This window comes from Pristiophorus japonicus, chromosome 25, assembly GCF_044704955.1.
Source record: "Pristiophorus japonicus isolate sPriJap1 chromosome 25, sPriJap1.hap1, whole genome shotgun sequence".
Lineage (NCBI taxonomy): Eukaryota > Metazoa > Chordata > Chondrichthyes > Pristiophoridae > Pristiophorus > Pristiophorus japonicus.
The window spans coordinates 17,859,385-18,003,563 of record NC_092001.1 but is presented as its reverse complement, the minus strand read 5'-3'; positions in this window follow the sequence as shown (position 1 = coordinate 18,003,563).

Genomic DNA, 144,179 nt, shown 5'->3' with positions numbered 1-144,179 from the left:
ACTGACGCTGTTTGTTCAGTGACTGCAATTAATGGCATTCTCGATGGATCCTAATGTATGTGTGCATGGTTTCCCTCATCTATTAATAACGAATTCCTTTCAAAGCATTATCGCACAGTAACAGTTGGAGTTTTACCTATGGCACGAAGAGGAATCAGAACACTGCTCCACAGAGAGGCAGTCAGAATCTGCATTCTGCTAAATTGGAATATTACAACAATGGATTGGAATCTGAAAACATTAAATTGGAATGTTACAGCAATGGACAGGAGATTCATCTGGGAGTTTGACATTCTTTATGTATATTAACATATAATTCCATCACACAGACAGATCGAATTGGCACTTCGCGCTTTTAACTGCATTTACTATCCACTGCTTGTTTTTTGGTGTTCCGGGTAAGTCTCTCTAACCAGCTATTAACTCGGCAAACCATGGCTAACTGTAAATCTGCTCTTGTAATTTACTCTGTCATCTCGGTTGAAATTGGTGTCCGTAGTAAGTTTCTAAATCCAGCAATTAGATGTGTAAATCACGTTTGACTGTATTACTGTGTTTGCCAGTTAAGTCTTTGGTCCTTATCACAAACTCAGGTTTCTATCTGTCGATCTATTCCTGCTCAGTCACCAATATCTGAGGCTTAATTTTACAGCTCGCAACCTCTGCCTTTTCTTTGGCCCGGAGCTGAGTTCCGACCTCACATCCTCTGAATTACTAATCCTGTCAACTATGTGCTCCATAACTTCGTCTGCTCTCTGCACCATATCAGGCCTTGTGCTGCATAAACACTCATCCATTTCTTTGTTACATCTGGACTCATCTATTCGAGAAGTCATACAAAACTCTGCTGTCCACATCATAACTCGCACCAAGTACCTTTCCACAATCAATGCCATGATCAATGATCAACATTTGTTACTGATCCAACTATCTCTCGGTTTTAATATTTCCATATTTAAGATTTAACTTCAGTCTTAGGAGTATTTGAGGGGATTTGAGGAGAAATGTTTATTCGCACAGAGTGTGATAGGGGTCTGGAACGCACTGCCTGAAAGGGGGGTAGATGCAGAAACTCTCACCACATTTAAAATGTACTTGGATGTGCAATTTAAGTGACGTAACCTTGTGGCAATGGACCAAGAACTGGAAAGTGTGATTCGATTGGGTACCTCTTTTTCAGCGGAAACTGTGGGCCAAATGGCATCCATCTGCACTGTAAATGTCAATGATTCTCTCATCAAATCCCACCATGGCCTAACCCCTCCAGTCAGTCCCATTTCACACAGCTGTGGAAGTCCCTGGTAGTCCATCGATTAATTCTGTATATATTGCTTAAATGTGTTTCTCTCCTCGCCCTTCGCTATCCTATCCACACTGCCGTTGGCTATTAATTCTGAATGTGAAACATTTTACCAAGCTTCTAATTTTCTAAATTCAACTCACGCAAAGAAATTGGTCGAGAAATGTTATTAAATCGATTTCAGTCATCTCTCTCTCTCTAGAACGTTTGTAACTGGTGAAATGAATGTTGTCTTGGTTTACTAGACCTTTCACCCGATGGGTAAAGATCAACGAACTGAAACGTATCTGTGTTACTCTCTCCATGGGTGCTGCCTGACCTGCTGGGCATTTCCATCATTTTCCTTATCCATTTCACATTTCCAAGATCCACAATATTTTGCTGCTGTTTTCACCTAATGCTCAGTATGGTTACTAACACACACAGTCACCTAATTGAAGGTAAGGTTACTGACACACATTTTCACTAATGTCCGGTATTGTTCCTGACCTAACACTGTCACCTATTTTCGGTATGGTTAATGACACACACTGTCACCAAATGTCCAGTATATTTATTGACACACAATGTCACCTATGTTCGGTATGGTTAATGACACACCATAACCTAATGCTCGGTATGGTTACTAACATCCACTGTCACCTCATGCTCAGTATGGTTAATTACACACAGTCACCTAATGTCCAGAATGGTTACTAAGACACACAGTTAATTAATGTTCGGTATGTTTAACGACACACAGTTACCTAAAGTTCGGTATGGTTTATGACACATTCTCACCTAATGCTCGTTATAGTTGCTGACACACAGTCGCCTAATGCACGGTATGGTTACTGGCCCAGACACAGTCACCTAATGCTCGGTATGGTTACTGGCACATTAACAATCACCTCATGGTCGGTATGGTTAATACCACATCGCACCTAATACTTGGTGTGGTTACGGACACACAATGGCACCTAATTCTCGATATAGTTACTGACACACACAATGCCACATAATGCTCGGTATGGTTACTGAAATAAAGTCACTGGAACAAATCCTGGCAGATCAAAATTATGGTCTGAAACGTCCAGTAATCTTTCAGTTCCAGTCAGTGTCTCCTTTGCAAACCTGTGCAGTTCTGCATTCGTGGCACTGCTTCTTATGGTCAGAATAGAGGATTACAAGGATAAATTACGTTCTCACAAAATGTTATTCAGACAGAACTCTCTTGCCTTATTCCATATCTTTGTCATGAATTTACACGTGGATGCCATGTCTGTCTGGCACAGTTCTCTATCGCCTCCTGCTATATTTCAGGATAAATAATCCCAGCTAATTTCACCGAAGTTTTGAGAATATGAATGTCTATTCATATTTTCTCGTCTAATTTTCTGTACACAAGCGAAATTCATTTTTGTTAATATACTTTACTAAATCATTCGCTGAAACTTTGCCTGAGGGATAACTCGCCTGGTCTCGATACTAATACAAGCATTTTGTCGGGCATAACCTGGTAAAAGATAACTACTTATTTTATTTTGGTGCTTATGTTTTGCAATTTTATTTGGAATATCTTCCATTCAATAAGCGACAATTGGAGTATTGCAACAAAAATGCATAAAACTAAATATTTTATACACTTCTCTCAGACCTTTTATATTTGTAACAACAGTGCATACGTATTCACTATCTTAGCATTGTCATGTTATATCCGTACATTTTAAATACAATTGCCAGTAATCATTGCATACCGAGGAAAAAGGTTAAGCATTTTGGTGTTTCATTCATTTCTCTTCGAAATATAATGGATATTCTAATCAAGTGGGAATCCAGCGCGATAGCCAAGCACCTAATCCAGGGGCACAGAAGTGAATTACACTGCTACAAATTCTGACTGACGCCGGGACACGAAGGTTTCCTGAGAGCTTCTGATCCTTTTTGTCCTCTTACCTCGTGCGGCACTTTTGTCTGCAGGGATAAAGGTAGTTCTATCATTTGACCTCCCATTGATCAAACATCAGTTAATTTCCAGTTGTATTTTTTTCCATTTCATTTATTGATTCCACGATGAATTATTGATAATTCTTAAAGTAAACCCTATATTAAGCGTCCCGGGTAAAATGATTAGATTATTTCATCGAATGTTATAGATACAAAGAAACATAGAGAACCTCGGCGCAGAATTAGGCCATTTCGTCCCATCTTGTCCACGCCAGCCGAAAAAAGCCACACGGCTCACGGTCAGCATGCCTGAAGGTTACATCTAAACGTTTGAACAATTAACCATGGCCGAAAGGTAAATAGCAGCCAGTCCATCCTGTGTGCCGGATACAACTGCGACATCCATTCCATCGAAATATTCTACACTTCAACCCAACCCGAACCATCTGATCTCTTGGGAGGCGCAGGAAACAAATAAAAACCCAGGCGAACTGAGGAAAAACAATCTAGGAAAATTCATCTCCGACCCATCCAGGCGATCGAAACTAGTACAGGAGATCAGCATGGCCGTATTCGATTCGCTGCCGTACTTACCATCGTATCTGCGTCAGCCAACAACAGGTTATATATTCTATTCCCACTTGAGAGCACTAGTTACGTAATCCTGCAGGTTACGCCATTTTAAGTTCCAACCATGTCCATTTTAAATGTGGTGATGGTTTTTGCATCCATCTCCTTTTCCAGGCATTTCGGTCCAGTAATGCAGAACCCTCTGCGTGAAGAAGCACCGCTTCAATTCACCTCTGAACCTTCCAGCAACCACCTTAAACTGCTCGTAATTGACACCTCCACAAATGGAAATTGGCCGTTGCTATCGACTTTATCCAGCCCCTCAAAATGTCGTAGACCGCAGTGATGTCTCCTAGCACCCTCCTCTGTTCCAATTAGAACACACCCAGGCTAACCAATCTGGACTCATAGTTACGATTCTCAATTTAAGGCAGCATTAGCGCCCTCTCTATTGCAATCACGTACTTGCTATAACATGGCACCCAGAACTGCAAGCAGTATTCTATCTATGCCCTAACGAGAGTATTATACAATGTAAGCATAACCTCCCTGCTACTGTATTTGATGCCTCGCCTAATGACGTGCGGAATGATGTGTAGACTGATGTGTAGAATGACGATGTGCAGCATGATGTGTAGAATGATGTGTAGAGTGAAGTGTAGAATGATGATGTCTAGAATGAAGTGTAGAATAATGTGTAGAATGAAGTGGTGAATGATGATGTGCAGCATGATGTGTAGAATGATGTGTAGAATGATGTGTAGAATGATGTGTAGAATGATGATGCAGAATGATGTTTAGAATGATGATGTTGAAAACGATGTGTAGAATGCAGAATGATGTGAAGAATGATGTGGAGAAGGATGTGTAGAATGATGTGTAGAATGATGTGCAGACAGATGTGTAGAATGATGAATTGAAGAATGATGTGCAGAATCATATGTGGAACGTTGTGTCGAATGATGTGTAGAATGATGTGTAGAATGTAGTGTAAAATGATCTGTAGAATAATGTGTATAATGATGATGAATAGAATGATGTGTAGAATGATGTTGTGCAGAATGATGTGTAGAATGATGCTGTGCAGAATGATGTCTGGAACGATGTGTAGAATGTTGTGTAGAAAGATGTCCAGAATGATGTGTGGAATGATCTGTAGAATTAGGTTTAGAATGATGATGTGTGGAGCGATGTGCAGAACGATGCGTAGAATGATGTGTAGAATGATGATATGTGGAATGATGTGTGGAATGCAGAATGATGTGTAGAATCATGTGTAGAATGAAGTGCAGAACAATGTGAAGAATGATGTGTAGTATTATGTGTAGAATGATGTGTAATATTATGTGTATAATGATGTGTAGAATGATGATGTGTAGAATGATGTGTAGAATAATGTGTAGAATGATGTGTAGAAAGATGATGTGTAGAATGATGTGTGGAATGATATGTGGAATGATAGTAGAATTATGTCCAGAATGATGTGCAGAATTATCTGTAGAATTATGTTTAGAATAATGATGTGTGGAATGATGTGTAGAATGTAGAATGGTGCGTATAATGATGTTAGAATGATGTGTAGAATGATGTCTGGAATGTTGCGTAGAATGATGTGTAGAATTATATTATGTGTAGAATTATGAGCAGAATGATGTGTTGAATGAAGTGTAGAATTATGTGAAGAAAGATGTGTAAAATGATGTGGAGAATGATGATGTGTGGAATTATGTGTAGATCGATATGCAGAATGCTGTGTAGAAAAATGAGAAGAATGATGTTTAGAATGATGTGCAGAATAATGTGTAGAATGATGTATAGAATGATGTGTGGAATAATTTGTGGAATGATTGTATAATGATGTGTCGAATGGTGTGTAGAATGATGTGTAGAATGATGATGTGTAGAATGATGTGTAGAATGCAGAATGATGTGTAGAACGATGTGTAGAACGAAGTGCAGAACAATGTGTAGAATAATGTGTAATATGATGTGTAGAATGATGTGCCGAATGATGATGTCTGGAATGATGTGTAGCATGAAGGGTAGAATGAAGTGGTGAATGTCGTTGTTTTGCATGACGTGTAGAATGATGTGTTGAAAGATAAGTAGAATGATGCGTAGAATGATGTGGAGAATGACGTGTAGAATGATGCGTAGAATGATGATGTGTAGAATGATGTGTGGAATCATATGTAGAATGATTGTAGAATGATGTGTAGAATGATGTGCAGAATGATGTGTAGAATGGTGTTGCATAATGATGTGTAGAATGATGTGGAGAATGATGTGTAGAATGATGTCTAGAATGATATGTATAATGATATGTAGAATGATGATTGTTGAAAACGTTGTGTAGAATGCAGAATGATGTGTAGAATGATGTGTAGGATGATCTGTAGAATGATGTCCAAAATGATGTGTAGAATGATGTGTAGAATGATGATGCAGAATGATGTTTAGAATGATGATGTTGAAAACGATGTGTAGAATGCAGAATGATGTGAAGAATGATGTGGAGAAGGATGTGTAGAATGATGTGTAGAATGATGTGCAGACAGATGTGTAGAATGATGAATTGAAGAATGATGTGCAGAATCATATGTGGAACGTTGTGTCGAATGATGTGTAGAATGATGTGTAGAATGTAGTGTAAAATGATCTGTAGAATAATGTGTACAATGATGATGAATAGAATGATGTGTAGAATGATGTTGTGCAGAATGATGTGTAGAATGATGATGTGCAGAATGATGTCTGGAACGATGTGTAGAATGTTGTGTAGAAAGATGTCCAGAATGATGTGTGGAATGATCTGTAGAATTAGGTTTAGAATGATGATGTGTGGAGCGATGTGCAGAACGATGCGTAGAATGATGTGTAGAATGATGATATGTGGAATGATGTGTGGAATGCAGAATGATGTGTCGAATCATGTGTAGAATGAAGTGCAGAACAATGTGAAGAATGATGTGTAGTATTATGTGTAGAATGATGTGTAATATGATGTGTATAATGATGTGTAGAATGATGATGTGTAGAATGATGTGTAGAATAATGTGTAGAATGATGTGTAGAAAGATGATGTGTAGAATGATGTGTGGAATGATATGTGGAATGATAGTAGAATTATGTCCAGAATGATGTGCAGAATTATCTGTAGAATTATGTTTAGAATAATGATGTGTGGAATGATGTGTAGAATGCAGAATGGTGCGTATAATGATGTTAGAATGATGTGTAGAATGATGTCTGGAATGTTGCGTAGAATGATGTGTAGAATTATATTATGTGTAGAATTATGAGCAGAATGATGTGTTGAATGAAGTGTAGAATTATGTGAAGAAAGATGTGTAAAATGATGTGGAGAATGATGATGTGTGGAATTATGTGTAGATCGATATGCAGAATGATGTGTAGAAAAATGAGAAGAATGATGTTTAGAATGATGTGCAGAATAATGTGTAGAATGATGTATAGAATGATGTGTGGAATAATTTGTGGAATGATTGTATAATGATGTGTCGAATGGTGTGTAGAATGATGTGTAGAATGATGATGTGTAGAATGATGTGTAGAATGCAGAATGATGTGTAGAACGATGTGTAGAACGAAGTGCAGAACAATGTGTAGAATAATGTGTAATATGATGTGTAGAATGATGTGCCGAATGATGATGTCTGGAATGATGTGTCGAATGAAGGGTAGAATGAAGTGGTGAATGTCGTTGTTTTGCATGACGTGTAGAATGATGTGTTGAAAGATAAGTAGAATGATGCGTAGAATGATGTGGAGAATGACGTGTAGAATGATGCGTAGAATGATGATGTGTAGAATGATGTGTGGAATCATATGTAGAATGATTGTAGAATGATGTGTAGAATGATGTGCAGAATGATGTGTAGAATGGTGTTGCATAATGATGTGTAGAATGATGTGGAGAATGATGTGTAGAATGATGTCAAGAATGATATGTATAATGATATGTAGAATGATGATTGTTGAAAACGTTGTGTAGAATGCAGAATGATGTGTAGAATGATGTGTAGGATGATCTGTAGAATGATGTCCAAAATGATGTGTAGAATGATCTGTAGAATTATGTTTAGAATGATGATGTGTGGAATGATGTGTAGAATGCAGAATGATGCGTAGAATGATGTGTAGAATGATGTGTAGAATGATGATGGGTAGAATGATGTGTAGAATGATGTGTAGAATGACGTGTAGAATTATGTGTAGAATCATGTGTAGAATCATGTGTAGAATGATGTGTTGAATGAAGTGTAGAATTATCTGTAGCAAGCTGTGTAGAATGATGTGTAGAATGATGATGTCTAGAATGATGTGTAGAATGATGTATAGAATGATGTGTAGAATGATGTGTGGAATGATATGTAGAATGATTGTAGAATGATGACAAAAATTAAGTGTAGAACGAAGTGCACAACAATGAGAAGAATGATTTGGAGAATGATGTGTAGAATGATGTCTAGAATGATATGTATAATGATATGTAGAATGATGATTGTTGAAAACGTTGTGTAGAATGCAGAATGATGTGTAGAATGATGTGTAGGATGATCTGTAGAATGATGTCCAAAATGATGTGTAGAATGATCTGTAGAATTATGTTTAGAATGATGATGTGTGGAATGATGTGTAGAATGCAGAATGATGCGGAGAATGATGTGTAGAATGATGTGTAGAATGATGATGGGTAGAATGATGTGTAGAATGATGTGTAGAATGATGTGTAGAATTATGTGTAGAATCATGTGTAGAATCATGTGTAGAATGATGTGTTGAATGAAGTGTAGAATTATCTGTAGCAAGCTGTGTAGAATGATGTGTAGAATGATGATGTCAAGAATGATGTGTAGAATGATGTATAGAATGATGTGTAGAATGATGTGTGGAATGATATGTAGAATGATTGTAGAATGATGACAAAAATTAAGTGTAGAACGAAGTGCAGAACAATGAGAAGAATGATGTCTCGTACTATGTGTAGAATGATGTGTAATATGATGTGCAGAATGATGATGTCTAGAATGATGTGTAGAATGATGTGTAGAATGATGTGTAGAATGATGATGTGTCGAATGATGTGCAGAATGATGAAGTCTAGAATGATATGTAGAATGATTGTAGAATGATGTGTAGAATGATGTGCACAATGATGTGTCGAATGATGTGTATAATAATGATGTGTAGAATGATTTGTAGAGTGAAGTGCAGAATGATGATGTATAGAATGATGTGTAGAATGATGATGTGTAGAATGATGACTGGAATGATTTGTCGAATGATGTGTAGAATTATGTGGAGAATGATGTGGAGAATGATGTGTAGAATGATGTGTAGAATGATGATTATTGAAAACGATGTCTAAAATGCAGAATCATGCGTAGCATGATGTGTAGAACGATGTGTAGAATGATGTGTAGAATGATGATGTTTAGAATGGTGATGTTTAGAATGATGTCTGGAATGATGTGTAGAATGTTGTGTAGAATGATGTCCAGAATGATGTGTAGAATGATCTGAAGAATTATGTTTAGAATGATGATGTGTGGAATGCTGTGTAGAATGCAGAATGATGTGTAGAATGATGTGTAGAATGATGTGCAGAATGATTTGCAGAATGATGTGAAGAATAATGATGTGTAGAATGATGTGTACAATGAAGTGCAGAATGATGATGTAGAATGATGCTTAGAATGATGTGTAGAATGATGTGGAGAATGATGATGTGGAGAATGATGTCTGGAATGATGCGTAGAATTTTGTGTAGAATGATGTGTAGAATGATGTGCAGAATGATATGTAGAATGTATAGTAATATGATTATTGAAAACGATGTGTAGATGCAGAATGATGTGTAGAATGATGTGCAGAACGATGTGTAGATGACGTGCAGAATGACGTGTAGAATGATTTGTGGAATGAGGTGTTGAATGAAGTATAGAATGAGTTGTAGAATGATGTGTAGAATGATGTGTAGAATGATGTGTAGAATGATGTATAGAATGATTTGCAGAATGATGATGTGCAGAATGATGTGGAGACTGATGTGTAGAATGATGTGTAGAATGAAGTGTAGAATCATTTGTACAATGATGTGTAGAATGAAGTGTAGAATCATGTGTAGAATCATGTGCAGAATAATGTGGAGAATGAAGTGTAGAATTATGTTGGGTAGAATGAGATGTATAATGATGTGCAGAATGATGTGTAGTATGAGTGTAGAATGATGTATAGAATGATGTGCAGAATGCTGTTTAGAATGATGTGTAAAATGATGTGTGGAATGATGTCAAGAAAGATGTGTGGAAGGATGTGTAGAATGATGTGTAGAATGACGTGTCGAATGGTGTGTAGAATGATGTGTAGAATGATGTGTAGTATTAGGTGTTGAATGATATTTCGAGTGATGAGTGGACAGATATGTAAAATGATTTGTAGAATGACGTGTAGAATGAAGTGTAGAATGAGGTGTAGAATGAAGTGTAGAATGATGTGTAGAATGATGTGTAGAGTAATGTGTAGAATGAAGTGTAGAATTATGTTGTGTAGAATGAGATGTATAATGATGTTGTGTAGAATGAGATGTACCATGATGTGCAGAATGACGTGTAGTATGATGTGTAGAATGATGTATAGGATGATGTGCAGAATGCTGTTTAGAATGATGTGTAAAATGATGTGTGGAATGATGTCAAGAAAGATGAGCGGAAGGATGTGTAGAATGATGTGTAGAATGATGTGTCGAATGATGTGTAGAATGATGTGTAGTATTAGGTGTTGAATGATGTTTAGAATGATGAGTCGACAGATATGTAAATTAATTTTTAGAATGACGTGTAGAATGAAGTGTAGAATGAAGTGTAGAATGAAGTATAGAATGATGTGTAGAATGATGTGTGGAATGATGTGTAGAATGATGTGTAGAATGATGTGTAGAACGTTGTGTAGAACGTTGTGTAGCATGATGTTTAGAATGATGTGTGGAATGAATTGTAGAATGAAATGTAGAATGATGTGTAGAATGACGTGCAGAATGACGTGTAGAATGATTTGGGAATGAGGTGTTGAATGAAGTATCGAATGATTTGTAGAATGATGTGTAGAATGATGTGTAGAATGATGTGCAGAATGATGTGTAGAATGATGTATAGAATGATCTGTAGCATGATTTTGTGCAGAATGATGTGGAGACTGACGTGCAGAATGATGTGTAGAATGAAGTGTAGAATCATGTGTAGAATGATGTTTAGCATGAAGTGTAGAATCATGTGTAGAATGAAGAGAATGAAGTGTAGAATCATGTTGCGTAGAATGAGATGTATAATGATGTGCAGAATGATGTGTAGTATGATGAGTAGAATGATGTATAGAATGACGTGCAGAATGCTGTTTAGAATGATGTGTAAAATAATGTGTCGAATGATGTCAAGAAAGATGTGCGGAAGGATGTGTAGAATGATGTGTAGAATCATGTGTCGAATGATGTGTAGAATGATGTGTCGTTTTAGGTGTTGAATGATGTTTAGAATGATGAGTAGACAGATATGTAAAATGATTTGTAGAATGACGTGAAGAATGAATTGTAGAATTAAGTATAGAATGATGTGCAGAATGACGTGTAGAATGATGTGTAGAATGATGTGTAGAATGATGTGTAGAATGACGTGCAGAATGTTGTGTAGAACGATGTGTAGAACGATGTGTAGAATGATGTGTAGCATGATGTGTAGAATGATGTGTAGAATGATGTGTAGAATGATGTTGTGCAGAACGATGTGTGAAATGATGTGTAGAATGAATTGTAGAATGATGTGTAGAATGATGTGTAGAATGATGTGTAGAATGAAGTGAAGAATGATGTGTAGAATGTTGTGTCGAATGAAGTGTCGTATGATGTGCAGAATGATGTCTTGAATGCGGTGCAGAATGATGTGTATGAAGGATGTGTAGAATGATGTGCAGAATGATGTGTGGAATGATGTGTAGAATGATGTGTAGAATGATGTTATGTAGAATGTTGTGTAGAATGATGTGCAGAATGATGTGCAGAATGATGTGTAGAATGCTGTGCAGAATGATCTTTAGAATGATGTGTAGAATGATGTGGGGAGTGATGTGTAGAATCATGTGTAGAATAACGTGCAGAATGAGGTATAGAATGATTTGTGGAATGAGGTGTTGAATGATGTGTAAAATTATGTATCGACAGATATGACGAATGATTTTTAGAATGACATGCAGAATGAAGAGTGGAATGATGTACAGAATGATGTGAACAATGATGTGTATAATAAAGTATAGAATGATGTTTAGAATGATATATCGAATGATATGTGGAATGATGTGTGGAATGATGTGTGGAAAGATGTGTAGAATGATGTATAGAATGATCTGTAGAATGATGTTGTGCAGAATGATGTGCAGACTGATGTGTAGAATGATGTGTGGAATGTTGTGTAGAATGATGTGTGGAATGGTATGTAGAATGATGTGCAGAATGATGTGTAGAATGAAGTGTAGAATTATTTTTATAATAATGTGTAGAATGATGTGTAGCATGAAGTGTAGAATGAAGTGCAGACTGATGTTGTGTAGAACGATGTGCACAATGATGTGTAGAATGATGTGTCGAATGATGTGTCGAAAGACGTGTAGAATGATGTGTAGAATGATGTGTCGAACGAAGTGTCATATGATGTGTAGACTGAAGTGCAGAATGATGTTGTGCAGAACGATGTGTAGAATGATGTGCAGAATGATGTGTAGCATGATGTGTAGAATGTTGTTTAGAATGATGCGTAGAATGATGTGTAGAATGAAGTGTGGAATCATTTGTGGAATGATATGTAGAATGATGTGTCGGATGATGTGTAAAATAATGTTGTGTAGAATGAGATGCATAATGATGTGTAGAATGATATGTAGAATGATGTATAGAATGATGTGCAGAATGTAGTTTAGAATGATGTGCCAAATGATGCGTAGAATGATGTTGTGTAGAATGACGTGTAGAATGATGTGTAGAATGATGTGTAGAATGATGTGTAGACAGACACGAAGAATGATTTCTAGAATGATGTGTAAAATGATGATTAGAATCATGTTGAGTAGAATGATGTGCAGAATGATGTGCAGAATGATGTGCAGAATGATGTGTAGAATGGTGTGTAGAATGATGTCATGTAGAGTGATGTGTAGACAAATGTGCAGAATGATGTGTAGAATGATGTGTAGAATGATGTGCAGAATGATTTATAGAATAATGTGTAGAATGATGTGTGGAATGATGTGCAGAATGATGTGTAGAACGATGTGTAGAATGGTGTGTAGAATGATGAGTCGAATGATGTGCAGAATGATGTGTAGAAAGATGTATAGAATGCTTTGCAGAATGATGTGTAGAATGAAGTGTAGAATAATGTGTAGAATGATGTGCCATATGATGTGTAGAATGAAGTGCAGAATGATGTTGTGTAGAATGATGTGTAGACTGATGTGAAGAATCATGTGTAGAATGATGTGTAGAATGACGTGTAGAATGACGTGTATAATAATGTTTAGAATGATGTGTAGAATGACGTGTAATATGACGTGTAGAATAATGTGTCGAATGATGTGCAGAATGTTGTTTAGAATGATGTGTAAAATGATGGGTGGAATGTTGTGTCTAATGATGCGTTGTATAATGTTGTGTAGAATGATGTGTCGAATGATGTGTGGAATGATGTGTAATTTGATGTGTAGAATGATGTTGTGTAGAATGATGTGCAGAATGATGTGTATAATGATGTGTAGAATGATGTGTAGAATGATGTGTAGAAATATGGTTACAATGATGTTGTGTAGAATGATGCGCAGAATGATGTGTAGCATGATGTGTAGAATGATGTGTAGAATGATGTGTAGAATGATGTGTAGAATGATGTGTAGAATGATGTGTAGAATTATGTTATGTAGAATGATGTGTAGAATGATGTGCAGAATGAAGTGTAGAATAATGTGTAGAATGATGTGTATAAAGATGTGCAGAATGAAGTGTAGAATGATGTGCAAAATGATGTCGAGAATGATGTTGTTTGGAATGAAGTGTAGAATGAGGTGCAGAATTATGTGTAGACTGATGTTATGTAGAATGATGTGCAGAATCATGTGTGGAATAAAGTGTAGAATGATGTGTGGAATGACGTGTAGAATGATATGTAGAATGACGTGAAGAATGATGTGTAGAATGATGTGTAGAATGATTTGTAGAATGCTGTGCAGAATGATGTGTAGACTGATGTTTTGTAGAATGATGTGCAGAATGATGTGCAGAATAAAGTGTAGAATGATGTGTAGAATGATGTGCAGAATGATGTATAGAATGATGTGCAGAATGATGTGTAGAATGATGTGTAGAATGATGTGTCGAATGATGTATGGAATGTTATGTAGAATGATGTGCAGAATGATGTGTCGAATGATGTTGTGTAGAATGCCGTGTACAATGATGTGTAGAATAATGTTGTGTAGAATGACGTGTATTATGACGTGTAGAATGATGTGCAGAATGATGTGTAGAATGATGTGTAGAATGCTGTGCAGAATGATGTTGTGTAGAATGATGTTGTATAGAATGATGTTGTGTAGAATGCTGTGTACAATGATGTGTAGAATAATGTTCTGTAGCATGACGTGTATTATGACGTGTAGAATGATGTGCAGAATGATGTGTAGAATGATGTGTAGAATGCTGTGCAGAATGATGTGTAGAATGAAGTGTTGAATGATGTGTAGAATGACGTGTCACATAATGTGCCGAATGAAGTGCAGAATGATGTTGTGTAGAACGATGTGTTGGATGATGTACAGAATCCTGTGTGGAATGATGTGTAGAATGACTGGTAGAATGATGTGCAGAATGATGTGTAGAATGATGTATGGAATGTTATATAGAATGATGTGCAGAATGATGTGTAGAATGATGTTGTGAAGAATGCTCTGTACAATGATGTGTAGAATAATGTTATGTAGAATGATGTGTAGAATGATGTGTAGAATGATGTTGTGTAGAATTATATTGTGTAGAATGATGTATAGAATTATGTGTAGAATGATGTGTCGAATAACGTATGGAATGTGATATAGAATGATGTGCAGAATGATGTGTAGAATTATGTTGTGTAGATTGCTGTGTACAATGACGTGTAGAATAATGTTGTGTAGAATGACGTGTAGAATGATGTGTCGAATGATGTTGTGTAGAATGATGTTGTGTGGAATGATGATTAGAATGATCTGCAGAATGACGTGTAGAATGATGTGCAGAATGATGTGTAGAATGATTTGCAAATTGTTGTGTCGAATGATGTGTGGAGTGATGTTTAGAATGATGTGTCGAATGATGTTCTATAGAAAGATGTGTAGAATGATATGTCGAATGATGTGCAGAATGTTGTGCAGAATGATGTTGTTTAGAAAGATGTGCAGAATCATGTGTAGAATGATGTGTAGAATGATGCGTCGTATGATGTGTAGAATGATGATGCGTAGAATGATGTGTAGAAAGATGTGCAGATTGATGTGTAGAGTGATGTGTAGATTGATGTGTAGAATGATGTATGGAATGATGTGTAGAATGATGTGCAGAATGATGTGTAGAATGATGATGCGTAGAATGATGTGTAGAAAGATGTGCAGATTGATGTGTAGAGTGATGTGTAGATTGATGTGTAGAATGATGTATGGAATGATGTGTAGAATGATGCGCAGAATGATGTGTAGAATGATGTGTAAAAAGATGTGTAGAATGATGTGTAGAATGATGTGTAGAATGATGTTGAGTAGAATGCGGTGCAGAATGATGAGTTGAATAATGTTGTGTAGAATGATATGTGGAATGATGTGTAGAATAATGTGCAGAATGATGTGCAGAATGATGTAAAGAATGATGAAAAGAATGATGTAAAGAATGATGTGTAGAATGATGTGCAGAATGATGTATACAATGATGTTCAGTAGAATGATTTGTAGAATGATCAGTACAATAATGTGTAGAATGATGTGCAGACTGATGTGTCGAATAATGTTGTGTGGAATGATGTGTCGAGTTAAGTTGTGTAGAATGATGTGTAGAATAATATATAACGATGTGTAGAATGATGTGCAGATAGATGAGCAGAGTGATGTGTACAATGATGTGTAGAATGATGCATAGAATAAGGTGTAGAATGATGTGTAAAATGAAGTGTCGAATGCTGTGTAAAATGACATGTAGAAGGGTGTGCAGAATGATGTGTAGAATGATGTGTCAAATGTTGTGTAGAATGATGTGTAGAATGATATGTAGAATGATGTGTTGAATGATGTGTAGGATGATGTGTAGAATGATGTGCAAAATAACGTGTAGAATGATGTGCAGAATGACGTGCAGAATAATGTAAAGAACGATGTGTAGAATGATATGCAGAATGATGTGTAGAATGATGTGTAGAATGATGTGTAGAATGATTTGCAGAATGATGTGTAGAATGATGTGTAGAATGATGTGTAGAATGATTTGTAGAATGATGTGTAGAATGATGTGTAGAATGATGTTCGGTAGAATCATTTTTAGAATAATCAGTACAATGATGTGTAGAATGATGTGCAGAATGATGTAAAGAATGATGAAAAGAATGATGTAAAGAATGATGTGTAGAATGATGTGCAGAATGATGTGTACAATGATGTTCAGTAGAATGATTTGTAGAATGATCAGTACAATAATGTGTAGAATGATGTGCAGACTGATGTGTCGAATAATGTTGTGTGGAATGATGTGTCGAGTTAAGTTGTGTAGAATGATGTGTAGAATAATATATAACGATGTGTAGAATGATGTGCAGATAGATGAGTAGAGTGATGTGTACAATGATGTGTAGAATGATGCATAGAATAAGGTGTAGAATGATGTGTAAAATGAAGTGTCGAATGCTGTGTAAAATGACATGTAGAAGGGTGTGCAGAATGATGTGTAGAATGATGTGTCAAATGTTGTGTAGAATGATGTGTAGAATGATATGTAGAATGATGTGTTGAATGATGTGTAGGATGATGTGTAGAATGATGTGCAAAATAACGTGTAGAATGATGTGCAGAATGACGTGCAGAATAATGTAAAGAACGATGTGTAGAATGATATGCAGAATGATGTGTAGAATGATGTGTAGAATGATGTGTAGAATGATTTGCAGAATGATGTGTAGAATGATGTGTAGAATGATGTGTAGAATGATTTGTAGAATGATGTGTAGAATGATGTGTAGAATGATGTTCGGTAGAATCATTTGTAGAATAATCAGTACAATGATGTGTAGAATGATGTGCAGACTGATGTGTAGAATAATGTGTAGAATGATGTGTAGAATGATGTGTAGAATGATGTGTAGAATGAAGCTGTGTAGTATGCTGTGTAGAATGTTGTGTAGAATAATGTTATGTAGAATGATGTGTAGAATGATGTGTAGAATGATGTGTAGAATGATTTGTAGAATGATGTGTAGAATGATGTGTAGAATGATGTTCGGTAGAATCATTTGTAGAATAATCAGTACAATGATGTGTAGAATGATGTGCAGACTGATGTGTAGAATAATGTGTAGAATGATGTGTAGAATGATGTGTAGAATGATGTGTACAATGAAGCTGTGTAGTATGCTGTGTAGAATGTTGTGTAGAATAATGTTGTGTAGAATGATGTGTACAATGATGTGTAGAATGATGTGTAGAATGCTGTGCAGAATGATGTGTTGAATGATGTGTAGAATGATGTTGTGTAGAATGATGTGCAGAATGATGTGCAGAATGATGTGCAGAATGATGTGTAGAATGATGTGCAGAATGATGTGTAGAATGATGTGTAGAATGACATGTAGAATGATGTGTAGAATGATGTTGTGTAGAATGACGTGTATTATGACGTGTAAAATGATGTGGAGACTGATCTTGTGTAGAATGATGTGCAGAATGATTTGTCGATTGATGTGCAGAATAACGTGTAGAATGATGTTGCGTGGAATGATGTGCAGAATGATGTGCAGAATGATGTGTGGAATGGTGTGTAGAATGATGTGTACAATGATGTTCAGAATGATGTCTAGAATTTTGTGTAGAATGATGTGTAGAGTGATGTGTAGAATGATGTGTAAAAAGATGTGTAGAATGATGTGTAAAATGATGTGTAGAATGATGTGTAAAAAGATGTGTCGAATGATGTGTAGAATGAAGTGTAGAATGATGTTGAGTAGAATGCTGTGCAGAATGATGTGTACAATAATGCTGTGTAGAATGATGTGTTGAATAATGTGGAGAATGATGTATTGAATGATATGTAGAATAATGTGCAGAATGATGTGAAGAATGATGTAAAGAATGATTTGCAGAATGATGTGAAGAATGATGTAAAGAATGATTTGCAGAATGATGTGTAGAATGATGTGTAGAATGATGTGCAGAATGATGTGTAGAATGATGTGTAGAATGATGTTGTATAGAATGATGTGCAGAATGATGTGTGGAATGATGTGTACAATGATGTGCAGAATGATGTGTAGAATGATGTGTAGAATGATGTGTAGAGTGATGTGTAGAATGATGTGTAGAATGATGTAGAGAATGACGTGTAGAATGATGTGCAGAATGATATGTAGAATGATGTGTAACAAGATGTGTAGAATGATGTGTAGAATGATGTGTAGAACGATTTGTAAAAAGATGTGACGAATGATGTGCAGAATGATGTGTAGTATGTTGCGTAGAATGATGTGGAAAATGATGTGTAGAATGATCAATAGAATGATGTGTAGAATGATGTGCAGAATGATGTGTAGAATAATCTTGTGTAGAATGATGTGTCGAATTAAGTTGTGTAGAATGATGTGTAGAATGATGGAAAGAACGATGTGTAGAATGATGTACAGATTGATGTGTAGAGTGATGTGTAGAGTGATGTGTAGAATGATGCATAGAATGATGTGTAGAATGATGTGCAGAATGAAGTGTAGAATGATGTGTATAAAGAAGATGTGTAGAATGATGAGTAGAATGATGTGTAGAATGATGTTGAGTAGAATGCTGTGCAGAATGATGAGTAGAACAATGTTGTGTAGAATGATATGTACAATGATGTATAGAATAATGTGCAGAATGATGTGCTGAATGATGTGTAGAATGATGTGTAGAATGATGTGTAGAATGCTGTGTAGAGTGATGTGCATAATGATGTGTAGAATGATGTATAGAATGATGTGTGGAATGATGTGCAGAATGATGTGTAGAATGATGTGTAAACAGATGTGTAGAATGATGTGTAGAATGATGTGTAGAATGATGTTGAGTAGAATGCTGTGCAGACTGATGTGTTGAATAATGTTGTGTAGAATGATATGTGGAATGATGTGTAGAATAATGTGTAGAATGATGTGCAGAATGATGTAAAGAATGATGTAAACAATGATGTAAAGAATGATGTGTAGAATGATGTGCAGAATGATATGTCCAATGATGTGTAGAATGATGTGCAGAATGATGTGTAGAATGATGTGTAGAATGATGTGTTGAATGATGTATTGGATGATGTGTAGAATGATGTTGTGTAGAATGATGTGCAGAATGATGTGTAAAGTGATGTGCTGAATGATGTGCAGAATGATGTGTAGAATGATGTGTAGAATGATGTGCAGAAGGATGTGCAGAATGATGTAAAGAACGATGTGTAGAATGATATGCAGAATGATGTGTAGAATGATGTGTCGAATGATGTGTAGAATGATGTGCAGAATGATGTGTAGAATGATGTGTAGAATGATGTGTAGAATGATTTGTAGAATGATGTGTAGAATGATGTGTAGAATGATGTTCTGTAGAATGATGTGTAGAATGATCAGTACAATGATGTGTAGAATGATGTGCAGACTGATGTGTAGAATAATGTTGTGTAGAATGACGTGTATTATGACGTGTAGAATAATGTGTAGACTGATCTTGTGTAGAATAATGTTGTGCGGAATGATGTGTAGAATGATGTGTAGAATGATGTTGTGTAGAATGATGTTGTAAAGAATGATGTTTTTAGAATGCTGTGTACAATGATTTGTAGAATAATTTTGTGTAGAATGCCGTGTATTATGACGTGTAGAATGATGTGTAGACAGATCTTGTGTAGAATAATGTTGTGTGGAATGATGTGTAGAATGATGTGCAGAATGATGTGTAGAATGATGTGTAGAATGCTGCGCAGAATAATGTGTAGAATGAAGTGTTGAATGATGTGTAGAATGATGTGTCACATAATGTGCAGAATGAAGTGCAGAATGATGTTCTGTAGAACGATGTGTAGGATGATGTGAAGAATCCTGTGTGGAATGATGTATAGAATGACGTGTAGAATGATGTGCAGAATGACGTGTAGAATGATGTGTAGAATGATGTGTCGAATGATGTATGGAATGTTATGTAGAATGATGTGCAGAATGATGTGTAGAATGATGTTGTGTAAAATGCTGTGTACAATGATGTGCAGAATAAGGTTGTATATAATGACGTGTATTATGACGTGTTGAATGGTGTGCAGACTGATCTTGTGTGGAATAATGTTGTGTGGAAAGTTGTGTAGAATGTTGTGCAGAATGATGTTGTGTAGAATGATGTTGTGTAGAATTATGTTGTGTCGAATGAAGTTGTGTAGAATGATGTGTCGAATGATGTGTAGAATGATGTGTAGAATGATGTGTAGAATAATGTTGTGTAGAATGATGTGTCGAATGAATTTGTGTGGAATGATGTGTAGAATGATGTGCAGAATGATGTGTAGAATGATGTGTAGAATAATGTTGTGTAGAATGATGTGTCGAATGAATTTGTGTATAATGATGTGTAGAATTATGTGTAGAATATGTAGAATGCTGTGTAGAATGACGTGTAGAATGATGTGTAGAATAATGTGGTGTAGAATGATGTGTCGAATGAATTTGTGTAGAATGATGTGTAGAATGATGTGCAGAATGATGTGTAGAATGATGTGTAGAATGATGTGTAGAATAATGTTGTGTAGAATGATGTGTCGAATGAATTTGTGTATAATGATGTGAAGAATTATGTGTAGAATATGTAGAATGCTGTGTAGAATGACGTGTAGAATGATGTGAAGAATGATGTGTAGAATGATGTGTAGAATGATGTGTCGAATGATGTATGGAATGTTCTATAGAATGATGTGCAAAATGATGTGTAGAATGATGTTCTGAAGAATGCTGTGTACAATGATGTGTAGAATAATGTTATGTAGAATGAAGTGTAGAATGATGTGCAGAATGATGTTGTGTAGAATTATGTTGTGTAGAATGATGTATAAAATTATGTGTAGAATGATGTGTCGAATAACGTATGGAATGTTATGTAGAATGATGTGCAGAATGATGTGTAGAATTATGTTGTGTAGAATGCTGTGTACAAAAATGTGTAGAATAATGTTGTGCAGAATTACGTGCAGAATGATGTGTAGAATGATGTTGTGTAGAATGATGTTGTGTGGAATGAAGTGCAGCATGATCTGTAGAATGATGTATAGAAGGATGTGCAGAATGATGTGTAGAATGATGTGTAAATTGTTGTGTCGAATGATGTGTGGAGTGATGTTTAGAATGATGTGTCGAATGATGTTCTATAGAAAGATGTGTAGAATGATATGTCGAATGATGTGCAGAATGTTGTGCAGAATGATGTTGTTTAGAAAGATGTGCAGAATCATGTGTCGAATGATGTGTAGAATGATGCGTCGTATGATGAGTAGAATGATGATGTGTTGAATGATGTGTAGAAAGATGTGCAGATTGATGTGTAGAGTGATGTGTAGATTGATGTGTAGAATGATGTGTAAAATGATGTGTAAAAAGACGTGTCGAATGATGTGTAGAATGATGTATCGAATGATGTGCAGAATGATGTGTAGCGTGATGTGTAGAATGATGTGTAGAATGATGTATAGAATGATGTGTAGAATGATGTGGTGAATGATGTGTAGAATGATGTGTAAAAAGATGTGTAGAATGATGTGTAGAATGATGTGTAGAGTGATGTTGAGTAGAATGCTGTGCAGAATGATGTGTTGAATAATGTTGTGTAGAATGATATGTGGAATGATGTGTAGAATAATGTGTAGAATGATGTGCAGAATGATGTCAAGAATGATGTAAAGAATGATGTGTAGAATGATGTGCAGAATGATGTATACAATGATGTGTAGAATGATTTGCAGAATGATGTGTAGAATGATGTGTAGAATGATGTGATGAATGATGTGTAAATGATGTGTAGAATGATGTTGTGCAGAATGATGTGCAGAATGATGTGTAAAATGATGTGCTGAATGATGTGCAGAATGATGTGTAGAATGATGTGTAGAATGATGTGCAGAATGATGTGCAGAATGATGTAAAGAACGATGTGTTGTAGGAGGTAGGCACCTTTAGAATATACCAGAATACTAGGCATTAGGCACCTGCTAGATATATCTAAACGCATATAAGTTTAAAGTGGACACACACATAAAATGGCTGCCCAGGCATGATGGGAAATCAGGTAGTCAAGCTGTGAACTGTTGAACGTTCAATGACCAAGCAATAACCCTGTCAGGCCCACTGTAGGAATGCCTGGGATGCGGGAAGACAGAGATAAGAAGGAAACCATCTCCTGTGAACAAGGTCATAAACCAATTAATTCCCCAGGAAGAAAGATAAGAGGGAAACCATCTCTTGTAAACTAGGTTATAAACCAATCATTTCTCCCAGATGAAAGAACTAGGGAGAGAACCTATAAAGTCATCGATCAGCCCAAGCAGACAATAACCGAACATATGGTTCCCTGGATACTAGGGGAATTCTATCGGGTTAAAAGAACCTATATATAATCTATAATCGTTGTGATTGGCTTGTGTCCAGCCGTGATGGGCTGTGTAGCTGTAGTAAACTGTTTTGTAACTGTTGTGAAACATATAAAGGTGCATGTAACCCTTTGTTCGGTGGAGAGAAACCTGGATGCGGTCCTGAGTTTTTCCTCCCCGCTGTGCGTAATAAAAGCCGCATCAGCATTGGAACCGACTCTGAGTGTTGAGTGATTCTTCTGAGAAAACACTAACGCTAACAATGGTGTAGTCGACGGGATTTCCCGGAGTCGCTGGACGCCCTTGGAAAAAACCCGGGTGAGTATAAAAAACAATTTTTAAGTATAAAGGGTGCGGAAGGTGGAAGCTGGTTGATCGACATGAGGAGACGGTCGAATATCTCAAACGCCGAGCCTGAGCCTGAATTAAGAGGACTTTTGTCCCACATGACGGCCAGGAACCAAGTAGGCGTAGGGAACACATTTAGACCGTGGGATCGTGATACCGAGAGACATCTTCCGGACCCAGTAGTGCAATTTGAAATACACCGGGGTAGAACCAAGCGGTGTACAGCGGCGAACGGAATCCAAACCTGTGAACAGGGTCGGACCAACGGGCTGAGCGGTGGTAGGTAGTCGTTAAAGATACGTAGAGCACTGCGGGAATTGCTTAAACGCGTTTTTAACAATTGTATAAGTTTGTTTAACAGCAGAACTTGTGACCTGACAGTAGCCAAGAGACAGTTTACTACAAGTCGCGCTAGAAAGAAAGCGGACCTCTGAGAGTAGATTCCTAACGGTACTAGTCCTACCCAGGAATGGCCATGAAAACAAGTAAACTCGAGTAGGGACCAGAAGGGTCGCTTACCCGCCACCTGGCGGAAAAACAAAAGAAGCTAATTGAAAAAATGATTAAAGCAGGGTGGAATCCTCAGGAACTCGTTATGTGAGGAATTATTTAGATAAAACTACGAATTGCCTGAAAGGTCATGGATCCAAAAATAGAGCCGGCCAAAACAAGAAGAGAGATTGTTGTAAATGTCTGATCTTTGAGTGAGAAGTGTCTGTGTGATTTTTGACTGCAGAATGAATTTTTTTATGTTTTCATGTTCCGAAAGCCTGGTTGGAAGAGGAATGCAAGTGTCTGTTTATTTTAGAAACAGAGTGAAAGTCTTTTTTTAACCCTTTGTAATGTTGTCCTGTATGTGGGAAGTTTTAAGGCATTTAAGTTAGAAATGCAGGTGTGGATTTATTCGGATGATAAGTTACGGAACTAGGAAAATAAACAAATAAAGGATAGGTTTGTTGAGCAAAATATTTATTTGACACGCTCACTTACTTGCCGAAAGGAAACATGCAATGATTGATTGCGTTGAAAGACATAAATTTAGTCTCGGAATGAGATAAAGAATGCTTTAAAAAAAAAGTTTTAAATAAAGATTGAAATTACAAAGTTTGAATTTGGATTTTGAGATATTCAGAGAAGGCACAGGAAATACTGAGGTGGATTTAAAAAAAAGAAAAAGATTAAATTAAATCTGATCAGGTCAAACTCCTGGGCAAGTGGCGAGCTATCTGCGAAGGTGTAAAAGGAAATTTTTGACAATGTTAAAAAACAGCAAGCTTTAGTAACGACTTTGAAACTGGAGCATTTTGAGATAACGAAAGGCAGACCTCAAACTCTCAAAGCTTGACTCCATTCCAGTTATGAAAAAAAAGAAAAAGATAAAGACGCCACTTTGAAAGTAAACAAATGATTTTAAATTAACAACTTTATGGAGTTACGAACCCTCCGTGTAAAATAAAAAACCTAATTTGAAGAAAGAAAAAAAAGATATAACGGACCAAATGGAAAAAGACATAACTTACTAAATACTAGTTGATGTTTGCTGTGAAAAAGATATTGGTTTAATTAGAAGGAAAAAAAAAATTGAATAATTAAAAAACACTCTACATGGATTCGAATTTTCAATTATGAAAAAGTTTCAATGCGGTTTGAAAAGATTTCCAAAATGGACAGTGTTTATCAAAAATGTCCCGAACAGTCGAAACAAGCAGGAGGGTTTTGAAGATAACGAGGAGAAAGAGAGAAATTTAAAAAAAAACAGAATTGAATTTCATTAAACAAAATTGCTATTGTATGTTTGGTCTTGTTTTAAAACAATTAAAAAAAAATTATTTGGCAAGTACTTGAATTAGAAATTAAGAAAACATTGGAGTTTACTCTAATGATTTATGCTGTTTTTAACGGATTCCTAATTTCGAAGCCAGTTTTGAAGGCACAAAGACTTTTTTTTCAGATGATTACGTGAAGTCACGTAATGACATCAGGTCTTCTTACAAACCTGGAAAGGAGTTAAACCCTTCCATTGAAAGTCGTTTTATACTGAACATTATTAATTTGGATTTCTTAATAGGAAAAAAAAAGACTCACCTAACAGAGGAAACAAAAATAAAAACAGAACTAGCTTATGTAATAATACTTGCCTGATACAATAAAGAAATAGATATTCAATAAAACAAATTGAAGAGTTAAAAGCTAAGATAAACAGGCTGGAAGAGATAATAGGACTAGACGGATAGAACAGTGCGCAGCCATAGCACCATCACCTCTGGCAATAGAGCCAATGTACCCCACGGTGTGTAGGTGTAGTCCACAAACCCAACCTAACGGTAAAGCAGACAGCGATGTTTGGAGGAACAGCTTTGGCCTTGGTCATAGGAGTTTGGGTAATATTTAAGTGAGTAAAGACACGGGCGCACGCCCTACAGATTCAGCTCGAAATGGTTCGATTATAACCTTGAGCTTCTGATTTTGCAGGATGACAGGGACACTCGTAGAGCAAAAAACTTAACCCCCTGTTGACGACCAGGCCGTCTGTTTAAAATTACAGATAATACTTACCGGAATGGGAATACGAAAGGCGCTACTCGTAATATGGATAGCCCTGCGACATGCACGTACCCTGGGCAACACCGACGGTCAGCAGAGCACGCTGGGAATAAACAACTACCTGAACTATGGAGTCTTGTTTAATTTAACGGACGGAATGTGCATCCCAGCAGCCAAGGACTGGAGCAAGGACAGGACTTATTTTAATGCATGGTTACAAGTGAATCCTAATAAGAATCCTAATAAGAATAAGAGTATGTGTACAGTGCTCCACGGGTATAAGGAGCAGATGCATTGAACGGAGGGATGTCAAAGGACCTGATGAATGTACTTTCGGCATAATTTGCGCGCCTCCGGGAAAATCCCAGCAATCAGTCATCCGCAAGAAGGGAATCGGGCTGTGTGGGTATTACGAGGAGGCGGAGGTGGCTGCAATATCATTGTATGTATGTTTCTCACCCCCTCCGACACCGCGCCCCATAAGAATCACTACATTGCTCGAGGAACTGCCTTGCCCCAAAACTACGAAGGGACCAGAGAATGGGATTGTAATGTACAACGAGGGGGAACTGTTGTATGATAATGTTAAACATGAAATTGTGCCTGTTCTGATCAATATTTCAGGCATCCAGATGCCGGAATACTGTACAGAACAGTCAAGGAAGATGTACAATGTATTAAGTAAAGTTGTAATGCAGCAGGCTGCCGATGCAATGGGTTCCACTAGGTTCCGGGGACAGGGGTTAGCCCCCAGGATGAAGAGGGAAATAGTTAATGATGTTGCTACCGTTTTCAATACAGGGACTTTCGTAGTGAACTCGATAGACATACAAGGATTACATGAGAGGGTGGAACAGCTTAGAGGGGTGATGAAGGGGTTATTGGAGAGGGTGGAGCAAAACCATGAAGACCAAGCCAACCTAGGAAAGGAGGGTGCCAAAATCCAGCTGGATGGCATCTCAGTCCTGGAAGCTCACGCCAGAACCATCAATCACCTCATTGATAGAGAACAGGAAGATACAGGGAAAGCAAAGACAGGGGCAACTCTGTCACGCTTATGGTCTGTGGATGGTGGGACAGATCCGCCACAATCTCGACCAGATCCAACGCGGGGAAGTACTCGATTGGATAGACAGTTCACATTTAGCTCAGTTGGCTAACCAAAGGGGGACACTGGATAATTGTACTCTGAAGGGACTGACCAGAGTATCCCCAGCAATTCCAGATTGCCAGATGTGTAGGACTACCGGGATAAGGATAGTCCTGATGATCCCTATAGCCACGCCGGACTCAGGGCCGTTCCCCCTATACCAACGAGAGAATATCGGAATAATACGGGAAAATGGCTCCATACGCTACTACCTGACCACCACCTCTGCCGTTCGTCGAAACAACATACTTACCGGGATTTCCCTAGCAGATTGCAAGCAAAAGGGGGAAATCACAGTATGCCCTCACCCGGTGGGCAGAGGGGAGCGAGACGAGTGCGGGATTAACCGAACCGACGGGTGTGTACTAGAAATAGTGCCCGCACACATGCCCTTCGCGAGGGCTGACTACGGAGGGAAGGGAAGATACTGCGTCTCTACTACTGAGCGTTCATTCCAGTATAATGACCTGCAGTGCCCTATACCACAGCCAAACTTTTGCTTTACACCACTACGACCTGTCGCGATTGGGCAAGCGCAGATCACCCAGGTTAGGCGCCGGAAGTCCGAAGTTATTGAGGTAACCGATCAGCTCCATGATCATTTACAGGCTTATGATGAACCAGATCAGGTCCTTATCCCACATCTAACCGAAGTATTACGAGAGTTGAGGCTCAGAGTGGGTCAATCCGTAAAGCTCTACCACCAACTACATACTAAAATCAAAGTACTGGAAGAAGATACCGAGGTAGACTTACAAAGTCAGAGTTGGTGGAGAAAGATCTGGGACTGGGGAATAAATGTGAACATCCACCCATGGATTCGAATAATTTCACATATACTGGTCGGGATACAATTGATCTTAGCAATAACATGGGGCATAATGGCCTGCCAGGCATGCAGACACCACGCACAACGAAGACGGACAAATCACCGTTCCCCGGATACTAAACAAGCCTGTTTTATAAGGGGGCAGGAGGATTTGGCCTTTGTCAATTCGATTTAAGCAACCGGGACTCCTGAAACCGCGTGACTGGCCAGCACGTTGAGGCAGGGAGTACCGGGCCGTGCACAAAATCTAATAAAGGTCGAATGGTCGGTTAAAAGGGGACTAGGACTAGTCCCTTTACCGAAAGGGGAAGTTGTTGTAGGAGGTAGGCACCTTTAGAATATACCAGAATACTAGGCATTAGGCACCTGCTAGATATATCTAAACGCATATAAGTTTAAAGTGGACACACACATAAAATGGCTGCCCAGGCATGATGGGAAATCAGGTAGTCAAGCTGTGAACTGTTGAACGTTCAATGACCAAGCAATAACCCTGTGAGGCCCACTGTAGGAATGCCTGGGATGCGGGAAGACAGATATACGAAGGAAACCATCTCTTGTGAACAAGGTCATAAACCAATTAAACCCCCAGGAAGAAAGATAAGAGGGAACCCATCTCCTGTAAACAAGGTTATAAACCAATTATTTCTCCCAGATGAAAGAACTAGGGAGAGAACCTATAAAGTCATCGATCAGCCCAAGCTGACAATAACCGAACATATGGTTCCCTGGATACTAGGATAATTCTATTGGGTTAAAAGAACTAATATGTAATCTATAATCGTTGTGATTGGCTTGTGTCCAGCCGTGATCGGCTGTATAGCTGTAGTAAACTGTTTTGTAACTGTTGTTAAACATATAAAGGTGCATGTAACCCTTTGTTCGGTGGAGAGAAACCTGGATACGGTCCTGAGTTTTTCCTCCCCGCTGAGCGTAATAAAAGCCGCATCAGCATTGGAACCGACTCTGAGTGTTGAGTGATTCTTCTAAGAAAACACTAACGCTAACAGATGTGTAGAATGATATGCAGAATGATGTGTAGAATGATGTGTAGAATGATGTGTAGAATGATGTGCAGAATGATGTGTAGAATGATGTGTAGAATGTTGTGTAGAATGATTTGTAGAATGATGTGTAGAATGATGTGTAGAATGATGTTCTGTCGAATGATTTGTAGAATAATCAGTACAATGATGTGTAGAATGATGTGCAGACTGATGTGTAGAATAATGTTGTGTGGAATGATGTGTCGAGTTAAGTTGTGTAGAATGATGTGTAGAATGATGTGCAGAATGATGTGTAGAATGATGTGTAAAAAGATGTGTAGAATGATGTGTAGAATGATGTGAGAATTATGTTGAGTAGAATGCTGTGCAGAATGATGTGTTGAATAATGTTGTGTAGAATGATATGTGTAATGATGTGTAGAATAATGTGTAGAATGATGTGCAGAATGATGTGCAGAATGATGTAAAGAATGATGTAAAGAATGATGTTTCGAATGATGTGCAGAATGATGTGTAAATTGATGTGTAGAATGATGTGCAGAATGATGTGTAGAATGATGTGTAGAATGATGTGTTGAATGATGTGTAGGATGATGTGTAGAATGATGTTGTGTAGAATGATATGCAGAATGATGTGTAAAATTAAGTGCTGAATGATGTGCAGAATGATGTGTAGAATGATGTGTAGAATGATGTGCAGAATGATGTGCAGAATGACGTAAAGAACGATGTGTAGAATGATATGCACAGAATGATGTGTAGAATGATGTGTAGAATGATGTGTAGAATGATGTGCAGAATGATGTGTAGAATGATGTGTAGAATGTTGTGTAGAATTATTTGTAGAATGATGTGTAGAATGATGTGTAGAATGATGTTCTGTGGAATGATGTGTAGAATGATCAGTACAATGATGTGTAGAATAATGTGCAGACTGATGTGCAGAATAATGTAGTGTGGAATGATGTGTCGAGTTAAGTTGTGTAGAATGATGTGTAGAATGATATATAACGATGTGTAGAATGATGTGCAGATAGATGAGTAGAGTGATGTGTACAATGATGTGTAGAATGATGCATAGAATAATGTGTAGAATGACGTGTAAAATGTTGTGTAGAATGATGTGTAGAATGATGTGTAGAATGAAGCTGTGTAGTATGCTGTGTAGAATGATGTGTCGAATAATGTTGTGTCGAATGATGTGTAGAATGACGTGTAGAATGATGTGTAGAATAATGTGCAGAATGATGTGTAGAATGATGTGTAGAATGATGTTGTGTCGAATGATGTGCAGAATGATGTGCAGAATGATGTGCAGAATGATGTGCAGAATGATGTGCAGAATGATGTGTAGAATGATGTGTAGAATGATGTGCAGAATGATGTGCAGAATGATGTAAAGCATGATGTGTAGAATGATGTGCAGAATGATGTGTAGAATGATGTGTAGAATAATGATGTGTAGAAAGACGTGTAGAATGATGTGTAGAATGATGTTGTGTAAAATGATGTGCAGAATGATGTGCAGAATGACGTGCAGAATGATGTGCAGAATGTTGTGCAGAATGATGTGTAGAATGATGTGTAGAATGATGTGCAGAATGATGTAAAGAATGATGTGTAGAATGATATGCAGAATGATGTGCAGAATGACGTGTAGAATGACATGTAGAAAGATGTGTAGAATGATGTGTCGAATGAATTTGTGTATAATGATGTGTAGAATGACTTGTAGAATGATGGGCAGAATGATGTGTAGAATGATGTGTAGAATGATGTGTCGAATGATGTATGGAATGTTATGTCGAATGATGTGCAGAATGATGTGTAGAATGATATTGTGTAGAATACTGTGTACAATGATGTGTAGAATAATGTTGTGTAGATAAAAGTTGTGTGGAATGATGAGTAGAATGACGTTGTGCAGAATGATGTTGTGTAGAATGATGTACAATGATGTGCAGAATGATGTGTAGAATGATGTGTAGAATGCTGTGTAGAATGATGTTGTGTAGAATGATGTGTAGAATGATGTGTAGAATAATGTGGTGTAGAAGGATGTGTCGAATGAATTTGTGTATAATGATGTGCAGAAAGATGTGTCGAATCTGTAGAATGCTTTGTAAAATAACGTGTAGAATGATGTGCAGAATGATGTGTAGAATGATGTGTAGAATGATGTGTAGAATGATGTGTCGAATGATGTATGGAATGTTATGTAGAATGATGTGCAGAATGATGTATAGAATGATGTGCAGAATGATGTGTCGAATAATGTATGGAATGTTATGTAGAATGATGTGCTGAATGATGTGTAGAATGATGTTGTGTAGAATGCTGTGTACAATGATGTGTAGAATAATGTTGTGTAGAATGACGTGTAGAATGATGTGCTGAATGATGTGTAGAATGATGTTGTGTAGAATGCTGTGTACAATGATGTGTAGAATAATGTTGTGTAGAATGACGTGTAGAATGATGTGTAGAATGATGTTGTGTAGAATGATGTTGTGTGGAATGATGTGTAGAATGATCTGTAAAATGATGTGCAGCATGATGTGCAGAATGATGTGTAGAATGATGTGTAGTATGATGTGTAGAATGATGACGTGTAGAATGATGTGTAGAAAGATGTGCAGAATGATGTGTAGTATGATGTGTAGAATGATGACGTGTAGAATGATGTGTCGAATGAGGTGTCGAATGATGTGTAGAATGATGTTGATTAGAATGCTGTGCAGAATGACGTGTAGATTATTGTTGTGCAGAATGACATGTAGAATGATGTGTAGAATGATGTGTAGAGTGATGTGTACAATGATGTGCAGAATGATGTATAGAATGATGTGTAGAATGATGTGCAGAATGATGTGCAGAATGATGTGTAAAAAGATGTGTAGAATGATGTGCAGAATGATGTGTAGAATAATGATGTGTAGAAAGACGTGTAGAATGATGTGTAGAATGATGTTGTGTAAAATGATGTGCAGAATGATGTGCAGAATGACGTGCAGAATGATGTGCAGAATGTTGTGCGGAATGATGTGTAGAATGATGTGTAGAATGATGTGCAGAATGATGTAAAGAATGATGTGTCGAATGATATGCAGAATGATGTGCAGAATGACGTGTAGAATGACATGTAGAAAGATGTGTAGAATGATGTGTCGAATGAATTTGTGTATAATGATGTGTAGAATGACTTGTAGAATGATGGGCAGAATGATGTGTAGAATGATGTGTAGAATGATGACGTGTAGAATGATGTGTCGAATGAGGTGTCGAATGATGTGTAGAATGATGTTGATTAGAATGCTGTGCAGAATGACGTGTAGATTATTGTTGTGCAGAATGACATGTAGAATGATGTGTAGAATGATGTGTAGAGTGATGTGTACAATGATGTGCAGAATGATGTATAGAATGATGTGTAGAATGATGTGCAGAATGATGTGCAGAATGATGTGTAAAAAGATGTGTAGAATGATGTGCAGAATGATGTGTAGAATAATGATGTGTAGAAAGACGTGTAGAATGATGTGTAGAATGATGTTGTGTAAAATGATGTGCAGAATGATGTGCAGAATGACGTGCAGAATGATGTGCAGAATGTTGTGCAAAATGATGTGTAGAATGATGTGTAGAATGATGTGCAGAATGATGTAAAGAATGATGTGTAGAATGATATGCAGAATGATGTGCAGAATGACGTGTAGAATGACATGTAGAAAGATGTGTAGAATGATGTGTCGAATGAATTTGTGTATAATGATGTGTAGAATGACTTGTAGAATGATGGGCAGAATGATGTGTAGAATGATGTGTAGAATGATGTGTCGAATGATGTATGGAATGTTATGTCGAATGATGTGCAGAATGATGTGTAGAATGATGTTGTGTAGAATACTGTGTACAATGATGTGTAGAATAATGTTGTGTAGATAAAAGTTGTGTGGAATGATGAGTAGAATGACGTTGTGCAGAATGATGTTGTGTAGAATGATGTAGAATGATGTGCAGAATGATGTGTAGAATGATGTGTAGAATGCTGTGTAGAATGATGTTGTGTAGAATGATGTGTAGAATGATGTGTAGAATAATGTGGTGTAGAAGGATGTGTCGAATGAATTTGTGTATAATGATGTGCAGAAAGATGTGTCGAATCTGTAGAATGCTGTGTAAAATAACGTGTAGAATGATGTGCAGAATGATGTGTAGAATGATGTGTAGAATGATGTGTAGAATGATGTGTCGAATGATGTATGGAATGTTATGTAGAATGATGTGCAGAATGATGTATAGAATGATGTGCAGAATGATGTGTCGAATAATGTATGGAATGTTATGTAGAATGATGTGCTGAATGATGTGTAGAATGATGTTGTGTAGAATGCTGTGTACAATGATGTGTAGAATAATGTTGTGTAGAATGACGTGTAGAATGATGTTTAGAATGATGTTGTGTATAATGATGTTGTGTGGAATGATGTGTAGAATGATCTGTAAAATGATGTGCAGCATGATGTGCAGAATGATGTGTATAATGATGTGAAGAATGATGTGTAGAATGATGTGTAGTATGATGTGTAGAATGATGACGTGTAGAATGATGTGTAGAAAGATGTGCAGAATGATGTGTAGTATGATGTGTAGAATGATGACGTGTAGAATGATGTTTCGAATGAGGTGTCGAATGATGTGTAGAATGATGTTGATTAGAATGCTGTGCAGAATGACGTGTAGATTATTGTTGTGCAGAATGACATGTAGAATGATGTGTAGAATGATGTGTAGAGTGATGTGTACAATGATGTGCAGAATGATGTATAGAATGATGTGTAGAATGATGTGCAGAATGATGTGCAGAATGATGTGTAAAAAGATGTGTAGAATGATGTGCAGAATCATGTGTAGAATGATGTGCAGAATGATATGTAGAATGATGTGTAGAATGATGTTGTGTGGAATGATGTGTAGAATGATGTGTAGAATGATGAGTAGAATGATGTGCGAAATGATGAGCAGAATGTTGTGCAGAATGATGTTTAGAATGATGTGTAAAATAAAGTGTCGAATGATGTGTAAAATGACATTGTAGAAGGGTGTGCAGAATGATGTGTAGAATGGTGTGTAGAATGATGTGTAGAATTATGCTGTGTAGAATGCTGTGTAGAATGATGTGTAGAATAATGTTGTGTAGAATGATGTGTAGAATGATGTGTAGAATAATGTTGTGTAGAATAATGTGTAGAATGATGTATAGAATGGTGTAGATTGATGTGCAGAATGTTGTAAAGATTGATGTTTAGAATGATGTGCAGAATGATGTGCAGAATGATGTGTAGAATGATGTGTAGAATGAGGAGTAGAATGATTCAACGAATGATGTAAAGAATGATGTGTAGAATGATATGCACAATGATGTGCAGAATGATGTGTAGAATGATGTGTAGAATAATATTGTGCAGAATGACGTGTAGAATGACGTGTAGAATGATGTTGTGTAGAATGATGTTGTGTGGAATGATGTGTAGAATTATCTGTAGAATTATGTGTAGAATGATGTGCAGAATGAAGTGTAGAATGACGTGCAGAATGATGTGTAGAATGATGTGTAGAATGTTGTGTAGAATTATGTGTAGAGTCATCAGGAGACTGATGTATAGAATGATGTGTACAATGATGTGCAGATTAATATTGTGCAGAATGATGTGTCGAATGAAGTTGTGTCGAATGATGTTAGAATGATATGCAGAAAGATGTGTAGAATGATGTGTAGAATGATGTGCCGAATGAATGTGTATAATGACGTGTGGAATGACTTGCAGAATGATGTGTAGAATGATGTGTAGAATGATGTGTAGAATGATGTGTCGAATGATGTATTGAATGTTATGTAGAATGATGTGCAGAATGATGTGTAGGCTGATGTTGTGTAGAATAATGTTCTGCTGAATGATGTGTAGAATGATGTGTAGAATGATGTTGTGCAGAATGATGTTGTGTCGAATGATGTGCAGAATGATGCGCAGAATGATGTGTAGAATTATGTGTAGAATGAGGTGTAGAATGATGTGTAGAATGATGTTGTTTGGAAAGATGTTGTATGGAATGATGTGTAGAATGATCTGTAGAATGATCTATAGAATGATGTGCAGAATGATGTGTAGAATGATGTGTAGAATGAAGTTGTGTCGAATGATGTGCAGAATGATGTGCAGAATGATGTGCAGAATGATGTGCAGAATGATGTGCCAAATGATGTGTAGAATGATATGTAGAATGATGTGCCGAATGATGTGCAGAATGATGTAAAGAATGATGTGTAGAATGATATGCAGAATGATGTGCAGAATGATGTGTAGAATGATGTGTAGAATAATGTGCAGAATGATGTGCAGAATGATGTGGAGAATGACGTGTAGAATGACGTGCAGAATGATGTAAAGAATGATGTGTAGAATGATATGCAGAATGATGTGCAGAATGATGTGTAGAATGACATGTAGAAAGATGTGTAGAATGATGTGTCGAATGAATTTGTGTATAATGATGTGTAGAATGACTTGTAGAATGATGGGCAGAATGATGTGTAGAATGATGTGTAGAGTGATGTGTCGAATGATGTATGGAATGTTATGTCGAATGATGTGAAGAATGATGTGTAGAATGAAGTTGTGTAGAATACTGTGTTCAATGATGTGTGGAATAATGTTGTGTAGAATATAGTTGTGTGGAATGATGAGTAGAATGACGATGTGCAGAATGATGTTGTGTAGAATGATGTAGAGTGATGTGCAGAATGATGTGTAGAATGATGTGTAGAATGCTGTGTAGAATGATGTTGTGTAGAATGATGTGTAGAATGATGTGCAGAATAATGTTGTGTAGAAGGATGTGTCGAATGAATATGTGTATAATGATGTGCAGAATGATGTGTCGAATATGTAGAATGCTGTGTAAAATGACGTGTAGAATGATGTGCAGAATGATGTGTAGAATGATGTGCAGAATAATGTGTAGAATGATGTGTCGAATGATGTATGGAATGTTATGTAGAATGATGTGCAGAATGATGTGTAGAATGATGTTGTGAAGAATGCTGTGTACAATGATGTGTAAAATAATGTTGTGCAGAATGATCTGTAGAATGATGTTGTGTAGAACGATGTTTTGCAGAATGATGTATAGAATGATGTGCAGAATGATGTGTCGAATAATGTATGGAATGTTATGTAGAATGATGTGCAGAATGATTTGTAGAATGATGTTGTGTAGAATGCTGTGTACAATGATGTGTAGAATAATGTTGTGTCGAATGACGTGTAGAATGATGTGTAGAATGATGTTGTGTAGAATGATGTTGTGTGGAATGATGTGTAGAATGATCTGTAGAATGATGTGTAGCATGATGTGCAGAATGATGTGTAGTATGATGTGTAGAATGATGACGTGTAGAATGATGTGTCGAATGACGTGTCGAATGATGTGTAGAATGATGTTGACTAGAATGCTGTGCAGAATGACATGTAGATTAATGTTGTGCAGAATGACATGTAGAATGATGTGTAGAATGATGTGTAGAGTGATGTGTACAATGATGTGCAGAATGATGTATAGAATGATGTGTAGAATGATGTGTAGAATGATGTGTCGAATGATGTGCAGAATGATGTGCAGAATGATGTGTAACAAGATGTGTAGAATGATGTGTACAATGATGTTGACTAGAATGCTGTGCAGAATGACGTGTAGATTAATGTTGTGCAGAATGACATGTAGAATGATGTGTAGAATGATGTGTCGAGTGATGTGTACAATGATGTGCAGAATGATGCAGAGAATGATGTGTAGAATGATGTGCAGAATGATGTGCAGAATGATGTGTAAAAGGATGTGCAGAATGATATGCAGAATGATGTGCAGAATGATGTGTAGAATGATGTGCAGAATGATGTGTAGAATGATGTGTAGAATGATGTTGTGTAGAATGATGTGTAGAATGATGTGTAGAATGATCAGTAGAATGATGTGCAAAATGATGTGCAGAATGTTGTGCAGAATGATGTTGTGTAGAAAGATGTGTAGAATGATGTGTAGAATGACGTGTAGAATGATATGTAGAATGATGTGTAGTTTGATATGTAGAATGATGATGTGTAGAATGATGTGTAGAATGATTTGTAGAATTATGATGTATAGAATGATGTGCAGAATGATCTGTGGAATGATGTGTCGAAAGGTGTGCAGAATGATGTGCAGAATCTTGTGTTCAATGATGTGTAGAATGATGTGTAGAATGATGCTTAGAATGATGTGTAGAATGATGTGTAGAATGATGTGTAGAACGAAGTGTAGAATGATGTGTAGAAATATGTTTAATGGAATGATGTGTACAATGCTGTGCAGAATTATGTGCAGAATGATGTGCAGAATGCTGTGTAGAATGATGTGTAAAATGAAGTGTCGAATGATGTGTAAAATGACATTGTAGAAGGGTGTGCAAAATGATGTGTAGAATGGTGTGTAGAATGATGTGTAGAATTATGCTGTGTAGAATGCTGTGTAGAATGATGTGTAGAATAATGTTGTGTAGAATGATGTGTAGAATGATGTGTAGAATAATGTTGTGTAGAATAATGTGTAGAATGATGTATAGAATGGTGTAGATTGATGTGCAGAATGATGTAAAGAATGATGTGTAGAATGATGTGCAGAATGATGTGTAGAATGATGTGTCGAATGATGTGCAGAATGATGTGTAGAATGATGATGTGTCGAATGATGTGCAGAATGATATGGAGAATGATGTGCAGAATGATGTGTAGAATGATGTGTAGAATGATGTGCAGAATGATGTGCAGAATGATGTAAAGAATGATGTGTAGAATGATATGCAGAATGATGTGCAGAATGAAGTGTAGAATGATGTGTAGAATAATGTTGTGTAGAATGACTTGTAGAATGCTGTGTAGAATGAAGTAGTGTAGAATGATGTTGTGTGGAATGATGTGTAGAATGATGTTGTGTGGAATGATGTGTAGAATGATGTGTAGAATAATGTTGTGTAGAATGATGTGTCGAATGAATTTGTGTATAATGATGTGTAGATTGATGTGTAGAATATGTAGAATGCTGTGTAGAATGACGTGTAGAATGAAGTGCAGAATGATGTGTAGAATGATGTGTCGAATGATATGTGGAATGTTATGTAGAATGATGTGCAGAATTATGTGTAGAATGATGTTGTGAAGAATGCTGTGAACAATGATGTGTAGAATAATGTTGTGTAGAATGAACTGTAGAATGATGATTAGAATGTTGTTGTGTAGAATGATGTTGTGTAGAATGATATATAGAATGATGTGTAGAATGATGTGTAGAATAATGTGTCGAATGTTATGCAGAATGATGTGCAGAATGAAGTGTACAATGATGTTGTTTAGAATGCTGTGTACAATGATGTGTAGAATAATGATGTGTAGAATGAGCTGTAGAATGATGTGTAGAATGATGTTGTGTAGAAATATGTTGTATGGGATGATGTGTAGAATGATCTGTAGAATGATGTGTAAAATGATGTGCAGAATGATGTGTAGAATGATGTGTAAATTGTTGTGTCGAATGATGTGTGGAATGATGTTTCGAATGCTGTGTCGAATGATGTTGTGTAGAATGATGTGTAGAATGAAATGTCGAATGCCGTGTAGAATGATGTGTAGAATGACGTGCAGAATGATGTGCAGAATGATGTTGTGTAGAATGATGTTTAGAATGATATGCCGAATAATGTTGTGTAGAATGATGTGCAGAATGATGTGCAGAATGAAGTTTAGAATGTTGTGTGGAATGATGGGTGGAATGATGTGTAGAATGATGTGTAGAATGACGTGCGGAATGAAGTTATGTAGAATGATGTGCAGAATGATGTGTAGAATGATGTGTACAATGATGTGCAGAATGATGTGTAGAATGATGTGTAGAATGATGTGTAGAGTGATGTGTAAGATGATGTGTAGAATGATGTATACAATGATGTGTGGAATGATGTGAAGAATGATGTGGAGAATGATGTGTACAATGATGTGTAAAATGACGTGTAGAATGATGTTGTGCAGAATTATGTGCAGAATGATGTGCAGAATGACGTGTAGAATGATGTAAAGAATGATGTGTAGAATGATATGCAGAATGATGTGCAGAATGATGTGAAGAATGACGTGTAAAATGATGTGTAGAATGATGTGTCGTATGATGTGTAGAATGATGTGCAGTATGATGTTGTGTAGAATGATGTGTAGAATGATATGTAGAATTATCAGTAGAATGATGTGAAGAATGATGTGCAGAATGATGTGCAGAATAATGTTGTGTAGAATGACGTGTCGAATTAAGCTGTGCAGAATGATGTGTACACTTATGTGCAGAATGATGTGTTAAATGATGTGTTGAATGATGTGTCGAATGATGAGTAGAATGATATGTAGATTGATATATAGAACAACGCGTAGAATGATGTGCAGATTAATGTGTAGAGTGATGTGTAGAGTGATGTGTAGAATGATGCATAGAATGATGTGCAGAATGATGTGTAGAATGATGTGTATCAAGAAGATGTGTTGAATGATGTGTAGAATGATGTGTAGAATGATGTTGAGTATAATGCTGTGCAGAATGATGTGTAGAATAATGTTGTGCAGAATGATATGTGGAATGATGTGTAGAATAATGTGTAGAATGATGTTTAGAATTATGTGTAGATTGATGTGCAGAATGATGTAAAGAATGATGTGTAGAATGATGTGCAGAATGACGCGCAGAATGATGTGTAGAATGATCTGAAGAATGATGTGCAGAATGATGTGCAGAATAATGTTGTGTAGAACGATGTGTCGAATTAAGCTGTGCAGAATGATGTGTACAATGATGTGCAGAGTGATGTGCAGAATGATGTGTTGAATGATGTGTCGAATGATGTGTAGAATGATGTGTAGAATGATGTGCAGAATGATGTGTAGAATGATGTGCAGAATTATGTGTAGAATGATGTGTACAATGATGTGTAGAATGATGCATAGAATGATGTGCAGAATGATGTGTAGAATGATGTGTATCAAGAAGATGTGTTGAATGATGTGTAGAATGATGAGTAGAATGATGTTGAGTATAATGCTGTGCAGAATGATGTGTAGAATAATGTTGTGCAGAATGATATGTAGAATGATGTGTAGAATAATGTGTAGAATGATGTTTAGAATTACGTGTAGATTGATGTGCAGAATGATGTAAAGAATGATGTGTAGAATGATGTGCAGAATGACGCGCAGAATGATGTGTAGAATGATGTGAAGAATGATGTGCAGAATGATGTGCAGAATAATGTTGTGTAGAATGATGTGTCGAATTAAGCTGTGCAGAATGATGTGTACAATGATGTGCAGAGTGATGTGCAGAATGATGTGTTGAATGATGTGTCGAATGATGTGTAGAATGATGTGTAGAATGATGTGCAGAATGATGTGAAGAATGATGTGCAGAATTATGTGTAGAATGATGTGTACAATGATGTGTAGAATGATGCATAGAATGATGTGTAGAATCATGTGCAGAATGATGTGTAGAATGATGTGTAGAAAGAAGATGTGTAGAATGATGTGTAGAATGATGTGTAGAATGATGTTGAGTAGAATGCTGTGCAGAATGATGTGTAGAATAATGTGTAGAATGATGTATAGAATGATGTGTAGATTGATGTGCAGAATGATGCAAAGAATGATGTGCAGAATGATGTGCAGAATTGTTGCGTAGAATGATGTGTAGAATGATGTGCAGAATGATGTGTAGAATGATGTGTAGAATGATGTGTAGAATGATGTGTAGAATGATGTGTAGAATGATGTTGTGTAGAATGATGTGCAGAATGATGTGTAGAATGATGTGCAGAATGAAGTGTAGAATGATGTGCAGAATGATGAGCAGAATGATGTGTAGAATGATGTGTAGAATGATGTTGTGTAGAATGATGTGTAGAATGATGTGTAGAATGATCAGTAGAATGATGTGAAGAATGATGTGCAGAATGATGTGCAGAATTGTTGCGTAGAATGATGTGTAGAATGATGTGCAGAATGATGTGTAGAATGATGTGTAGAATGATGTGTAGAATGATGTGTAGAATGATGTGTAGAATGATGTTGTGTAGAATGATGTGCAGAATGATGTGTAGAATGATGTGCAGAATGAAGTGTAGAATGATGTGCAGAATGATGAGCAGAATGATGTGTAGAATGATGTGTAGAATGATGTTGTGTAGAATGATGTGTAGAATGATGTGTAGAATGATCAGTAGAATGATGTGAAGAATGATGTGCAGAATGATGTGTAGAATAATGTTGTGTAGAATGATGTGTCGAATTAAGCTGTACAGAATGATGTGTAGAATGATGTGCAGAATGATGTGTAGAATGATGTGTCGAATGATGTGCAGAATGATGTGTAGAATGATGATGTGTCGAATGATGTGCAGAATGATATGGAGAATGATGTGCAGAATGATGTGTAGAATGATGTGTAGAATGATGTGCAGAATGATGTGCAGAATGATGTAAAGAATGATATGTAGAATGATATGCAGAATGATGTGCAGAATGAAGTGTAGAATGATGTGTAGAATAATGTTGTGTAGAATGACTTGTAGAATGCTGTGTAGAATGAAGTAGTGTAGAATGATGTTGTGTGGAATGATGTGTAGAATGATCTGTAGAATGATGTGTCGAATGATGTGCAGAATGATGTTGTGTAGAATGATGAGTAGAATGATGTGTATAATAATGTGTAAAATGATGTGTAGAATGATGTTGTGCAGAATGATGTACAGAATGATGTGCAGAATGATGTGTAGAATAATGTCTAGAATGATGTGCAGAATGATGTGAAGAATGATGTAAAGAATGATGTGTAGAATGATATGCAGAATGATGTGCAGAATGAAGTGTAGAATGATGTGTAGAATAATGTTGTGTAGAATGACGTGTAGAATGATGTGTAGAATGATGTAGTGTAGCATGATGTTGTGTGGAATGATGTGTAGAATTATCTGTAGAATGATGTGTCGAATGATGTGCAGAATGATGTTGTGTAGAATGATGAGTAGAAAGATGTGTATAATAATGTCGACAATGATGTGCAGAATGATGTGCAGAATGATGTGTAGAATGACGTGCAGAATGATGTGTAGAATGCTGTGTAGAATGATGTGTAGATTGATGTGTAGAATGATGTGTAGAATTATGTTGTGTAGAATGATGTGTAGAATGATGTGTAGAATGAGATGTAGAAGGATGTGTAGAATGATGTGTCGAATGAATTTGTGTATCATGTTGTGTAGAATGATGTCTAGAATGATATGTAGAATGCTGTGTAGAATGATGTGTAGAATGATGTGTAGAATGATGTGTAGAATGATGTTGTGTAGAATGATGTGCAGAATGATGTGTCGAATGATGTATGGAATGTTATGTAGAATGATGTGCTGAATGATGTGTAAAATGATGTTGTGTAGAATGCTGTGTACAATGATGTGTCGAATAATGTTGTGCAGAATAACGTGCAGAATGCTGTGTTGAATGATGTTGTGTGGAATGATGTGTAGAATGATGTATAGAATGATATTGTGTAGAATGATGTGCAGAATGATGTGTAGAATGATGTGTGGAAAGATGTGTAGAATGATGTTGTGTATCATGATGTGTAGAATGATGTGTAGAATAATGTTGTGTAAAATGATGTGTCGAATGAATTTGTGTAAAATGATGTGTAGAATGATGTGCAGAATGATGTGCAGAATGATGTGCAGTATGATGTGCAGAATGATGTGTCGAATGATGTATGGAATGTTATGTAGAATGATGTGCTGAATGATGTGTAAAATGATGTTGTGTAGAATGCTGTGTACAATGAAGTGTAGAATAATGTTGTGCAGAATGACGTGTCGAATGATGTGTAGAATGATGTTGTGTCGAATGATGTTGTGTAGAATGAAGTATAGAATGATGTGTAGAATGATGTCTCGAATAATATATGGAATGTTATCTAGAATGATGTGCAGAATGATGTGTAGAATGATGTTGTGCAGAATGCTGTGTAGAAAGACGTGCAGAATGATGTGTTGAATGATGTTGTGTCGAATGATGTTGTGTGGAATGATGTGTAGAATGATGTATAGAATGATGTTGTGTAGAATGATGTTGTGTAGAATGATGTGCAGAATGATGTGTAGAATGATGTGTAGAATGTTGTGTAGAATGATGTTGTGTATAATGATGTGTAGAATGATGTGTAGAATAATGTTGTGTCGAATGATGTGTCGAATGAATTTGTGTAAAATGATGTGTAGAATGATGTGTAGAATGACGGGTAGAATGATATGCAGAATGATGTGTAGAATGAAGTGTACAATGATGTGTACAATGATGTGTAGAATAATGTTGTGTAGAATGACGTGTAGACTGATGTGTACAATGATGTTGCGAAGAATGATGTTGTGTGGAATGATGTGAAGAATGATGTGTAAATTGTTGTGTCGAATAATGTGCAGAATGATGTGTAGAATGATGTGTAGAATGATATGTAGAATGATATGTAGAATGATGTGTAGAATGACGTGCAGAATGATGTGTAGAATGATGTTGCGTAGAATGATGTTGTGTAGAATGATGTTTAGAATGATGTGTAGAATAAGGTTTGGTAAAATGATGTGCAGAATGATGTGCAGAATGATTTGTCGAATGATGTGTAGAATTATGTTTAGTATGATGTGTCGAATAATGTTGTGTAGAACGATGTGCAGAATGATGTGAAGAATAATATGTAGAATGATGTATAGAATGATGTGTAGAATGACGTGCAGAATGATGTGTAGAATGATGTTGCGTAGAATGATGTTGTGTAGAATGATGTTTAGAATGATGTGTAGAATAATGTTGGGTAGAATGATGTTCAGAATGATGTGCAGAATGATTTGTCGAATGATGTGTAGAATAATGTATCGTATGATGTGTGGAATAATGTTGTGTAGAACGATGTGCAGAATGATGTGCAGAATGATGTGTAGAATGTTGTGTCGAATGATGTGTGGAATGATGTGTAGAATGATGTGTCGAATGATGTGTAGAATAATGTTTCGTATGATGTGTCGAATAATGTTGTGTAGAATGATGTGCAGAATGACGTGCAGAATGATGTATAGAATGTTGTGTCGAATGATGTGTAGAATTATGTGCAGAATGATTTTATGTGGAATGATATATAGAATGATGTGCAGAATGATGTGTAGAATAATGTTGTGTCGAATGACGTGTAGAATGATGTGTAGAATGATGTTGTGTGAAATGATGTTCTGCGGAATGATGTGTAGAATGATCTGTAGAATGATGTGTTGAATGATGTGCAGAATGATGTGCAGAATGATGTGTAGCATGTTGTGTGGAATGATGTGTGGAATGATGTGTAGAATGATGTTGTGTAAAATTATGTGCAGAAAGATGTGTAGAATGATATGTATAATGATGTGCATAATGATCTGAACAATGATATGCAGAATGATGTGTAGAATGATGTGTAGAATGACGAGCAGATTGATCAGCAGAATGATGTGTAGAATGATGTTGTGTTGACTGATGTTTCGAATGATGTGTAGAACGATCAGTAGAATGATGTGTGGAACGATGTGTAGAATGATGTGTTGAATAATGTCGTGTAGAATGATGTGTCGAATGAATTGTGTCGAATGATATGTGGAATGATGTGTGGAATGATGTGTAGAATGATATTGTGTCGAATGATGCATAGAATGATGTGTAGAATGACGTGTCGAATGATGTATTGAATGATATGTCAAATGATGTGCAGAATGATGTGTAGAATGATACCGTGTAGAATGCTGTGCAGAATGATGTATGGAATGATGTGTAGTAAGTTGTGTCGAATGATATATGGAATGATGTGTGGAATGATGTGCAGAATGATGTTGTGCAGAATGATGTGTGAAATGATGTGTAGAATGATGTGTACAATGATGTGCAGAATGATGTGTAGAATGATGTGTAGAATGACGTGCAGATTGATGTGTATAATGATGTGTAGAATGATTTGTAGAATGATGTGTAGAATGATGTGTAGAAAGATGTGTCGAAAGATTTGTGTGGAATGATGTTTAGAATGATGTGTAGAATGATAAGTAGAATCATGTATAGAATGATGTGCAGAATGATGTGTAGAATAATGTTTTGTAGAATGATGTGTCGAATGATATTGTGTCGAATGATGTGCGGAATGATGTGTCGAATCATGTGTAGAATGATGTGTAGAATGAGGTTGTTTCGAATGATGTATAGAATGATGTGCAGAATGATGTGTAGAATAATGTGGTGTAGAATGACGTGTCGAATGATGTGTAGAATGATGTTGTGTAGAATAATGCTGCGTGGAGTCGTGTGTAGAATGATCTGTAGAATGATGTGTAGACTGATGTGCAGAATTATGTGCAGAATGACGTGTAGAATTTTCGTCGAATGATGTATGGAATGATGTGTAGAATGATTTGTAGAATGATGTTGTGTCGCATGATGTGTAGAATGATATGTAGAATGATGTGTGCAATGATGTGCAGAATGATGTGGAGAAAGATGTGTAGAATGATGTGCAAAGTGGTGTGTCGAATGATGTGTGGAATGCTGTGTAGAATGATGTGTAGAATGCTGTATAGAATGACGTGTAGAATGCTGTGCAGAATGATGTTGTGTAGAATGATGTATAGAATGATGTGTAGAATGATGTGTCGAATGATCTATGGAATGATATGTAGAATGAGGTGCAGAATAATGTGTAGAATGATGTTGTGCCGAATGATGTGTAGAAAAATGTTGTGTAGAATGACGTGTAGAATGACGTGTAGAATGATGTGTAGAATGATGTGCAGAATGTTGTGTAGAATGATGTGTAGAATGATGTGTAGAATGAAGTGTGGAATGATGTGCAGAATGATGTGTAGAATGATATGTGGAATGATGTATTGAATGATGTGTGGAATGATGTGTGGAATGAGGTGAGGAATGATGTGTGGAATGAGATGTGGAATGATGCGTGGAATGATATGTGGAATGAGGTGTGGAATGATACTTGGAACGCTGTGTGGAATGATGTGTGCAATGATGTGTGGAATGATGTGTGGAATGATGTGTGGAATGATGTGTGGAATGATATGTGGAATGATGTATTGAATGATGTGTGGAATGATGTGTGGAATGAGGCGAGGAATGATGTGTGGAATGAGGTGTGGAATGATGTTTAGAATGATGTGTGGGATGATGTGTGGAATCATATGAGAAATTATGTGTGGATTGATGAGTGGAATGATGTGTGAATGAGTTGTGGAATGAGGGATGGAATGATGTGTGGGATGATGTGTGGAATCATATGAGAAATGTTGTGTGGAATGATGTGTGAATGAGTTGAGGTAACAGTCTAAGGATAAGGGGTAAGCCATTTAGGACCGAGATGCGGAGTAACTTCTTCACCCAGAATGTGGTGAACCTGTGGAATTCTCTACCACAGAAAGTTGTTGAGGCCAATTCACTAAATATATTCAACAAGGAGTTAGATGAGGTCCTTACTACTAGGGGGATCAACGGGTATGGCGAGAAAGCAGGAATGGGGTACTGAAGTTGAATGTTCAGCCATGAACTCATTGAATGGCGGTGCAGGCTAGAAGGGCCGAATAGCCTACTCCTGCACCTATTGTGGAATGATGTGTGGAAGGTTATGTGGAACGATGTGTGGAAATATATGTGTAATGTGTTGTGGAATCATGTGTGGAATGATGTGTAGAATGACGTGTGGAATGATGTTTGGAATGAGGTCTGGAATGATGTGTCAATAATGTGTGGAATGAGTTGCCGAATGATGTGTGGAATGATGTGTGGAATTAGATGTGGAATGAGGTGTGGAATGTTGTGTGGAATGAGCTGTTGAATGATGTGTGGAATGATGTGTAAAATGATGTGTGGTATTTTGTTTGGAAAGATGTGTGGAATGTTGTGTGGAATGGGATGTGGAATGATGTGTGGAATCGGTCTGGAATGATGTGTGGAATGATATGCAGAATGATGTGCAGAATAATGTGTAGAATGATGTTGTGCCGAATGATGTGTAGAATAATGTTGTGTAGAATGACGTGTAGAATGACGTGTAGAATGATGTGTAGAATGATGTTGTGTAGAATGATGTTTAGAATGATGTGTAGAATAATGTTGTGTAGAATGATGTGTGGAATTATGTGTAGAATAATATGTAGAATGATGTATAGAATGACGTGTAAAATGATGTGCAGAATGATGTGCAGAATGATTTAAAGAATGATGTGTAGAATGATGTGCAGAATGATGTGAAGAATGTTGTGTAGAATGATGTGTAGAATGATGTGTAGAATGAAGTGTGGAATGATGTGCAGAATGATGTGTAGAATGATGTGTAGATTGATGTAAAGAATGATATGTAGAATGATATGCAGAATGATATGCAGAATGACGTGTAGAATGCTATGCAGAATGATGTGCAGTGCGATGTGTAGAATGATGTGTAGAATGAAGTGTGGAATGATGTGCAGAATGATGTGTAGAATGATGTGTAGATTGATGTAAAGAATGATATGTAGAATGATATGCAGAATGATATGCAGAATGACGTGTAGAATGCTATGCAGAATGATGTGCAGTGCGATGTGTAGCATGATGTGTAGAATGATGTGTAGCATGATGTGTAGAATGATGTGTAGAATGATGTGTAGAATGATGTTTTGTAAAATGAAGTGTAGAATGATGTGTAGAATGATCAGTAGAATGATGTGTAGAACGATGTGTAGAATGACGTTTGAATGATGTGTAGCATGATGTGTAGAATGATGTGTAGAATGATGTGTAGAATGAAGTTTTGTAGAATGAAGTGTAGAATGATGTGTAGAATGACGTGCAGATTGATGTGTAGAATGTTGTGCAGAATGATGTATCGAACGATGTGTAGAATGACGTGTAGAATGATATGTAGAATGATGTGTAGTATGATGTGTAGAATGATGATGTGTCGAATGATGTGTAGAAAGATGTGCAGATTGATGTGTAGAATGATTTGTAGAATAATGATGTGTAGAAAGATGTGCAGAATGATGTGTAGAATGATGTGTAGGATGACGTGTAGAATGATGTGTAGAATGCTGTGTAGTATGATGTGTAGTATGATGATGTGTAGAATGATGTGTAGAAAGATGTGCAGATTGATGTGTAGAATGATTTGTAGAATGATGATGTGTGGAAAGCTGTATGGAATGATTTGTGGAATGATGTAGTGAATGATGTGTGGAATGATGTGTGGAATGATGTGTCGAATGATATCTGGAATGATGTGTGGAATGATGTGTGGAATGAGGTGTGGAATGATGTTTGGAATAATGTGTGGAATGATGTGCGGCATGATGTGTGGATTGATGTGTGTAATGATGTGAGGAATGTTATGGAACGGTGTGTGGAAAGAGGTATGGAATGATGTGTCAATAATGTGTGGAAAGATGTGTGGAATGATGTGTGGCATGATGTTTGGATTGATGTGTGTAATGATGTGTGGAATGTTATGGAATGGTGTGTGGAATGATGTGAGGAATGATGTGTGGAATAATGTGTGGAATGTTGCGTGCAATGATGTGTGCAATGATGTTTGGCATTATGTGTGGAAAGATATGTGGAATGATGTATTGAATGATGTGTGGAATGATGTGTTGAATGATGTTTGGAATGCTGTGTGGAATGATGTGTAGAATGATGTAGTGAATGATGTTTCGAATGAAGTGTAGAATGATGTGTGGAATGATTTGTGGAATGATGTGTTGAATGATGTGTGGAATGATGTGTGGAATGATGTGTGGAATGATGTGTGGAATGAGTTGTGGAATGAGTTGTGGAATGAAGTGTGGAATGATGTGTGGAATGGGGTGTGTAATGATGTGTGGAATGGTGTGTGGAACGATGTGTGGAATGTTGTGTGGAATGTTGTGTGGAAAGTTGTCTGGAATGTTGTGTGGAATGAGATGTGGAATGATGTGTGGAATGCGGTGTGGAATGATGTGTGGAATGTTGTGTGCAATGATGTGTGGAATGCTGTGTGGAATGAAGTGTGGAATGCTGTGTGGAATTATGTGTGGAATGATGTGTGGAATGAGATGTGGAATGATGCGTGCAATGCCATGTGGAATGATGTGTGGAATGATGTGTGGAATGACGTATTGAATGATGTATTGAATGATGTGTGGAATGAGGTGAGGAATGATGTGTGGAATGAAGTGAGGAATATGTGTGGAATGATATGTGGAATGTTATGTGGAATGAGGACTGGATGATATTTGGAATGTTGTTTGGAATGATGTGTGGATTGATATGTGTAATGTTGCGTGGAATGTTATGGAATGATGTGTGGGAAGAGGTGTGGAATTACGTCTGGCATGATGTGTGGAATGATATGTGGAATGACATGTGGAATGAAGTGTGGAATGATTTATTGAATTATGTGTGGAATGAAGTGTAGAATGATGTGTGGAATGATGTGTGGAATGTGTTGTGGAATGAGGACTGGATGATATTTGGAATGTTGTTTGAAATGATGTGTGGATTGATATGTGTAATGTTGCGTGGAATGTTATGGAATGATGTGTGGAATGATGTGTGGAATGATGTGTGGAATGAAGTGTAGAATGATGTGTGGAATGATGTGTGGAATGAGTTGTGGAATGAGTTGTGGAATGAGGTGTGGATTGAGGTGTGGAATGATGTGTGGAATGAGGAGTGGAATGATGTGTGGAATGATGTGTGGAATGATGTGTGGAATGATGTTTGGAATGATGTGTGCAATGATGTGTGGAATGATGTGTGGAATGAGGTGTGGAATGATGTGTGGAATGATGTGTGCAATGATGTCTGGAATGCCGTGTGGAATGATATGTGGAATGATGTGTGGAATGATGTGTGGAATGATATGTGGAATGATGAATTGAATGATGTGTGGAATGATGTGTGGAATGATGTGTGGAATCATATGAGAAATGACGTGTGGACTGATGTGTGGAATGATGTGTGAATGAGTTGTGGAATGCGGGATGGAATGATGTGTGGGATGATGTGTGGAATCATATGAGAAATGTTGTGTGGAATGATGTGTGAATGAGTTGAGGTCACAGTCTAAGGATAAGGGGTAAGCCATTTAGGACCGAGATGCGGAGGAACTTCTTCACCCAGAGAGTTGTGAACCTGTGGAATTCTCTACCACAGAAAGTTGTTGAGGCCAATTCACTAAATATATTCACTAAATATATTCAAAAATGATTTAGATGAGGTCCTTACTACTAGGGGGATCAAGGGGTATGGCGAGAAAGCAGGAATGGGGTACTGAAGTTGAATGTTCAGCCATGAACTCATTGAATGGCGGTGCAGGCTAGAAGGGCCGAATAGCCTACTCCTGCACCTATTGTGGAATGATGTGTGGAAGGTTGTGTGGAACGATGTGTGGAAATATATGTGTAATGTGTTGTGGAATCATGTGTGGAATGATGTGTAGAATGACGTGTGGAATGATGTTTGGAATGAGGTCTGGAATGATGTGTCAATAATGTGTGGAATGAGTTGCCGAATGATGTGTGGAATGATGTGTGGAATGAGATGTGGAATGAGGTGTGGAATGTTGTGTGGAATGAGCTGTTGAATGATGTGTGGAATGATGTGTAGAATGATGTGTGGAATTTTGTTTGGAAAGATGTGTGGAATGTTGTGTGGAATGGAATGTGGAATGATGTGTGGAATCGGTGTGGAATGATGTGTGGAATGCTGTGTGCAATGATGTGTGGAATGCTGTGTGGAATGATATGTGGAATGATGTGTGGAATGAGGTGTGGAATGATGTGTGGAATGAGATGTGGATTAATGCGTGTAATGATATGTGGAATGAGGTGTGGAATGATATTTGGAACGCTGTTTGGAATGATGTGTGCAATGATGTGTGGAATGATGTGTGGAATGAGGTGTGGAATGATGTGTGGAATAATGTGTGGAATGTTGTGTGCAATGATGTGTGCAATGATGTTTGGCATTATGTGTGGAACGATATGTGGAATGATGTATTGAATGATGTGTGGAATGATGTGTTGAATGATGTTTGGAATGCTGTGTGGAATGATGTGTAGAATGATGTAGTGAATGATGTTTCGAATGAAGTGTAGAATGATGTGAGGAATGATTTGTGGAATGATGTGTTGAATGATGTGTGGAATGATGTGTCGAATGATGTGTGGAATGATGTGTCGAATGAGTTGTGGAATGAGTTGTGGAATGAAGTGTGGAATGATGTGTGGAATGGGGTGTGTAATGATGTGTGGAATGGTGTGGAACGATGTGTGGAATGTTGTGTGGAATGTTGTGTGGAAAGTTGTCTGGAATGTTTTGTGGAATGAGATGTGGAATGATGTGTGGAATGCGGTGTGGAATGATGCGTGGAATGTTGTGTGCAATGATGTGTGGAATGCTGTGTGGAATGAAGTGTGGAATGCTGTGTGGAATTATGTGTGGAATGATGTGTAGAATGAGATGTGGAATGATGCGTGCAATGCCGTGTGGAATGATGTGTGGAATGATGTGTGGAATGACGTATTGAATGATGTATTGAATGATGTGTGGAATGAGGTGAGGAATGATGTGTGGAATGAAGTGAGGAATATGTGTGGAATGATGTGTGGAATGTTACGTGGAATGAGGACTGGATGATATTTGGAATGTTGTTTGGAATGATGTGTGGATTGATATGTGTAATGTTGCGTGGAATGTTATGGAATGATGTGTGGGAAGAGGTGTGGAATTATGTTTGGCATGATGTGTGGAATGATATGTGGAATGACATGTGGAATGAAGTGTGGAATGATGTATTGAATTATGTGTGGAATGAAGTGTAGAATGATGTGTGGAATGATGTGTGGAATGAGTTGTGGAATGAGGACTGGATGATATTTGGAATGTTGTTTGAAATGATGTGTGGATTGATATGTGTAATGTTGCGTGGAATGTTATGGAATGATGTGTGGAATGATGTGTGGAATGATGTGTGGAATGATGTTTGGAATGATGTATGGAATGAAGTGTGGAATGAAGTGTGGAATGATATATTCAAATATGTGTGGAATGAAGTGTAGAATGATGTGTGGAATGATGTGTGGAATGAGTTGTGGAATGAGTTGTGGAATGAGGTGTGGAATGAGGTGTGGAATGATGTGTGGAATGATGTGTGGAATGATGTGTGGAATGATGTATGTAATGATGTTTGGAATTGTGTGTGGAATGAGGTGTGGAATATGGTGTGGAATGATGTGTGGAATGATGTGTGGAAGGTTGTGTGGAACGATGTGTGGAATGATATGTGTAATGAGTTGTGGAATCATGTGTGGAATGATGTGTAGAATGACGTGTGGAATGATGTGTGGAATGAGGTGTGGAATGATCTGTCAATAATGTGTGGAATGAGTTGCGGAAAGATGAGTGGAATGATGTGTGGAATGAGATGTGGAATGAGGTGTGGAATTATGTGTGGAATGATGTGTGGAATGAGCTGTTGAATGATGTGTGGAATGATGTGTAGAATGATGTATGAATTTTTGTTTGGAAAAATGTGTGGAATGTTGTGTGGAATGAGATGTGGAATGATGTATGGAATCGGTGTTGAATGATGTGTGGAATGCTGTGTGCAATGATGTGTGGAATGCTGTGTGGAATGATATGTGGAATGATGTGTGGAATGAGGTGTGGAATGATGTGTGGAATGAGATGTGGATTGATGCGTGTAATGATATGTGGAATGAGGTGTGGAATGATATTTGGAACGCTGTGTGGAATGATGTGTGCAATGATGTGTGGAATGATGTGTGGAATGAGGTGTGGAATGATGTGTGGAATGATGTGTGCAATGATGTCTGGAATGCCGTGTGGAATGATGTGTCGAATGATGTGTGGAATGATGTTTAGAATCATGTGTGGGATGATGTGTGGAATCATATGAGAAATGATGTGTGGACTGATGTGTGGAATGATGTGAGAATGCGGGATGGATGATGTGTGGGATGATGTGTGGAATCATATGAGAAATATTGTGTGGAATGATTTGTGAATGAGTTGAGGTCACAGTCTAAGGATAAGGGGTAAGCCATTTAGGACCGAGATGCGGAGGAACTTCTTCACCCAGAGAGTTGTGAACCTGTGGAATTCTCTACCACCGAAAGTTGTTGAGGCCAATTCACTAAATATATTCACTAAATATATTCAAAAAGGATTTAGATGAGGTCCTTACTACTAGGGGGATCTGGGGTATGGCGAGAAAGCAGGAATGGGGTACTGAAGTTGAATGTTCAGCCATGAACTCATTGAATGGCGGTGCAGGCTAGAAGGGCCGAATAGCCTACTCCTGCACCTATTGTGGAATGATGTGTGGAAGGTTGTGTGGAACGATATGTGGAAATATATGTGTAATGTGTTGTGGAATCATGTGTGGAATGATGTGTAGAATGACGTGTGGAATGATGTTTGGAATGAGGTCTGGAATGATGTGTGGAATGATGTGTAGAATGATGTGTGGAATTTTGTTTGGAAAGATGTGTGGAATGTTGTGTGGAATGGGATGTGGAATGATGTGTGGAATCGGTGTGGAATGATGTGTGGAATGTTGTGTGCAATGATGTGTGGAATGCTGTTTGGAATGATATGTGGAATGATGTGTGGAATGAGGTGTGGAATGATGTGTGGAATGAGATGTGGATTAATGCGTGTAATGATATGTGGAATGAGGTGTGGAATGATATTTGGAACGCTGTGTGGAATGATGTGTGCAATGATGTGTGGAATGATGTGTGGAATGAGGTGTGGAATGATGTGTGGAATGATGTGTGCAATGATGTCTGGAATGCCGTGTGGAATGATGTGTGGAATGATGTGTGGAATGATGTGTGGAATGATATGTGGAATGATGTATTGAATGATGTGTTGAATGATGTGTGGAATGAGGTGAGGAATGATGTTTGGAATGAGGTGTGGAATGATGTTTGGAATGCGGTGTGGGATGATGTGTGGAATCATATGAGAAATGATGTCTGGATTGATGTGTGGAATGATGTGTGAATGAGTTGAGGTCACAGTCTAAGGATAAGGGGTAAGCCATTTAGGACCGAGATGCGGAGAAACTTCTTCACCCAGAGAGTGGTGAACCTGTGGAATTCTCTACCACAGAAAGTTGTTGAGGCCAATTCACGAAATATATTCACTAAATATATTCAAAAAGGAATTAGATGAGGTCCTTACTACTAGGGGGATCAAGGGGTATGGCGAGAAAGCAGGAATGGGGTACTGAAGTTGAATGTTCAGCCATGAACTCATTGAATGGCTGTGCAGGCTAGATGGGCCGAATGGCCTACTCCTGCACCTATTTTCCATGTTTCTATGTTTCTATGAAGGATGGAATGATGCGTGGAATGAGGTTTGGAATGAAGTGTGGAATGAAGTGTGGAATGACGTGTGGAATGATGTGTGGAATGGTTTGTGGAATGATGTGTGGAATGATGTGTGGAATGATGTGTGGAATGATGTATATAATGATGTTTGGAATTGTGTGTGGAATGAGGTGTGGAATATGGTGTGGAATGAGGTGTGGAATGATCTTTGGAATGAGGTTTGGAATGATGTGTGGAATGATTTGGGGAATGCTGCGTGCAATGCTATGTGGAATGATGTTTGGAATGAGTTGTGGAATGACTTCTGGAATGTTATGTGGAATGAGATGTGGAATGTTATGGAATGATGTGTGGAATGATATGTGGAATGATATGTGGAATGATGTGTGGAATGATGTGTGGAATGATGTGTGGAATGATGTTTGGAATGATGTGTGGAATGAAGTGTTGAATGAAGTGTGGAATGATGTATTGAATGATGTGCGGAATGAAGTGTGGAATGATGTGTGGAATGATGTGTGGAATGAGGTGTGGAATGAGGTGTGCAATGAGGTGTGGAATGAGGTGTGGAATGAGGTGTGGAATGATGTGTGGAATGATTTGGGGAATGATGCGTAGAATGATATGTGGAATGATGTGTGGAATGAGTTGTGGAATGAGGTGTGGAATGTTATGTGGAAAGAGGTGTGGAATGTTATTTGATGATGTGTGGAATGAGGTGTGGAATTATGTGTGGCATGATGTGTGGAATGAGGTGTGGAATGATGTGTGGAATGATTTGGGGAATGATGCGTAGAATGATATGTGGAATGATGTGTGGAATGAGTTGTGGAATGAGGTGTGGAATGTTATGTGGAAAGAGGTGTGGAATGTTATTTGATGATGTGTGGAATGAGGTGTGGAATTATGTGTGGCATGATGTGTGGAATGATACGTGGAATGATATGTGGAATGATGTGTGGAATGATGTGTGGAATGATGTGTGTAATGATGTTTGGAATGATGTGTGGAATGAAGTGTTGAAAGAAGTGTGGAATGATGTATTGAATGATGTGTGGAATGAAGTGTGGGATGATGTGTGGAATTATGTGTGGAATGAGGTGTGGAATGAGGTGTGGAATGAGGTGTGAAATGAGGTGTGGAATGAGGTGTGGAATGATGTGTGGAATGACGTGTGGAATGATGTGTGGAATGATCGATGTAATGATGTTGGGAATTGTGTGTGGAATGATGTGTGGAATGATGTGTGGAAGGTTGTGTGGAATGATGTTTGGAATGATGTGTGGAATGATGTGTGGAATGAGTTGTTGAATCATGTGTGGAATGATGTGTAGAATGACGTGTGGAATGATGTGTCAATAATGTGTGGAATGTGTTGGGGAATGATGTGTGGAATGATGTGTTGAATGAGTTGTGGAATGAGGTGTGGAATGATGTGTGGAATGATGTGTGGAATGAGTTGTGGAATGATGTGTGGAATCGGTGTGGAATGATGTGCGGAATGTTGTGTGCAATGATATGTGGAATGCTGTGTGGAATAATATGTGGAATGATGTGTGGAATGAGGTGTGGAATGAGGTGTGGAATGATGTGTGGAATGAGATGTGGAATGATGCGTGGAATGATATGTGGAATGATGTGTGGAATGATACTTGGAACGCTGTGTGGAATGATGTGTGCAATGATGTGTGGAATGATGTGTGGAATGAGGTGTGGAATGATGTGTGGAATGATGTGTGCAATGATGTCTGGAATGCCGTGTGGAATGATGTGTGGAATGATGTGTGGAATGATGTGAGGTATGATATGTGGAATGATGTATTGAATGATGTGTGGAATGATGTGTGGAATGAGGTGAGGAATAATGTGTGGAATGAGGTGTGGAATGATGTTTGGAATGATGTGTGGGATGATGTTTGGAATCATATGAGAAATGATATATGGATTGATGTGTGGAATGATGTGTGAATGAGATGTGGAATGAGGGATGGAATGATGTGTGGAATGAGGTCTGGAATAAAGTCTCGAATGATGTGTAGAATGATGTATGTAATGATGTTTGAAATTATGTGTGGAATGATGTGTGGAATATTGTGTGGAATGTTGTGTGGAATGATGTGTGCAATGAGTTGTGGAATCATGTGTGGAATGAGGTGTAGAATGAAGTGTGGAATGATGTGTGATATGAGGTGTGGAATGATGTGTCAATGATGTTTGGAATGATGTGTGGAATGATGTGTGGTATGATATGTGGAATGAGTTGTGGAATGAGGTGTGGAATGATTTGTGGAATGATGTGTGGAATGAGCTGTGCAATGATGTGTGGAATGATGTGTGGAATGATGTTTGGAATGCTGTGTGGAATGATGTGTTGAATGTTGTGTTGAATGTTGTGTGGAAAGTTGTGTGGAATGTTGTGTGGAATGATGCGTGGAATGATATGTGGAATGAGGGGTGGAATGATATTTGGAACGCTGTGTTGACTGATGTGCTCAATGATGTGTGGAATATGATGAGGAATGAGGTGTGGAATCCTCTGTGGATTGATGCGTGCAATGAAGTGTGGAATGCTGTGTGGAATGATGTGTGGACTCATGTGTGGAATGATGTGTGGAATGATATGTGGAATGATGTATTGAATGATGTGTGGAATGATGTGTGGATTGAGGTGAGGAATGATGTGTGGAATGATGTGTGGAATTATGTGTGGAATGATGTGTTGATTGAGGTGTGGAATGAGGTATGGACTGATGTGTGGAATGATGTGTGGAATGATGTGTGGAATGTTGTGGAATGATGTGTGGAATGATGTGTGGAATGAAGTGTGGAATGATATCTGGAATGATGTGTGGAATGATGTGCAGATTGATGTGTCGAATGATATCTGGAATGATGTGTGGAATGTTATGTGTAATGAGTCGTGGAATGATGTTTGAAATGATGTGTGTAATGAAGTGTGGAATGAGGTGTGGATTGAGTTATGGACTGATGTGTTGAATGATGTGTGGAATTATGTGTGGAATGTTGTGGAATGTTGTGTGGAATGATTTGTGGAATTCTGTGTGGAATGAAGTTTAGAATGATGTTTGGAATGATGGTGTTGAATGATGTGTGGAATGATGTGTGGAATGATGTGTGGAATGAATTGTGGAATGAGGTGTGGAATGATGTGTGGAATGAGGTGTGGAATGATGTGTGGAATGAATTGTGGAATGAGGTGTGGAATGATGTTTGGAATGATGTATGTAATGTTGCTTGGAATTATGTGTGGAATGAAGTGTGGAATATGGTGTGGAATGATGTGTGGAATAATGTGTGGAATGATGTGTGAAATGATGTGTGGAATGATGTGAGGAATGAGTTGTGGAATGAGTTGTGGAATGCGTTTTGGAATGAGGTTTGGAATGATGTGTGGAATGATGAGTGGAATGATGTGTGGAATGATGTGTGGAATGATGTGTGGAATGAGGAGGGAGTGATGTGTCGAATGATGTGTGGGATGATGTCTGGGATGATGTGTGGAATCATATGAGAAATGATGTATGAATGATGTTAGGAATGATGTTAGGAATGATGTGGGAATGAGTTGTGGAATGAGGTGTGGAATTAATTGTGGAATGATGCGTTGAATTATGTTTGGAATGATATGTGGAATGATGTGTGGAATGAAGTGTGGAATGATGTGTGGAATGAGGTCTGGAATGATGTGTGGAATGTTGTGTGGAATGAGGTGTGGAATGATGTGTGGAACGAGGTCTGGAATGATGTGTGGAATGACGTGTGGAATGATGTGTGGAATGAGGTGTGGAATGATGTGTCAATGATGTATGGAATGATGTGTGGAATGATGTGTGGAATGAAGTGTGGAATGAGTTATGGAATGATGTGTGGAATGTTGTGGAATGATGTGTGGAATGATGTGTGGAATGATGTGTGGAATGATGTGTCGAATGATATGTGGAATATTGTGTGGAATGATGGGCGGAATGATGTGTCGATTGCTTTCTGGAATTATGTGTTAATGGTGTGTCGAATGATATCTGGAATGATGTGTGGAATTATCTGTGGAATGTTACGTGGAATGATGTTTGGAATGATGGGTGGAATGATGTGTGGTAATGATGTGTGGAATGCTTTGTGGAATGATATATGAAATGTTGTTTGGAATTATGTGTGGAATGATGTGTGGAATGAGGCGTGGAATGATGTGTGGAATGATGTTTGGAATGATGTGTGGGATGATGTGTGGAATCATATGAGGAATGATGTGTGGATTGATGTGCGGAATGTTGTGTGAATGAGTTGTGGAATGAGGTGTGGAATGATTTGTGGAATGATGTGTGGAATGAGGTGTGGAATGATGTTTGGCATGATATGTAGAATGAAGTGTGGAATGATGTGTTGAATGATGTGTGGAATGAGTAGTGCAATAAGGTGTGGAATGTGATTTGGAATGGTGTGTGGAATGATGTGTGGAATGATGTGTGGAATGATTTGTGGAATGATGTGTGGAATAATGTGTGGCATGATGTGTGGATTAATGTGAGGAATGATGTGTAGAATGACGTATGGAATGATGTGTGGAATGAGGTGTGGCATGATGTGTCAATGATGTGTGGAATGATGTGTGGAATGAGGTATGGACTGATGTGAGGAATGATGTGTGGAATGTTGTGTGGAATGTTGTGGAATGATGTGTGGAATGATGTGTATATTGATGTGTGGAATGATTTGTCGAATGATATCTGGAATGATATGTGGAATGATGTGCGGAATGATGTGTCGAACGCGTTCTGGAATTATGTATGGAATGATGCGTCGAATGATGGTTGGAAAAATGTGTGGAATGAAGTGTAGAATGATGTGTGGAATGATGGGTGGAAAGCTGTGTGGAATGATGTGTGGAATGATGTGTGGAATGAGTTGTGGAATGAGGTGTGGAATGATGTGTGGAATGATATGTGGAATGAGGTATGGACTGATGTGAGGAATGATGTGTGGAATGATGTGTGGAATGTTGTTGAATGATGTGTGGAATGATGTGTGGAATGATGTGTCGAATGCATTCTGGAATTATGTGTGGAATGATGTGTCGAATGATATCTGGAATGATGTGTGGAATGTTAGGTAGAATGATGTTTGGAATGATGTGTGGAATGATGTGTGGAATGATGTGTGGAATGAGGTGTGGTATGCGGTATGGACTGATATGTGGAATTATGTGTGGAATGATGTGTGGAATGATGTGTGGAATGATGTGTGGAATGAAGTGTGGAATGATGTGTGGAATGATGTGTGGAAAGATGTGTGGAATGATGTGTGGAATGATGTGTGGAATGAGTTGTGGAATGATGTGTGGAATGATGTGTGGAATGATGTGTGGAATGATATGTGGAATGATGTGTGGAATGATGTATGTAATGATGTTTGGAATTATGTGTGCAATGAGATGTGGTATATGGTGTGGAATGATGTGTGGAATGATGTGTGGAATGAGGTGCGGAATGAGGTGTGGAATGAGTTGTGGAATCATGTGTGGAATGATGTGTAGAATGTCGAGTGGAATGACGTGTGGAATGATGTTTGGAATGATGCGTGGATAGATATGTGGAACGAGGTGTGGAATGAGGTGTTGAATGAGGTGTGGGATGAGGTGTGGAATGAGGTGTGGAATGATGTGTGAAATGCCGTGTGGAATGATGTGTGGAATGATTTGTGGAATGATGTGTTGAATGATGTGTGGAATGATGTGTGGTATGAGTTGTGGAATGAGGTTTGGAATGATGTGTGGAATGAGTTGTGGAATGAGGTTTGGAATGATGTGTGGAATGTGTTGTGGAATGATGTGTGGAATGACGTGTGGAATGATGTTTGGAATGATGCGTGGATAGATATGTGGAACGAGGTGTGGAATGAGGTGTTGAATGATGTGTGAAATGCCGTGTGGAATGATGTGTGGAATGATTTGTGGAATGATGTGTTGAATGATGTGTGGAATGATGTGTGGTATGAGTTGTGGAATGAGGTTTGGAATGATGTGTGGAATGAGTTGTGGAATGAGGTTTGGAATGATGTGTGGAATGTGGTGTTGAATGAGGTGTGGAATGACGTGTGGAATGATGTGTGGAATTACGTTTGGAATGAGGTCTGGAATGAGGTGTGGAATGATGTGTGAAATGCCGTGTGGAATGATGTGTGGAATGAGATGTGGAATGAGGTGTGGAATGATATTTGGAACGCTGTGTGGAATGATGTGTGGAATGATGTGTGGAATGAGTCGTGGATTGATGTGTGGAATGATGTGTGCAATGATGTGTGGCATGCTGTTTGGAATGGTGTGTGGAATGATGTGTGCAAAATGATGTGTGGAATGATGTGTGGAATGATATGTGGAATGATTTATTGAATGACGTGTGGATTGATGTGTGGAATGAGGTGAGGAATGATGTGTGGAATGATGTGTGCAATGATGTGTCGAATGATATCTGGAATGATGTGTGAAATAATGTGTGGAATGATGATTGGAATGATGTGTGGAATGATGTGTGGAATGATGCGTGGAATGTTATGTGGAATGAGATGTGGAATGATGTTTGGAATGATGTGTGGAATGATGTCTGAAATGATGTGTGGAATGATGTGCAAAATGATGTGTGGAATGATGTGTGGAATGAGGTGTGGAATGAGATGTGGAATGATGTGTTGAATGATGTGTGGAATGATTTGTGGAATGAGTTGTGTAATGCAGTGTGGAATGATGTGTGGAATGATGTGTGGAATGATGTATGGAATGATGTGTGGAATGATGTGTGGAATGATGTATGGAATGACGAGTGGATTGAAATGTGGAATGGTGTATGGAATGCTTTGTGGAATGATGTGTGGAATGAAGTTTGCAAATATGTGTAGAATGATGTGTGGAATGAAGTGTGGAATGTTGTGTGGAAAGATGTGTGGAATTTTGTGTGGAACGAGGTGTGGAATGAGGTGTGGAATGACGTGGGAAATGATGTGTGGAATGAAATGTGGATTGTTGCGTGGAATTATCTGTGGAATGATGTGTGGAATGATGTATTGAATGATGTGTGGAATGATGTATGGAACGAGGTGTGGAATGAGGTGTGGAATGATGTTTGGAATGATGTGTGGATTGATGTGTGGCATGATGTGTGGATTGATGTGTGGAATGATGTGTGGAATGATATGTGGAATGATGTAATGAATGAATTGTGGAATGATGTATGGAATGATGTTTGGAATGCTGTGTGGAATGATGTGTGGAATGATGTGTGGATTGATGTGTGTAATGATGTGTGGAATGTTATGGAATGATGTGTGGAATGAGGTATGGAATGATGTGTCAAAGATGTGTGGAATGATGTGTGGAATGATTTGTGGAATGATGTGTGGAATGATGTTTGGAATGATGTGTGGATTGATGTGTGTAATGATGTGTGGAATGTTATGGAATGATGTGTGTAATGAAGTGTGGAATGATGTGTCAATGATGTGTGGAATGATGTGTGGAATGATGTGTGTAATGATGTGTGGAATGTTACGGAATGATGTGTGTAATGAGGTGTGGATTGATGTGTTGAATGATGTGTAGAAAGAAGTGTGGAATGATGTGTGGAAAGAGATGTGCAATGATGTGTGGAATGAGGTGTGGAATGTTTTGTGGAATAATGTATTGAATGATGTATTGAATGATGTGTGGAATGGTGTGTGGAATGAGGTGAGGAATGATGTGTGAAATGAAGTGTGGAATGATGTGTCGAGTGTTACGTGGAATGAGGTGTGGAATGATGTTTGGAATGATGTTTGGAATGACGTGTGGAATGATGTTTGGAATGATGTGTGGAATGAGGTGTGGAATGAGGTTTGGAATGAGATGTGGAAAGAGGTATGGACTGATGTGTGGAATGATGTGTGGAATGATGGGTGGAATGAGGTGTGGATTGAGGTGAGAATTGAGGTGTGGAATGATGTTTGGAATGATGTGTGGAATAATGTGTGGCATGATGTGTGGATTGATGTGAGTAATGATGTGTGGAATGTTATGGAATGATGCGTGGATTGAGGTGTGGAATGATGCGTGGAATAATGTATTGAATGATATGTCGAATGATGTATGAAATGATGTTTGGAATGATGTGTGGAATGATGTGTGGAATGATGTGTGGAATGATGTGTGGAATGATGTGTGGAATGAGTTGTGGAATCATGTGTGGAATGATGTGTAGAATGACGTGTGGAATGATGTGTGGAATGAGGTGTGGAATGAGATGTGGAATGATGTGTTGAATGATGTGTGGAATGATTTGTGGAATGAGTTGTGTAATGCAGTGTGGAATGATGTGTGGAATGATGTGTGGAATGATGTATGGAATGATGTGTGGAATGATGTGTGGAATGATGTATGGAATGACGAGTGGATTGAAATGTGGAATGGTGTATGGAATGCTTTGTGGAATGATGTGTGGAATGAAGTTTGCAAATATGTGTAGAATGATGTGTGGAATGAAGTGTGGAATGTTGTGTGGAAAGATGTGTGGAATTTTGTGTGGAACGAGGTGTGGAATGAGGTGTGGAATGACGTGTGGAATGATGTGTGGAATGAAATGTGGATTGTTGCGTGGAATTATCTGTGGAATGATGTGTGGAATGATGTATTGAATGATGTGTGGAATGATGTATGGAACGAGGTGTGGAATGAGGTGTGGAATGATGTTTGGAATGATGTGTGGATTGATGTGTGGCATGATGTGTGGATTGATGTGTGGAATGATGTGTGGAATGATATGTGGAATGATGCAATGAATGAATTGTGGAATGATGTATGGAATGATGTTTGGAATGCTGTGTGGAATGATGTGTGGAATGATGTGTGGATTGATGTGTGTAATGATGTGTGGAATGTTATGGAATGATGTGTGGAATGAGGTATGGAATGATGTGTCAAAAATGTGTGGAATGATGTGTGGAATGATTTGTGGAATGATGTGTGAAATGATGTTTGGAATGATGTGTGGATTGATGTGTGTAATGATGTGTGGAATGTTATGGAATGATGTGTGTAATGAAGTGTGGAATGATGTGTCAATGATGTGTGGAATGATGTGTGGAATGATGTGTTTAATGATGTGTGGAATGTTATGGAATGATGTGTGTAATGAGGTGTGGATTGATGTGTTGAATGATGTGTAGAAAGAAGTGTGGAATGATGTGTGGAAAGAGATGTGCAATGATGTGTGGAATGAGGTGTGGAATGATTTGTGGAATAATGTATTGAATGATGTATTGAATGATGTGTGGAATGGTGTGTGGAATGAGGTGAGGAATGATGTGTGAAATGAAGTGTGGAATGATGTGTCGAGTGTTATGTGGAATGAGGTGTGGAATGATGTATGGAATGATGTTTGGAATGACGTGTGGAATGATGTGTGGAATGATGTGTGGAATGAGGTGTGGAATGAGGTTTGGAATGAGGTGTGGAATGAGGTACGGACTGATGTGTGGAATGATGTGTGGAATGATGGGTGGAATGAGGTGTGGATTGAGGTGTGGATTGAGGTGTGGAATGATGTTTGGAATGATGTGTGGAATAATGTGTGGCATGATGTGTGGATTGATGTGAGTAATGATGTGTGGAATGTTATGGAATGATGCGTGGATTGAGGTGTGGAATGATGCGTGGCATGTTGTGTGGAATGATATGTGGAATAATGTATTGAATGATATGTCGAATGATGTATGAAATGATGTTTGGAATGATGTGTGGAATGATGTGTGGAATGATGTGTGGAATGATGTGTGGAATGATGTGTGGAATGAGTTGTGAAATCATGTGTGGAATGATGTGTAGAATGACGTGTGGAATGATGTGTGGAATGAGGTGTGGAATGATGTTCAATGATGTGTGGAATGATGTGTGGAATGATGTGTGGAATGATGTGTGGAATGAGGTATGGACTGATGTGAGGAATGATGTGTGGAATGATGTGTGGAATGTTGTGGAATGATGTGCAATGATGTGTGGAATGATGTGTGGAATGAGTTGTGGAATGATGTGTGGAATGATGTGTGGAATGAAGTGTGGAGTGTGTTGTGGAATGAGGTGTGGAATGATTTGTGAAATGTTATGTGGAATGAGGTATGGACTGATGTGAGGAATAATGTGTGGAATGATGTGTGGAATGTTGTGGAATGATGTGTGGAATGATGTGTTTAATGATGTGTAGAATGATGTGTCGAATGATATCTGGAATGATGTGTGGAATGATGTGCGGAATGATGTGTCGAATGATATCTGGAATGATGTGTGGAATGTTAGGTGGAATGATGTTTTGAATGATGTGTTGAATGATGTGTGGAATGATGTGTGGAATGAGGTGTGGAATGCGGTATGGAATGATGTCTGGAATGATGTGTGGAATGATGTGTGGAATGATGTGTGGAATGATATGTGGAATTATTTGAGGAAAGATGTGTGGAATAATGTGTGGAATGATGTGTGGAATGAGGTGTGGAATGATGTGTCAATGATGTGTGGAATAATGTGTAGAATGATGTGTGGAATGATGTGTGTCATGATGTGCGGAATGTTACGGAATGATGTATGTAATGAGGTATGGAATAATGTGTCAATGATGTGTGGAATGATGTGTGGAATGATGTGTGGAATGATGTGTGGAAAGAGATGTGGAATGATGTGTGAAATGAGTGTGGAATGATGTGTGGAATCTTGTGTGCAATGATGTGTGGAATGCTGTGTGGAATGAGGTGTGGAATGCTGTGTGGAATGGTTGGTGGAATGAGGTATGGAATGACGTGCGGAATGATGTGTGGAATGAGGTGTGGACTTATGTGTGGAATGATGTGTGGAATGAGATGTGGAATGATGCGTGGAATGATATGTGGAATGAGGTGTGGAATGATATTTGGAATGCTGTGTGGAATGATGTGTGCAATGATGTGTGGAATGGTGTTTGGAATGCCGTGTGGATTGATGTGTGGAATGATGTGTGAAATGAAGTTTGGAATGATGTGTGGAGTGTTATGTGGAATGAGGTGTGGAATGAGGTATGGACTGATGTGTGGAATGATGTGTGGAATGATGGGTGGAATGAAGTGTGGAATGAGGTGTGGATTGAGGTGTGGAATGATGTTTGGAATGATGTGTGGAATAATGTGTGGCATGATGTGTGGATTGATGTGAGGAATGATCAGTGGAATGTTATGAAATGATGCGTGGAATGAGGTGTGGAATGATGCGTGGCATGTTGTGTGGAATGATATGTGGAATGATGTATTGAATGATGTGTCGAATGATGTATGGAATGATGTTTGGAATGATGTGTGGATTGATGTGTGGAATGATGTGTGGAATGATGTGTGGAATGATGTGTTGAATGAGTTGTGGAATCATGTGTGGAATGATGTGTAGAATGACGTGTGGAATGATGTGTGGAATGAGGTGTGAAATGGTGTGGAATGATGTGTGGAATGATGTGTGGAATGAGGTATGGACTGATGTGAGGAATGATGTGTGGAATGATGTATGGAATGAGGTATGGACTGATGTGAGGAATGATGTGTGGATTGATGTGTGGAATGTTGTGGAATGATGTGCAATGATGTGTGGAATGATGTGTGGAATGAGTTGTGGAATGATGTGTGGAATGATGTGTGGAATGAAGTGTGGAGTGTGTTGTGGAATGAGGTGTGGAATGATGTGTGAAATGTTATGTGGAATGAGGTATGGACTGATGTGAGGAATAATGTGTGGAATGATGTGTGGAATGTTGTGGAATGATGTGTGGAATGATGTGTGTAACGATGTGTAGAATGATGTGTCGAATGATATCTGGAATGATGTGTGGAATGATGTGCGGAATGATGTGTCGAATGATATCTGGAATGATGTGTGGAATGTTAGGTGGAATGATGTTTTGAATGATGTGTGGAATGATGTGTGGAATGATGTGTGGAATGAGGTGTGGAATGCGGTATGGAATGATGTGTGGAATGATATGTGGAATGATGTGTGGAATGATGTGTGGAATGATATGTGGAATGATTTGAGGAAAGATGTGTGGAATAATGTGTGGAATGATGTGTGGAATGATGTTTGGAATGATGTGTGGATTGATGTGTGCAATGATGTGTGGAATGTTATGGAATGATGTGTGTAATGAGGTGTGGAATGATGTGTCAATGATGTGTGGAATAATGTGTAGAATGATGTGTGGAAGGATGTGTGTCATGATGTGCGGAATGTTATGGAATGATGTGTGTAATGAGGTATGGAATGATGTGTCAATTATGTGTGGAATGATGTGTGGAATGATGTGTTGAATGATGTGTAGAAAGATGTGTGGAATGATGTGTGGAAAGAGATGTGGAATGATGTGTGAAATGAGGTGTGGAATGATGTGTGGAATGTTGTGTGCAATGATGTGTGGAATGCTGTGTGGAATGATGTGTGGAATGCTGTGTGGAATGGTGTGTGGAATGAGATGTGGAATGATGCGTGGAATGATATGTGGAATGAGGTGTGGAATGATATTTGGAATGCTGTGTGGAATGATGTGTGCAATGAGTTGTGGAATGATGTGTGGAATGATGTGAGGAATGAAGTGTGGAGTGTGTTGTGGAATGAGGTGTGGAATGATGTGTGGAATGTTATGTGGAATTAGGTATGGACTGATGTGAGGAATAATGTGCGGAATGATGTGTGGAATGTTGGGGAATGCTGTGTGGAATGCTGTGTGGAATGATGTGTAGCATGATGTGTCGAATGATATCTGGAATGATGTGTGGAATGATATGCGGAATGATGTGTCGAATGCTTTCTGGAATTATGTGTGGAATGATTTGTCGAATGATATCTGGAATGATGTATGGAATGTTAGGTGGAATGATGTTTGGAATGATGTGTGGAATGATGTGTGGAATGATGTGTGGAATAATGTGTGGAATGCGGTATGGAATGATGTGTGGAATGATGTGTGGAATGATGTGTGCAATGATGTGTGGAATGATGTGTGGAATGATGTGTGGAATGAAGTGTGGAATGATGTGTGGAATGTTGTGTGGAAAGAGTTGTGGAATCATGTGTGGAATGATGTGTAGAATGTAGTGTGGAATGACGTGTGGAATGATGTTTGGAATGATGTTTGGAATGATTTTTGGAATGTGTGGAATGATGTTTGGAATGAGGTGTGGAATGACATGTGGAATGAAGTGTAGAATGATTTGTGGAATGATATGGTGAATGTTGTGTGGAATGATGTGTGGACTGAGTTGTGGAATGAGGTTTGGAATGATGTGTGGAATGAGTTGTGGAATGATGTGAGGAATGATTTGTGGAATGATATGTGGAATGAGGTGTGAAATGAGGTGTGGAATGAGGTGTGGAATGATGTGTGAAATGATGTGTGCAATGAGGTGCGGAATGATGTGTGGAATTACGTGTGGAATGTTGTCTGGAATGATGTGTGGAATGAGGTGTGGAATGAGGTGTAGAATGATGTGTGGAATGAGATGTGGAATGAGATGTTGAATGATATTTGGAATGCTGTGTGGAACGATGTGTGGAATGATGTGTGGAATGAGGCGTGGATTGATGTGTGGAATGATGTGTGCAATGATGTGTGGCATGCTGTGTGGAATGATGTGTGGAATGATATGTGGAATGAGGTGTGAAATGAGGTGTGGAATGATGTGTGCAATGATGTGTGGCATGCTGTGTGGAATGATGTGTGGAATGATGTGTGGAATGATGTGTGGAATGATGCGTGGAATGATGTGTGGAATGATATGTGGAATGATTTATTGAATGATGTGTGGATTGATGTGTGGAATGAGCTGAGGAATGATGTGTGCAATGAAGTGTTGAATGATGTGTGCAATGATGTGTCGAATGATATCTGGAATGATGTGACGAATAATGTGTGGAATGATGTTTGGAATGATGTGTGGAATGATGTGTAGAATGATGCGTGGAATGTTATGTGGAATGAGGTGTGGAATGATGTTTGGAATGAGGTGTGGATTGATGTGTGGCATGATGTGTGGATTGATGTGTGGAATGATGTGTGGAATGATATGTGGAATGATGTATTGAATGATTTGTCGAATGATGTGTGGAATGATGTTTGTAATGATGTGTGGAATGATGTGTAGAATGATGTTTGGAATGATGTTTGGAATGAGGTTTGGAATGATGTGTGGAATGATGTTTGGAATGAGGTGTTGAATGACATGTGGAATGAAGTGTAGAATGATTTGTGGAATGATATGTTGAATGTTGTGTGGAATGATGTGTGGAATGAGTTGTGGAATGAGGTTTGGAATGATGTGTGGAATGAGTTGTGGAATGATGTGTGGAATGATTTGTGGAATGATGTGTGGAATGTTGTGCGGAATGACGTGTGGAATGATGTTTGGAATGATGCGTGGAATGATATGTGGAATGAGGTGTGGAATGAGGTGTGGAATGAGGTGTGGAATCAGGTCTGGAATGAGGTGTCGAATGATAGTAGAATGAGGTTTTGATGATATTTGGAATGTTGTGTGGAATGATGTTCAAATGATGTGTGAAATGAAGTGTGGAATGACGTGTGGAATGATGTGTGAAATGATGTGTGCAATGAGGTGCGGAATGATGTGTGGAATTACGTGTGGAATGTTGTCTGGAATGATGTGTGGAATGAGGTGTGGAATGAGGTGTGGAATGATGTGTGGAAGGAGATGTGGAATGAGATGTTTAATGATATTTGGAATGCTGTGTGGAATGATGTGTGGAATGATGTGTGGAATGAGGCGTGGATTGATGTGTGGAATGATGTGTGCAATGTGTGTGGCATGATGTGTGGAATGATTTGTGGAATGATGTGTGGAATGATGCGTGGAATGAAGTGTGGAATGATATGTGGAATGATTTATTGAATGATGTGTGGATTGATGTGTGGAATGAGCTGAGGAATGATGTGTGCAATGAAGTTTTGAATGATGTGTGCAATGATGTGTCGAATGATATCTGGAATGATGTGTGGAATAATGTGTGGAATGATGTTTGGAATGATGTGTGGAATGATGTGTGGAATGATGCGCGGAATGTTATGTGGAATGATGTGTGGAAGATTTTTGGAATGAGGTGTGGATTGATGTGTGGCATGATGTGTGGATTGATGTGTGGAATGATGTGTGGAATGATATGTGGAATGATGTATTGAATGATTTGTGGAATGATGTGTGGAATGATGTTTGGAATGATGTGTGGAATGATGTGTGGAATGATGTTTGGAATGATGTTTGGAATGAGGTTTGGACTGATGTGTGGAATGATGTTTGGAATGAGGTGTGGAATGACATGTGGAATGAAGTGTAGAATGATTTGTGGAATGATATGTTGAATGTTGTGTGGAATGATGTGTGGAATGAGTTGTGGAATGAGGTTTGGAATGATGTGTGGAATGAGTTGTGGAATGATTTTTGGATTGATTTGTGGAATGATGTGTGGAATGTTGTGTGGAATGACGTGTGGAATGAAGTTTGGAATGATGCGTTTAATGATATGTGGAATGAGGTGTGGAATGAGGTGTGGAATGAGGTGTGGAATGAGGTCTGGAATGAGGTGTGGAATGGTGTGTGAAATGCCGTGTGGAATGATGTGTGGAATGAGGTGTGGAATGATGTGTCGAATGATAGTAGAATGAGGTTTGGATGATATTTGGAATGTTGTGTGGAATGATGTTCAAATGATGTGTGAAATGAAGTGTGGAATGACGTGTGGAATGATCTGTGAAATGATGTGTGCAATGTGGTGCGGAATGATGTGTGGAATTACGTGTGGAATGTTGTCTGGAATGATGTTTGGAATGAGGTGTGGAATGACGTGTGGAATGATGTGTGGAATGAGATGTGGAATGAGGTGTTGAATGATATTTGGAATGCTGTTTGGAATGATGTGTGGAATGATGTGTGGAATGAGGCGTGGATTGATGTGTGGAATGATGTGTGCAATGATGTGTGGCATGCTGTGTGGAATGATGTGTGGAATGATGTGTGGAATGATGCGTCGAATGTTGTGTGGAATGATATGTGGAATGTTATGTGGAATGAAGTGTGGAAGATTTTTGGAATGAGGTGTGGATTTATGTGTGGCATGATGTGTGGATTGATGTGTGGAATGATGTGTGGAATGATATGTGGAATGATGTATTGAATGATTTGTGGAATGATGTGTGGAATGATGTTTGGAATGAAGTGTGGAATGATGTGTGGAATGATGTTTGGAATGATGTTTGGAATGAGGTTTGGAATGATGTGTGGAATGATGTTTGGAATGAGGTGTGGAATGACATGTGGAATGAAGTGTAGAATGATTTGTGGAATGATATTGTGAATGTTGTGTGGAATGATGTGTGGAATGAGTTGTGGAATGAGGTTTGGAATGATGTGTGGAATGAGTTGTGGAATGATTTTTGGAATGATTTGTGGAATGATGTGTGGAATGTTGTGTGGAATGACGTGTGGAATGAAGTTTGGAATGATGCGTTTAATGATATGTGGAATGAGGTGTGGAATGAGGTGTGGAATGAGGTGTGGAATGAGGTCTGGAATGAGGTGTGGAATGGTGTGTGAAATGCCGTGTGGAATGATGTGTGGAATGAGGTGTGGAATGATGTGTCGAATGATAGTAGAATGAGGTTTGGATGATATATGGAATGTTGTGTGGAATGATGTTCAAATGATGTGTGAAATGAAGTGTGGAATGACGTGTGGAATGATGTGTGAAATGATGTGTGCAATGTGGTGCGGAATGATGTGTGGAATTACGTGTGGAATGTTGTCTGGAATGATGTTTGGAATGAGGTGTGGAATGACGTGTGGAATGATGTGTGGAATGAGATGTGGAATGAGGTGTTGAATGATATTTGGAATGCTGTTTGGAATGATGTGTGGAATGATGTGTGGAATGAGGCGTGGATTGATGTGTGGAATGATGTGTGCAATGATGTGTGGCATGCTGTGTGGAATGATGTGTGAATGATGTGTGGAATGATGCGTCGAATGTTGTGTGGAATGATATGTGGAATGATTTATTGAATGATGTGTGGACTGATGTGTGGAATGAGCTGAGGAATGATGTGTGCAATGAAGTGTTGAATGATGTGTGCAATGATGTGTCGAATGATATCTGGAATGATGTGTGGAATAATGTGTGGAATGATGTTTGGAATGATGTGTGCAATGTGGTGCGGAATGATGTGTGGAATTACGTGTGGAATGTTGTCTGGAATGATGTGTGGATAGAGGTGTGGAATGAGGTGTGGAATGATGTGTGGAATGAGATGTGGAATGAGGTGTTGAATGATATTTGGAATGCTGTGTGGAATGATGTGTGGAATGATGTGTGAAATGAGGCGTGGATTGATTTGTGGAATGATGTGTGCAATGATGTGTGGCATGCTGTGTGGAATGATGTGTGGAATGATGTGTGGAATGATGCGTGGAATGATGTGTGGAATGATATGTGGAATGATTTATTGAATGATGTGTGGATCGATGTGTGGAATGAGCTGAGGAATGATGTGTGCAATGCAGTGTTGAATGATGTGTGCAAAGATGTGTCGAATGATATCTGGAATGATGTGTGGAATAATGTGTGGAATGATGTTTGGAATGATGTGTGGAATGATGTGTAGAATGATGCGTGGAATGTTATGTGGAATGAGGTGTGGAATGATGTTTGGAATGATGTATGGAATGATGTGTGAAATGATGTGTGGAATGATGTGTAAAATTGATGTGTGGAATGATGTGTGGAATGAGGTGTGGAATGAGGTATGGACATATGTGTGGAATGATGTGTGGAATGATGTGTGGAATGTTGTGGTTTGATTTTTGGAATGAGGTGTGGAATGATGTGTGGAATGATGTGTGGAATGATGTGTGGAATGAGATGTGAAATGAGGAGTGGAATTGATGTGTGGGATGATGTATGGAATGATGTGGAATGATGTGTGGAATGATGTATGGAATGACGAGTGGATTGAAATGTGGAATGGTGTATGGAATGCTGTGTGGAATGATGTGTGTAATGAAGTTTGCAAAGATGTGTGGTATGATGTGTGGAATGATGTGTGAAATGATGTGTGGAATGATATGTGGAATGATGTATTGAATGATTTGTGGAATGATGTGTGGAATGATTTTTGGAATGATGTGTGGAATGATGTGTGGAATGATGTGTGGATTGATGTGTGTCATGATGTGTGGAATGTTATGGAATGATGTGTGGAATGATATATGGAATGATGTGTCAAAGATGTGTGGAACGATGTGTGGAATCAATTGTGGAATGATGTGTGCAATAATGTGTGGAATGATGTGTGGAATGATGTTTGGAATGATGTGTGGAATGATGTGTGGAATGATGTGTGGATTGATGTGTTTAATGATGTGTGGATTTTTATGGAATGATGTGTGTAATGAGGTGTGGAATGATGTGTCAATGATGTGTGGAATGATGTGTGGAATGATGTGGGGAATGATTTGTGCAATGAGGTGTGGAATGATGTGTGGATTGAGGTGTGGAATGAGGTGTGGAATGATGTGTGGAATGATGTGTAGTATGATGTGTGGAATGATGTGTTGAATGATGTGTGGAAAGATGTGTGGAATGATGTGTGGAAAGAGATATGGAATGATGTGTGTAATGAGGTGTGGAATGATGTGTGGAATGTTGTGTGCAATGATGTGTGGAATGCTGTGTGGAATGATGTGTGGAATGCTGTGAGGAATGATGTGTGGAATGATGTATGGAATGACGTGCGGAATGATCTGTGGAATGAGGTGTGGAATGATGTGTGGAATGATGTGTGGAATGAGATGTGGAATGATGCGTGGAATGATATGTGGAATGAGGTGTGGAATGATATTTGGAATGCTGTTTGGAATGATGTGTGCAATGATGTGTGGAATGGTGTGTGGAATGCGGTGTAGAATGATGTGTGGAATGAGGTGTGGAATGCTGTGTGAAATGATGTGTGGAATGATGTGTGGAATGATGTGTGGAATGATATGTGGAATGATGTATTGAATGATGTATTGAATGATGTGTGGAATGATGTGTGGAATGAGGTGAGGAATGATGTGTGAAATGAAGTGTGGAATGATGTGTGGAATGATTTGTGGAATTTGGTGTGGAACGATGTTTGGAATGATGTTTGAAATGATGTGGGGAATGATGTGTGGAATGAGGTGTGAAATGAGATTTGGAATGAGATGTGGAATGAGGTATGGACTGATGTGTGGAATGATGTGTGGAATGATTTGTGGAATGTTGTGGAATATTGTGGAATGATGCGTCGAATGATGTGTGGAATGATGGGTGGAATGAGGTGTGGAATGAGGTTTGGAATGACGTGTGGAATCATGTTTGGAATTATGGGTGGAATTATGTGTGGAATGATGCGTGAAATGATATCTGGAATGAGGTGTGGAATGAGGTGTGGAATGATGTTTGAAATGATGTGTGGAATGATGTATTGAATGATGTGTGGAATGATGTGTGGAACGTGGTGTGGAATGAGGTGTGGAATGATGTTTGGAATGATGTGTGGATTGATGTGTGGCATGATGTGTGGATTGATGTGTGTAATGATATGTGAAATGGTGAATTGAATGATTTGTGGAATGATGTGTGAAATGATGATTGGAATGATGTATTGAATGATCTGTGGAATGATGTGCGGATTTATGTGTGTAATGATGTGTGGAATGTTATGGAATGATGTCTGGAATGAGGTATGGAATGATGTGTCAATGATTTGTGGAATGATGTGTGTAATGATGTGTGGAATGTTATGGAATGCTGTGAGGAATGATTTGTGGAATGATGTGTGGAATGATTTGTGGAATGATTTGTGGAATGAGGTGTGGAATGATGTGTGGAATGATGTTTGGAATGTGGTGTGGAATGAAGTGTGGAAAGAGATGTAGAATGACGTGTGGAATGTGGTCTGGAATGTCGTGTGCAATGATTTGTGGAATGCTGTGTGGAATGATATGTGGAATGCTGTGTGGAATGATGTGTGGAATGATGTGTGGAATGACGTGCGGAATGATGTGTGGAATGATGTGTGGAATGAGATGTGGAATGATGCGTGGAATGATATGTGGAATGAGGTGTGGAATGATATTTGGTATGCTGTGTGGAATGATGTGAGCAATGCTGTGTGGAATGCTTGTGGATTGATTTGTGTAATGATGTGTGGAATGATATGTGGAATGGTGAATTGAATGATTTGTGGAATGATGTGTTAAATTATGTTTGGAATGATGTGTGGAATGATGTCTGGAATGAAGTATTGAATGTTGTGTGCAATGATGTGTGGCATGATGTTTGGAATGAATTGTGGAATGCTGTGAGGAATGATGTGTGGAATGATGTATGGAATGACGTGCGGAATGATGTGTGGAATGAGGTGTGGAATGATGTGTGGAATGATGTGTGGAATGAGATGTGGAATGATGCGTGGAATGATATGTGGAATGAGGTGTGGAATGATATTTGGAATGCTGTTTGGAATGATGTGTGCAATGATGTGTGGAATGGTGTGTGGAATGCGGTGTAGAATGATGTGTGGAATGAGGTGTGGAATGCTGTGTGGAATGATGTGTGGAATGATGTGTGGAATGATGTGTGGAATGATATGTGGAATGATGTATTGAATGATGTATTGAATGATGTGTGGAATGATGTGTGGAATGAGGTGAGGAATGATGTGTGAAATGAAGTGTGGAATGATGTGTGGAATGATTTGTGGAATTTGGTGTGGAATGATGTTTGGAATGATGTTTGAAATTATGTGGGGAATGATGTGTGGAATGAGGTGTAGAATGAGATTTGGAATGAGGTGTGGAATGAGGTATGGACTGATGTGTGGAATGATGTGTGGAATGATGTGTGGAATGTTGTGGAATATTGTGGAATGATGCGTCGAATGATGTGTGGAATGATGGGTGGAATGAGGTGTGGAATGAGGTTTGGAATGAGGTGTGGAATCATGTTTGGAATTATGGGTGGAATGATGTGTGGAATGATGCGTGGAATGATATCTGGAATGAGGTGTGGAATGAGGTATGGAATGATGTTTGAAATGATGTGTGGAATGATGTATTGAATGATGTGTGGAATGATGTGTGGAACGTGGTGTGGAATGAGGTGTGGAATGATGTTTGGAATGATGTGTGGATTGATGTGTGGCATGATGTGTGGATTGATGTGTGTAATGATATGCGGAATGGTGAATTGAATGATTTGTGGAATGATGTGTGAAATGATGATTGGAATGATGTATTGAATGATCTGTGGAATGATGTGCGGATTTATGTGTGTAATGATGTGTGGAATGTTATGGAATGATGTCTGGAATGAGGTATGGAATGATGTGTCAATGATGTGTGGAATGATGTGTGTAATGATGTGTGGAATGTTATGGAATGATGTGAGGAATGATTTGTGGAATGATGTGTGGAATGATTTGTGGAATGATTTGTGGAATGAGGTGTGGAATGATCTGTGGAATGATGTTTGGAATGAGGTGTGGAATGAAGTGTGGAAAGAGATGTAGAATGATGTGTGGAATGTGGTCTGGAATGTTGTGTGCAATGATGTGTGCAATGCTGTGTGGAATGATGTGTGGAATGCTGTGTGGAATGATGTGTGGAATGATGTGTGGAATGACGTGCGGAATGATGTGTGGAATGATGTGTGGAATGAGATGTGGAATGATGCGTGGAATGATATGTGGAATGAGGTGTGGAATGATATTTGCAATGCTGTGTGGAATGATGTGTGGAATGCTGTGTGGAATGCTTGTGGATTGATTTGTGTAATGATGTGTGGAATGATATGTGGAATGGTGAATTGAATGATTTGTGGAATGATGTGTTAAATTATGTTTGGAATGATGTGTGGAATGATGTCTGGAATGAACTATTGAATGTTGTGTGCAATGATGTGTGGCATGATGTTTGGAATGATGTGTGGAATGCTGTGTGGAATGATGTGTGGATTGACGTGTGTAATGATGTGTGATTTGTTATGGAATGATGTCTGGAATGAGGTATGGAATGATGTATCAATGATGTGTGGAATGATGTGTGTAATGATGTGTGGAATGTTATGGAATGATGTGTGGAATGAGGTGTGGAATGATGTGTCAATGATGAGTGGAATGATATGTGGAATGATGTGTGGAATGATTTGTGGAATGATTTGTCGAATGAGGTGTGGAATGATGTGTGGAATGATGTGTGAAATGAGGTGTGGAATTATGTGTGGAAAGAGATGTGGAATGATGTGTGGAATGAGGTGTGGAATGATGTGTGGAATGTTGTGTGCAATGATGTGTGGAATGCTGTGTGGAATGATGTGTGGAATGCTGTGTGGAATGATGTGTGGAATGATGTATGGAATGACGTGCGGAATGATGTGTGGAATTCTGTGTGGAATGAGATGTGGAATGATGCGTGGAATGATATGTGGAATGAGGTGTGGAAAGATATTTGGAATGCTGTGTGGAATGATGTGTGCAATGATGTGTGGAATGATGTGTGAAATGCGGTGTGGAATGATGTGTGGAATGATGTGTGCAATGCTGTGTGGAATGCTTGTGGAATGATGTGTGGAATGATGTGTGGAATGATATGTGGAATGATGTATTGAATGATGTGTGCAATGATGTTTGGAATGAGGTGAGAAATGATGTGTGAAATGAAGTGTGAAATGATGTGTGGAATGATGTGTGGAATGTTATGTGGAATGAGGTGTGGAATGATATTTGGAATGAAGTTTGGAATGATGTGTGGAATGATGTGTGGAATGATGTGTGGAATGAGGTGTGGAATGATGTGTGCAATGATATGTGGAATGTTCTGTGGAATGATGTTTGGAATGATATGTGGAATGGTATGTGGAATGATGTATTGAATGATGTGTGGAATGAGGTGAGGAATGATGTGTGGAATGAAGTGTGGAAAAATGTGTGGAATGATGTGTCGAATGACATTTGGAATGATATATGTAATGATGTGTGGAATGATGTGTGGAATTATATGTGGAATGATGCGTGGAATGTTATGTGAAATGTGATGTAGAATGAAAATTGGAATGATGTGTGGAATGATGTGTGGAATGATGCGTGGAATGATATGTGGAATGAGGTGTGCAATGATGTTTGGAATAATGTGTGGAATTATGTGTGGAATGATGTGTGGAATGATGTGTGGAATGATGTTTTGAATGAGTTGTAGAATGAGTTGTGGAATGATGCGTGGAATGATGAGTGGAATGAGGTGTTTAAATGACGTGTGGAATGATTTGTGGAATGATGTATGGAATGATGTTTGGAATGAAGTGTGGAATGAGGTGTGGAATAAGGTGTGAATTGATGTGAAGAATGATGTGTGTAATGCTGTGTGGAATGACGCGTGGAATTACGTGTGGAATGATGTGTGGAATGAGGTGTGGAATGAGGTGCGGAATGATATTTGGAATGCTGTGTGGAATGATGTGTGGAATGAGATGTGGAATGATGCGTGGAATGATATGAGGAATGAGGACTAGATGATATTTGGAATGTTGTGTGGAATGATGTGTGGAATGCTGTGTGGAATGATGTGTGGAATGATGTGTGGATTGGTGTGTGGAATGATGTGTGAAATGTTGTGGAATGATGTGTGGTATGAGGTGTGAAATGATTTGTGGAATGATGTGTGGAATGATGTGTGGAATGATGTCTCAATGATGTGTGGAATAATGTGAGGAATGTGGAATGAGGTCTTGAATAATGTGTGCAATGATGTGTGGAATGCTGTGTGGAATTATGTGTGGAATGATGTGTGGAATGATGTGTGGATTGCTGTGTGGAATGATGTGTGAAATGTTATGGAATGATGTGTGGTATGAGGTGTGAAATGATTTGTGGAATGATGTGTGGAATGATGTGTGGAATGATGTCTCAATGATGTGTGGAATAATGTGAGGAATGTAGAGTGGAATGTTATGGAACGATGTGTGGAATGAGGTATGCAATGATGTGTCAATGATGTGTGGAATGATGTGTTGAATGATGTATGGAATGATGTGTGGAATAATGTGTGGAATGATGTGTGGAATGATGTGTGTAATGATGTTTGGAATGAGGTATGGATGATGTGTCAATGATGTGTGGAATGGTGTGTGTAATGATGTGTGGAATGTTATAGAATGATGTGTGGAATGAGGTGTGGAATGATGTGTGTAATGAAGTGTGGATAGATGTGTGGAATGATGTGTCGAATGACATTTGGAATGATATATGGAATGATGTGTGGAATGATGTTTGGAATGATGTGTTGAATGATGCGTGGAATGTTATGTGGAATGTGATGTAGAATGAAAATTGGAATGATGTGTGGAATGATGTGTGGAATGAGGTGTGGGATGAGGTGTGGAATGATGTTTGGAATGAGGTATGGAATGATGTGTGGAATGATGTGTGGAATGATGTGTGGAATGATGTGTGGAATGATGTGTGGAATGATGTGTGGAAAGAGTTGTTCAATGACGTTTGGAATAAGGGATGATCTGATGTGTGGAATGATGTGTGGCATGATGTGTGGCATGATGTGTGGAATGAGTTGTTCAATGACGTGTGGAATGAGGGATGGAATGATGTGTGGATTGATGTGTGGAATGATGTGTTGAATGTTGTGGAATGATTTGTGGAATGAGGTGTGGAATGGGGTGTGGAATGATGTAGGGAATGATGTGTGTAATGAGCTTTTCAAGGAGGTGTGGAATGAGGGATGGAATGAAGTTCGGATTGATGTGTGGAATTATTTGTTGAATGTTGTGGAATGATACGTGGAATGAGGTGTGGAATGGCGTGTGGAATGATGTGTGTAATGATATGTGCAATGATGTATGCAATGATGTGTGGAATGAGGTGTGGAATGAGGTCAGGAATGAGGTGTGGAATGAGGGATGGACTGATGTGTGGAATGATATGTGGAATGATATGTGGAATGATGTGTGGAATGAGGTGTGGAATGATGTTTGGAATAACGTGTGGAATGATGTGTGGAATGATGTGTGGAATGATGTGTTGAATGAGTTGTGGAATGAGGTGTGGAATGATGCGTGGAATGATGAGTGGAATGAGGTTTTTAAATGACGTGTGGAATGATTTGTGGAATGATTATGAAATTATGTTTGGAATGATGTGTGCAATGATGTGTGGAATGATGTGTGGAATGAGTTGTGGAATGAGGTGTGGAATGAGGTGTGAATTGATGTGAAGAATGATGTGTGTAATGCTGTGTGGAATGACGCGTGGAATTACGTGTGGAATGATGTGTGGAATGAGGTGTGGAATGAGGTGTGGAATGATATTTGGAATGCTGTGTGGAATTATGTGTGGAATGAAGTGTGGAATGACGTGTGGAATGAGGTGTGGAATGATGTGTGGAATGATGTGTGGAATGAGATGTGGAATGATGCGTGGAATGATATGAGGAATGATGATTGGATGATATTTGGAATGTTGTGTGGAATGATGTGTGGAATGCTGTGTGGAATGATGTGTGGAATGAGATGTGGAATGAGGTGTGGAATGATGTGTGCAATGATGTGTGGAATGATGTGTGGCATTATGTGTGGAAAGATGTGTGGAATGATGCGTGGAATGATATGTGGAATGATGTATTGAATGATGTGTTGAATGATGTATGGAATGAGGTGTGGAATGATGTGTGGAATGATGTGTGGAATGATGTGTGGATTGGTGTGTGGAATGAAGTGTGAAATGTTGTGGAATGATGTGTGGTATGAGGTGTGAAATGATGTGTGGAATAATGTGTGGAATGATGTGTGGAATGATGTCCCAATGATGTGTGGAATAATGTGTGGAATGTTAAGTGGAATGTTATGGAATGAAGTGTGGAATGAGGTTTGCAATGATGTGTCAATGATGTGTGGAATGATGTGTTGAATGATGTATGGAATGATGTGTGGAATAATGTGTGGAATGATGTGTGGTATGAGGTGTGAAATGATGTGTGGAATAATGTGTGGAATGATGTGTGGAATGATGTCTCAATGAAGTGTGGAATAATGTGTGGAATGTTAAGTGGAATGTTATGGAATGATGTGTGGAATGAGGTTTGCAATGATGTGTCAATGATGTGTGGAATGATGTGTTGAATGATGTATGGAATGATGTGTGGAATAATGTGTGGAATGATGTGTGGAATGATGTTTGGAATGAGGTATGGAATGATGTGTCAATGATGTGTGGAATGATATGTGGAATGATGTGTGGAATGATGTGTGGAAAGAGTTGTTCAATGACGTGTGGAATAAGGGATGATCTGATGTGTGGAATGATGTGTGGCATGATGTGTGGCATGATGTGTGGAATGAGTTGTTCAATGACGTGTGGAATGAGGGATGGAATGATGTGTGGATTGATGTGTGGAATGATGTGTTGAATGTTGTGGAATGATTTGTGGAATGAGGTGTGGAATGGGGTGTGGAATGATGTAGGGAATGATGTGTGTAATGAGCTTTTCAAGGAGGTGTGGAATGAGGGATGGAATGAAGTTCGGATTGATGTGTGGAATTATTTGTTGAATGTTGTGGAATGATAGTTGGAATGAGGTGTGGAATGGCGTGTGGAATGATGTGTGGAATAATGTGTGGAATGATGTGTGGAATGATGTTTGGAATGAGGTATGGAATGATGTGTCAATGATGTGTGGAATGATGTGTGTAATGATGTGTGCAATGTTATGGAATGTTGTGTGGAATGAGGTGTGGAATGATGTGTGGAATGAAGTGTGGAAAGATGTGTGGAATGATGTGTCGAATGACATTTGGAATGGTATATGGAATGATGTGTGGAATGATGTTTGGAATGATGTGTGGAATGATGCGTGGAATGTTATGTGGAATGTGATGTAGAATGAAAATTGGAATGATGTGTGGAATGATGTGTGGAATGATGTGTGGAATGATGTGTGGAATGAGGTGTGGAATGAGGTGTGGAATGATGTTTGGAATGAGGTATGGACTGATGTGTGGAATGATGTGTGGAATGATGTGTGGAATGATGTGTGGAATGATGTGTGGAATGATGTGTGGAAAGAGTTGTTCAATGACGTGTGGAATAAGGGATGGACTGATGTGTGGAATGATTTGTGGAATGAGGTGTGGAATGGGGTGTGGAATGATGTGTGGAATGAAGTGTGTAATGAGCTTTTCAAGGAGGAATAGAATGAGGGATGGAATGAAGTTTGGATTGATGTGTGGAATTATGTGTTGAATGTTGTGGAATGATACGTGGAATGAGGTGTGGAATGGCGTGTGGATTGATGTGTGGAATGATATGTGCAATGATGTATGCAATGATGTGTGGAATGAGGTGTGGAATGAAGTCAGGAATGAGGTGTGGAATGAGGGATGGACTGAATTGTTGAAATGATATGTGGAATGATATGTGGAATGATGTGTGGAATGATGTGTGGAATGATGTGTGGAATGATGCGTGGGATGATATGTGGAATGAGGTGTGGAATGATGTTTGGAATAATGTGTGGAATGATGTGTGGAATGATGTGTGGAATGATGTGTGGAATGATGTGTTGAATGAGTTGTAGAATGAGGTGTGGAATGATGCGTGGAATGACGAGTGGAATGAGGTGTTTAAATGACGTGTGGAATGATTTGTGGAATGAAGTATGGAATGATGTTTGGAATCATGTGTGCAATGATGTGTGGAATGATGTGTGGAATGAGGTGTGGAATGAGGTGTGGAATGAGGTGTGAATTGATGTGAAGAATGATGTGTGTAATGCTGTGTGGAATGACGCGTGGAATTACGTGTGGAATGATGTGTGGAATGAGGTGTGGAATGAGGTGTGGAATGATATTTGGAATGCTGTGTTGAATGATGTGTGGAATGATGTGTGGAATGACGTGAGGAATGAGGTGTGGAATGATGTGTGGAATGATGTGTGGAATGAGATGTGGAATGATGCGTGGAATGATATGTGGAATGATGTGTGGAATGATGTGTGGAAAGAGTTGTTCAATGACGTGTGGAATAAGGGATGGACTGATGTGTGGAATGATTTGTGGAATGAGGTGTGGAATGGGGTGTGGAATGATGTGTGGAATGAAGTGTGTAATGAGCTTTTCAAGGAGGAATAGAATGAGGGATGGAATGAAGTTTGGATTGATGTGTGGAATTATGTGTTGAATGTTGTGGAATGATAGTTGGAATGAGGTGTGGAATGGCGTGTGGAATGATGTGTGGAATAATGTGTGGAATGATGTGTGGAATGATGTTTGGAATGAGGTATGGAATGATGTGTCAATGATGTGTGGAATGATGTGTGTAATGATGTGTGCAATGTTATGGAATGTTGTGTGGAATGAGGTGTGGAATGATGTGTGGAATGAAGTGTGGAAAGATGTGTGGAATGATGTGTCGAATGACATTTGGAATGGTATATGGAATGATGTGTGGAATGATGTTTGGAATGATGTGTGGAATGATGCGTGGAATGTTATGTGGAATGTGATGTAGAATGAAAATTGGAATGATGTGTGGAATGATGTGTGGAATGATGTGTGGAATGATGTGTGGAATGAGGTGTGGAATGAGGTGTGGAATGATGTTTGGAATGAGGTATGGACTGATGTGTGGAATGATGTGTGGAATGATGTGTGGAATGATGTGTGGAATGATGTGTGGAATGATGTGTGGAAAGAGTTGTTCAATGACGTGTGGAATAAGGGATGGACTGATGTGTGGAATGATTTGTGGAATGAGGTGTGGAATGGGGTGTGGAATGATGTGTGGAATGAAGTGTGTAATGAGCTTTTCAAGGAGGAATAGAATGAGGGATGGAATGAAGTTTGGATTGATGTGTGGAATTATGTGTTGAATGTTGTGGAATGATACGTGGAATGAGGTGTGGAATGGCGTGTGGATTGATGTGTGGAATGATATGTGCAATGATGTATGCAATGATGTGTGGAATGAGGTGTGGAATGAAGTCAGGAATGAGGTGTGGAATGAGGGATGGACTGAATTGTTGAAATGATATGTGGAATGATATGTGGAATGATGTGTGGAATGATGTGTGGAATGATGTGTGGAATGATGCGTGGGATGATATGTGGAATGAGGTGTGGAATGATGTTTGGAATAATGTGTGGAATGATGTGTGGAATGATGTGTGGAATGATGTGTGGAATGATGTGTTGAATGAGTTGTAGAATGAGGTGTGGAATGATGCGTGGAATGACGAGTGGAATGAGGTGTTTAAATGACGTGTGGAATGATTTGTGGAATGAAGTATGGAATGATGTTTGGAATCATGTGTGCAATGATGTGTGGAATGATGTGTGGAATGAGGTGTGGAATGAGGTGTGGAATGAGGTGTGAATTGATGTGAAGAATGATGTGTGTAATGCTGTGTGGAATGACGCGTGGAATTACGTGTGGAATGATGTGTGGAATGAGGTGTGGAATGAGGTGTGGAATGATATTTGGAATGCTGTGTTGAATGATGTGTGGAATGATGTGTGGAATGACGTGAGGAATGAGGTGTGGAATGATGTGTGGAATGATGTGTGGAATGAGATGTGGAATGATGCGTGGAATGATATGTGGAATGAGGTGTGGAATGATATTTGGAATGCTGTGTGGAATGATGTGATCAAAGCTGTGTGGAATGCTTGTGGATTGATGTGTGTAATGATGTGTGGAATGATATGTGGAATGGTGAATTGAATGATTTGTGGAATGATGTGTTAAATTATGTTTGGAATGATGTGTGGAATGATGTCTGGAATGAAGTATTGAATGATGTGTGGAATGATGTGTGGCATGATGTTTGGAATGATGTGTGGAATGCTGTGTGGAATGATGTGTGGATTGATGTGTGTAATGATGTGTGGAATGTTATGGAATGATGTGTGAAATGAGGTGTTGAATGATGTGTCAATGATGTGTGGAATGATTTGTGGAATGATGTGTGGAATGATTTGTGGAATGATTTGTCGAATGAGGTGTGGAATGATGTGTGGAATGAAGTGTGAGATGAGGTGTGGAATTATGTGTGGAAAGAGATGTGGAATGATGTGTGGAATGAGGTGTGGAATGATGTGTGGAATGTTGTGTGCAATGATGTGTGGAATGCTGTGTGGAATGATGTGTGGAATGCTGTGTAAATGATGTGTGGAATGAGGTATGGAATGACGTGCGGAATGATGTGTGGAATGATGTGTGGAATGAGATGTGCAATGATGCGTGGAATGATATGTGGAATGAGGTGTGGAAAGATATTTGGAATGCTGTGTGGAATGATGTGTGGAATGAGGTGAGGAATGATGTGTGGAATGTTGTGTGCAATGATGTGTGGAATGCTGTGTGGAATGATGTGTGGAATGCTGTGTAAATGATGTGTGGAATGATGTATGGAATGACGTGCGGAATGATGTGTGGAATGATGTGTGGAATGAGATGTGGAATGATGCGTGGAATGATATGTGGAATGAGGTGTGGAAAGATATTTGGAATGCTGTGTGGAATGATGTGTGCAATGATGTGTGGAATGATGTGTGAAATGCGGTGTGGAATGATGTGTGGAATGATGTGTGCAATGCTGTGTGGAATGCTTGTGGAATGATGTGTGGAATGATGTGTGGAATGATATGTGGAATGATGTATTGAATGATGTGTGGAATGATGTGTGGAATGAGGTGAGAAATGAAGTGTGAAATGAAGTGTGGAATGATGTGTGGAATGATGTGTGGAATGTTATGTGGAATGAGGTGTGGAATGATATTTGGAATGAAGTTTGGAATGATGTGTGGAATGATGTGTGGAAATAGGTGTGGAATGATGTGTGCAATGATGTGTGGAATGTTCTGTGGAATGATGTGTGGAATGATGTGTGGAATGATATGTGGAATGATTTATTGAATGACGTGTGGAATGAGGTGAGGAATGATGTGTGGAATGAAGTGTGGAAAAATGTGTGGAATGATGTGTCGAATGACATTTGGAATGATATATGTAATGATGTGTGGAATGATGTTTGGAATGATGTGTGGAATGATGCGTGGAATGTTATGTGGAATGTGATGTCGAATGAAAATTGGAATGATGTGTGGAATGATGTGTGGAATGATGTGTGGAATGATGTGTGGAATGAGGTGTGGAATGATGTGTGGAATGATGTTTGGAATGAGGTATGGAATGATGTGTGGAATGATGTGTGGAATGATGTGTGGAATGCTGTGTAAATGATGTGTGGAATGATGTATGGAATGACGTGCGGAATGATGTGTGGAATGACGTGTGGAATGAGATGTGGAATGATGCGTGGAATGATATGTGGAATGAGGTGTGGAAAATTATTTGGAATGCTGTGTGGAATGATGTGTGGAAAGAGTTGTTCAATGACGTGTGGAATAAGGGATGGACTGATGTGTGGAATGATGTGTGGCATGATGTGTGGCACGATGTGTGGAATGAGTTGTTCAATGACGTGTGGAATGAGGGATGGAATGATGTGTGGATTGATGTGTGGAATGATGTGTTGAATGTTGTGGAATGATTTTTGGAATGAGGTGTGGAATGGGGTGTGGAATGATGTGTGGAATGATGTTTGTAATGAGGTTTTCAAGGAGGTGTGGAATGAGGGATGGAATGAAGTTTGGATTGATGTGTGGCATTATGTGTTGAATGTTGCAGAATGATACGTGGAATGAGGTGTGGAATGGCGTGTGGAATGATGTGTGGAATGATATGTGCAATGATGTATGCAATGATGTGTGGAATGAGGTGTGGAATGAGGTCAGGGATGAGGTGTGGAATGAGGGATGGACTGATGTGTGGAATGATATGTGGAATGATATGTGGAATGATGAGTGGAATGATGTGTGGAATGATGAGTGGAATGATGCGTGGAATGATATGTGGAATGAGGTGTGGAATGATGTTTGGAATAATGTGTGGAATGATGTGTGGAATGATATGTGGAATGATGTGTGGAATGATGTGTTGAATGAGTTGTGGAATGAGGTGTGGAATGATGCGTGGAATGATGAGTGGAATGAGGTGTTTAAATGACGTGTGGAATGATTTGTGGAATGATGTATGGAATGATGTTTGGAATGAAGTGTGGAATGAGGTGTGGAATAAGGTGTGAATTGATGTGAATAATGATGTGTGTAATGCTGTCTGGAATGACGCGTGGAATTACGTGTGGAATGATGTGTGGAATGATCTCTCAATGATGTGTGGAATAATGTGTGGAATGTAGAGTAGAATGTTATGGAATGATGTGTGGAATGAGGTAGGCAATGATGTGTCAATGATGTGTGGAATGATATGTTGAGTGATGTATGGAATGATGTGTGGAATAATGTGTGGAATGATGTGTGGAATGATGTGTGGAATGATGTTTGGAATGAGGTATGGAATGATGTGTCAATGATGTGTGGAATGATGTGTGTAATGATGTGTGGAATGTTATGGAATGATGTGTGGAATGAAGTGTGGAATGATGTGTGGAATGAAGTGTGGAAAGATGTGTGGAATGATGTGTCGAATGACATTTGGAATGATATATGGAATGATGTGTGGAATGATGTTTGGAATGATGTGTTGAATGATGCGTGGAATGTTACGTGGAATGTGATGTAGAATGAAAATTGGAATGATGTGTGGAATGATGTGTGGAATGATGTGTGGAATGATGTGTGGAATGAGGTGTGGAATGAGGTGTGGAATGATGGTTGGAATGAGGTATGGACTGATGTGTGGAATGATGTGTGGAATGATGTGTGGAATGATGTGTGGAATGATGTGTGGAATGATGTGTGGAACGAGTTGTTCAATGACGTGTGGAATAAGGGATGGACTGATGTATGGAATGATGTGTGGCATGATGTGTGGCGTGATGTGTGGAATGAGTTGTTCAATGACGTGTGGAATGAGGGATGGAATGATGTGTGGAATGATGTGTGGAATGATGTGTTGAATGTTGTGGAATGATTTGTGGAATGAGGTGTGGAATGGGGTGTGGAATGATGTGCGGAATGATGTGTGTAATGAGCTTTTCAAGGAGGTGTGGAATGAGTGATGGAATGAAGTTCGGATTGATGTGTGGAATTATTTGTTGAATGTTGTGGAATGATACGTGGAATGAGGTGTGGAATGGCGTGTGGAATGATGTGTGGAATGATTTGTGCAATGATGTATGCATTGATGTGTGGAATGAGGTGTGGAATGAGGTCAGGAATGAGGTGTGGAATGAGGGATGGACTGATGTGTGGAATGATATGTGGAATGATATGTGGAATGATGTGTGGAATTATGTGTGGAATGATGTGTGGAATGATGTGTGGAATGATATGTGGAATGATGTGTGGAATGATGTGTGGAATGATGTGTGGAATGATGCGTGGAATGATATGTGGAATGAGGTGTGGAATGATGTTTGGAATAATGTGTGGAATGATGTGTGGAATGATGTTTGGAATGATGTGTGGAATGATGTGTTGAATGAGTTGTGGAATGAGATGTGGAATGATGCGTGGAATGATGAGTGGAATGAGGTGTTTAAATGACGTGTGGAATGATTTGTGGAATGATGTATGGAATGATGTTTGGAATGATGTGTGCAATGATGTGTGGAATGATGTGTGGAATGAGGTGTGGAATGAGGTGTGGAATGAGGTGTGAATTGATGTGAAGAATGATGTGTGTAATGCTGTGTGGAATGACGCGTGGAATTACGTGTGGAATGATGTGTGGAATGAGGTGTTGAATGAGGTGTGGAATGATATTTGTAATGCTGTGTGGAATTATGTGTGGAATGATGTGTGGAATGACGTGTGGAATGAGGTGTGGAATGATGTGTGGAATGATGTGTGGAATTAGATGTGGAATGATGCGTGGAATGATGTGAGGAATGAGGATTGGATGATATTTGGAATGTTGTGTGGAATGATGTGTGGAATGCTGTGTGGAATGATGTGTGGAATGAGATGTGGAATGAGGTGTGGAATGATGTGTGCAATGATGTGTGGAATGCTGTGTGGAATGATGTGTGGAATGATATGTGGAATGATGTATTGAATGATGTGTTGAATGATGTGTGGAATGAGTTGTGGAATGATGTGTGGAATGATGTGTGGAATGACGTGTTGATTGGAGTGTGGAATGATGTGTGAAATGTTGTGGAATGATGTGTGGTATGAGGTGTGAAATGATGTGTGGAATAATGTGTGGAATGATGTTGTGGAATGATGTCTCAATGATGTGTGGAATAATGTGTGGAATGTTGAGTGGAATGTTATGGAATGATGTGTGGAATGAGGTTTGCAATGATGTGTCAATGATGTGTGGAATGATCTGTTGAATGATGTATGGAATGATGTGTGGAATAATGTGTGGAATGATTTGTGGAATGATGTGTGGAATGATGTTTGGAATGAGGTATGGAATGATGTGTCAATGATGTGTGGAATGATGTTGGTAATGATGTCTGTAATGTTATGGAATGATGTGTGGAATGAGGTGTGGAATGATGTGTGGAATGAAGTGTCGAAAGATGTGTGGAATGATGTGTCGAATGACATTTGGAATGATATATGGAATGATGTGTGGAATGATGTTTGGAATGATGTGTGGAATGATGCGTGGAATGTTATGTGGAATGTGATGTAGAATGAAAATTGGAATGATGTGTGGAATGACGTGTGGAATGATGTGTGGAATGATGTGTGGAATGAGGTGTGGAATGAGGTGTGGAATGATGTGTGGCATGATGTGTGGCATGATTTGTGGAATGAGTTGTTCAATGACGTGTGGAATGAGGAATGGAATGATGTGTGGATTGATGTGTGGAATGATGTGTTGAATGTTGTGGAATGATTTGTGGAATGAGGTGTGGAATGGGGTGTGGAATGATGTGTGGAATGATGTGTGGGTTGAGGTTTTCATTGAGGTGTGGAATGAGGGATGGAATGAAGTGTGGATTGATGTGTGTAATTAGGTGTTGAATGTTGTGGAATGATACGTGGAATGAGGTGTGGAATGGCGTGTGGAATGTTGTGCGGAATGAGGGATGGACTATTGTATGCAATGATGTGTGGAATGAGTTGTGGAATGAGGTCAGGAATGAGGTACGGAATGAGGGATGGAATGATGTGTGGAATGATATGTGGAATGATATGTAGAATGAGGTGTGGAATGATGCGTGGAATGAAGAGTGGAATGAGGTGTTTAAATGACGCGTGGAATGATTTGTGGAATGATGTATGGAATGATGTTTGGAATGATGTGTGCACAGATGTGTGGATTGATGTGTGGAATGAGGTGTGGAATGAGGTGTGGAATGAGGTGTGAATTGATGTGAAGAATGATGTGTGTAATGCTGTGTGGAATGACGCATGGAATTACGTGTGGAATGACGTGTGGAATGAAGTGTGGAATGAGGTGTGCAATGATATTTGGAATGCTGTGTGGAATGATGTGTGGAATGATGTGTGGAATGACGTGTGGAATGAGGTGTGGAATGATAAGTGGAATGATGTGTGGAATGAGATGTGGAATTATGCGTGGAATGATATGAGGAATGAGGATTGGATGATACTTGGAATGTTGTGTGGAATGATGTGTGGAATGCTGCGTGGAATGATGTGTGGAATGAGGTGTGGAATGAGGTGTGGAATGAAGTGTGCAATGATGTGTGGAATGCTGTGTGGAATTATGTGTGGAACGATGTGTGGAATGATGTGTGGAATGATATGTGGAATGATGTATTGAATGATGTGTGGAATGATGTGTGGAATGAGGTGTGGAATGATGTGTGGAATGAAGTGTGGAATGATGTGTGGAATGATGTCTCAATGATGTGTGGAATGACGTGTGGAATGATGAGTGGCATGTTATGGAATGATGTGAGGAATGAGGTATGGAATGATGTGTCAATGATTTGTGGAATGATGTGTGGAATGATGTGTGGAATGATGTGTGGAATGAGGAGTGGAATGATGTGTCATTGATGTGTGGAATGATTTGTGGAATGATGTGTGGAATTATATGTGGAGTGAGGTGTGGATTGATGTGTGGAATGATGTGTGGAATGACGTGTGGAATGATGTGTGGAATGATGTGTTGAAAGATGTGTGGAATGATGTGTGGAAAGAGATGTGGAATGATTTGTGGAATGAGGTGTGGAATGATGTGTGGAATGTTGTGTGCAATGATGTGTGGAATGCTGTGGGGAATGCTGTGTGGAATGATGTGTGGAATGCTGTGTGGAATGATGTGTGGAATGATGTATGGAATATGGTGTGGAATGATGCGTGGAATATGGTGTAGAATGATGCGTGGAATGATGTGGAATTTGATGTGGAATGATGTTTGGAATGATGTGTGGAATGCTGTGTGGAATGATGTGTGGAATGAGGTGAGGAATGATGTGTGGAATGAAGTGTGGAAAGATGTGTGTACTGATGTGTCGAATGACATCTGGAATGATGTATGGAATGATGTGTGGAATCATGTTTGGAATGATGTGTGGAATGAAGCGTGGAATGTTATGTGGAATGTGATGTGGAATGATGTTTGGAATAATGTGTGGATTGATGTGTGGAATGATGTGTGGAATGATGTGTGGAATGAAGTGTGGAATGAGGTGTGGAATGAGGTATGGACTGATGTGTGCAATGATGTCTGGAATGATGTGTGGAATGAGATGTGGAAAGGTATGTTGAATGAGGTGTTGAATGATGTGTGGAATGATGTGTGGAATGATGTGTGTAATGATGTGTGGAATGTTGTGTGGAATGATGTGTGGAATGATGTGTGGAATGATGGGTGGAATGATGTGTGGAATGATGTGTGGAATGAGATGTGGAATGATGCTTGGAATGATATGTGGAATGAGGAGTGGATGATATTTGGAAAGTTGTGTGGAATGATGTGAGTGAATAATGTGTGAAATGAGGTGTGGAATGAGGTGTGGAATGATGTGTGCAATGTTGTGTGGAATGTTGTGTGGAATGATGTGTGAATGATGTGTGGAATGGTATCTCTAATGATGTATTGAATGATGTGAGAAATGATGTGAGGAATGATGTGTGGACTGAAGTGTGGAAAGATGTGTGGAATGATGCGTGGAATGATGCGTGGAATGTGATGTGGAATGATGTTTTGAATGATGTGTAGAATGATGAGTGGAATGATGTGTGGAATGAAGTGTGGAATGATGTGTGGAATGATGTGTGGAATGAGGTGTGGAATGAGGTATGGACTGATGTGTGGAATGATGTGTGGAATGAGGTGTGGAATAATGTGTGGAATGATGTATGGCATGATGTGTGGAATGAGTTGTTGAATGACGTGTGGAATGAGGGATGGAATGATGTGTGGAATGATGTGCGGAAAGATGTGTGGAATGATTCGTGGAAAGAGATGTGGAATGATGTGTGGAATGAGGTGTGGAATGATGTGTGGAATGAGATGTGGAATGATGCGTGGAATGATATGTGGAATGAGGTGTGGAATGATATTTGGAATGCTGTGTGGAATGATGTGTGCAATGATGTGTGTAATGATGTGTGGAATGACGTGTGGAATGTTGTGTGGAATGAGGTGTGGAATGAGGTATGGACTGATGTGTGGAATGATGTGTGGAATGAGGTGTGGAATGATGTGTGGAATGTTGTATGGCATGATGTGTGGAATGAATTGTTGAATGACGTGTGGAATGAGGGATGGAATGATGTGTGGAATGATGTGCGGAAAGATGTGTGGAATGATACGTGGAAAGAGATGTGGAATGATGTGTGGAATGAGGTGTGGAATGATGTGTGGAACGAGATGTGGAATGATGCGTGGAATGATATCTGGAATGAGGTGTGGAATGATATTTGGAATGCTGTGTGGAATGATGTGTGCAATGATGTGTGTAATGATGTGTGGAATGCGGTGTGGAATGATGTGTGGAATGATGTGTGCAATGCTTGTGGCATGATGTGTGGACTGATGTGTGGAATGATGTGTGGAATGATATGTGGAATGATGTTTTGATTGATGTGTGGAATGATGTGTGCAATGATGTGGAATGAGGTGAGGAATGATGTGTGAAATGAAGTGTTGAATGATATGTGGAATGATGTGTGGAATGATATGTGGAATGTTATGTGGAATGAGGTGTGGAATGATGTTTGGAATGATGTGTGGCATGATGTCTGGAATGATGTGTGGAATGTGGTGTGGAATGAGGTATGGACTAATGTGTGGAATGATGTGTGGAATGATGTGTGGAATGTTGAGGAATGTTGTGGAATGATGTGTGGAATGATGTGTGGATTGATTGGTGGAATGAGGTGTGGAATGAAGTGTCGAATGAGGTGTGGAATGGTGTGTGCAATGATGTGTTGCATGATGTGTGGAATGAGTTGTTCAATGACGTGTGGAATGAGGGATGGAATGTTGTGTGGATTGATGTGTGGAATGATGTGTTGAATGTTGTGGAATGATATGTGGAATGAGGTGTGGAATGGGGTGTGGAATGATGTGTGGAATGATGTGTGGAATGAGGATTTCAATGAGGTGTGGAATGACGGATAGAATGATGTGTGGATTAATGTGTGGAATGATGTGTTGAATGTTGTGGAATGATACGTGATTGTGGAATGGTGAGTGGAATGATGTGTGGAATGATATATGCAATGATGTATGCAATGTTGTGTGGAATGAGGTGTGGAATGAGGTGTGGAATGAGGGATGAAATGATGTGTCGAATCATGTGTGGAATGATATGTGGAATGATGTGTGGAATGATGTTTGGAATGATGTGTGGAATGATGCGTGGAATGAAATGAGGAATGAGGATTGGATGATATTTGGAATGTGTGGAATGATGTGTTGAATGCTGTGTGGAATGATGTGTGGAATGAGGTGTGGAATGATGTGTGCAATGATGTGTGGAATGATGTGTGGGATGAGGTGTGGAATGAGGTGTGGAATGATATTTGGAATTCTGTGTGGAATGATGTTTGGAATCACGTGTGGAATGAGGTGTGGAATGATGTGTGGAATGATGTGTGGAATGAGATGTGGAATGATGCGTGGAATGATATGAGGAATGAGGATTGGATGATAAGAGGAATGTTGTGTGGAAAGATGTGTGTAATGAGGTGTGGAATGAAGCGTGGAATGATGTGTGGAATGGTGTGTAGTATGATGTGTGGAATGATGTGCGGAAAGATGTGTGGAATGATGCGTGGCAAGAGATGTGGAATGAAGTGTGGAATGAGGTGTGGAACGATGTGTGGAATGAGATGTGGAATGATGCGTGGAATGATATGTGGAATGAGGTGTGGAATGATGTGTGGAATGATGTGGAATGTGATGTGGAATGATGTTTGGAATGATGTGTGGAATGATGTGTGGAATGATGTGTGGAATGAGGTGTGGAATGAAGTATGGACTGATGTGTGGAATGAGGTGTGGTATGAGGTGAGGAATGAGCTGTGGAATGATGTGTGGAATGATGTGTGAAATGCTGTGTAGAATGATGTGTGGAATGATGGATGTAATGATGTGTGGAATGATGTGTGGAATGATGCATGGAATATGGTGTGGAATGATGTGTAAAATGATGTTTGGAATGATGTGTGGAATGATGTGTGGAATGATGTGTGGAATGAGGTGTGGAATGAGGTGTGGAATGAGGTATGGACTGATGTGTGGAATGATGTGTGGAATGATGTGTGGAATGTTGTGGAATGTAGTAGAATGATGTGTGGAATGATGTGTGGAATGATGGGTGGAATGAGGTGTGGAATGAGGTGTGGAATGAGGTGTGGAATGATGTTTGGAATGATGTGTGGAATGATGTGTGGAAAGATGCGTGGAATGATATTTGGAATGAGGAGTTGAATAAGGTGTGGAATGAGTTGTGGAATGATGTGTGAAATGCTGTGTGGAATGATGTGTGCAATGATGTATGTAATGATGTTTGGAATGATGTGTGGAAAGATGAGTGGAATATGATGTGGAATGATGTGTGGAATGATGTGGAATGTGATGTGGAATGATGTTCGGAATGATGTTTGGAATGATGTGTGGAATGATGTGTGGAATGAGGTGAGGAATGATGTGTGGAATGAAGTGTGGAATGATGTTTCGATTGACATCTGGAATGATGTATGGAATGATGTTTGGAATGATGTTTGGAATGATGTGTGGAATGAAGTGTGGAATGAGGTTTGGAATGAGGTATGGACTGATGTTTGGAATAATGTGTGGAATGATGTGTGGAATGAGATGTGGAATGGTATGTGGAATGATGCGTGGAATGATATGTGGATTGATGTGTGGAATGAGGAGTTGATGATATTTTGAATGTTGTTTGGAATGATGTGTTGAATGATGTGTGGAATGAGGTGTGGAATGTGATGTGGAATGATGTGTGGCATGATGTGTGGCATGATGTGTGGAATGAGTTGTTCAATGACGTGTGGATTGATGTGTGGAATGATGTGTTGAATGTTGTGGAATGATATGTGGAATGAGGTGTGGAATGGGGTGTGGAATGATGTGTGGAATGATCTGTTTAATGATGTGTGTAATGAGTTGTTCAATGACGTGTGGAATGAGGGATGGAATGATGTGTGGATTGTTGTGTGGAATGATGTGTTGAATGTTGTGGAATGATACGTGGAATGAGGTGTGGAATCTGGGATGGAATGATGTGTCCAATGATGTGTGGAATGATATGTGGATTGATGTGTGGAATGATGTGTGGAATGATGTGTGGAATGATGCGTAGAATTATATGTGGAATGAGGTGTGGAATAATGTTTGGCATGATGTTTGGAATGATGTTTGGAATGATGTGTGGAATGAGGTGTGGAATGAGATGTGGAATGATGCGTGGAATGATGCGTGGAATGATGCATGGAATGATGCGTGGAATGATGAGTGGAATGAGGTGTTTAAATGACGCGTGGAATGACTTGTGGAATGATGTGTGGAATGATGTTTGGAATTAAGTGTGCAATGACGTGCGGAATCAGATGTGGAATGATGCGAGGAATGATATTTGGAATGCTGTGTGGAATGATGTGTGCAATGATGTGTGGAATGATGTGTGGAATGCGGTGTGGAATGAGGTATGGGCTGATGTGTGGAATGATGTGTGGAATGATGTGTGGAATGTTGAGGAATGTTGTGGAATGATGTGTGGAATGATGTGTGGAATGATGGATGTAATGATGTTTGGAATGATGTGTGAAATGATGCGTGAAATTATGTGTGGAATGATGTGTGGAATGATGTGTGGAATGATGTGGAATGTGATGTGGAATGATGTTTGGAATGATGTGTGGAATGATGTGTGGAATGAGGTATGGACTGATGTGTGGAATGATGTGTGGAATGATGTGTGGAATGTTGTGGAATGTTGTGGAATGATGTTTGGAATGATGCTTGGAAAGATGATTGGAATGATGTGTGGAATGATGTGTCGAATGTTGCGTGGAATGATATGTGGATTGAGGTGTGGAATGAGGTGTGGAATGAGGTGTGAAATGATGTGGAATGTGAAGTGTAAAGATGTGTGGAATGATGTGTGGAATGATGTGTGGAATGAGGTGCGGAACGAGGTATGGACTGATGTGTGGAATGATGTGTGGAATAATGTGTGGAATGTGGTGGAATGTTGTGGAATGATGTGTGGAATGATGTGTGGAATGATGGGTGGAATGAGGTGTGGACTGATGTGTGAAATGCTGTGGGGAATGATGTGTGGAATGATGTTTGTAATGGTGTTTGGAATGATGTGTGGAATGATGCGTGGAATATGGTGTGGAATGATGTTTGGAATGATGTGGAATGTCATGTGGAATGATGTTTGGAATGATGTGTGGAATGATGTGAGGAATGAGGTGAGGAATGATGTGTGGAATGAAGTGTGGAAAGATGTGTGGAATGATGTGTCGAATGTCCTCTGGAATGATGTATGGAATGATGTGTGGAATGATGTTTGGAATGATGTGTGGAATGATGCGTGAAATGTTATGTTGAATGTGTTGTGGAATGATGTTTGAATGATGTGTGGAATGAAGTGTGGAATGAGGTGTGGAATGAGGTATGGACTGATGTGTGGAATGATGTGTTGAATGATGTGTGGAATGAGGTGTGGAATGGTATGTGGAATGAGGTGTTGAATGATGTGTGGAATGATGTGTGGAATGATGTGTGAAATGAGATGTGCAATGATGCGTGGAATGATATGTGGAATGAGGAGTGTATGATATTTGGAATGTTGTGTGGAATGATGTATTGAATGATGTGTGGAATGAGGTGTGGAATGATGTGTGGAATGATGTGTACAATGATGTGTGGAATGTTGTGTGGAATGATGTGTGGAATGATGTGTGGAATGATGTGTGGAATATTATGTGGAATGATGTATTGAATGATGTGTGGAATGAGGTGAGGAATGATATGTGGAATGAAGTGTGGAAAGATGTGTGGAATGATCTGTTTAATGATGTGTGTAATGAGTTGTTCAATGACGTGTGGAATGAGGGATGGAATGATGTGTGGATTGTTGTGTGCAATGATGTGTTGAATGTTGTGGAATGATACGTGGAATGAGGTGTGGAATCTGGGATGGAATGATGTGTCCAATGATGTGTGGAATGATATGTGGATTGATGTGTGGAATGATGTGTGGAATGATGTGTGGAATGATGCGTAGAATTATATGTGGAATGAGGTGTGGAATAATGTTTGGCATGATGTTTGGAATGATGTTTGGAATGATGTGTGGAATGAGGTGTGGAATGAGATGTGGAATGATGCGTGGAATGCTGCGTGGAATGATGCATGGAATGATGCGTAGAATGATGAGTGGAATGAGGTGTTTAAATGACGCGTGGAATGACTTGTGGAATGATGTGTGGAATGATGTTTGGAATTAAGTGTGCAATGACGTGCGGAATCAGATGTGGAATGATGCGAGGAATGATATTTGGAATGCTGTGTGGAATGATGTGTGCAATGATGTGTGGAATGATGTGTGGAATGCGGTGTGGAATGAGGTATGGGCTGATGTGTGGAATGATGTGTGGAATGATGTGTGGAATGTTGAGGAATGTTGTGGAATGATGTGTGGAATGATGTGTGGAATGATGGATGTAATGATGTTTGGAATGATGTGTGAAATGATGCGTGAAATTATGTGTGGAATGATGTGTGGAATGATGTGTGGAATGATGTGGAATGTGATGTGGAATGATGTTTGGAATGATGTGTGGAATGATGTGTGGAATGAGGTATGGACTGATGTGTGGAATGATGTGTGGAATGATGTGTGGAATGTTGTGGAATGTTGTGGAATGATGTTTGGAATGATGCTTGGAAAGATGATTGGAATGATGTGTGGAATGATGTGTCGAATGTTGCGTGGAATGATATGTGGATTGAGGTGTGGAATGAGGTGTGGAATGAGGTGTGAAATGATGTGGAATGTGAAGTGGAATGATGTTTGGAATGATTTGTGTAAAGATGTGTGGAATGATGTGTGGAATGATGTGTGGAATGAGGTGCGGAACGAGGTATGGACTGATGTGTGGAATGATGTGTGGAATAATGTGTGGAATGTGTGGAATGTTGTGGAATGATGTGTGGAATGATGTGTGGAATGATGGGTGGAATGAGGTGTGGACTGATGTGTGAAATGCTGTGGGGAATGATGTGTGGAATGATGTTTGTAATGGTGTTTGGAATGATGTGTGGAATGATGCGTGGAATATGGTGTGGAATGATGTTTGGAATGATGTGGAATGTCATGTGGAATGATGTTTGGAATGATGTGTGGAATGATGTGAGGAATGAGGTGAGGAATGATGTGTGGAATCAAGTGTGTAAAAATGTGTGGAATGATGTGTCGAATGTCCTCTGGAATGATGTATGGAATGATGTGTGGAATGATGTTTGGAATGATGTGTGGAATGATGCGTGAAATGTTATGTTGAATGTGTTGTGGAATGAAGTGTGGAATGAGGTGTGGAATGAGGTATGGACTGATGTGTGGAATGATGTGTTGAATGATGTGTGGAATGAGGTGTGGAATGGTATGTGGAATGAGGTGTTGAATGATGTGTGGAATGATGTGTGGAATGATGTGTGAAATGAGATGTGCAATGATGCGTGGAATGATATGTGGAATGAGGAGTGTATGATATTTGGAATGTTGTGTGGAATGATGTATTGAATGATGTGTGGAATGAGGTGTGGAATGATGTGTGGAATGATGTGTACAATGATGTGTGGAATGTTGTGTGGAATGATGTGTGGAATGATGTGTGGAATGATGTGTGGAATATTATGTGGAATGATGTATTGAATGATGTGTGGAATGAGGTGAGGAATGATATGTGGAATGAAGTGTGGAAAGATGTGTGGAATGATGTGTCGAATGACATCTGGAATGATGTATGGAATGTTGTATGGACAGAACTGTGGAATGATGTGTGGAATGAGGTGTGGAATGAGATGTGGAATGATGTGTGGCATGATGTGTGGCATGATGTGTGGAATGAGTTGTTCAATGACGTGTGGATTGATGTGTGGAATGATGTGTTGAATGTTGTGGAATGATATGTGGAATGAGGTGTGGAATGGGATGTGGAATGATGTGTGGAATGATCTGTTTAATGATGTGTGTAATGAGTTGTTCAATGACGTGTGGAATGAGGGATGGAATGATGTGTGGATTGTTGTGTGGAATGATGTGTTGAATGTTGTGGAATGATACGTGGAATGAGGTGTGGAATCTGGGATGGAATGATGTGTCCAATGATGTGTGGAATGATATGTGGATTGATGTGTGGAATGATGTGTGGAATGATGTGTGGAATGATGCATAGAATTATATGTGGAATGAGGTGTGGAATAATGTTTGGCATGATGTTTGGAATGATGTTTGGAATGATGTGTGGAATGAGGTGTGGAATGAGATGTGGAATGATGCGTGGAATGATGCGTGGAATGATGCATGGAATGATGCGTGGAATGATGAGTGGAATGAGGTGTTTAAATGACGCGTGGAATGACTTGTGGAATGATGTGTGGAATGATGTTTGGAATTAAGTGTGCAATGACGTGCGGAATCAGATGTGGAATGATGCGAGGAATGATATTTGGAATGCTGTGTGGAATGATGTGTGCAATGATGTGTGGAATGATGTGTGGAATGCGGTGTGGAATGAGGTATGGGCTGATGTGTGGAATGATGTGTGGAATGATGTGTGGAATGTTGAGGAATGTTGTGGAATGATGTGTGGAATGATGTGTGGAATGATGGATGTAATGATGTTTGGAATGATGTGTGAAATGATGCGTGAAATTATGTGTGGAATGATGTGTGGAATGATGTGTGGAATGATGTGGAATGTGATGTGGAATGATGTTTGGAATGATGTGTGGAATGATGTGTGGAATGAGGTATGGACTGATGTGTGGAATGATGTGTGGAATGATGTGTGGAATGATGCTTGGAAAGATGATTGGAATGATGTGTGGAATGATGTGTCGAATGTTGCGTGGAATGATATGTGGATTGAGGTGTGGAATGAGGTGTGGAATGAGGTGTGAAATGATGTGGAATGTGAAGTGGAATGATGTTTGGAATGATTTGTGTAAAGATGTGTGGAATGATGTGTGGAATGATGTGTGGAATGAGGTGCGGAACGAGGTATGGACTGATGTGTGGAATGATGTGTGGAATGATGTGTGGAATAATGTGTGGAATGTGGTGGAATGTTGTGGAATGATGTGTGGAATGATGTGTGGAATGATGGGTGGAATGAGGTGTGGACTGATGTGTGAAATGCTGTGGGGAATGATGTGTGGAATGATGTTTGTAATGGTGTTTGGAATGATGTGTGGAATGATGCGTGGAATATGGTGTGGAATGATGTTTGGAATGATGTGGAATGTCATGTGGAATGATGTTTGGAATGATGTGTGGAATGATGTGAGGAATGAGGTGAGGAATGATGTGTGGAATGAAGTGTGGAAAGATGTGTGGAATGATGTGTCGAATGTCCTCTGGAATGATGTATGGAATGATGTGTGGAATGATGTTTGGAATGATGTGTGGAATGATGCGTGAAATGTTATGTTGAATGTGTTGTGGAATGATGTTTGAATGATGTGTGGAATGAAGTGTGGAATGAGGTGTGGAATGAGGTATGGACTGATGTGTGGAATGATGTGTTGAATGATGTGTGGAATGAGGTGTGGAATGGTATGTGGAATGAGGTGTTGAATGATGTGTGGAATGATGTGTGGAATGATGTGTGAAATGAGATGTGCAATGATGCGTGGAATGATATGTGGAATGAGGAGTGTATGATATTTGGAATGTTGTGTGGAATGATGTATTGAATGATGTGTGGAATGAGGTGTGGAATGATGTGTGGAATGATGTGTACAATGATGTGTGGAATGTTGTGTGGAATGATGTGTGGAATGATGTGTGGAATGATGTGTGGAATATTATGTGGAATGATGTATTGAATGATGTGTGGAATGAGGTGAGGAATGATATGTGGAATGAAGTGTGGAAAGATGTGTGGAATGATGTGTCGAATGACATCTGGAATGATGTTTGGAATGATGTGTGGAATGATGCGTGGAATGCTATGTGGAATGTGATGTGGAATGATGTTTGGAATGATGTGTGGAATGATGTGCGGAATGATGTGTGGAATGAGGTGTGGAATGAGGTACGGACTGATGTGTGGAATGATGTGTGTAATCATGTGTGGAATGAGGAGTGGAATGGTGTGTGGAATGATGTGTGGCATGATGTGTGGAATGAGTTGTTCAATGACGTGTGGATTTAGGGATTGAAATAATGTGTGGATTGATGTGTGGAATGATGTGTTGAATGTTGTGGAATGATATTTGGAATGAGGTCTGGAATGCGGTGTGGAATGAGGGATGGAATGATGTGTCGAATGATGTGTGGAATGAGATGTGGAATGATGTGTGGAATGATGTATGGAATGATGCGTGGAATGATATGTGGAATGAGGTGTGGAATAATGTTTGGAATAATGTGTGGAATGATGTGTGGAATGATGTGTGGAATGATGTGTGGAATGATGTGTTGAATGAGGTGTGGAATGAGGTGTGGAATGAGGACTTTAAATGACGTGTGGAGTGATTTGTGGAATGATGTGTGGAATGATGTTTAAAATGAAGTGTGCAATGATGTGCGGAATGAAGTGTGGAATGAGGTGTGGAATGAGGTGCGTCATGAGGTGTGAATTGATGTGAAGAATGATGTGTGTAATGATGTGTGTAATGCTGTGTGGAATGACGCGTGGAATTACTTGTGGAATGAGGTGTGGAATGAAGTGTGTAATGAGGTGTGGAATGATGTGTGGAAAGATGTGTGGAATGAGATGTGGAATGATGCGTGGAATGATATGAGGAATGAGGATTGGATGATATTTGGAATGTTGTGTGGAATAATGTGTGGAATGCCGTGTGGCATGATGTGTGGAATGAGGTGTGGAATGAGCTGTGGAATGTTGTGTGCAATGATGTGTGGAATGCAGTGTGGAATTATGTGTGGAATGATGTGTGGAATAATGTGTGAATGATGAGTGGAATGATGTGAGGAACGATGTGTGGAATGAAGTTTGGAATGATGCGTGCAATGATGTGTCGAATAATATCTGGAATGATGTGTGGAATGATGCGGGGAATGACGTGTGGAATGAGGTGTGGAATGATGTGTGGAATGATGTGTGGAATGATGTATGGAATGATGTGTGGAATGATGTGTTGAATGAGGTGTGGAATGTGGTGTGGAAAGATGCGTGGAATGATGAGTGGAATGAGGTGTTTAAATGACGTGTGGAGTGATTTGTGGAATGATGTTGGAATGATGTTTGGAATGAAGTGTGCAATGATGTGTGGAATGATGTGTGGAATGAGGTGTGGAATGAGGTTCGTCATGAGGTGTGAATTGATGTGAAGAATGATGTATGTAATGCTGTGTGGAATGACGCGTGGAATTACGTGTGGAATGAGGTGTGGAATGAGGTGTGGAATTAAGTGTGGAATGAGGTGTGGAATGATGTGTGGAATGATGTGTGGAATGAGATGTGGAATGAGGCGTGGAATGATATGAGGAATGAGTATTGGATGATATTTGGAATGTTGTCTGGAATGATGTGTGGAATGCTGTGTGGAATGATGTGTGGAATGAGGTGTGGAATAAGTTGTGGAATGATGTGTGCAATGATGTGTGGAATGTTGTGTGGAATTTATGTCTGGAATGATGTGTGGAATGATGTGTGGAATGATGTGTGGAATGATGTGTGTAATGATATGTGGAATGATGTATTGAATGATGTGTCGAATGATGAGTGGAATGATGTGAGGAATGATGTGTGGAATGAAGTTTGGAATGATGCGTGCAATGATGTGTCGAATAATATCTGGAATGATGTGTGGAATGAGGTGTGAAATGAGGTGTGGAATGAATTGTTCAATGCGGTGTGGAATGATGAATGGAATGTTGTGTGGATTGATGTGTCGAATGATGTGTTGAATGTTGTGGAATGATATGTGGAATGAGGTGTGGAATGGGTTGTGGAATGATGTGTGGAATGATGTGTGGCATGATATTTGCAATGTTGTATGCAATGATGTGTGGAATGAGATGTGGAATGAGGTGTTCAATGAGGGATGGTATGATGTGTCGAATGATGTGTGGAATGATATGTGGAATGTTGTGTTGAATGATGTGTGGAATGGTGCGTGGAATGATATGTGGAATGAGGTGTGGAATGATGTTTGGCATGAGGTGTGGCATGATGCGTGGAATGATGAGTGTAATGAGGTGTTTAAATGACGTGTGGAATGATTTGTGGAATGATGTGTGGAGTGATGTTTGGAATGAAGTGTGCAATGATGTGTGGAATGATGTGTGGAATGAGGTGTGGAATGAGGTGTGGAATGTGGTGTTGAATGAGGGATGGTATGATGTGTCGAATGATGTGTGGAATGTTGTGGAATGATACGTGGAAATGAGGTGTGGAATGGTGTGAGGAATGATGTGTGGAATGATATTTGCAATGTTGTATGCAATGATGTGTGGAATTAGATGTTGAATGAGGTGTTGAATGAGGGATGGCATGATGTGTCGAATGCTGTGTGGAATGATATATGGAATGATGTGTTGAATGATGTGTGGAATGGTGCGTGGAATGATATGTGGAATGAGGTGTGGAATGATGTTTGGAATGATGTGTGGAATGATATTTGCAATGTTATATGCAATGATGTGTGGAATGAGATGTGAAATGAGATGTTGAATGAGGGATGTTATGATGTGTCGAATGATGTGTCGAATGATATGTGGAATTATGTGTTGAATGATGTGTGGAATGGTGCGTGGAATGATATGTGGAATGAGGTGTGGAATGATGTTTGGAATGATGTGTGGAATGATATTTGCAATGTTGTATGCAATGATGTGTGGAATGAGATGTGGAATGAGTTGTTGAATGAGGGATGGTATGATGTGTCGAATGATGTGTGGAATGATATGTGGAATGATGTGTTGAATGATGTGTGGAATGGTGCGTGGAATGATATGTGGAATGAGGTGTGGAATGATGTTTGGCATGAGGTGTGGCATGATACGTGGAATGATGAATGGAATGAGGTGTTTAAATGACGTGTGGAATGATTTGTGGAATGATGTGTGGAGTGATGTTTGGAATGAAGTGTGCAATGATGTGTGGAATGATGTGTTGAATGAGGTGTGGAATGAGGTGTGTAATGTGGTGTGAATTGATGTGAAGAATGATGTGTGTAATGCTGTGTGGAATGACGCGTGGAATTACGCGTGGAATGATGTGTGGAATGAGGTGTGGAATGAGGTGTGGAATGAGGTTTAGAATGCTGTGTGGAATCACGTGTGGAGTTACGTGTGAAATGAGGTGTGGAATGATGTGTGGAATGATGTGTGGAATGATGTGTGGAATGAGATGTGGAATGATGCGTGGAATGATATGAGGAATGAGGATTGGATGATATTTGGAATGTTGTGTGGAATGATATGTGGAATGCTGTGTGGAATGATGTGTGGAATGAGGTTTGGAATGAGGTGTGGAATGATGTGTGGAATGATGTGTGGAATGATGTGTGGAATGATATGTTGAATGATATATTGAATGATGTGTGGAATGATGAGTGGAATGAGGTGAGGAATGATGTGTGGAATGAAGTTTGGAATGATGTGTGCAATGATGTGTCGAATAATTTCTGGAATGATGTGTGGAATGATGTGTGGCCTGATGTTTGGAATGATGTGTGGAATGATGTGTGGAATGATGTGTGGTATGATGTGTGGAATGATGTGTGGCCTAATGTGTGGAATGATGTGTGGATTGATGTGTGGAGTGATGTGTGGAATGATGTGTGGAATGTTATGGAATGATGTGTGGAATGAGGTGTGGAATGATGTGTGGAATGATGTGTGGAATGATGTGTCAATGATGTGTGGAATGATGTGTGGAATAATGTGTGGAATGATGTGTGGAATAATGTTTGAAATGATGTGTAGAATGATATGTGGAATGATGTGTGGAATGAAGTGTGGAATGTTGTGTGCAATGATGTGTGGAATGCTGTGTGGAATGATGTGTGGAATGCTGTGCGGAATGATGTGTGGACTGATGTGTGGAATGATGGGTGGAATGTTGTATGGAATGACGTGCGGAATCAGATGTGGAATGATGCGTGGAATGATATGTCGAATGAGCTGTGGAATGATATTTGGAATGCTGTGTGGAATGATGTGTGCAATGATGTGTGGAATGATGTGTGGAATGCGGTTTTGAATGATGTGTGGAATGAGGTGTGGAATGAGGTATGGAATGATGTGTGGAATGATGTGTGGAATGATGTGTGGAATGTTGAGGAATGTTGTGGAATGATGTGTGGAATTATATGTGGAATGATGGATGTAATGATGTTTGGAATGATGTGTGGAATGATGCGTGGAATATGGTGTGGCATGATGTGTGGAATGATGTGGAATGTGATGTGGAATGATGTTTGGAATGATGTATGGAATGATGTGTGGAATGATGTGTGAAATGTTGTGGAATTATGTGTGGAATGATGGGTGGAATCGTGTGGAATGATGGGTGGAATGAGGTGTGGAATGAGGTGTGGAATGAGGTGTGGAATGAGGTGTGGAATGATGTTTGGAATGATGTCTGGAATGATGTGTGGAATGATGTGTGGAATGATGCGTGGAATGATATTTGGAATGAGGTGTGGAATGAGGTGTGGAATGAGGTGTGGAATGAGGCGTGGAATGATGTGTGGAATGATGTGTGAAATGCTGTGTGGAATGATATGTGGAATGATGTATGTAATGATGTTTGGAATGATGTGTGGAATGATGCGTGGAATATGGTGTGGAATGATGTGTGGAATGATGTTTGGAATGATGTGTGGAATGACTTGTGGAATGATGTGTGGAATGATGTGTGGAATGATGTGAGGAATGATGTATGGAATGAAGTGTGGAAAGATGTGTGGAATGATGTGTCGAATGACATCTTGAATGATGTAGGCAATGATGTGTGGAATGATGTTTGGAATGATCTGTGGAATGATGCGTGGAATGTTATGTGGAATGATGTTTGGAATGATGTGTGGACTGATGTGTGGAATGATGTGTGGAATGATGTCTGGAATGAAGTGTGGAATGAGGTGTGGAATGAGGTATGGAATGGTATTTGGAATGAGGTGTTGAATGATGTGTGGAATGATGTGTCGAATGATGTGTTGAATGAGATGTGGAATGATATGTGGAATGAGGAGTGGATGATATTTGGAATGTTGTGTGGAATGATGTGTTGAATGATGTGTGGAATGATGTGTGGAATGAGGTGTGGAATGAGCTGTGGAATGATGTGTGCAATGATGTGTGGAATGATGTGTGGAAGGATGTGTGGAATGTTATGTGAAATGATGCATTGAATGATGTGTGGAATGAGGTGAGGAATGATGTGTGTAATGAAGTGTGGAAATATGTGTGGAATGGTGTGTCGAATGACATCTGGAATGATGTATGGAATGATGTTTGGAATGATTTTTGGAATGATATGTGGAATGATGCGTGAAATGTTCTGTGGAATGTGATGTGGAATGATGATTGGAATGATGTGTGGAATGATGTGTGGAATGATGTGTGGAATGAGGTGTGGAATGAGGTATGGACTGAAGTGTGAAATGATGTGTGGAATGATGTGTGGAATGAGGTGTGGAATGGTGTGTGGAATGATGTGTGGAATGATGTGTGGAATGATGTGTGGAATGATGTGTTGAATGTTGTTGAATGATATGTGGAATGAGGTGTGGAATGGGGTGTGGAATGATGTGTGGAATGATGAGTGGAATGAGGTGTTCAATGACGTGTGGAATGAGGGATGGAATGATGTGTGGATTGTTGTGTGGAATGATGTGTTGAATGTTGTGGAATGATATGTGGAATGAGGTGTGGACTGGGGTGTGGAATGATGTGTGGAATGATGTGTGGAATGAGATGTTCAATGAGGTGTGGAATGAGGGATGGAATTATGTGTGGATTGATGTGTGATATAACGTGTTGAATGTTGTGGAATTATATGTGGAATGAGGTGTGGAATGGTGTGTGGAATGATGTGTGGAATGATATGTGCAATGATGTATGCAATGATGTTTGGAATGAGGTGTGGAATGAGGTGTGGAATGAGGGATGGAATGATGTATGGAATGATGTGTGGAATGATTTTTGGAATGATATGTGGAATGATGCGTGAAATGTTCTGTGGAATGTGATGTGGAATGATGATTTGAATGTAGTGTGGAATGATGTGTGAAATGCTGTGTGGAATCATGCGTGGAATGATATGAGGAATGAGGATTGGATGATATTTGGAATGTTCTGTGGAATGATGTGTTGAATGCTGTGTGGACTAATGTGTGGAATGATGTGTGGATTGTGTGTGGAATGATGTGTAAATGATGTGTGGGATGATGTGTGGAATGATGTGTGGAATGTTATGGAATGATGTGTGAAATTTTATGTGAAAAGTGATGTTGAATGATGTTTGGAATGATGTGTGGAATGATGTGTGGAATGAGTTGTGGAATGATGTGTTGAATGTTGTGGAATGATATGTGGAATGAGGTGTGGAATGGGGTGTGGAATGATGTGTGGAATGATGTGTGGAATGAGGTGAGGAATGATGTGTGGAATGATGTGTGGAATGATGTGTGAATTGATGTGTGGAATGATGTGTGGAATGATGTGTGGAATGATGTGTGGAATGATGTTTGGAATGAGTTGTGGAATGAGGTGTGGACTGATGTGTGGAATGATGTGTGGATTGATGTGTGCAATAATGTATGAAATGTTGTGGAATGATGTGTGCAATGATGTGTGAAATGATGTGTGGAATTTGGTGTGGAATGATGTGTGTAATGCTGTGGGGAATGAGATGTGGAATGATGCGTGGAATGATATGTGGAATGAGGTGTGCAATGATGTGTGCAATGATGTGTGCAATGATGTGTCGAATAATATCTGGAATGATGTGTGGAATGATGTGTGGAATGATATGTGGAATGATTTGTGGAATGAGATGTGGAATGAGTTGTGGAATGAGGTGTGGAATGAGGTGTGGACTAATATGTGGAATGATGTGTGGATTGATGTGTGGAATGATGTGTGGAATGTTGTGGAATGATGTGTGGAATTAGGTGTTGAATGATGTGTGGAATGATGTGTGGAATGATGTGTGGAATGATGTGTGGAATGATGTGTGGAATGATGTGTGGAATGAGGTGTTGGATAAGATGTGGAATGAGGTATGGAATGATGTGTGGAATTATGTGTGGAATGCTGTGTGGAATGATGGGTGGAATGAGGTTCGGAATGAGGTGTGGAATGAGGTTTGGAATGAGGTGTGGAATGAGGTGTGGAATGATGTGTGGAATGATGTGTGGAATGATGTGTGGAATGATGCGTGGAATGATATTTGGAATGAGGTGTGGAATGAGGTGTGGAATGAGGTGTGGAATGATGTGTGGAATGATGTGTGACATGCTGTGTGGAATGATGTGTGGAATGATGTGTGACATGCTGTGTGGAATGATGTGTGGAATGATGTATGTAATGATATTTGGAATGATGTGTGGAACGATGCGTGGAATATGGTGTGGAATGATGTGGAATGGGATGTGGAATGATGTTTGGAATGATGTGTGGAATGACGTGTGGAATGATGTGTCGAATGACATCTGGAATGATGTATGGAATGATGTGTGGAATGATGTTTGGAATGATGTGTGGAATGATGTGTGGAATCATGTTTAGAATAATGTGTGGATTAATGTGTGGAATGATGTGTGGAATGATGTGTGGAATGATGTGTGGAATGATGTATGTAATGATGTTTGGAATGATGTGTGGAATGATTTGTGGAATAATGCGTGGAATATGGTGTGGAATGATGTGTGGAATGATGTGGAATGTGATGTACAATGATGTTTGGAATGATGTGTGGAATGATGTGTGGAATGAGCTGTGGAATGAGGTATGGACTTATGTGTGGAATGATGTTTGGAATGATGTATTGGAATGTTGTGGAATGTTGTTGAATGATGTGTGGAATGAAGGGTGGATGAGGTGTGGAATGCGGTGTGGAATGGTGTGTGGAATGAGGTGTGGAATGAGCAGTGTAATGATATATGGAATGATGTGTGAAATGCTGTGTGAATGATGTGTGGAATGAAGTGTGGAATGATGTGTGGAATGAGGTGTGTACTGATGTGTGAAATGACGCGTGGAATGATGTGTGGAATGAGGAGTGGAATGAGGTGTGGAATGATGTGTGACATGCTGTGTGGAATGATGTGTGGAATGATGTATGTAATGATGTTTGGAATGATGTGTGGAATGATGCTTGGAATATGGTGTGGAACGATGTGTTGAATGATGTGTGGAATGATGTGTCGAATGATGTGTGGAATGAGATGTGGAATGATGCGCGGAATGATTTGTGGAATGAGGAGTGGATGATATTTGGAATGTTGTGTGGAATGCTGTGTGGAATGAGGTGTGGAATGATGTGTGGAATGATGTGTGGAATGATGTGTGGAATGATATGTTGAATGATATATTGAATGATGTGTGGAATGATGAGTGGAATGAGGTGAGGAATGATGTGTGGAATGAAGTTTGGAATGATGTGTGCAATGATGTGTCGAATAATTTCTGGAATGATGTGTGGAATGATGTGTGGCCTGATGTTTGGAATGATGTGTGGAATGATGTGTGGAATGATGTGTGGTATGATGTGTGGAATGATGTGTGGCCTAATGTGTGGAATGATGTGTGGATTGATGTGTGGAGTGATGTGTGGAATGATGTGTGGAATGTTATGGAATGATGTGTGGAATGAGGTGTGGAATGATGTGTGGAATGATGTGTGGAATGATGTGTCAATGATGTGTGGAATGATGTGTGGAATAATGTGTGGAATGATGTGTGGAATAATGTTTGAAATGATGTGTAGAATGATATGTGGAATGATGTGTGGAATGAAGTGTGGAATGTTGTGTGCAATGATGTGTGGAATGCTGTGTGGAATGATGTGTGGAATGCTGTGCGGAATGATGTGTGGACTGATGTGTGGAATGATGGGTGGAATGTTGTATGGAATGACGTGCGGAATCAGATGTGGAATGATGCGTGGAATGATATGTCGAATGAGCTGTGGAATGATATTTGGAATGCTGTGTGGAATGATGTGTGCAATGATGTGTGGAATGATGTGTGGAATGCGGTTTTGAATGATGTGTGGAATGAGGTGTGGAATGAGGTATGGAATGATGTGTGGAATGATGTGTGGAATGATGTGTGGAATGTTGAGGAATGTTGTGGAATGATGTGTGGAATTATATGTGGAATGATGGATGTAATGATGTTTGGAATGATGTGTGGAATGATGCGTGGAATATGGTGTGGCATGATGTGTGGAATGATGTGGAATGTGATGTGGAATGATGTTTGGAATGATGTATGGAATGATGTGTGGAATGATGTGTGAAATGTTGTGGAATTATGTGTGGAATGATGGGTGGAATCGTGTGGAATGATGGGTGGAATGAGGTGTGGAATGAGGTGTGGAATGAGGTGTGGAATGAGGTGTGGAATGATGTTTGGAATGATGTCTGGAATGATGTGTGGAATGATGTGTGGAATGATGCGTGGAATGATATTTGGAATGAGGTGTGGAATGAGGTGTGGAATGAGGTGTGGAATGAGGCGTGGAATGATGTGTGGAATGATGTGTGAAATGCTGTGTGGAATGATATGTGGAATGATGTATGTAATGATGTTTGGAATGATGTGTGGAATGATGCGTGGAATATGGTGTGGAATGATGTGTGGAATGATGTTTGGAATGATGTGTGGAATGACTTGTGGAATGATGTGTGGAATGATGTGTGGAATGATGTGAGGAATGATGTATGGAATGAAGTGTGGAAAGATGTGTGGAATGATGTGTCGAATGACATCTTGAATGATGTAGGCAATGATGTGTGGAATGATGTTTGGAATGATCTGTGGAATGATGCGTGGAATGTTATGTGGAATGATGTTTGGAATGATGTGTGGACTGATGTGTGGAATGATGTGTGGAATGATGTCTGGAATGAAGTGTGGAATGAGGTGTGGAATGAGGTATGGAATGGTATTTGGAATGAGGTGTTGAATGATGTGTGGAATGATGTGTCGAATGATGTGTTGAATGAGATGTGGAATGATATGTGGAATGAGGAGTGGATGATATTTGGAATGTTGTGTGGAATGATGTGTTGAATGATGTGTGGAATGATGTGTGGAATGAGGTGTGGAATGAGCTGTGGAATGATGTGTGCAATGATGTGTGGAATGATGTGTGGAAGGATGTGTGGAATGTTATGTGAAATGATGCATTGAATGATGTGTGGAATGAGGTGAGGAATGATGTGTGTAATGAAGTGTGGAAATATGTGTGGAATGGTGTGTCGAATGACATCTGGAATGATGTATGGAATGATGTTTGGAATGATTTTTGGAATGATATGTGGAATGATGCGTGAAATGTTCTGTGGAATGTGATGTGGAATGATGATTGGAATGATGTGTGGAATGATGTGTGGAATGATGTGTGGAATGAGGTGTGGAATGAGGTATGGACTGAAGTGTGAAATGATGTGTGGAATGATGTGTGGAATGAGGTGTGGAATGGTGTGTGGAATGATGTGTGGAATGATGTGTGGAATGATGTGTGGAATGATGTGTTGAATGTTGTTGAATGATATGTGGAATGAGGTGTGGAATGGGGTGTGGAATGATGTGTGGAATGATGAGTGGAATGAGGTGTTCAATGACGTGTGGAATGAGGGATGGAATGATGTGTGGATTGTTGTGTGGAATGATGTGTTGAATGTTGTGGAATGATATGTGGAATGAGGTGTGGACTGGGGTGTGGAATGATGTGTGGAATGATGTGTGGAATGAGATGTTCAATGAGGTGTGGAATGAGGGATGGAATTATGTGTGGATTGATGTGTGATATAACGTGTTGAATGTTGTGGAATTATATGTGGAATGAGGTGTGGAATGGTGTGTGGAATGATGTGTGGAATGATATGTGCAATGATGTATGCAATGATGTTTGGAATGAGGTGTGGAATGAGGTGTGGAATGAGGGATGGAATGATGTATGGAATGATGTGTGGAATGATTTTTGGAATGATATGTGGAATGATGCGTGAAATGTTCTGTGGAATGTGATGTGGAATGATGATTTGAATGTAGTGTGGAATGATGTGTGAAATGCTGTGTGGAATCATGCGTGGAATGATATGAGGAATGAGGATTGGATGATATTTGGAATGTTCTGTGGAATGATGTGTTGAATGCTGTGTGGACTAATGTGTGGAATGATGTGTGGATTGTGTGTGGAATGATGTGTAAATGATGTGTGGGATGATGTGTGGAATGATGTGTGGAATGTTATGGAATGATGTGTGAAATTTTATGTGAAAAGTGATGTTGAATGATGTTTGGAATGATGTGTGGAATGATGTGTGGAATGAGTTGTGGAATGATGTGTTGAATGTTGTGGAATGATATGTGGAATGAGGTGTGGAATGGGGTGTGGAATGATGTGTGGAATGATGTGTGGAATGAGGTGAGGAATGATGTGTGGAATGATGTGTGGAATGATGTGTGAATTGATGTGTGGAATGATGTGTGGAATGATGTGTGGAATGATGTGTGGAATGATGTTTGGAATGAGTTGTGGAATGAGGTGTGGACTGATGTGTGGAATGATGTGTGGATTGATGTGTGCAATAATGTATGAAATGTTGTGGAATGATGTGTGCAATGATGTGTGAAATGATGTGTGGAATTTGGTGTGGAATGATGTGTGTAATGCTGTGGGGAATGAGATGTGGAATGATGCGTGGAATGATATGTGGAATGAGGTGTGCAATGATGTGTGCAATGATGTGTGCAATGATGTGTCGAATAATATCTGGAATGATGTGTGGAATGATGTGTGGAATGATATGTGGAATGATTTGTGGAATGAGATGTGGAATGAGTTGTGGAATGAGGTGTGGAATGAGGTGTGGACTAATATGTGGAATGATGTGTGGATTGATGTGTGGAATGATGTGTGGAATGTTGTGGAATGATGTGTGGAATTAGGTGTTGAATGATGTGTGGAATGATGTGTGGAATGATGTGTGGAATGATGTGTGGAATGATGTGTGGAATGATGTGTGGAATGAGGTGTTGGATAAGATGTGGAATGAGGTATGGAATGATGTGTGGAATTATGTGTGGAATGCTGTGTGGAATGATGGGTGGAATGAGGTTCGGAATGAGGTGTGGAATGAGGTTTGGAATGAGGTGTGGAATGAGGTGTGGAATGATGTGTGGAATGATGTGTGGAATGATGTGTGGAATGATGCGTGGAATGATATTTGGAATGAGGTGTGGAATGAGGTGTGGAATGAGGTGTGGAATGATGTGTGGAATGATGTGTGACATGCTGTGTGGAATGATGTGTGGAATGATGTGTGACATGCTGTGTGGAATGATGTGTGGAATGATGTATGTAATGATATTTGGAATGATGTGTGGAACGATGCGTGGAATATGGTGTGGAATGATGTGGAATGAGATGTGGAATGATGTTTGGAATGATGTGTGGAATGACGTGTGGAATGATGTGTCGAATGACATCTGGAATGATGTATGGAATGATGTGTGGAATGATGTTTGGAATGATGTGTGGAATGATGTGTGGAATCATGTTTAGAATAATGTGTGGATTAATGTGTGGAATGATGTGTGGAATGATGTGTGGAATGATGTGTGGAATGATGTATGTAATGATGTTTGGAATGATGTGTGGAATGATTTGTGGAATAATGCGTGGAATATGGTGTGGAATGATGTGTGGAATGATGTGGAATGTGATGTACAATGATGTTTGGAATGATGTGTGGAATGATGTGTGGAATGAGCTGTGGAATGAGGTATGGACTTATGTGTGGAATGATGTTTGGAATGATGTATTGGAATGTTGTGGAATGTTGTTGAATGATGTGTGGAATGAAGGGTGGAATGAGGTGTGGAATGCGGTGTGGAATGGTGTGTGGAATGAGGTGTGGAATGAGCAGTGTAATGATATATGGAATGATGTGTGAAATGCTGTGTGAATGATGTGTGGAATGAAGTGTGGAATGATGTGTGGAATGAGGTGTGGACTGATGTGTGAAATGACGCGTGGAATGATGTGTGGAATGAGGAGTGGAATGAGGTGTGGAATGATGTGTGACATGCTGTGTGGAATGATGTGTGGAATGATGTATGTAATGATGTTTGGAATGATGTGTGGAATGATGCTTGGAATATGGTGTGGAACGATGTGTTGAATGATGTGTGGAATGATGTGTCGAATGATGTGTGGAATGAGATGTGGAATGATGCGCGGAATGATTTGTGGAATGAGGAGTGGATGATATTTGGAATGTTGTGTGGAATGCTGTGTGGAATGAGGTGTGGAATGAGGTGTGGAATGATGTGAGCAATGATGTATGGAATGGTGTGTGGAATGATATTTGCAATGATGTGTGGAATGATGCGTGGAATGTTATGTGGAATGTGATGTGGAATGATGTTTGGAATCATGTGTGGAATGATGTGTGGAATGAGTTGTGGAATGATGTGTTGAATGTTGTGGAATGATATGTGGAATGAGGTGTGGAATGGGGTGTGGAATAATGTGTGTAATGATGTGTGGAATGAGGTGTTCAATGTGGTGTGGAATGAGGGATGGAATGATGTGTGGATTGATGTGTGGAATGATATGTGCAATGATGTAATCAATGATGTTTGGAATGAGGTGTGGAATGAGGTGTGGAATGAGGGATGGAATGATGTGTCGAATGATGTGTCGAATGATATGTGGAATGATGTGTGGAATGATGTGTGGAATGATGCGTGGAATGATATGTGGAATGAGGTGTGGAATGATATATGGAATGATGTGTGGAATGACGTGTGGAATGATGTGTGGAATGAGGTGTGGAAGGACGTGTGGAATGAGGAGTGGAATGTTGTGTGGAATGATGTGTGGAATGCTGTGTGGAATGATGTGTGGAATGAGGTGTGGAATGATGTGTGCAATGATGTGTGGAATGCTCCATGGAATGATGTTTGGAATGATGTGTGGAATGATGTGTGGAATGATGTGTGGAATGATGTGTGGAATGATGTGTGGAATGATGCGTGGAATGATATGTGGAATGAGGTGTGGAATGAGGTGTGGAATGAGGTGTGAAATGCTGTGTGGAATGATGTGTGAAATAATGGATGGAATGATGTTTGGAATGATGTGTGGAATGATGCATGGAATATCGTGTGGAATGAAGTGTGGAATGATGTGGAATGTGAAGTGGAATGATGTTTGGACTGATGTGTGGAATGATGTGTGGAATGATGCGTGGAATATTGCTTGGAATGATGCGTGGAATGATATTTGGAATGATTTGTGTAATGATGTTTGGAATGATGTGTGGAATGATGTGTGGAATGAGGTGCGGAACGAGGTATGGACTGATGTGTCGAATGGCGTCTGGAATGATGTATGGAATGATGTGTGGAATGATGTTTGGAATGATGTGTGGAATGATGCGTGAAATGTTATGTTGAATGTGATGTGGAATGATGTTTGGAATGATGTGTGGATTGAAGTGTGGAATGAGGTGTGGAATGAGGTATGGACTGATGTGTGGAATGATGTGTTGAATGATGTATGGAATGAGGTGTGGAATGGTATGTGGAATGAGGTGTTGAATGATATGTGGAATGATGTGTGGAATGATGTGTGAAATGAGATGTGGAATGATGCGTGGAATGATATGTGGAATGAGGAGTGTATGATATTTGGAATGTTGTGTGGAATGATGTCTTGAATGATGTGTGGAATGAGGTGTGGAATGATGTGTGGAATGATGTGTACAATGATGTGTGGAATGGTATGTGGAATTATGTATTGAATGATGTGTGGAATGAGGTGAGGAATGATAGGTGGAATGAAGTGTGGAAAGATGTGTGGAATGATGTGTCGAATGACATCTGGAATGATGTATGGAATGATGTGTGGAATGATGTTTGGAATGATTTGTGGAATGATGTGTGGAATGATGTGTGGAATGAGGTGTGGAATGAGGTACGGACTGATGTGTGGAATGATGTGAGTAATCATGTGTGGAATGAGGAGTGGAATGGTGTGTGGAATGATGTGTGGCATGACGTGTGGAATGAGTTGTTCAATGACGTATGGATTTAGGGATTGAAATAATGTGTGGATTGATGTGTGGAATGATGTGTTGAATGTTGTGGAATGATATTTCGAATGAGGTGTGGAATGAGGTGTGGAATGAGGGATGGAATGATGTGTCGAATGATGTGTGGAATGAGATGTGGAATGATGTGTGGAATGATGTATGGAATGATATGTGGAATGATATGTGGAATGAGGTTTGGAATAATGTTTGGAATAATGTGTGGAATGATGTGTGGAATGATGTGTGGAATGATGTGTGGAATGATGTGTTGAATGAGGTGTGGAATGAGGTGTGGAATGATGCCTGGAATGATGCGTGGAATGAGGTGTTTAAATGACGTGTGGAGTGATTTGTGGAATGATGTGTGGAATGATGTTTAGAATGAAGTGTGCAATGATGCGTGGAATGACGTGTGGAATGAGGTGTGGAATGAGGTGCATCATGAGGTGTGAATTGATGTGAAGAATGATGTGTGTAATGCTGTGTGGAATTATGTGTGGAATGATTTGTGGAATAATGTGTGAATGATGTGTGGAATGATGTGAGGAATGATGTGTGGAATGAAGTTTGGAATGATGCGTGCAATGATGTGTCGAATAATATCTGGAATGATGTGTGAAATGATGCGTGGAATGACGTGTGGAATGAGGTGTGGAATGATGTGTGGAATGATGTGTGGAATGATGTATGGAATGATGTGTGGAATGATGTGTTGAATGAGGTGTGGAATGTGGTGTGGAAAGATGCGTGGAATGATGAGTGGAATGAGGTGTTTAAATGACGTGTGGAGTGATTTGTGGAATGATGTGTGGAATGATGTTTGGAATGAAGTGTGCAATGATGTGTGGAATGATGTGTGGAATGAGGTGTGGAATGCGGTTCGTCATGAGGTGTGAATTGATGTGAAGAATGATGTGTGTAATGCTGTGTGGAATGACGCGTGGAATTACGTGTGGAATGAGGTGTGAAATGAGGTGTGGAATGAAGTGTGGAATGAGGTGTGGAATCATGTGTGGAATGATGTGTGGAATGAGATGTGGAATGAGGCGTGGAATGATATGAGGAATGAGGATTGGATGATATTTGGAATGTTGTGTGGAATGATGTGTGGAATGCTGTGTGGAATGATGTGTGGAATGAGGTGTGGAATAAGATGTGGAATGATGTGTGCAATGATGTGTGGAATGCTGTGTGGAATTTATGTCTGGAATGATGTGTGGAATGATGTGTGGAATGATGTGTGGAATGATATGTGGAATGATGTATTGAATGATGTGTGGAATGATGAGTGGAATGATGTGAGGAATGATGTGTGGAATGAAGTTTGGAATGATGCGTGCAATGATGTGTCGAATAATATCTGGAATGATGTGTGGAATGAGTTGTGGAATGAATTGTTCAATGCCGTGTGGAATGACGGATGGAATGATGTGTGGATTGATGTGTCGAATGATGTGTTGAATGTTGTGGAATGATATGTGGAATGAGGTGTGGAATGGGTTGTGGAATGATGTGTGGAATGATGTGTGGAATGATATTTGCAATGTTGTATGCAATGATGTGTGGAATGAGATGTGGAATGAGGTGTTGAATGAGGGATGGTATGATGTGTCGAATGATGTGTGGAATGATATGTGGAATGATGTGTTGCATGATGTGTGGAATGGTGCGTGGAATGATATATGCAATGAGGTGTGGAATGAGTTTGGCATGAGGTGTGGCATGGTGCGTGGAATGATGAGTGTAATGAGGTGTTTAAATGACGTGTGGAATGATTTGTGGAATGATGTGTGGAGTGATGTTTGGAATGAAGTGTGCAATGATGTGTGGAATGATGTGTGGAATGAGGTGTGGAATGAGGTGTGTAATGTGGTGTTGAATGAGGGATGGTATGATGTGTCGAATGATGTGTGGAATGTTGTGGAATGATACGTGGAATGAGGTGTGGAATGGTGTGTGGATGACGTGTGGAATGATATTTGCAATGTTGTATGCAATGATGTGTGGAATTAGATGTGGAATGAGGTGTTGAATGAGGGATGGTATGATGTGTCGAATGATGTGTGGAATGATATGTGGAATGATGTGTTGAATGATGTGTGGAATGGTGCGTGGAATGATATGTGGAATGAGGTGTGGAATGATGTTTGGAATGATGTGTGGAATCATATTTGCAATGTTGCATGCAATGATGTGTGGAATGAGATGTGGAATGAGGTGTTGAATGAGGGATGGTATGATGTGTCGAATGATGTGTGGAATGATATGTGGAATGACGTGTTGAATGATGTGTGGAATGGTGCGTGGAATGATATGTGGAATGAGGTGTGGAATGAGGTGTGGAATGAGGTGTGTAATGTGGTGTGAATTGATGTGAAGAATGATGTGTGTAATGCTGTGTGGAATAACGCGTGGAATTACGCGTGGAATGATGTGTGGAATGAGGTGTGGAATGAGGTGTAGAATGAGGTGTGGAATGCTGTGTGGAATCACGTGTGGAATGACGTGTGAAATGAGGTGTGGAATGATGTGTGGAATGATGTGTGGAATGATGTGTGGAATGAGATGTGGAATGATGCGTGGAATGATATGAGGAATGAGGATTGGATGATATTTGGAATGTTGTGTGGAATGATATGTGGAATGCTGTGTGGAATGATGTGTGGAAAGAGGTGTGGAATGAGGTGTGGAATGATGTGTGGAATGATGTGTGGAATGATGTGTGGAATGATATGTGGAATGATATATTGAATGATGTGTGGAATGATGAGTGGAATGAGGTGAGGAATGATGTGTGGAATGAAGTTTGGAATGATGTGTGCAATGATGTGTCGAATAATTTCTGGAATGATGTGTGGAATGATGTGTGGCCTGATGTTTGGAATGATGTGTGGAATGATGTGTGGAATGATGTGTGGAATGATGTGTGATATGATGTGTGGAATGATGTGTGGACTAATGTGTGGAATGATGTGTGGATTGATGTGTGGAATGATGTGTGGAATGATGTGTGGAATGTTGTGGAATGATGTGTGGAATGAGGTGTGGAATGATGTGTGGAATGAATTGTGGAATGATACAATGATGTGTGGAATGATGTGTGGAATAATGTGTGGAATGATGTGTGGAATAATGTTTGAAATGATGTGTGGAATGGTGTGTGGAATGATGTGTGGAATGAAGTGTGGAATGTTGTGTGCAATGATGTGTGGAATGCTGTGTGGAATGATGTGTGGAATGCTGTGCGGAATGATGTGTGGAATGATGTGTGGAATGATGAGTGGAATGTTGTATGGAATGACGTGCGGAATCAGATGTGGAATGATGCGTGGAATGATATGTCGCATGAGCTGTGGAATGATATTTGGAATGCTGTGTGGAATGATGTGTGCAATGATGTGTGGAATGATGTTTGGAATGCGGTTTGGAATGATGTGTGGAATGATGTGTGGAATGCTTGTGGAATGATGTGTGGAATGTTATGTGGAATGTTATGTGGCATGAGGTGTGGAATGATGTGTGGAATGATGTGTGGAATGAGGTATGGACTGATGTGTGGAATGATGTGTGGAATGATGTGTGGAATGTTGAGGAATGTTGTGGAATGATGTGTGGAATGATATGTGAAATGATGGATGTAATGATGTTTGGAATGATGTGTGGAATGATGCGTGGAATATGGTGTGGAATGATGTGTGGAATGATGTGGAATGTGATGTGGAATGATGTTTGGAATGATGTGTGGAATGATGTGTGGAATGATGTGTGAAATGTTGTGGAATGATGTGTGGAATGATGGGTGGAATCGTGTGGAATGATGGGTGGAATGAGGTGTGGAATGAGGTGTGGAATGAGGTGTGGAATGAGGTGTGGAATGATGTTTGGAATGATGTGTGGAATGATGTGTGGAATGATGTGTGGAATGATGCGTGGAATGATATTTGGAATGAGGTGTGGAATGAGATGTGGAATGAGGTGTGGAATGAGGTGCGGAATGATGTGTGGAATGATGTGTGAAATGCTGTGTGGAATGATATGTGGAATGATGTATGTAATGATGTTTGGAATGATGTGTGGAATGATGCGTGGAATATGGTGTGGAATGATGTGTGGAATGATGTTTGGAATGATGTGTGGAATGACTTGTGGAATGGTGTGTGGAATGACGTTTGGAATGATGTGAGGAATGATGTGTGGAATGAAGTGTGGAAAGATGTGTGGAATGATGTGTCGAATGACATCTTGAATGATGTAGACAATGATGTGTGGAATGATGTTTGGAATGATGTGTGGAATGATGCTTGGAATGTTATGTGGAATGATGTTTGGAATGATGTGTGGAAAGATGTGTGGAATGATGTGTGGAATGATGTGTGAAATGAAGTGTGGAATGAGGTGTGGAATGAGGTATGGAATGGTATTTGGAATGAGGTGTTGAATGATGTGTGGAATGATGTGTCGAATGATGTGTTGAATGAGATGTGGAATGATATGTGGAATGAGGAGTGGATGATATTTGGAATGTTGTGTGGAATGATGTGTTGAATGATGTGTGGAATGATGTGTGGAATGAGGTGTGGAATGAGCTGTGGAATGATGTGTGCAATGATGTGTGGAATGATGTGTGGAATAATGAGTGGAATGTTATGTGGAATGATGCATTGAATGATGTGTGGAATGAGGTGAGGAATGATGTGTGTAATGAAGTGTGGAAATATGTGTGGAATGGTGTGTCGAATGACATCTGGAATGATGTATGGAATGATGTGTGGAATGATTTTTGGAATGATATGTGGAATGATGCGTGAAATGTTCTGTGGAATGTGATGTGGAATGATGATTGGAATGATGTGTGGAATGATGTGTGGAATGAGGTGTGGAATGAGGTATGGACTGAAGTGTGAAATGATGTGTGGAATGATGTGTGGAATGAGGTGTGTAATGGTATGTGGAATGATGTGTGGAATGATGTGTGGAATGACGTGTGGAATGAGGTGTGGAATGATGTGTGGAATGATGTGTGGAATTAGATGTGGAATGATGCGTGGAATGATGTGAGGAATGAGGATTGGATGATATTTGGAATGTTGTGTGGAATGATGTGTGGAATGCTGTGTGGAATGATGTGTGGAATGAGATGTGGAATGAGGTGTGGAATGATGTGTGCAATGATGTGTGGAATGCTGTGTGGAATGATGTGTGGAATGATATGTGGAATGATGTATTGAATGATGTGTTGAATGATGTGTGGAATGAGTTGTGGAATGATGTGTGGAATGATGTGTGGAATGACGTGTTGATTGGAGTGTGGAATGATGTGTGAAATGTTGTGGAATGATGTGTGGTATGAGGTGTGAAATGATGTGTGGAATAATGTGTGGAATGATGTTGTGGAATGATGTCTCAATGATGTGTGGAATAATGTGTGGAATGTTGAGTGGAATGTTATGGAATGATGTGTGGAATGAGGTTTGCAATGATGTGTCAATGATGTGTGGAATGATCTGTTGAATGATGTATGGAATGATGTGTGGAATAATGTGTGGAATGATTTGTGGAATGATGTGTGGAATGATGTTTGGAATGAGGTATGGAATGATGTGTCAATGATGTGTGGAATGATGTTGGTAATGATGTCTGTAATGTTATGGAATGATGTGTGGAATGAGGTGTGGAATGATGTGTGGAATGAAGTGTCGAAAGATGTGTGGAATGATGTGTCGAATGACATTTGGAATGATATATGGAATGATGTGTGGAATGATGTTTGGAATGATGTGTGGAATGATGCGTGGAATGTTATGTGGAATGTGATGTAGAATGAAAATTGGAATGATGTGTGGAATGACGTGTGGAATGATGTGTGGAATGATGTGTGGAATGAGGTGTGGAATGAGGTGTGGAATGATGTGTGGCATGATGTGTGGCATGATTTGTGGAATGAGTTGTTCAATGACGTGTGGAATGAGGAATGGAATGATGTGTGGATTGATGTGTGGAATGATGTGTTGAATGTTGTGGAATGATTTGTGGAATGAGGTGTGGAATGGGGTGTGGAATGATGTGTGGAATGATGTGTGGGTTGAGGTTTTCATTGAGGTGTGGAATGAGGGATGGAATGAAGTGTGGATTGATGTGTGTAATTAGGTGTTGAATGTTGTGGAATGATACGTGGAATGAGGTGTGGAATGGCGTGTGGAATGTTGTGCGGAATGAGGGATGGACTATTGTATGCAATGATGTGTGGAATGAGTTGTGGAATGAGGTCAGGAATGAGGTACGGAATGAGGGATGGAATGATGTGTGGAATGATATGTGGAATGATATGTAGAATGAGGTGTGGAATGATGCGTGGAATGAAGAGTGGAATGAGGTGTTTAAATGACGCGTGGAATGATTTGTGGAATGATGTATGGAATGATGTTTGGAATGATGTGTGCACAGATGTGTGGATTGATGTGTGGAATGAGGTGTGGAATGAGGTGTGGAATGAGGTGTGAATTGATGTGAAGAATGATGTGTGTAATGCTGTGTGGAATGACGCATGGAATTACGTGTGGAATGACGTGTGGAATGAAGTGTGGAATGAGGTGTGCAATGATATTTGGAATGCTGTGTGGAATGATGTGTGGAATGATGTGTGGAATGACGTGTGGAATGAGGTGTGGAATGATAAGTGGAATGATGTGTGGAATGAGATGTGGAATTATGCGTGGAATGATATGAGGAATGAGGATTGGATGATACTTGGAATGTTGTGTGGAATGATGTGTGGAATGCTGCGTGGAATGATGTGTGGAATGAGGTGTGGAATGAGGTGTGGAATGAAGTGTGCAATGATGTGTGGAATGCTGTGTGGAATTATGTGTGGAACGATGTGTGGAATGATGTGTGGAATGATATGTGGAATGATGTATTGAATGATGTGTGGAATGATGTGTGGAATGAGGTGTGGAATGATGTGTGGAATGAAGTGTGGAATGATGTGTGGAATGATGTCTCAATGATGTGTGGAATGACGTGTGGAATGATGAGTGGCATGTTATGGAATGATGTGAGGAATGAGGTATGGAATGATGTGTCAATGATTTGTGGAATGATGTGTGGAATGATGTGTGGAATGATGTGTGGAATGAGGAGTGGAATGATGTGTCATTGATGTGTGGAATGATTTGTGGAATGATGTGTGGAATTATATGTGGAGTGAGGTGTGGATTGATGTGTGGAATGATGTGTGGAATGACGTGTGGAATGATGTGTGGAATGATGTGTTGAAAGATGTGTGGAATGATGTGTGGAAAGAGATGTGGAATGATTTGTGGAATGAGGTGTGGAATGATGTGTGGAATGTTGTGTGCAATGATGTGTGGAATGCTGTGGGGAATGCTGTGTGGAATGATGTGTGGAATGCTGTGTGGAATGATGTGTGGAATGATGTATGGAATATGGTGTGGAATGATGCGTGGAATATGGTGTAGAATGATGCGTGGAATGATGTGGAATTTGATGTGGAATGATGTTTGGAATGATGTGTGGAATGCTGTGTGGAATGATGTGTGGAATGAGGTGAGGAATGATGTGTGGAATGAAGTGTGGAAAGATGTGTGTACTGATGTGTCGAATGACATCTGGAATGATGTATGGAATGATGTGTGGAATCATGTTTGGAATGATGTGTGGAATGAAGCGTGGAATGTTATGTGGAATGTGATGTGGAATGATGTTTGGAATAATGTGTGGATTGATGTGTGGAATGATGTGTGGAATGATGTGTGGAATGAAGTGTGGAATGAGGTGTGGAATGAGGTATGGACTGATGTGTGCAATGATGTCTGGAATGATGTGTGGAATGAGATGTGGAAAGGTATGTTGAATGAGGTGTTGAATGATGTGTGGAATGATGTGTGGAATGATGTGTGTAATGATGTGTGGAATGTTGTGTGGAATGATGTGTGGAATGATGTGTGGAATGATGGGTGGAATGATGTGTGGAATGATGTGTGGAATGAGATGTGGAATGATGCTTGGAATGATATGTGGAATGAGGAGTGGATGATATTTGGAAAGTTGTGTGGAATGATGTGAGTGAATAATGTGTGAAATGAGGTGTGGAATGAGGTGTGGAATGATGTGTGCAATGTTGTGTGGAATGTTGTGTGGAATGATGTGTGAATGATGTGTGGAATGGTATCTCTAATGATGTATTGAATGATGTGAGAAATGATGTGAGGAATGATGTGTGGACTGAAGTGTGGAAAGATGTGTGGAATGATGCGTGGAATGATGCGTGGAATGTGATGTGGAATGATGTTTTGAATGATGTGTAGAATGATGAGTGGAATGATGTGTGGAATGAAGTGTGGAATGATGTGTGGAATGATGTGTGGAATGAGGTGTGGAATGAGGTATGGACTGATGTGTGGAATGATGTGTGGAATGAGGTGTGGAATAATGTGTGGAATGATGTATGGCATGATGTGTGGAATGAGTTGTTGAATGACGTGTGGAATGAGGGATGGAATGATGTGTGGAATGATGTGCGGAAAGATGTGTGGAATGATTCGTGGAAAGAGATGTGGAATGATGTGTGGAATGAGGTGTGGAATGATGTGTGGAATGAGATGTGGAATGATGCGTGGAATGATATGTGGAATGAGGTGTGGAATGATATTTGGAATGCTGTGTGGAATGATGTGTGCAATGATGTGTGTAATGATGTGTGGAATGACGTGTGGAATGTTGTGTGGAATGAGGTGTGGAATGAGGTATGGACTGATGTGTGGAATGATGTGTGGAATGAGGTGTGGAATGATGTGTGGAATGTTGTATGGCATGATGTGTGGAATGAATTGTTGAATGACGTGTGGAATGAGGGATGGAATGATGTGTGGAATGATGTGCGGAAAGATGTGTGGAATGATACGTGGAAAGAGATGTGGAATGATGTGTGGAATGAGGTGTGGAATGATGTGTGGAACGAGATGTGGAATGATGCGTGGAATGATATCTGGAATGAGGTGTGGAATGATATTTGGAATGCTGTGTGGAATGATGTGTGCAATGATGTGTGTAATGATGTGTGGAATGCGGTGTGGAATGATGTGTGGAATGATGTGTGCAATGCTTGTGGCATGATGTGTGGACTGATGTGTGGAATGATGTGTGGAATGATATGTGGAATGATGTTTTGATTGATGTGTGGAATGATGTGTGCAATGATGTGGAATGAGGTGAGGAATGATGTGTGAAATGAAGTGTTGAATGATATGTGGAATGATGTGTGGAATGATATGTGGAATGTTATGTGGAATGAGGTGTGGAATGATGTTTGGAATGATGTGTGGCATGATGTCTGGAATGATGTGTGGAATGTGGTGTGGAATGAGGTATGGACTAATGTGTGGAATGATGTGTGGAATGATGTGTGGAATGTTGAGGAATGTTGTGGAATGATGTGTGGAATGATGTGTGGATTGATTGGTGGAATGAGGTGTGGAATGAAGTGTCGAATGAGGTGTGGAATGGTGTGTGCAATGATGTGTTGCATGATGTGTGGAATGAGTTGTTCAATGACGTGTGGAATGAGGGATGGAATGTTGTGTGGATTGATGTGTGGAATGATGTGTTGAATGTTGTGGAATGATATGTGGAATGAGGTGTGGAATGGGGTGTGGAATGATGTGTGGAATGATGTGTGGAATGAGGATTTCAATGAGGTGTGGAATGACGGATAGAATGATGTGTGGATTAATGTGTGGAATGATGTGTTGAATGTTGTGGAATGATACGTGATTGTGGAATGGTGAGTGGAATGATGTGTGGAATGATATATGCAATGATGTATGCAATGTTGTGTGGAATGAGGTGTGGAATGAGGTGTGGAATGAGGGATGAAATGATGTGTCGAATCATGTGTGGAATGATATGTGGAATGATGTGTGGAATGATGTTTGGAATGATGTGTGGAATGATGCGTGGAATGAAATGAGGAATGAGGATTGGATGATATTTGGAATGTGTGGAATGATGTGTTGAATGCTGTGTGGAATGATGTGTGGAATGAGGTGTGGAATGATGTGTGCAATGATGTGTGGAATGATGTGTGGGATGAGGTGTGGAATGAGGTGTGGAATGATATTTGGAATTCTGTGTGGAATGATGTTTGGAATCACGTGTGGAATGAGGTGTGGAATGATGTGTGGAATGATGTGTGGAATGAGATGTGGAATGATGCGTGGAATGATATGAGGAATGAGGATTGGATGATAAGAGGAATGTTGTGTGGAAAGATGTGTGTAATGAGGTGTGGAATGAAGCGTGGAATGATGTGTGGAATGGTGTGTAGTATGATGTGTGGAATGATGTGCGGAAAGATGTGTGGAATGATGCGTGGCAAGAGATGTGGAATGAAGTGTGGAATGAGGTGTGGAACGATGTGTGGAATGAGATGTGGAATGATGCGTGGAATGATATGTGGAATGAGGTGTGGAATGATGTGTGGAATGATGTGGAATGTGATGTGGAATGATGTTTGGAATGATGTGTGGAATGATGTGTGGAATGATGTGTGGAATGAGGTGTGGAATGAAGTATGGACTGATGTGTGGAATGAGGTGTGGTATGAGGTGAGGAATGAGCTGTGGAATGATGTGTGGAATGATGTGTGAAATGCTGTGTAGAATGATGTGTGGAATGATGGATGTAATGATGTGTGGAATGATGTGTGGAATGATGCATGGAATATGGTGTGGAATGATGTGTAAAATGATGTTTGGAATGATGTGTGGAATGATGTGTGGAATGATGTGTGGAATGAGGTGTGGAATGAGGTGTGGAATGAGGTATGGACTGATGTGTGGAATGATGTGTGGAATGATGTGTGGAATGTTGTGGAATGTAGTAGAATGATGTGTGGAATGATGTGTGGAATGATGGGTGGAATGAGGTGTGGAATGAGGTGTGGAATGAGGTGTGGAATGATGTTTGGAATGATGTGTGGAATGATGTGTGGAAAGATGCGTGGAATGATATTTGGAATGAGGAGTTGAATAAGGTGTGGAATGAGTTGTGGAATGATGTGTGAAATGCTGTGTGGAATGATGTGTGCAATGATGTATGTAATGATGTTTGGAATGATGTGTGGAAAGATGAGTGGAATATGATGTGGAATGATGTGTGGAATGATGTGGAATGTGATGTGGAATGATGTTCGGAATGATGTTTGGAATGATGTGTGGAATGATGTGTGGAATGAGGTGAGGAATGATGTGTGGAATGAAGTGTGGAATGATGTTTCGATTGACATCTGGAATGATGTATGGAATGATGTTTGGAATGATGTTTGGAATGATGTGTGGAATGAAGTGTGGAATGAGGTTTGGAATGAGGTATGGACTGATGTTTGGAATAATGTGTGGAATGATGTGTGGAATGAGATGTGGAATGGTATGTGGAATGATGCGTGGAATGATATGTGGATTGATGTGTGGAATGAGGAGTTGATGATATTTTGAATGTTGTTTGGAATGATGTGTTGAATGATGTGTGGAATGAGGTGTGGAATGTGATGTGGAATGATGTGTGGCATGATGTGTGGCATGATGTGTGGAATGAGTTGTTCAATGACGTGTGGATTGATGTGTGGAATGATGTGTTGAATGTTGTGGAATGATATGTGGAATGAGGTGTGGAATGGGGTGTGGAATGATGTGTGGAATGATCTGTTTAATGATGTGTGTAATGAGTTGTTCAATGACGTGTGGAATGAGGGATGGAATGATGTGTGGATTGTTGTGTGGAATGATGTGTTGAATGTTGTGGAATGATACGTGGAATGAGGTGTGGAATCTGGGATGGAATGATGTGTCCAATGATGTGTGGAATGATATGTGGATTGATGTGTGGAATGATGTGTGGAATGATGTGTGGAATGATGCGTAGAATTATATGTGGAATGAGGTGTGGAATAATGTTTGGCATGATGTTTGGAATGATGTTTGGAATGATGTGTGGAATGAGGTGTGGAATGAGATGTGGAATGATGCGTGGAATGATGCGTGGAATGATGCATGGAATGATGCGTGGAATGATGAGTGGAATGAGGTGTTTAAATGACGCGTGGAATGACTTGTGGAATGATGTGTGGAATGATGTTTGGAATTAAGTGTGCAATGACGTGCGGAATCAGATGTGGAATGATGCGAGGAATGATATTTGGAATGCTGTGTGGAATGATGTGTGCAATGATGTGTGGAATGATGTGTGGAATGCGGTGTGGAATGAGGTATGGGCTGATGTGTGGAATGATGTGTGGAATGATGTGTGGAATGTTGAGGAATGTTGTGGAATGATGTGTGGAATGATGTGTGGAATGATGGATGTAATGATGTTTGGAATGATGTGTGAAATGATGCGTGAAATTATGTGTGGAATGATGTGTGGAATGATGTGTGGAATGATGTGGAATGTGATGTGGAATGATGTTTGGAATGATGTGTGGAATGATGTGTGGAATGAGGTATGGACTGATGTGTGGAATGATGTGTGGAATGATGTGTGGAATGTTGTGGAATGTTGTGGAATGATGTTTGGAATGATGCTTGGAAAGATGATTGGAATGATGTGTGGAATGATGTGTCGAATGTTGCGTGGAATGATATGTGGATTGAGGTGTGGAATGAGGTGTGGAATGAGGTGTGAAATGATGTGGAATGTGAAGTGGAATGATGTGGAATGATGTGTAAAGATGTGTGGAATGATGTGTGGAATGATGTGTGGAATGAGGTGCGGAACGAGGTATGGACTGATGTGTGGAATGATGTGTGGAATAATGTGTGGAATGTGGTGGAATGTTGTGGAATGATGTGTGGAATGATGTGTGGAATGATGGGTGGAATGAGGTGTGGACTGATGTGTGAAATGCTGTGGGGAATGATGTGTGGAATGATGTTTGTAATGGTGTTTGGAATGATGTGTGGAATGATGCGTGGAATATGGTGTGGAATGATGTTTGGAATGATGTGGAATGTCATGTGGAATGATGTTTGGAATGATGTGTGGAATGATGTGAGGAATGAGGTGAGGAATGATGTGTGGAATGAAGTGTGGAAAGATGTGTGGAATGATGTGTCGAATGTCCTCTGGAATGATGTATGGAATGATGTGTGGAATGATGTTTGGAATGATGTGTGGAATGATGCGTGAAATGTTATGTTGAATGTGTTGTGGAATGATGTTTGAATGATGTGTGGAATGAAGTGTGGAATGAGGTGTGGAATGAGGTATGGACTGATGTGTGGAATGATGTGTTGAATGATGTGTGGAATGAGGTGTGGAATGGTATGTGGAATGAGGTGTTGAATGATGTGTGGAATGATGTGTGGAATGATGTGTGAAATGAGATGTGCAATGATGCGTGGAATGATATGTGGAATGAGGAGTGTATGATATTTGGAATGTTGTGTGGAATGATGTATTGAATGATGTGTGGAATGAGGTGTGGAATGATGTGTGGAATGATGTGTACAATGATGTGTGGAATGTTGTGTGGAATGATGTGTGGAATGATGTGTGGAATGATGTGTGGAATATTATGTGGAATGATGTATTGAATGATGTGTGGAATGAGGTGAGGAATGATATGTGGAATGAAGTGTGGAAAGATGTGTGGAATGATCTGTTTAATGATGTGTGTAATGAGTTGTTCAATGACGTGTGGAATGAGGGATGGAATGATGTGTGGATTGTTGTGTGCAATGATGTGTTGAATGTTGTGGAATGATACGTGGAATGAGGTGTGGAATCTGGGATGGAATGATGTGTCCAATGATGTGTGGAATGATATGTGGATTGATGTGTGGAATGATGTGTGGAATGATGTGTGGAATGATGCGTAGAATTATATGTGGAATGAGGTGTGGAATAATGTTTGGCATGATGTTTGGAATGATGTTTGGAATGATGTGTGGAATGAGGTGTGGAATGAGATGTGGAATGATGCGTGGAATGCTGCGTGGAATGATGCATGGAATGATGCGTAGAATGATGAGTGGAATGAGGTGTTTAAATGACGCGTGGAATGACTTGTGGAATGATGTGTGGAATGATGTTTGGAATTAAGTGTGCAATGACGTGCGGAATCAGATGTGGAATGATGCGAGGAATGATATTTGGAATGCTGTGTGGAATGATGTGTGCAATGATGTGTGGAATGATGTGTGGAATGCGGTGTGGAATGAGGTATGGGCTGATGTGTGGAATGATGTGTGGAATGATGTGTGGAATGTTGAGGAATGTTGTGGAATGATGTGTGGAATGATGTGTGGAATGATGGATGTAATGATGTTTGGAATGATGTGTGAAATGATGCGTGAAATTATGTGTGGAATGATGTGTGGAATGATGTGTGGAATGATGTGGAATGTGATGTGGAATGATGTTTGGAATGATGTGTGGAATGATGTGTGGAATGAGGTATGGACTGATGTGTGGAATGATGTGTGGAATGATGTGTGGAATGTTGTGGAATGTTGTGGAATGATGTTTGGAATGATGCTTGGAAAGATGATTGGAATGATGTGTGGAATGATGTGTCGAATGTTGCGTGGAATGATATGTGGATTGAGGTGTGGAATGAGGTGTGGAATGAGGTGTGAAATGATGTGGAATGTGAAGTGGAATGATGTTTGGAATGATTTGTGTAAAGATGTGTGGAATGATGTGTGGAATGATGTGTGGAATGAGGTGCGGAACGAGGTATGGACTGATGTGTGGAATGATGTGTGGAATAATGTGTGGAATGTGTGGAATGTTGTGGAATGATGTGTGGAATGATGTGTGGAATGATGGGTGGAATGAGGTGTGGACTGATGTGTGAAATGCTGTGGGGAATGATGTGTGGAATGATGTTTGTAATGGTGTTTGGAATGATGTGTGGAATGATGCGTGGAATATGGTGTGGAATGATGTTTGGAATGATGTGGAATGTCATGTGGAATGATGTTTGGAATGATGTGTGGAATGATGTGAGGAATGAGGTGAGGAATGATGTGTGGAATCAAGTGTGTAAAAATGTGTGGAATGATGTGTCGAATGTCCTCTGGAATGATGTATGGAATGATGTGTGGAATGATGTTTGGAATGATGTGTGGAATGATGCGTGAAATGTTATGTTGAATGTGTTGTGGAATGAAGTGTGGAATGAGGTGTGGAATGAGGTATGGACTGATGTGTGGAATGATGTGTTGAATGATGTGTGGAATGAGGTGTGGAATGGTATGTGGAATGAGGTGTTGAATGATGTGTGGAATGATGTGTGGAATGATGTGTGAAATGAGATGTGCAATGATGCGTGGAATGATATGTGGAATGAGGAGTGTATGATATTTGGAATGTTGTGTGGAATGATGTATTGAATGATGTGTGGAATGAGGTGTGGAATGATGTGTGGAATGATGTGTACAATGATGTGTGGAATGTTGTGTGGAATGATGTGTGGAATGATGTGTGGAATGATGTGTGGAATATTATGTGGAATGATGTATTGAATGATGTGTGGAATGAGGTGAGGAATGATATGTGGAATGAAGTGTGGAAAGATGTGTGGAATGATGTGTCGAATGACATCTGGAATGATGTATGGAATGTTGTATGGACAGAACTGTGGAATGATGTGTGGAATGAGGTGTGGAATGAGATGTGGAATGATGTGTGGCATGATGTGTGGCATGATGTGTGGAATGAGTTGTTCAATGACGTGTGGATTGATGTGTGGAATGATGTGTTGAATGTTGTGGAATGATATGTGGAATGAGGTGTGGAATGGGATGTGGAATGATGTGTGGAATGATCTGTTTAATGATGTGTGTAATGAGTTGTTCAATGACGTGTGGAATGAGGGATGGAATGATGTGTGGATTGTTGTGTGGAATGATGTGTTGAATGTTGTGGAATGATACGTGGAATGAGGTGTGGAATCTGGGATGGAATGATGTGTCCAATGATGTGTGGAATGATATGTGGATTGATGTGTGGAATGATGTGTGGAATGATGTGTGGAATGATGCATAGAATTATATGTGGAATGAGGTGTGGAATAATGTTTGGCATGATGTTTGGAATGATGTTTGGAATGATGTGTGGAATGAGGTGTGGAATGAGATGTGGAATGATGCGTGGAATGATGCGTGGAATGATGCATGGAATGATGCGTGGAATGATGAGTGGAATGAGGTGTTTAAATGACGCGTGGAATGACTTGTGGAATGATGTGTGGAATGATGTTTGGAATTAAGTGTGCAATGACGTGCGGAATCAGATGTGGAATGATGCGAGGAATGATATTTGGAATGCTGTGTGGAATGATGTGTGCAATGATGTGTGGAATGATGTGTGGAATGCGGTGTGGAATGAGGTATGGGCTGATGTGTGGAATGATGTGTGGAATGATGTGTGGAATGTTGAGGAATGTTGTGGAATGATGTGTGGAATGATGTGTGGAATGATGGATGTAATGATGTTTGGAATGATGTGTGAAATGATGCGTGAAATTATGTGTGGAATGATGTGTGGAATGATGTGTGGAATGATGTGGAATGTGATGTGGAATGATGTTTGGAATGATGTGTGGAATGATGTGTGGAATGAGGTATGGACTGATGTGTGGAATGATGTGTGGAATGATGTGTGGAATGTTGTGGAATGTTGTGGAATGATGTTTGGAATGATGCTTGGAAAGATGATTGGAATGATGTGTGGAATGATGTGTCGAATGTTGCGTGGAATGATATGTGGATTGAGGTGTGGAATGAGGTGTGGAATGAGGTGTGAAATGATGTGGAATGTGAAGTGGAATGATGTTTGGAATGATTTGTGTAAAGATGTGTGGAATGATGTGTGGAATGATGTGTGGAATGAGGTGCGGAACGAGGTATGGACTGATGTGTGGAATGATGTGTGGAATGATGTGTGGAATAATGTGTGGAATGTGGTGGAATGTTGTGGAATGATGTGTGGAATGATGTGTGGAATGATGGGTGGAATGAGGTGTGGACTGATGTGTGAAATGCTGTGGGGAATGATGTGTGGAATGATGTTTGTAATGGTGTTTGGAATGATGTGTGGAATGATGCGTGGAATATGGTGTGGAATGATGTTTGGAATGATGTGGAATGTCATGTGGAATGATGTTTGGAATGATGTGTGGAATGATGTGAGGAATGAGGTGAGGAATGATGTGTGGAATGAAGTGTGGAAAGATGTGTGGAATGATGTGTCGAATGTCCTCTGGAATGATGTATGGAATGATGTGTGGAATGATGTTTGGAATGATGTGTGGAATGATGCGTGAAATGTTATGTTGAATGTGTTGTGGAATGATGTTTGAATGATGTGTGGAATGAAGTGTGGAATGAGGTGTGGAATGAGGTATGGACTGATGTGTGGAATGATGTGTTGAATGATGTGTGGAATGAGGTGTGGAATGGTATGTGGAATGAGGTGTTGAATGATGTGTGGAATGATGTGTGGAATGATGTGTGAAATGAGATGTGCAATGATGCGTGGAATGATATGTGGAATGAGGAGTGTATGATATTTGGAATGTTGTGTGGAATGATGTATTGAATGATGTGTGGAATGAGGTGTGGAATGATGTGTGGAATGATGTGTACAATGATGTGTGGAATGTTGTGTGGAATGATGTGTGGAATGATGTGTGGAATGATGTGTGGAATATTATGTGGAATGATGTATTGAATGATGTGTGGAATGAGGTGAGGAATGATATGTGGAATGAAGTGTGGAAAGATGTGTGGAATGATGTGTCGAATGACATCTGGAATGATGTTTGGAATGATGTGTGGAATGATGCGTGGAATGCTATGTGGAATGTGATGTGGAATGATGTTTGGAATGATGTGTGGAATGATGTGCGGAATGATGTGTGGAATGAGGTGTGGAATGAGGTACGGACTGATGTGTGGAATGATGTGTGTAATCATGTGTGGAATGAGGAGTGGAATGGTGTGTGGAATGATGTGTGGCATGATGTGTGGAATGAGTTGTTCAATGACGTGTGGATTTAGGGATTGAAATAATGTGTGGATTGATGTGTGGAATGATGTGTTGAATGTTGTGGAATGATATTTGGAATGAGGTCTGGAATGCGGTGTGGAATGAGGGATGGAATGATGTGTCGAATGATGTGTGGAATGAGATGTGGAATGATGTGTGGAATGATGTATGGAATGATGCGTGGAATGATATGTGGAATGAGGTGTGGAATAATGTTTGGAATAATGTGTGGAATGATGTGTGGAATGATGTGTGGAATGATGTGTGGAATGATGTGTTGAATGAGGTGTGGAATGAGGTGTGGAATGAGGACTTTAAATGACGTGTGGAGTGATTTGTGGAATGATGTGTGGAATGATGTTTAAAATGAAGTGTGCAATGATGTGCGGAATGAAGTGTGGAATGAGGTGTGGAATGAGGTGCGTCATGAGGTGTGAATTGATGTGAAGAATGATGTGTGTAATGATGTGTGTAATGCTGTGTGGAATGACGCGTGGAATTACTTGTGGAATGAGGTGTGGAATGAAGTGTGTAATGAGGTGTGGAATGATGTGTGGAAAGATGTGTGGAATGAGATGTGGAATGATGCGTGGAATGATATGAGGAATGAGGATTGGATGATATTTGGAATGTTGTGTGGAATAATGTGTGGAATGCCGTGTGGCATGATGTGTGGAATGAGGTGTGGAATGAGCTGTGGAATGTTGTGTGCAATGATGTGTGGAATGCAGTGTGGAATTATGTGTGGAATGATGTGTGGAATAATGTGTGAATGATGAGTGGAATGATGTGAGGAACGATGTGTGGAATGAAGTTTGGAATGATGCGTGCAATGATGTGTCGAATAATATCTGGAATGATGTGTGGAATGATGCGGGGAATGACGTGTGGAATGAGGTGTGGAATGATGTGTGGAATGATGTGTGGAATGATGTATGGAATGATGTGTGGAATGATGTGTTGAATGAGGTGTGGAATGTGGTGTGGAAAGATGCGTGGAATGATGAGTGGAATGAGGTGTTTAAATGACGTGTGGAGTGATTTGTGGAATGATGTTGGAATGATGTTTGGAATGAAGTGTGCAATGATGTGTGGAATGATGTGTGGAATGAGGTGTGGAATGAGGTTCGTCATGAGGTGTGAATTGATGTGAAGAATGATGTATGTAATGCTGTGTGGAATGACGCGTGGAATTACGTGTGGAATGAGGTGTGGAATGAGGTGTGGAATTAAGTGTGGAATGAGGTGTGGAATGATGTGTGGAATGATGTGTGGAATGAGATGTGGAATGAGGCGTGGAATGATATGAGGAATGAGTATTGGATGATATTTGGAATGTTGTCTGGAATGATGTGTGGAATGCTGTGTGGAATGATGTGTGGAATGAGGTGTGGAATAAGTTGTGGAATGATGTGTGCAATGATGTGTGGAATGTTGTGTGGAATTTATGTCTGGAATGATGTGTGGAATGATGTGTGGAATGATGTGTGGAATGATGTGTGTAATGATATGTGGAATGATGTATTGAATGATGTGTCGAATGATGAGTGGAATGATGTGAGGAATGATGTGTGGAATGAAGTTTGGAATGATGCGTGCAATGATGTGTCGAATAATATCTGGAATGATGTGTGGAATGAGGTGTGAAATGAGGTGTGGAATGAATTGTTCAATGCGGTGTGGAATGATGAATGGAATGTTGTGTGGATTGATGTGTCGAATGATGTGTTGAATGTTGTGGAATGATATGTGGAATGAGGTGTGGAATGGGTTGTGGAATGATGTGTGGAATGATGTGTGGCATGATATTTGCAATGTTGTATGCAATGATGTGTGGAATGAGATGTGGAATGAGGTGTTCAATGAGGGATGGTATGATGTGTCGAATGATGTGTGGAATGATATGTGGAATGTTGTGTTGAATGATGTGTGGAATGGTGCGTGGAATGATATGTGGAATGAGGTGTGGAATGATGTTTGGCATGAGGTGTGGCATGATGCGTGGAATGATGAGTGTAATGAGGTGTTTAAATGACGTGTGGAATGATTTGTGGAATGATGTGTGGAGTGATGTTTGGAATGAAGTGTGCAATGATGTGTGGAATGATGTGTGGAATGAGGTGTGGAATGAGGTGTGGAATGTGGTGTTGAATGAGGGATGGTATGATGTGTCGAATGATGTGTGGAATGTTGTGGAATGATACGTGGAAATGAGGTGTGGAATGGTGTGAGGAATGATGTGTGGAATGATATTTGCAATGTTGTATGCAATGATGTGTGGAATTAGATGTTGAATGAGGTGTTGAATGAGGGATGGCATGATGTGTCGAATGCTGTGTGGAATGATATATGGAATGATGTGTTGAATGATGTGTGGAATGGTGCGTGGAATGATATGTGGAATGAGGTGTGGAATGATGTTTGGAATGATGTGTGGAATGATATTTGCAATGTTATATGCAATGATGTGTGGAATGAGATGTGAAATGAGATGTTGAATGAGGGATGTTATGATGTGTCGAATGATGTGTCGAATGATATGTGGAATTATGTGTTGAATGATGTGTGGAATGGTGCGTGGAATGATATGTGGAATGAGGTGTGGAATGATGTTTGGAATGATGTGTGGAATGATATTTGCAATGTTGTATGCAATGATGTGTGGAATGAGATGTGGAATGAGTTGTTGAATGAGGGATGGTATGATGTGTCGAATGATGTGTGGAATGATATGTGGAATGATGTGTTGAATGATGTGTGGAATGGTGCGTGGAATGATATGTGGAATGAGGTGTGGAATGATGTTTGGCATGAGGTGTGGCATGATACGTGGAATGATGAATGGAATGAGGTGTTTAAATGACGTGTGGAATGATTTGTGGAATGATGTGTGGAGTGATGTTTGGAATGAAGTGTGCAATGATGTGTGGAATGATGTGTTGAATGAGGTGTGGAATGAGGTGTGTAATGTGGTGTGAATTGATGTGAAGAATGATGTGTGTAATGCTGTGTGGAATGACGCGTGGAATTACGCGTGGAATGATGTGTGGAATGAGGTGTGGAATGAGGTGTGGAATGAGGTTTAGAATGCTGTGTGGAATCACGTGTGGAGTTACGTGTGAAATGAGGTGTGGAATGATGTGTGGAATGATGTGTGGAATGATGTGTGGAATGAGATGTGGAATGATGCGTGGAATGATATGAGGAATGAGGATTGGATGATATTTGGAATGTTGTGTGGAATGATATGTGGAATGCTGTGTGGAATGATGTGTGGAATGAGGTTTGGAATGAGGTGTGGAATGATGTGTGGAATGATGTGTGGAATGATGTGTGGAATGATATGTTGAATGATATATTGAATGATGTGTGGAATGATGAGTGGAATGAGGTGAGGAATGATGTGTGGAATGAAGTTTGGAATGATGTGTGCAATGATGTGTCGAATAATTTCTGGAATGATGTGTGGAATGATGTGTGGCCTGATGTTTGGAATGATGTGTGGAATGATGTGTGGAATGATGTGTGGTATGATGTGTGGAATGATGTGTGGCCTAATGTGTGGAATGATGTGTGGATTGATGTGTGGAGTGATGTGTGGAATGATGTGTGGAATGTTATGGAATGATGTGTGGAATGAGGTGTGGAATGATGTGTGGAATGATGTGTGGAATGATGTGTCAATGATGTGTGGAATGATGTGTGGAATAATGTGTGGAATGATGTGTGGAATAATGTTTGAAATGATGTGTAGAATGATATGTGGAATGATGTGTGGAATGAAGTGTGGAATGTTGTGTGCAATGATGTGTGGAATGCTGTGTGGAATGATGTGTGGAATGCTGTGCGGAATGATGTGTGGACTGATGTGTGGAATGATGGGTGGAATGTTGTATGGAATGACGTGCGGAATCAGATGTGGAATGATGCGTGGAATGATATGTCGAATGAGCTGTGGAATGATATTTGGAATGCTGTGTGGAATGATGTGTGCAATGATGTGTGGAATGATGTGTGGAATGCGGTTTTGAATGATGTGTGGAATGAGGTGTGGAATGAGGTATGGAATGATGTGTGGAATGATGTGTGGAATGATGTGTGGAATGTTGAGGAATGTTGTGGAATGATGTGTGGAATTATATGTGGAATGATGGATGTAATGATGTTTGGAATGATGTGTGGAATGATGCGTGGAATATGGTGTGGCATGATGTGTGGAATGATGTGGAATGTGATGTGGAATGATGTTTGGAATGATGTATGGAATGATGTGTGGAATGATGTGTGAAATGTTGTGGAATTATGTGTGGAATGATGGGTGGAATCGTGTGGAATGATGGGTGGAATGAGGTGTGGAATGAGGTGTGGAATGAGGTGTGGAATGAGGTGTGGAATGATGTTTGGAATGATGTCTGGAATGATGTGTGGAATGATGTGTGGAATGATGCGTGGAATGATATTTGGAATGAGGTGTGGAATGAGGTGTGGAATGAGGTGTGGAATGAGGCGTGGAATGATGTGTGGAATGATGTGTGAAATGCTGTGTGGAATGATATGTGGAATGATGTATGTAATGATGTTTGGAATGATGTGTGGAATGATGCGTGGAATATGGTGTGGAATGATGTGTGGAATGATGTTTGGAATGATGTGTGGAATGACTTGTGGAATGATGTGTGGAATGATGTGTGGAATGATGTGAGGAATGATGTATGGAATGAAGTGTGGAAAGATGTGTGGAATGATGTGTCGAATGACATCTTGAATGATGTAGGCAATGATGTGTGGAATGATGTTTGGAATGATCTGTGGAATGATGCGTGGAATGTTATGTGGAATGATGTTTGGAATGATGTGTGGACTGATGTGTGGAATGATGTGTGGAATGATGTCTGGAATGAAGTGTGGAATGAGGTGTGGAATGAGGTATGGAATGGTATTTGGAATGAGGTGTTGAATGATGTGTGGAATGATGTGTCGAATGATGTGTTGAATGAGATGTGGAATGATATGTGGAATGAGGAGTGGATGATATTTGGAATGTTGTGTGGAATGATGTGTTGAATGATGTGTGGAATGATGTGTGGAATGAGGTGTGGAATGAGCTGTGGAATGATGTGTGCAATGATGTGTGGAATGATGTGTGGAAGGATGTGTGGAATGTTATGTGAAATGATGCATTGAATGATGTGTGGAATGAGGTGAGGAATGATGTGTGTAATGAAGTGTGGAAATATGTGTGGAATGGTGTGTCGAATGACATCTGGAATGATGTATGGAATGATGTTTGGAATGATTTTTGGAATGATATGTGGAATGATGCGTGAAATGTTCTGTGGAATGTGATGTGGAATGATGATTGGAATGATGTGTGGAATGATGTGTGGAATGATGTGTGGAATGAGGTGTGGAATGAGGTATGGACTGAAGTGTGAAATGATGTGTGGAATGATGTGTGGAATGAGGTGTGGAATGGTGTGTGGAATGATGTGTGGAATGATGTGTGGAATGATGTGTGGAATGATGTGTTGAATGTTGTTGAATGATATGTGGAATGAGGTGTGGAATGGGGTGTGGAATGATGTGTGGAATGATGAGTGGAATGAGGTGTTCAATGACGTGTGGAATGAGGGATGGAATGATGTGTGGATTGTTGTGTGGAATGATGTGTTGAATGTTGTGGAATGATATGTGGAATGAGGTGTGGACTGGGGTGTGGAATGATGTGTGGAATGATGTGTGGAATGAGATGTTCAATGAGGTGTGGAATGAGGGATGGAATTATGTGTGGATTGATGTGTGATATAACGTGTTGAATGTTGTGGAATTATATGTGGAATGAGGTGTGGAATGGTGTGTGGAATGATGTGTGGAATGATATGTGCAATGATGTATGCAATGATGTTTGGAATGAGGTGTGGAATGAGGTGTGGAATGAGGGATGGAATGATGTATGGAATGATGTGTGGAATGATTTTTGGAATGATATGTGGAATGATGCGTGAAATGTTCTGTGGAATGTGATGTGGAATGATGATTTGAATGTAGTGTGGAATGATGTGTGAAATGCTGTGTGGAATCATGCGTGGAATGATATGAGGAATGAGGATTGGATGATATTTGGAATGTTCTGTGGAATGATGTGTTGAATGCTGTGTGGACTAATGTGTGGAATGATGTGTGGATTGTGTGTGGAATGATGTGTAAATGATGTGTGGGATGATGTGTGGAATGATGTGTGGAATGTTATGGAATGATGTGTGAAATTTTATGTGAAAAGTGATGTTGAATGATGTTTGGAATGATGTGTGGAATGATGTGTGGAATGAGTTGTGGAATGATGTGTTGAATGTTGTGGAATGATATGTGGAATGAGGTGTGGAATGGGGTGTGGAATGATGTGTGGAATGATGTGTGGAATGAGGTGAGGAATGATGTGTGGAATGATGTGTGGAATGATGTGTGAATTGATGTGTGGAATGATGTGTGGAATGATGTGTGGAATGATGTGTGGAATGATGTTTGGAATGAGTTGTGGAATGAGGTGTGGACTGATGTGTGGAATGATGTGTGGATTGATGTGTGCAATAATGTATGAAATGTTGTGGAATGATGTGTGCAATGATGTGTGAAATGATGTGTGGAATTTGGTGTGGAATGATGTGTGTAATGCTGTGGGGAATGAGATGTGGAATGATGCGTGGAATGATATGTGGAATGAGGTGTGCAATGATGTGTGCAATGATGTGTGCAATGATGTGTCGAATAATATCTGGAATGATGTGTGGAATGATGTGTGGAATGATATGTGGAATGATTTGTGGAATGAGATGTGGAATGAGTTGTGGAATGAGGTGTGGAATGAGGTGTGGACTAATATGTGGAATGATGTGTGGATTGATGTGTGGAATGATGTGTGGAATGTTGTGGAATGATGTGTGGAATTAGGTGTTGAATGATGTGTGGAATGATGTGTGGAATGATGTGTGGAATGATGTGTGGAATGATGTGTGGAATGATGTGTGGAATGAGGTGTTGGATAAGATGTGGAATGAGGTATGGAATGATGTGTGGAATTATGTGTGGAATGCTGTGTGGAATGATGGGTGGAATGAGGTTCGGAATGAGGTGTGGAATGAGGTTTGGAATGAGGTGTGGAATGAGGTGTGGAATGATGTGTGGAATGATGTGTGGAATGATGTGTGGAATGATGCGTGGAATGATATTTGGAATGAGGTGTGGAATGAGGTGTGGAATGAGGTGTGGAATGATGTGTGGAATGATGTGTGACATGCTGTGTGGAATGATGTGTGGAATGATGTGTGACATGCTGTGTGGAATGATGTGTGGAATGATGTATGTAATGATATTTGGAATGATGTGTGGAACGATGCGTGGAATATGGTGTGGAATGATGTGGAATGGGATGTGGAATGATGTTTGGAATGATGTGTGGAATGACGTGTGGAATGATGTGTCGAATGACATCTGGAATGATGTATGGAATGATGTGTGGAATGATGTTTGGAATGATGTGTGGAATGATGTGTGGAATCATGTTTAGAATAATGTGTGGATTAATGTGTGGAATGATGTGTGGAATGATGTGTGGAATGATGTGTGGAATGATGTATGTAATGATGTTTGGAATGATGTGTGGAATGATTTGTGGAATAATGCGTGGAATATGGTGTGGAATGATGTGTGGAATGATGTGGAATGTGATGTACAATGATGTTTGGAATGATGTGTGGAATGATGTGTGGAATGAGCTGTGGAATGAGGTATGGACTTATGTGTGGAATGATGTTTGGAATGATGTATTGGAATGTTGTGGAATGTTGTTGAATGATGTGTGGAATGAAGGGTGGAATGAGGTGTGGAATGCGGTGTGGAATGGTGTGTGGAATGAGGTGTGGAATGAGCAGTGTAATGATATATGGAATGATGTGTGAAATGCTGTGTGAATGATGTGTGGAATGAAGTGTGGAATGATGTGTGGAATGAGGTGTGTACTGATGTGTGAAATGACGCGTGGAATGATGTGTGGAATGAGGAGTGGAATGAGGTGTGGAATGATGTGTGACATGCTGTGTGGAATGATGTGTGGAATGATGTATGTAATGATGTTTGGAATGATGTGTGGAATGATGCTTGGAATATGGTGTGGAACGATGTGTTGAATGATGTGTGGAATGATGTGTCGAATGATGTGTGGAATGAGATGTGGAATGATGCGCGGAATGATTTGTGGAATGAGGAGTGGATGATATTTGGAATGTTGTGTGGAATGCTGTGTGGAATGAGGTGTGGAATGATGTGTGGAATGATGTGTGGAATGATGTGTGGAATGATATGTTGAATGATATATTGAATGATGTGTGGAATGATGAGTGGAATGAGGTGAGGAATGATGTGTGGAATGAAGTTTGGAATGATGTGTGCAATGATGTGTCGAATAATTTCTGGAATGATGTGTGGAATGATGTGTGGCCTGATGTTTGGAATGATGTGTGGAATGATGTGTGGAATGATGTGTGGTATGATGTGTGGAATGATGTGTGGCCTAATGTGTGGAATGATGTGTGGATTGATGTGTGGAGTGATGTGTGGAATGATGTGTGGAATGTCATGGAATGATGTGTGGAATGAGGTGTGGAATGATGTGTGGAATGATGTGTGGAATGATGTGTCAATGATGTGTGGAATGATGTGTGGAATAATGTGTGGAATGATGTGTGGAATAATGTTTGAAATGATGTGTAGAATGATATGTGGAATGATGTGTGGAATGAAGTGTGGAATGTTGTGTGCAATGATGTGTGGAATGCTGTGTGGAATGATGTGTGGAATGCTGTGCGGAATGATGTGTGGACTGATGTGTGGAATGATGGGTGGAATGTTGTATGGAATGACGTGCGGAATCAGATGTGGAATGATGCGTGGAATGATATGTCGAATGAGCTGTGGAATGATATTTGGAATGCTGTGTGGAATGATGTGTGCAATGATGTGTGGAATGATGTGTGGAATGCGGTTTTGAATGATGTGTGGAATGAGGTGTGGAATGAGGTATGGAATGATGTGTGGAATGATGTGTGGAATGATGTGTGGAATGTTGAGGAATGTTGTGGAATGATGTGTGGAATTATATGTGGAATGATGGATGTAATGATGTTTGGAATGATGTGTGGAATGATGCGTGGAATATGGTGTGGCATGATGTGTGGAATGATGTGGAATGTGATGTGGAATGATGTTTGGAATGATGTATGGAATGATGTGTGGAATGATGTGTGAAATGTTGTGGAATTATGTGTGGAATGATGGGTGGAATCGTGTGGAATGATGGGTGGAATGAGGTGTGGAATGAGGTGTGGAATGAGGTGTGGAATGAGGTGTGGAATGATGTTTGGAATGATGTCTGGAATGATGTGTGGAATGATGTGTGGAATGATGCGTGGAATGATATTTGGAATGAGGTGTGGAATGAGGTGTGGAATGAGGTGTGGAATGAGGCGTGGAATGATGTGTGGAATGATGTGTGAAATGCTGTGTGGAATGATATGTGGAATGATGTATGTAATGATGTTTGGAATGATGTGTGGAATGATGCGTGGAATATGGTGTGGAATGATGTGTGGAATGATGTTTGGAATGATGTGTGGAATGACTTGTGGAATGATGTGTGGAATGATGTGTGGAATGATGTGAGGAATGATGTATGGAATGAAGTGTGGAAAGATGTGTGGAATGATGTGTCGAATGACATCTTGAATGATGTAGGCAATGATGTGTGGAATGATGTT